The sequence below is a fragment of the Bombina bombina genome, chromosome 3, assembly GCF_027579735.1.
Source record: "Bombina bombina isolate aBomBom1 chromosome 3, aBomBom1.pri, whole genome shotgun sequence".
In the NCBI taxonomy this organism is placed as follows: Eukaryota; Metazoa; Chordata; class Amphibia; order Anura; family Bombinatoridae; genus Bombina; species Bombina bombina.
The window spans coordinates 412,836,607-412,980,785 of NC_069501.1; the positions used below are offsets into that span (position 1 = coordinate 412,836,607).

At 39.8% G+C, this 144,179-nt stretch overlaps 1 protein-coding gene across 2 annotated transcripts; it reads left to right on the forward strand.

Annotated features, from left to right (window-relative positions):
* The first annotated feature begins 14,085 nt into the window (after positions 1-14,085).
* Positions 14,086-84,683, forward strand: SLC41A1 (solute carrier family 41 member 1). Of its 2 annotated transcripts, none has more exons than XM_053706606.1 (11): positions 14,086-14,124; positions 23,081-23,885; positions 48,539-48,646; positions 53,102-53,173; positions 53,413-53,557; positions 56,241-56,387; positions 56,712-56,859; positions 57,058-57,137; positions 59,519-59,648; positions 74,738-74,891; positions 82,868-84,683. In XM_053706606.1, the coding sequence occupies exons 2-11, from the start codon at positions 23,514-23,516 to the stop codon at positions 83,051-83,053; spliced, it is 1,542 nt and encodes a 513-aa protein (XP_053562581.1). In that variant the 5' UTR covers positions 14,086-14,124; positions 23,081-23,513; the 3' UTR covers positions 83,054-84,683. The 2 variants fall into 2 exon arrangements, with proteins under 2 accessions (XP_053562581.1, XP_053562580.1); XM_053706605.1 differs by lacking the exon at positions 14,086-14,124 and adding an exon at positions 14,575-14,668.
* Positions 84,684-144,179: the final 59,496 nt, after the last annotated feature.

A 144,179-nucleotide genomic window follows, 5' to 3' on the forward strand; every position in this document is an offset into this window, starting at 1 on the left:
AACGCTGACAGTGTTCTCGGACAACGAAGCCATGTGTGACGTCACTCCCAGCTGCTACGCTCTCTCAGCTCACACCTCCGTGAACCACAGCCTCGATCTGGATCAATCACACGAGTTAAGCATTACGGAGATCTACCGCTTACTCACCCCAAAGCCTGCTTTACCCTCTGACAACTAGGACGCTATCACCGGATCGGATTCATCATAAACAGTGACCGCATATGCAAGTGAATCACAGCTCTCGGAAGCAAGACAAGATAAGTAACGCAGCATCCTTTCAGTAACTGTTTATACCAATCTGTTGCCTGTTATAATATAATGATTTAATAACTTCATCTTACTTTCGCATATGAGCATTAGAGTCTCAGTTTAAAGGGTGTTTATGTAACTTTGTTCTATCAAAGCTAATATACACTGGTTTGGCAGATAAGATCTAAAGGCTCAAAACATAAAAGACACTGCATACTGAACTGAAGAGATACAATCAGCATTAAGACCTTCCTATGTGTATTCTTAACTATACCTGTCTACATAATTCTATACTTCCAGAGCTCATACACAGAATAACTGATTTGTTACTTTTGTGATCGTCCTTCACAAACAAATTCTGAATTAACTCTGCAATTGTAACTAATCTCTCTCACTTTAAGCTCTAAGTGTAGGGCTGTATACAATTGCATACAAAATCTCTAAAACAAAAGGGTAATTATCCACATCTACTAAAGTGGATCTTTACACAGTACCAGGTCAGAGTTTAAATACACTACAGTAGTCATGGAAACAATCAACACATACAGAGAAATCACAGCATTCTTTGTAACATCATAAAATCCACTAATATTATTTCATAATATGATTTAACATTGCAATTCTCCTCTCATATTTTATGCATCAGATGTACAACATTTCCTGTATCACCGGTATTATTGAAACTTTGTGCCTCATATCTATTTAACCAATGCATGCTAATCTGAATGGTTATAAATGCAATAACAGCAAAGCAGAATGTATAAAATACTACAGGTTTCGTAAAATCGAAATTATATCGAAGTCTCAATAGGAATATTAGGAAAATACTCAGGACAAGTAAACAATGTGAGATGCATATTAAATCATAGTGCATACTCTGCTTACTTATGAATGTCAAACGCATATTGCAGAGTGGTTCCAGTATCAGTGATACTAAAACGTTTGTTGACCCATAAAGACAAAAGCTGAAGCTATAGGATATTTGGATATTAATTATACAGCATGATATTTACAAGATGTCACATAGAACATCAAATATTTTTTTGTGTTAGCTTATTAAAAATCAATATTGCCAAGGATATTTGCGCATTTGAAAGATATATGTCACGCATACAAATTCTAAAAGTATAATATGAAAAATAAAAATAAATATAGATTAAGTATCAAAGATAATGGAGGCGGAGCGCTAGGTAAACGAATATGCAATGTACGGCATATAAACCAACACTATATTCAATAAACAGGGCACTCAAATGAATAAACAGAACATTCTAAAGCTGAAAATTCATGTATCTATTATTATGTAGACACAGTGTCTCACATTACTCTACGTATTAACTCCTTCACTCAAAATTATCTTCTAACATATTCTTTTTGAAACAATCTCTGTTATATAAGGAGCCAATGAAGACATCAAAGGAGAACCATCCAGTAGTCAATGTAATTCTAAATTGCCTCTATACAAACAGAGATATCCACTCCAACCAGAGGAATATCACACCAACCAGATATAAAATAGTGTGGTTATAAAATGTAATCACAAATTGTGCTTTAGAGTTAATGGGCGTAGGAATATATTTCGTAAAATAATGTATCATTCCCAATAATTAATGATGTCACATTAAGAATTAAAGCCCATAGGTACCTGTGTAAGTTTAAAGATCCAATAGACCTCTTGTCTCCTCAGGGTATCAAGTTTATTGCCTCCTCTTGAGGGTTTATTAATCTGCTTAATGGCATTCCATCTAAAGATCTTTAGATTCTGATTATGTTTTTCAATTAAATGTGTTGCTAGAGCTGAGAATGCATTATTGTTTTCTATGTATGACATGTTTTCTCTTATGCGTGTTCTTATGTCTCTCGTTGTCATTCCTATATATTGTCCGCTGTGTTCTGTACACTCTATCAGGTAGATAACAAATTCAGATGAGCAATTGATACATCCTCTCACATTAAATTCCTCATTTGTGGTATGTGACTTAAATGTTTTTGTTACATTAATATTGCCACAGGCCCGGCAGCCTCTACTGCCACACCTATAGGTGCCAAAGGTAGAAAACCAAGCACTCCCTGATTTAGGTTTATTATTTCTTAACATACTTGGGGATAGTGTATTACCTAGTGTTTTCCCTCTCGAGTACACAAATTTACAAACTTTGTCAATGATGTCTTTGAGTACTTTATCTCAATAAACTATAGGGAGGTATTTCTTGATTATTCCACAAATGTCGTGGAACTGATTGGAATAATTTGTCACAAAAATTGGTCTGTTATCACTTTAAATTGTATCTTTTGGTTTTGTCAGTATATACCAGGGTTATAATACAATATATTTAATCATTATTCTTTAAAACAAACCCCCAATAAAATGCATATACTAAACAATTAAAATTAATATAAATTCCTAAATTCTTTATATTAGTTACATTTATAAACACATTGAATTATATTTATAGAAAACCAGATATGAATCAAATGATATACACTTATGTTGTTACAATATTCTTTACAAAGCAAACCAAATGTACCTTTATAATTAACCTTATTCACAATTGAATTGCATTACATCACCACAATGAAATACCAAAGTATGGGCCACTAACTTTAACAGTGCTTAGTTAAACAATAGAACAATATAGAAACATAGATATTGATGGCAGATAAGAGCCATAGGCCCAGCAAGTCTGCCCGATATACCTAACAGTATAAACTTATCTAGTTTGTAGGATAGCCTTATGCTTGTCCCATGCATTTTTAAAGTCCCCCACAGTGTTTGTTGCTACTACCCCTTGTGGAAGTTTATTCCATAAATCAATCACTCTTTCTGTAAAGAAGTGCTTCCTCAAATTACTCCTGAATCTACTACCCTTTAGCTTAAAGGGACACTGAACCCAAATTTTTTCTTTCGTGACTCAGATAGAGCATGCAATTTTAAGCATCTTTCTAATTTACTCCTATTATGAATTTTTCTTCGTTCTCTTGCTATGTGTATTTGAAAAAGAAGGCATCTAAGTTTTTTTTTTGTTCAGAACTGTGGACAGCACTTTTTTATTGGTGGATGAATTTATCCACCAATCAGCAAGAACAACCCAGTTTGTTCACTAAAAATGGGCCGGCATCTAAACTTACATTCATGCATTTCAAATAAAGATACCAAGAGAATGAAGAAAAATTGATAATATAAGCAAATTTGCATCTAAGTTACTTTTTTGGTTCAGCACTTGATTATTGGTCGTTTAAATCAATCCACCAATCAGCAAAAACAACCCAGGTTGTTCACAAAAAATGGGCCGGCATCTAAACTTACATTCTTGCTTTTCAATTAAAGATACCAAGAGAATGAAGAAAATTTGATAATAGTAGTAAATTAGAAAGTTGCTTAAAATTACATGCTCTATCTGAATCACAAAAGAAAAAATTTGGGTACAGTGTCCCTTTAAGATCATGATCCCTTGTTCTTGAATTTTCCATTTTATGTAAAATACCCACAGCCTCAGTTTTACTAAGCCCTTTAACGTACTTGAAAGTTGCTATCATATCACCTCTTTCCCTTCTCTCCTCTAAGCTATACATATTTAGGTCAATGAGACTATCCTGGTAAGTTTTATTTTTTAGGCCATGTACCATTTTGGTAGCCCTCCTTTGCACAGATTCAAGTTTGTTAATATCCTTCTGAAGATATGGCCTCCAGAACTGCACACAATACTCAAGATGAGGCCTAACTAATGATCTATAAAGTGGCATAAGAACCTTACTATTTCTGCTGCAAATACCTCTACCAATACATCCAAGCATTCTGCTAGCTTACTCACTGCATTACTACATTGTTTACTAAATTTTAAATCATCTGAAATAATAATTCCCAAGTCCTGTTCCTCATCTGTAACAGTTTGTAAAGTGTCATTGAGTCTGTAATTAGCATTTGGATTTTTCTTCCCTAAATGCATTATTTTACACTTTGCTGTGTTAAACTTTAGATCCCAGTCGTTTGCCCAATCCTCCAATTGTTGTAAATCACGTCTCATTTTGTCTACCCCCCTGGAACATCCACTCTGTATACTTTAACATCCGATTTCTATGCCAAGTTATCTGAGATGAAATAAATTCTTATTAGCTACAATTAAAGGGACAGTAAACACCAGAATTTTTGTTGTTTAAAATGGTAGATAATCCCTTTATTACCCATTCCCCAATTTTGCATAACCAACGCAGTTATAATTATATACTTTTTACCTCTTTGATTACCTTGTAATTATGCCTCTGCAAACTGCTCCCTTTTTCAGTTCTTTTGACAATCAGTGCTTGCTCTTAGGAGCTTTACGTGCCAGAGCTCAATGTTATCTATATGAAACACATGAACTAACGCCCTCTAGTGGTGAAAAACTGTCAAAATGCTTCCCGATTAGAGGCAGTCTTCAAGGTCTAAGAAATTAGCACATGAACCTCCTATATTTAGCTTTCAACTAAGAATACCAAGAGAACAAAGCAAAATTAGTAATAAAAGTAAATTGGAAAGTTGTTTAGAATTACATGCCCTATTTAAATCATGAAAGATTTTTTGTGACTTTACTGTCCCTTTAAGGCAAGTTCTAAAATATATATAGTTGCCAATAACTTAATGTACACCAGAGAGATTTACTTACAATAATAGGCCTGACTTAGAAATATGCAACACAAAGGGCCTTTACCTAGCAAACAATTAATTACTTAGCATTCAAAAGAAACTGCAATTTAGTTATAGTTACCAAATACCTTTGATTTAAATATTATATTTATGTTTATCAATCGCGTCCACTTTACCAAAAATAACCATATTATTTCAGCTTCCAGAACTTCTTGTTTCACCTCATATGAATAAGGCTATTGCAATATGGACAATAAAAGGAAGCCCAATTTTGCTTATAGTGACTGTGTTCCAAAGGCAGCAGTTTGTCAGTCAAAATTCAGCAGCAGAGTCCCCCGTATCCTCTTGCATTGAGGTTATATCACATGATAACCTCCTACCTTTATTATTCTAATCATCAGTGAAATTAGGATGAAAGGCCCTTTGGAGCTTGTCCCTGGTCCGCCCTTAACGGATTTGAGTATTGATTGGTTATTTGGGAGACGCCTCCCTGATTGACTCATCTGGCTCTGCATGTATTCCAATAGTTAATTTATTTGGCTGTCATACCAGTTTTAATCCCCTAGAGGGCAGCAGACAACCACAAATGCAGATCTCATCATCAATATTGCTAACAATTTAATACATCCTTATAAAGTGATTATTTAACATACCATCGCCTAGATTACGAGTCTTGCGTTAGCCTTAAAAAGCAGCGTTGAGAGGTCCCAACGCTGCTTTTTAACGCCCGCTGGTATTATGAGTCAGGCAGGTACAAGTGTACCGCTCACTTTTCTTCCGCGACTCAAGCTTACTGTAAATTCCCTTACGTCAATTGTGTATCCTATATTTTCTATGGGACTTGCATATTGCCGGTATTACGAGTCTTGGAAGAAGTTAGCAGTACACCCTCTCCTGTCAAGACTCCTACCGCATTTAAAAGTCAGTAGTTAAGAGTTTTATGGGCTAACGCTGTAACATAATACTCTTAACTAAAGTGATAAAGTGATAAGTGATACACTGACACCCATAAACTACCTATTAACCCCTAAACTGAGGCCCCCCCCCCACATCGCAGACACTTAAATTAAAAGTTTAACCCCTAATCTGTCGACCGGACATTGCCGCCACTTTAATAAATATATTAACCCCTAAATCGCCGCACTCCCGCCTCGCAAACACTAGTTACATTTTATTAACCGTTAATCTGCCATCCCTAACATCGCTGACACCTACCTACATTTATTAACCCCTAATCTGCCACCCCCAACGTTGCCGCTACTATATTAAAGGTATTAACCCCTAAACCTAAGTCTAACCCTAACCCTAACACCCCCCTAACTTAAATATAATATAAATAAAATAACTACAATTAACTAAATTATTCCTATTTAAAACAAAATACTTACCTATAAAATAAACCCTAAGATAGCTACAATATAACTAATAGTTACATTGTAGCTAGCTTAGGGTTTATTTTTGTTTTACAGGCAACTTTGTATTTATTTTAACTAGCTACAATAGTTATTAAATAGTTATTACATATTTAATAACTACCTAGCTTAAATAAATACAAAGTTACCTGTAAAATAAATCCTAACCTAAGTTACAATTACACCTAACACTACACTATAATTAAATTACCTAAACTACCTACAATTAATTACAATTAAATTAAATAAACTAAAGTACGAAAAACAACAAACACTAAATTACAGAAAATAAAAAAATGATTACATTTTTCTTAAACTAATTACACCTACTCTAATCCCCCTAATAAAATAAAAATCCCCCCAAAATAATAAAAATCCCTACCCTATACTAAATTACAAATAGCCCTTAAAAGGGCCTTTTGCGGGGCATTGCCCCAAAGTAATCAGCTCTTTTACCTGTAAAAAAAATACAATACCCCCCAACATTAAAACCCACCACCCACACACCCAACCCTACTCTAAAACTCACCCAATCCCCCCTTAATAAAACCTAACACTAACCCCTTGAAGATCACCCTACCTTGAGACGTCTTCACCCAGCCGGGCACAAGTGGACCTCCAGAGGGGCAGAAGTCTTCATCCGATCCGGCCAGAAGAGGACCTCCAGACCGGCAGAAGTCTTCATCCAGACGGCATCTTCTATCTTCATCCATCCGGAGCAGAGCAGGTCCATCTTCAATCCAGCCGACGCGGAGCATCCTCTTTAAACGAAGTCAAAGCGAAGAATGAAGGTTCCTTTAAATGACGTCATCCAAGATGGCGTCCCTTGAATTCCGATTGGCTGATAGGATTCTATCAGCCAATCGGAATTAAGGTAGGGAAAATCTTATTGGCTGATCCAATCAGCCAATAGGATTGAGCTTGCATTCTACTGGCTGTTCCAATCAGCCAATAGAATGCGACCTCAATCCTATTGGCTGATTGCATTGTAGTACAAGGTAGGAGCTGGTATGTGTGTTAAGATCACAGTTTGCAATGACATTTTAGTTCCAAGGATATGTCTAACAAATGCAATGGTAACAATGGTCAAAACATAGTAATAACAGTGTGCTACTGATGAACAGAATCTCATTACCTGACTGTATGGCTACCTTGATAATGCGTGTATGTGATTACTTAATATTTTCTTAGTAAATATAAATGTTATATGCATGCTCATAGGCTATAGCACTTAGCACATCACTAACACTGTTAGAACTAATCACTGGATGAGGTGATATATCTAATTGGGATACAATGTAAATGGTGCCGGTAGAGCTGCCTTAAAGTGATGGTAAATTTGCCTCCATAACTTTACATATTCTGAAAGCTCTTGTCATTACTAGCATATTGATCTGCTTATTTTTTTCAAAACTCAATTAAACTTCTAAAAATCAGCGTTTTTTTCAGGCTCTGTTACCTGATTCAATGCAGCCCCTGTCAGAGATCTTCTGAGTGTAGTATTTGATTGGCATCTCTTTCAGCCAATAGGAGCCTCACCATGCGCCCCATGGATTTTCTCACAGCACGCTCCCATGCTTGTAACTCTGCCTGGAAGTGCAACTGCGCATGCGCAACTCAATACGCTATTTGCGCAACTAAAACAGTGAGGCTGCTAACGGGTACAGGTATTTAGTTGCGCAAATAGCGTATTAAATTGTGCATGCGCAGTTGCACTTCCAGGCAGAGTTACAAGCACGGGAGCGTGCTGTGAGTAAAATCCATGGGGCGCATGGTGAGGCTCCTATTGGCTGAAAGAGATGCCAATCAAATACTACACTCAGGAAATCTCTGACAGGGGCTGCATTGAATCAGGTACCGGAGCCTGAAAAAAACGCTGATTTTTAGAAGTTTAATTGAGTTTTGAAAAAAATAAGCAGATCAATATGCTAGTAATGACAAGAGCTTTCAGAATATGTAAAGTTATGGAGGCAAATTTACAATCACTTTAAGGTAAAAATAAATCAGCAGCCATATTAAACTCTGAAATAACATAGGGTTCTTAGCAGGAGTAGACAGGTCTTATCTGATCCACATAGCTTAGTTCAAGTTAAAGTCCTAGACATTCCTAGGGTCATACGATTAATGCAATACAAGGAATTTTGTTCATCCACACAACACATAAATCAGCGATATAGTATAGCGGGTATTGTACCTGACAGGGCAATCTTCAAAGCCATAAATTGAAATCTGCCATCACTGCGGAGAAGCTGCTCTGCTCTTTACATATTTACAGCCCCAGCGTTTCCAAAATAATGGTATCAGGGGTTAATAGAGAAAAAAATGGGTCTAAGTGTTTAAGAAAGCAGCATACGCGACATGCTGTGATATATCACTTCACACAAAGTAACAGTCAAATTATTGTAAGACAGAGCGTGACACATAGAAGCTACAACATAACTCACCAGTAAACTAGAACTAAAGGTAATCAGGGAATATATAGTGAGACACAAATCGAGTGCATTTAAGAACGTTTTAATGCTAACGTTAACACAGTGCAGCATCCATGCAGGAATGAGTTCTAAACAGTTTCCCTGGTATAGGTCCTTTGTGCGTTAAAGGGGTTTGCATTGAAAGTCCGTTGCTGCAATATTTTCTGATGGAGCTGTTCCAAGAACTTGGTATGCCGTTGTTTCAATATTAATGACTCACATGCGCTCAACATCCAGAGGGATCCTTCAATGAGGCAGCAGTCCAGTAGCAAGAGAGTTTATTCAGACAGTCAGGCAGAGACACTGCAGAGATGCAGCAGCAACAATAATAAAATTGCAAACATACAGCAGTCAGAGGTGTGCATACTGCGGAGAGACCCAGCAACAGTTAATCTGGCCCACAGTGATCTGTCAACCAATGCCAGCTCAAACCAAAAATGAATAAATGTACCGCAGGGATTCCGAGCTTCTCTCATGGGGCCGATAAGCACATGGACGCTGCTCTCCATCCGCATATGCCCCATCAATAGGCCTGTCAGATCCAGATTTGCTGATTGAACGTGCGCACACATTTTCAAGCCCGTATGCGCTGAGATCATGCCGTCATCATGTACAGCAGTGGACACAGGCGGAGCGACAGGAGTTTTAACCTAATTTTTAGCAGGGTAAATCCACAGATGGCGCTATGGCCGAGTTCGACCAAGTTATGTGAGAGGGAGATGCTCCGGTCGCCAAAGTTGTTGCTGCTGCTCCCCTCTGAATGGGAGCTGAGACCAAAAGGCTGATGTCCACCCGTGGGCACAGTGCTGTGCTACCTATCATGCTCTGTAAGGCAGGATCAGAGATAGACCTCATTTGGCGGCTTGGTTGTTCCGTTGCTCTCACTAATTTGCATAGGTTAGAACAGGACAGGAGGAGCCAGTCTAGTTTAGGCAGTAATATAGCCTTTATTTCATCCAAAGCGTTGATGTCAGTATACAGTTCTTTAATGATGAACCTCTCCATTGCGTAGGGTCAGAGTAAAGTTATGTACAGTGTGACAAGAAATAACCCGTCACTACACCAAATGGCTTATTGTTCGTGACTTGCTTCTCGGGGGCCAAGGGATAGTATGCCTCGATCCAGTTGAGTTCTCAGGCACAAATATTGCCAAGAGAAAGAAGGATGGCGATGGTTCTAGCCACTTTTAACCTTAAGCTACTCTGAGCCTCAAGAGTCCGTGGCCATCTTGGAACGCCACCCACCGGAAGTCCACATATATCCATGTTTATGGCTAATATTCATAGGACATCTTGCTGTCTGTAAAATAAAGTAACAAATGTTTTTATTCTGAAATCTTTGGAGCACATATGAAATTTACTGTATAGCTACTATTAAATTCAGCATATATATCCCAATTTGTTCCTTAGATGTCTGGCATTGTATTGTATCTCAATAGGAATGCAGTATATTTCATATTTCTAATAATTTTGAATGCATGAAACACCAGATGCAGGTCTGAAATGAAAGAAATAATGTTGTTAAAAATGTCAAACATTTATACATCTATTTGCAGTTATTCATTTAATTTATTACAAAACTGGATTGCACCTCTCAGATCCATGGAGTTGTACATTTTTATACAGTATTGAAAATTATCCCAGTTGTATTTTAAAATGAATTTAACAGCCACAATGCAATATATGTTTCTGCTTGGCTAAATTTTCATCTAGACGTAACATCTAGAATTCGTGGATTCAACACAACAGGGACAATTTAACACCTAGGTTATATTTAGTCATTTCTTCAGCTAAACTAGTTCTCCCTCTAAAATCTATTTAAGCTTCAAAGGAATCCTCAGACATCATGTCTACTGGCATATGCTTCTCTCAGATCAGAAAGAATTGGTGAGAATCTTCAAGGGGCTTTTGATCATATATTTCACCAAAACACAGACTATTGGCTCCATCAACCCAGGGGTTTGTGCTGGTTAATGAGACAGATGCTCTCTTTTGAACTCGTCTTAGACGCTATGTTAATCAGGAAAAAGTATCTCATGTCTGATCTCAGATTTGGAATACACAAAAAAGTATTCAGTGATAAAATGAGCATGCTCAAACTTACTATTTGAGAGATTTCATACTTATTTTATAATATCATTTTTATATGTATGTATTGTCCACTGACATTTACAGATACCCTGACAGTTTTAGCAGGTCTGCTCTATTAAGTGTGTCTACTTCTGTACTCATATGTTCAATTAATTTGATTGGATCACTTCTGTCAACCATTCTTTTGGTTAGCTCATACTTTGCTTTATAATAATCGGTTGTTTCAGAGCAATTTCGTTTCACCCTCATGAGCTGGCCTTTAATAATGCCCTTAATCACATGTTTGGGGTGATTACTGGACACGTAATAATGCATTCCCTGCAATTGGTTTTCTGTATAAATCAGTGGTAACTGTTTTTTTTAGCATAGTCTCCTCTAAGTTGGATGTCCAATTCAAATAGTTAATATTTTTTTTATCCCATTCATGTGTAAATTTTATTCCGCAGTTGTTCTTATTCAAATATGAAAGGAACATGTCTATAAATCTCTTATAGACAAGTATAGAACCTTTGAAGGGATTACTATTGCCAAATATCAGGGAATCTTCAAGCCAACCCATAAAAAGGCTGACATATGAGGGCGCAAATTTCGCCCCCATAGCTGTTCCCTGTATTTGGAGATAGTAATCACCCCCAAACATAAAACAGTTGTGTTCATGTAAAAACCTTATCACTTTAATGATGAATTTAATAAAGCTGTTATCATACTCTGTCTTTGACTGAAGGTAGTACTCCACTGCTAGAAGTCCCAGTTCGTGGGGAATTGACGAGTATAACGAAACCACGTCTATAGTTAACCAGCTGTAGGTATCTACCCAGTCAAAGTCATCAAATATATTAAGAACATGTGATGTATCCTCCAAATAACTCTGGAGATTCAGGACTAGAGGCTGTATGAGAGAGTATTAAATGTGATTGTGCAACAGTGTGTATATGTTTGAGAGAATATTTAATGTGATTGTGCAATAGTGTGTATGTGCGTGTGAGAGACTTTGTGTGTCAGTGTGTGCGTGACTGTATGAGAGAGTATTAAATGTGATTGTGCAATAGTGTGTATGTGTGTGTGAGATGGTGTGTGTCAGTGTGTGACTGTATGAGAGAGTTTTAAATGTGATTGTGCAATAGTGTGTATGTGTGTGTGAGAGACGTGTGGCAGTGTGTGAGTGTGTGACTTATGAGAGAGTATTAAATGTGATTGTGCAATAGTGTGTATTTGTGTGTGAGAGAGTATTTAATGTGATTGTGCAATAGTGTGTATGTGCGTGTGAGAGACTGTGTGTGTCAGTGTGTGAGAGTATTTAATATGTTTGTGCAATAGTGTGTATGTGCATGTGAGAGACTGTGTGTGTCAGTGTGTGACTGTATGAGAGAGTATTAAATGTAATTGTGCAATAGTGTGTATGAGAGAGTATGTAATGTGATTGTGCAATAGTGTGTATGTGCATGTGAGAGACTGTGTGTGTCAGTGTGTGACTGTATGAGAGAGTATTAAATGTGATTGTGCAATAGTGTGTATGTGTGTGTGAGAGACGTGTGTGAGTGTGTGACTTATGAGAGAGTATTAAATGTGATTGTGCAATAGTGTGTATTTGTGTGTGAGAGAGTATTTAATGTTATTGTGCAATAGTGTGTATGTGCGTGTGAGAGACTGTGTGTGTCAGTGTGTGAGAGTATTTAATATGTTTGTGAAATAGTGTGTATGTGCATGTGAGAGACTGTGTGTGTCAGTGTGTGACTGTATGAGAGAGTATTAAATGTGAATGTGCAATAGAGTGTATGTGTGTGTGAGAGTTTGTGTGTCAGTGTGTGACTGTATGAGAGTATTAAATGTAATTGTGCGATAGTGTGTATGAGAGAGTATTTAATGTGATTGTGCAATAGTGTGTATGTGCGTGTCAGTGTGTAACTGTATGAGAGAGTATTAAATGTGATTGTGCAATAGTGTGTGTGAGAGACTGTGTGTGTGACTGTATGTGAGAGACTGAGTATTAAATGTGATTGTGGAATAGTGCGTATGTTCGTGTGAGAGACGGTGTGTGTCAGTGTGTAACTGTATGAGAGATTATTTAATGTGATTGTGCAATAGTGTGTATGTGTGTGAGAGAGACTGTGTGTGTGACTGTATGAGAGAGTATTTAATGTGATTGTGCAATAGTGTGTATGTGTGTGAAAGAGACTGTGTGTGTGACTGTATGAGAGAGTATTTAGTTGCCAACATTTAAAAAAATATTCCAGGGACACTTTGCAGCAGCAAGCGGGTTACTGGAGTATTGACGACCTACTGTTCAACTGCTCCGTCCACTCAGTTCTGCAATCAAAACACACCCATTTGAAAGTAATAGTATAATTTAGACTTATCCATAGTTTATTATACAGACTACAGCACCAAGCTCTTACACCTACCCAGTCTCTGGAACACATTCTGGGCATATGGTTATTTTTACAACACAGCATCACAATTAGAAACACAAATAATATGTGAACCCATTCAATAATAATAACAATATACCATTAGGAATGAATTATATTTAAATAATAAACTATATCTATTTATCATCTATCTGTTTGTGTGTGTGTGTATATATATGCAAACAACAAATGTTGTGCAAAGGAGATGTTCAGGGACATTTCCAGGGACAAAAAAAAAAAATCCAGGGACATACAACAAAATCCAGGGACTGTCCCTGGAAATTAGGGACTGTTGGCAACTATGTAATGTGATTGTGCAATAGTGTGTATGTGTGTGAGAGAGACTGTGTGTGTGACTGTATGAGAGAGTATTTAATGTGATTGTGCAATAGTGTGTATGTGTGTGAGAGAGACTGTGTGTGTGACTGTATGAGAGAGTATTTAATGTGATTGTGCAATAGTGTGTATGTGTGTGAGAGAGACTGTGTGTGTGACTGTATGAGAGAGTATTTAATGTGATTGTGCAATAGTGTGTATGTGTGTGAGAGAGACTGTGTGTGACTGTATGAGAGAGTATTTAATGTGATTGTGCAATAGTGTGTATGTGTGTGAGAGAGACTGTGTGTGACTGTATGAGAGAGTATTTAATGTGATTGTGCAATAGTGTGTATGTGTGTGAGAGAGACTGTGTGTGACTGTATGAGAGAGTATTTAATGTGATTGTGCAATAGTATGTGTGTGTTTATTCCTAGTAACATACTACATACTAGTAACTAGAAATCTGAGCAGCAGTCAGAGCAGCTCGAATCTAGTTCCTCACACACACTCGTCTGTGATGGATCTCAGCGAGGATATTTAACAGAGCACCGTGTGAGTTTGTAGTAGTGTCTGTAGGGAAAGTGAGCAGTGTTACAGGAACACAGAGGCAAGTAGGGTTCGTGATTTATAGCTTTGGGGTGTGTGTGAGCTAATTTATTACCGTGGTAACCACCGGGGCAGGGTGTAGTGAGTAACATTGCTTTTGCCCAGTGAAAAGTAGAGCTGCGCAATTTTAACCTTCTTAGTTTGTGTCCTGCAAAATGTTTAATGCATGTATAATGTAATTGCACCTACACGTACAGATTTATTATAAAGTACAGTGTCACTTTAACAACTGATTTAGTAATATGTGGGTGTGGCTTCCATGGTCCCTACCCGTCCCTGTTCCATTCATTCCGGTTGGCTATATTATCTGTCAATCTCATGTCACATTCTACACTTACATGCCAGCCAATCTCTTGCAACTTGGTCTGGAGGAGTCTCTCAATCATTGGTCAGGATGGCTGCGGGCTTCTGATGTCACGGGGAAGTTAAAGTGTTGCAGATGGGGAAAAAGTGTTGCAGTGTTTTCAGCTGCTGGCATCGGGGAGAGGTGGTGAGTAGTGCAGTGTTCTTGATGTTGCGGATGTTTCCTTGTATTGTGTCTGTGCTCTCATGTCAGTGATTGAAGAGATGTTATTTGATGTTTGTTTCAGTACAGTGGCTGTTATATGAAGTAACAATCAAATAAACCAATGATCTGTTTGAGAGGTGCAATGTATCCCATAGCAGTACTTGCAAAGGTGTCCTTATAAACCGAGGGTTCAATTCATTTGGCGTTCCAAATTATTTTGCTTAGATTTTACATTTGCACTGTGTTGTTGCGACTTTTTTTTATTATTTTTTTTAAGCATCTGTTCCTTTTTTTATTTAAAAGCAAACATAGTCAGAAGTTGGTGTTCTAGACCTAGAGGTTAGAAGTCCTATTCCATTATGGTATGTTAACATGTATTTTGATACAACTAATTGTGCCAAATAATTGTTTCTCTAGCTGTGAACAGGTATAATTACTCAGGTAAATATATATATATATATATATATATATATATATATATATAGAAAAATTACAATATTGTGCAAAAGTTCATTTATTTCACTAATGCAACTTAAAAGGTGAAACTAATATATGAGACTCATTACATGCAAAGCAAGAAAGTTCAAGCTGTGATTTGTCATAATTATGATTATTATGGTTTACAGCTCATGAAAACCCCAAATCCACAATCTCAGAAAATTAGAATATTGTGAAAAGGTGCAATATTTTAGGCTCAAAGTGTCCCACTCTAATCAGCTAATTAAGCCATAACACCTGCAAAGGGTTCCTGAGCCTTTAAATGGTCTCTCAGTCTGGTTTAGTAGGAATCACAATCATGGGAAAGACTGCTGACCTGACAGTTGTGCAGAAAACCATCATTGACACCCCCCATAAGGAGGGAAAGCCTCAAAAGGTAATTGAAAAAGAAGTTGGATATTCCAAAAGTGCTGTATCAAAGCACATTAATAGAAAGTTATGTGGAAGGGAAAAGTGTAGAAGAAAAAGGTGCATAAGCAGCAGGGATGACCACAGCATGAAGAGGATTGTCAGGAAAAGGCCATTCAAAAGTGTTGGGGACTTTCACACAGACGGATCCGGGACATGGGCTTCAAATGTCGTATTCCTCTTGTCAAGCCACTCCTGAACAACAAACAACGTCAGAAGCGTCTTACCTGGGCTAAAGAAAAACAGATGTGGTCCAAAGTCCTCTTTCTGATGAGGGCAAATTTTGCATCTCATTTGGAAACCAAGGACCCAGAGTTAGGAGGAAGGCACACACTGCAAGATGCTTGACGTCCAGTGTGAAGTTTCCAGTCTCTGTTGATTTGGGGAGCCATGTAATCTGCTGGTGTTGGTACACTGTGCTTCATTAAGTCCAGGGGTCAACGCAGCCATCTACCAGGAGATTTTGGAGCGCTTCATGCTTCCTTCCGCAGATGAGCTCTATGGGGATTCTGACTTCATTTTCCAGCAGAACTTGGCACCTGCCCACACTGCCAAAAGCACCAAAACCTGGTTCAATGACAGTGGGATTATGATTGGCCAGCAAACTCGCCTGACCTGAACCCACTAGAGAATCTATGGGGCATTGATAAGAGACATGAGACTGAACAATGCACAAGAGCTTAAGGCCGTTATTGAAGCATCCTGGTCTTCCATAACACCTCAGCAGTGCCACAGGCTGATAGCTTCCATGCCACGCCGCTTTGAGGCAGTAATTGCTGCAAAAGGGGCCCAAACCAAGTACTGAGTACATACAGTATGCATGCTTATACTTTTCACAGGTCCGATATTGTTCGACAGGTATGTACAATCCTTGTTTTATTGATTGCATGAAATATTTTTATTTTCTGAGATTGTGGATTTGGGGTTTTTATGAGCTGTAAGCCATAATCCTCACAATTATGACAAATCACGGCTTGAACTATCTCTTGCTTTGCATGTAATTAGTTTCACCTTTTAAGTTGCATTAGTGAAATAAGTGAACTTTTGAACAATATTCTAATGTTTCGTGTGTATATGTATGTGTGTGTGTGTATATATATATATATATATATATATATATATTAAACTTTTCAGTTAACATTTATTTTATAGCAAAATTTGGTATGTAGCTACTAACAATACTGCAATAACCCATATATTGGGGTATTAAATCCCCTGTTTTCCCCATAAACTGTTCCCCCAACCAGCACTTACACATGAGCTACATGGATTGTATGATTCCTCAGACTACATATTTGTATATGTCTCAGCAGTATACATGGGTATCTGTATGCTTTATACAGCCCTGCCAGTAGCAACTGTATAGACACAATGCAAAGAAAATGTTTGTATCACCTTAAAGATACAGCTCACTGCAAGCTCAAACATTCTTAAATGTATTGGCTCTCACAACCCACACAGACTTTAAACTCCGACTTAAAGGGCTAGATCACAGTGTGTGTGTGTGCGTGTACACGCACATGCACACACACACAGCCTATAAAGGGTCAAGTGCTCACACACAGCGCACAAACTCATGCCCAGTTTTAAAGGAACAGGCACACATCTTCCACTCAGCCTTTAAAGGGACATTAAACCCAAAATATTTCTTTCGTTATTCAGAGAGAATAACATTTTAAAAAAGTTTCCAATTTACTTCTATTATATTTTTTTTTTGTTGAAGAGATACCTAGGTAGCGTGCACGTGCCGGAAGCACTACAGGAAATAGTGCTGCCATCTAGTGCTCCTGATAATGTATAACATTGTTGCAAAACTGCTGCCCTATAGTTCTGCAGACTTCTGAGATTGCATCCTTTCTTTTCAACAAAGGATAACAAGAAAACTAAAAATATTTGATAACATAAGTAAATAGGAAAGTTGTTTAAAATGGTGTGCTCTATCTGAATCATGAAAGAAGGGAAAAAAATGGTTTTATGTCCCTTTTTTAAATGGACAGATCACAGTATGAAACACAACCTTGCATGTTCTCAGTGTTAAGGAATGTGTGCGCACACAGCCTTTTAAATTGACAACTTACACCACATGCCTGCAATCACACCTCAAGCACAGTCTTAAAGGGACATAGACTTTTCCCCAACCAGCACTTATACAATCCATGTAGCTCATGTGTGATTCCTCAGACTACATATTTGTATATGTCTCAGCAGCAAACATTCTTAAAGGTATTGGCTCTCACAACCCACACAGACTTTAAACTCGGTCTTAAAGGGCTAGATCACAGTATGTGTGTGCATGCACACAGCCTTTAAAGGGACAAGTGCTCACACAACGCACAAACTCACCGCATGCTTGTCCTTAAAGGGACAGGCACACATCCTCCACTCAGCCTTAAAAGGACAGATCACAGTATGACACACAACCTTGCATGTTAAATTGACAACTTGCACCACATGCCTGTAGTCACACCTCAAGCACAGTCTTAAAGGAACAGATCAAAGTCTGCGCGCACACACACAACCTTACACGCTGTTATAAAGGGACAGGCGTGCGCACATACAGCCTTTTTAAAAGTGCAACATACATCACATGCACATAGTCTTATGGTATAGCCGCACAAACACCACTATACTATTTGTCCCTCTAGCTGTAAGGAAGTTGAATCAGTTTTAGATTGAATGTGCTGTAATCAGCGTGGAAACTATTACTACAGTAAATCCCATTTTTGATATTAAACTAAATGCTTTGTAGTAATGCATATTAAAAGCAGTAATTAAACATTAATAAAGTTCTATATCAAAAAAGTTAAATATTTTAGTTTCTAGATTGATTTAAAGGGACAGCACACTGTAAAATTATTTTTCAATTACTTGTTATACCAGCTGCAGAGTATAAAATGTATGGGAAATTGCATTTTCAGGTTTATTTGTGTATATGAATTATATGGTTTTGTGCTTTTAAACCACAGCCTATTACAATGGGTTAGGCTTGCAGGGAATATCAGATATTTATCACTGTGTGTACACACAATTGCTTCCTTATCTTATATTTGTCTGTAAACTTAATACTTAGAGCACAATGGAAAATTAACATTTTATTACTAAACTATCCTGCACCCCACTGGGAATGTAATTTATTCTCCTGGCTGTGCTTACATAGCTTGTCAATAGCCTAGACTCCAGTATAGAAACTTTAAGTATAGGTGGGGATACCACAGGCTAAATCAGCTATTTCAAATGCTGAAATGTGGTTAAGGGAGCTACTTTAAAGGGACAGCCTACAGCAGAATATATTAATTTTTTTTTTAAAGATAACTCCTTTATTACACATTCCCTAGTTTTGCATAACCAACAGTTATATTAATACACTTTTTACCTCTGTGATTATCTAAGCCTCTGCAAACTGCCCCTTATTTCAGTTCTTTTGACAGACTTGCATTTTCGCCAATCAGTTCTGGCTACTAGGAACTCCACATGCACAGGGTAGGTTACATAAGCTTGTCACCCTGGGAGGTTCCCAGTTGGTTTGTTTGAAAGTATGCATTATGTGGGTACTGGTTTAGGGTCCCAGGAAGGGGGAGACCTTGTCGTGGTACTGGGCTTGATCCTTTGGCGCCAAACGTAACTGACTTCCCCCAGTTTTGCTTTTAAACATTGCTGTGAATCTACTGGCGAGTGCCAGGTTTTCTGTGTGTTGTGTTGATAATGTTTGTAATGCTTCCCTGCGAGCCAGTCGCCCAGGCTGCTGGGCCTGGGTTGCTGGGAACTTTGCAGATGTCTGTCAGTGTTCAGGGCTGTGGAGTTTGCAGTGGCTTAGGATGTTTGTCCAGTCAGAGTGTGATATATCTATATTCTCCTGAACGTGCACTTCAATATTACACAGAACAAACCAACAGTGAAATCTCAGGATTTTGCAAAGAAGAAGGAAAAAAAAATAGATTTATTTTTTATTTTTTTTAACACAAATAATTTGCATAATAGAATGTGAGAATTGTCAGCTGTGGCATATGTTTAAGCTTTTTCCTGCTGGTGGGTATAATTGATAATAAAAAGGTTGAAGCCACATTTTTAAGACTTGCAGTTGCTTAATTCTGTCATACCTGCCATACCTGTCTAGCCTACAATGCAGACAAACCTGTACCCAGAATTTCTCGTGATTAATCTTCCATGTATAGTGTTCAGTTAGTGGTGGAACCTGTCATTTCAGTGGAAGGGCAGATAGGTCTGTTTTGCAGTAAACCTCTCCTGTGTTAATTTCATCATACTATGTGGTTTTCCCCACAGGCATTAAAAGAATTAAATTTGCTTTTTAAAACCACGGGAATATAGATATACTTTGGATTGCTTTCAGTCCTCTTCCTGTATATGTTGAAAGCCAGAGTCTTCAATTTCTAAGTGAGTGCCCCTTTTAAGATAGTCACCAGGTTGGAAGTTTGAAACTGATGATGTTACTTTAAATAAGGCCTTTTCATGCCACGTGTCTTTTGGGGCTTTAGGTCTCACCCCCTCCCCTTTTTCAAGTCACCTCTTCATGAAACCGACAAGAGCTGTGCTCTTTAGTCTGAATACAGGAAGCTTTTTAAATAGAACAGTATTTACATCTACCATGAGCACTAATGGGAGGGCACAGAGGGATTTGACAGACCTGTGTAAATCTTATTTAAAGGTTGCTACACAAGAAGGGCAACTTGCTGCATGCTAAGTCACAACTTACAAGAAAGCCTGCAGTGTTAAGGGAAACGCATAATGACTTTCAGGATTTTCAAAGAATGTGCATCCTTAAAAACCTATTACTTGGCTAGATAGACTTTGACTTTAAGTGGCCAAAAAAACATTTTTACACAATTAAGTACATTCACACTCCAATTTTATATTGGATGTGTGTAACAGGGCAACAATTCAGTGTCTTGTACTGAGAGGAAAAATTACCAAAATCCCACATTCACTCAAACATGAGGACATGTTATTAAAAACTTACCAGGACAGAGCTTAGAGCAGAATCATACAAAAACTTTTTTTTTTTTTTTTTTTTTTTTTTTAGCATTATATTTGAATTTAGTTGGCTTTTTTTTTTTTTTTTTTTTTTTTTTTTTTTAGCATTATATTTGAATTTAGTTGCCTTTTTTTTTTTTTTTTATCACACCCCAGAACCCTGGCTTTCTAAAATACATTTGGGGCTTCACATCGCAGATAAACTTAGATAATCAGGCCCTTTGTTACAGAATAGTAAGAGAGAGACTGAGGGCTAGATTTATTAAGCCCCTACGGCAGCAAGTTCTCTCAAGAACTTGCTCGCCGGGATTTTTTCAAGCAGCGGTCACCAGTCCGCTGCTTCCCTAACAGCTACGCCACCTCTATTGTGGCGAAATTCAATCTTGCGCTCGCGTGCAATCCTGCCCGCGCGTGATTGGCTGTGCGCGGGATTGCACGCGAGCGCAAAATTGCGTTTGTGTACAATGTTAATTACCTGCGGGTAATTTCGCCCCGCCACAGGCGAGCTGAGGCGTACAGGGGCGCGTATACGCGCCCCTGTACGCCTCAGCGTTGAGAAATCTAGCCCTATATATCACACACACAAACACTCTCAGTGCAATGCATCTTACTGAAGTGCTTATTGATTAAATGTGGCACTGCTATAGAATGCCACAAAGTTTGACATTTCTGCCCTACTCAGTCTTACTTGGTCAATTATAAGTGTTATTGTGAAGTGGAATCACCTAGAAACAAGGGCCCAGCCAGGAAGTGGTAGACCACGCAAACTCTGAGCTAGATCTGAGTGCTGAAGCATGTAGGGCTTGAAAATAGTGTGTGTAAAATCACTCGCACACACTATAGAGGTGGAACAATATCACTATAGCTTACTAGTCCACTCAGTTTATTTTATTGTACACAAGTCCCATTATAAAAAAATTGACAGCAATTATCTCTGAAAAGTGTTTTTATTTATACTTTGGCATAAGGGGCTTCTGACCCCTCGTTCAACTTTAAATACCATTGATATCAATTTAGTAAGGTGAATAAAGGAACATTAGATTCTTGATTGCCGTATAAATGCCATTTAGCCTTAGTCAGAACTTTCACATTACTCTTATGTGTTTGCGTGATTTCCTTTCTTAGAATCAGCTGACTTGTGTCTCATTGACCAATACACCTGCTACCAGTGCATCTCCCAAATTTGGCTCTCTCCACAGTTAGACTGAGCTGCCTTTTAGCTGTGATAGGAAGAGTAACTGTTAAGCTTCTGCACTGTCTGGAAACTGTTTGTTTTTTATGGTAGAGAATAGGAAATGGGATTACTTGAGATCACTATGTATTTTATAAGGTGCTAGTCCCCTCAGTGTTAAAGGAAAGGCAATTTATCAGCTGCAGTTTCTTGCTGGTGCAGGACTAGTGCAATTTATTTTTCTGGTAAAGGAAACACATGAGGGGAGTGAGATTATCATCGCAAAGAATGCAATAAACGGGTATAATACACAAGCCTTAATTGTGACCATCTGTATCCATTTCCTGTACAGCACACACTCTACATCTGGATTCAGCCACTACTGCAGCTGATACTTTTCAATACTATATTGCTTTACCCACATACTTTGTTATAAATTCTAAAATAAACACACACTCGCACTAGTTTGGTGTCAAAATTAAACTTTCATGATTCTTATAGAGCATGCAGTTTTAAACAACTTTCCAATTTACTGCCATAACAAAATATGCACAGTCTCTTTATATTTACACTTTTTGAGTCACCAACTTTTACTGAGCATGTGCAAGAAGTCACAGAATATACTTAGAGGTGTGTTTGGTGTGTTTTGTTTTTTTCCTCTCCCCTGTATTTAACATTGCGAGGACTAGTAGCCACTGGCTAGCAGACTATAGTGCTAATTGAAATAAATTAGTCCTTGTTCATTGCACTTATTTTATAACGGTGGAAAATTGGCATCTGGGGATGGGAGTTTAGGACAGAGTTGGACAATTTGGTCTGTGGGGTTGTCGGGGCAGAAAAGCAAAAAGTCCAGCACACTGGAAATATTGGGTGCAAGCTATAGCAGGGCACTGCACAACCCTGAATCAATATCCAAAAGTTCAAAGAATAGCACCCAATTAAGACACCAGTCTTAATGTAGCCATCCAATCAGCAAGCGCTACCCAGGCGTTGAACCAAAAATGGGCAGGCTTCTAAGCTTACATTTTTGATTTTTCAAATAGATAGCAAGAAAACAAAGAAATTAATAGGAGTAAATTAGAAAGTTGTTTCAAATTGCATGTTCTATCTGAATCATGAAAGTTTAATTTTGACTAGACTATCTTCCTCCTTTTGATTTAAATTTTTTTTTTTTTTAGTAGTGGACCAGCATACCATGGGATAAGCCTATCTGGAACGGTCAATGGATATTACAGTATTTTAAATGTTTGTATTTATTTTGTTTTCTCTGAATCTTCTTGTGTAACTTTTTTTTTTTTTTTTTTTTTTTTTTCTCTTCTCATTTCTAGTTACAAATGACCCACACCTTTTTTGCAAAAATGTGTTTGTTTTTTGAAGTATGGAAATTCTAAACCATGAAACTCTGAAAATCCTCTTCTGCCTTTTACTTAAGGACACTCAATCTGTGAAGACACACGTAAATGACACAGTACTTGCTTTTCATGTTTAAACCTGACCAGGATTCCTTAAATATCAATATTAATTTTAAATGACAATGGAATTATAATTTCTGGAGATTTGCCATTTACAACTAGCAACAATGCTACAGATCCTGTTTTAGGGTTTTACTTGATACATTCCTTTCATTCTCATTTTGGATGATTAATGGGGAGCGCTCCTGTTTCTTCAGTGCTCACAGCCAGCGAGAGCACAGACTGTTTGAGAGTGCTCTTTCCAGAGAACAAGTGTTTCCATTGGTTGGATTACTCAAAGTATTGAGCAATGCCTCCAGTCAGTGAACTAAAGGATGGGTGTCCACCCAGTGGGTTTGTCCACGCTGTTCCTGAGAGCCCTCAAGAATTGGACGTTGAACATGAACTTCTTATGGAGACCCCAGGATTTGTAGGTCAAGATGTAATGAAGGTGGTTGTTATAGGATCCAGAGCTAACACCAAAGGGGTCCAGGAGGAGGATGCCTTGTTGGAAAATGGGAGCCAGAGCACTGAAAGTGATGACCCTCATGGAGATCCAATTCCTGAAGTGGTGGTGCCTCTTAAAGAGACCTCTTTCTCTATAGGGTTGCAGGTCCTCTTTCCATTTCTTCTGGCTGGCTTTGGCACTGTGGCTGCAGGGATGGTGTTGGATATTGTACAGGTGAGCACTTTTATTCGTATTTCTGCATGCAGAAATGTACTTTTGTCCTTGATGTGTTTTTTTTTTTTTTTTTTTTTGTTTTAAAAATGTTTACCATGGACTTATTAGTAATTGGTCCTTAAAGGGACATTAAACCCAAAAAATATATTTCATTATACAGATAGAGAATAAATTTTTTAAAAAGTTTCCAATTTTCTTCTATTAATTTTTTTTCATTCTCATGTTATTCTTTGTTGAAGAGATACCTAGGTAGGTAGCGTGCACATGCCTGAAGACCTACATGACAGGAAATAGTGCTGCCATCTAGTGCTACTGCTAATGTATAACATTGTTGAAAAACTTATGCTATATAGGGCTGCAGACATGTGCACACTCTTGAGCTTGCATTTCTGCTTTTCAAATAAGGATAACAAGAAAACAAAGAATTTGATAATAGAAGTAAATCAGAAAGTTGTTTAAAATGTTATGTTTTATCTAAATCATGGAAGAAAAAAATTGGGTTTTATGTCCCTTTAACGCATTCATCAGTAATATTTGTAGTTGGCTTACAGAAGCAGGTGTGTGTGGTTTCCCCCCCCCCCCCCCCAATATGGAGGGAACGTGTGTAGCTTCATTAAAGTAAAGGTAAACTTGAACGTACTCGCTCAAGACATAGGATATAATTTAAAAACATTAGTGAGACTTTTAGTAATTAAATCGGTCATTTATCCTGAGCTTCTTAGATTTTTACATTTTAATGCCGGAATGATAAGCGCTGTTCCTCCGCCCGCCATAGCCCTCAGTTGATTGACAGATGACTCATCTGCAATCCACTAATCGATAATCAACTGAGGGCTATGGCGGACGGAGGAACGGAGCTTATCGTTCCGGCATTAAAATGTAAAAATCTAAGAAGATCAGGATAAATTGCCGATTTCATGACTAAAAGTCTCACTAATTTTTTAAATTATATCCTATGACTTGAGCGAGTACGCTCAAGTTTACCTTCACTTTAAGTGTAATTGGTGGTAATTTTTACAATGGCAGAAGAGCAACAGCTCTTGGGATCTATTGCATAGACCCTGATGTTTGGTAAAAAGTACAGTCGCTCTGCTGGTCAGGCAAGCACACTGCTCCAGTTGTATAGGAAGTAGCACAGTGTTCTCAACAGAAAATGTTACCAGCCTTGTGGCATTATGAAGTAACCTGTGTGGGGGCAGTGTAATATACTGTATGTATTACTTAAGCTAGCCAAAGCACAAATTATTTGCATAATTTAACATAAATTGAATTTACTAATTTGTGCAATCATTTTTAAAAATAAAAAGTGAATTTTCTTTAATTGTTACTTTATATTGGGTTACATGTTAATAGGGTGGTAAGCTTAAATAAAGGGGAAATAAACGGCACTAATAAAGCATGAGTGCTGATAGAATTAATTAATTCTAACAGAAAAATGTATTTGTACATGAATCTCAAGTTATAGAAGACCTACATTTGATGTATCGATAATATAAATGAAAAAACACACTAAAACACAGGCCATTGTATTATAAAAATATTAATTACATTTTTTTTTCTCTCTCAAACCATGTTATTTAACAATGTTACATTATAAAGAGTACAAAGTCCATCATACCAATACTATATTACAACACAAGAAATAATCCAAAATTAAAACAAATCAATCAAACTAATCCTATTAACAGAGGTCATGTCTCCTAGGACGTTGCATAGGAAAACACAACTTTGAACTCTAGATACACAAAGGAAATATATATCTATCTTAAATGTTGGGGAAACATTTAGACAATTAATATATAGTTAAATACATTTTGACAACTATGTTCATAACATAAAAAAAACAAACAAAAAAAAAAAAAAACACAATTTCAAATGAATACTATGTAAATTGGTAAAGGTGCTGGTACTGAATATCTAAGGGAAATAGACTACTACTTTGGCATCCATCACAATTATAATTTAAAGGTAAAGGTGTAGTTTAACGTCCCAAATTCAGAAGGTACCACATTCTGCCGTGGGGGGGCGCCATGGATAGGTTCCCAGCCCGGGAACGATATTGGAACTGAGCGTTGCGGCGCATGGGAGCGATATTGGAAAAAGTGATCTGTTCCAATACCTACTCCGGGCGCCGCAACCGCCACTATATCCATGGTCCCCCACCCCCCTCACATTACCGTGGGAATTACTTCAGAAAGGTAACGTGTACGCTTCTGAAGTAATTCACACGGTAAAAATATCACATGTTTAGGTAAATTCTGTTCTAATTATTATCCACGGTTCTCATCTCCAATTTTACCCCTGGCTCCTAACCTTTTGGGTTATGCTCCATATATCTTAATACAAATCTATGTGGCTCCTAAAAATATGCCTGGCTCCTAATATTTTTAAACAGATTTGTCAAGCACTGGTTTAATCCCTTCTTGAATGATCAGTTATATCAATATGCTCATTGTGTTTATTACCATAATGAGCAGGTAATGCACTGCTTATGTACTGAGTCAGCTATGTGCTTTGATTTGAGCTGCAGCTGCTTAAGATTCTGGGCAGCCTAACACTTAAAAGATTAGGCTTAAGAGCTCTACAACAGATCTTTCTGAAAAAAATGCTACATGTTTAAACTGCTTAGTTATTGTCCTGATGCCTTTGCATGAAATAGAAACAGTTTTTTTTTTTTTTTTTTTTTTTTTTTTTCTTCTAACTGGACAATGCAGTATACGCCAACAGTAAAAATAAATTAAAGTGACACTAACCCCCTCCCCCTCTTCATTATTTAGATGGCACATAGACTTTTAAACCACTTTTAGAAACATTGTTGCAAACACTGCTGTCGGATAGCTAAAGACATGCGCACGCTCTTGAGCTCACCTAGGATTACTCTTTAACAAAGGATACCAAGAAAACTAATCAAAATTAATAAAAGTAATTTTGTAGTTGTTTAAATGCCAAGCTCCATCCAGTCAATTTAAAGCGATTGTAAACTTGACTGAATTAAAGTCCAGTATCAAATAATTAATTAAAAGTGCCCCTGTTAAGATTAACGTTTACAAAGATGCATCCTTTTTCTTTAGCAGATCGATGACTAATCAGTCATCCTCCAATTGTGTGCCCCCTTTGGCACCCAGATCGTAGGGCAATGCAACAATTGGAGGAAGCCGGATTTGTCATAGATATGCTAATGAAAGCAGCAGATGCGGGCGGAGGATCGGCGTTATGTTTACCATAACAGAAAGGTAAGCTAAAAAAGCATCTTTTGTAAACTTTAATGAATTAAAGTGCCCGGTTTATAAGATTACTATTTTATACTTTCCAATTCACTTCTATTAAATTTTCTTTCTTTTATATTTTTTTTTTTTTTTTTTTTTTTTTTATTATATTCACTATCTGAATCATGAAAGAGAAATATGTGAGTTCCATGTCCCTTTTAAGCTGCAGTAAAGCAGAAAGTGTGACTGCCTAGGTATAATCATTTGAAAGCTGCATGATGAGTAGGAGATTATCTTGGCACTAGCAGCAAATTAGAACAAACATATTAACTTTATTTAACAAAACCTTTGTGCCGAAATGTACATCACTAACTGCCAGTAGAGATCTTTCTAAGGTATAGTTTGATAAATGCAGATGGCTCTGCAAAATTCCTTAGCGCTACGGTCTATATGGCACATTGGCATTTAGTGCCATGTTACAGAATGGGAATTGTTATCCGGTAGCCTTAACATGACAATACCAAAAGCCTTAGTGTGAATGCTGACTTAAAGGGACAGTAAAAAAATAAACTTAAAGGGACAGTGAACCAAAATCTCTTATTTTGTGATTCAGAGCATGCAATTTTAAGCAACTTTCTAATTTACTCCTATTAATTTTTCTTCATTCTCTTGCTATCTTTATTTGTAAAAGGCATCTAAGCTAAGGAGCCAGCAAATTTTTGATTTAGAACCCTGAACAGCACTTGTTTATTAGTGGGTGAATTTATCCACCAATCGGCAAGAACAACCCAGGTTGTTCACCAAAAATGGGCCGGCATCTAAAATTACATTCTTGCTTTTCAAATTAGATACCAAGAGAATTAAGAAAAAATGATAATAGGAGTAAATTTGAATGTTGCTTAAAATTGCATGCTCTATCTGAATCACAAAAGAAAAAAATTTGGGACATGTCTACTATGGCCTCCATTTGAGAGGTTCTAATCTTGAACCGAAACGTTATGGGTTAAGGCCCTTTGCTGTTCATGTACTTTGTGGAATAAAAGACTTTTTGCATTGCATCCTGTGTTGCCTGTTTTTTTTTTTTTTTTGTTGTTGCAATATTTCGATCCATCCCTGGCCAGGTTTGGTATACTGTGGACTTCTGTATTCACTTTTTATTTAGCAGCGCACCAGGCAGTTGTTCTGGATGGTGAGTGCCACTTCTCCCACACTTATTATTAGTATTATTCCCCAGTCTGTTTTTAAAATGCACATTAATCTGGAAGTAAGAGCTAATAATATTTAATAAATAGTAATAATATTCCAGAAATTTATTAGTGAATGCTGTAGACGGATGTTATATTATGTGAAATGTACTTGTAGGAATAGAACCCTCTTTTTAAACAAAAAAAAAAAAGATTTGCGCTGTATAACTGTTTGCAATTGCCTTGTCATATATCACTGCAATTTGATATATTGTGACTGGTATAAAAAGCATTAGGATTTAAATGTTGTAAATATGCCACAGGGGGTGGAGCATAGAGGAGTTTACTTCGAGCTATTTTGTTTTTAACCAATCATGTAGAACATGTGTATTTAAAAGGGTAGTTAATCACCCATGACTGCAGCTACGATTGTTGCCTTTTGACAGACGAAATGCGTCGGCAGCAGGGGAGTAAGCTTCTCTAATCCACTCACACAGACACTGTGTGGATCCGGTTCTGTTTCGATTTTATCCGGTACTTCAATAAAGGCTACATTTTAACAAGTGACCGTTGTGTGGGAGTGCTCCTCTATCCTTTGTGGAGTTCTGGATTCAAGAACAAGTGAGCACGCCACCTAGGGCACCCCCGGTAACTAACGGCACTATTTCCCACCCACATTAGCATCGTCATCAGACGCATGTGGACCCGTACGGAGTAATGTCACTCGCCGTCAATAAGCAGCGGAAGAGGGGATCTGTGTGAACCCAGGAGCGGAAAGAGGCGAGCCGGAAGGTGAATCTGGCATTTGAGTTGCTTACTCCTTACAAGCAGCAGAAGTTCACCAAGGACCAGTGAGCAGTACAAACACTGATATACTGGGGTATGAAACCGCATGCATAATAACAAGTGAGGTGGAACATACATTACCTTTGGGGGTGGACTTTTCCAGCTTATGGATATAGTGCTATAACGGGGATGCAGGTGCTATTATCCTTATTTGGCTATTAACTTAAGTTTTTCATGATTATCCACGTGATTGATAACTGCACTGCAGTTTCTGTGTTTTTGTTAAGGGGCAAAACTAACCGCCTACAAGTAAGTAAGTATGGATCATGACACCAGTGACTGAAGTTGTCAGGTTTTATTCACTTCAAACGGCTGAACATGTTGGAGATCTATAGTACCTAGAGACTGTTTTCTACTGACAATTCACTTCTATCACTCAGTAAATTGTTTGCTACCATGGAGACATTATTAATCAAGGAAAACGGATTAAAATGGGACATATGGACTCTCCAAAAGTTTATAAAAAGTGGATTAATTCCCAGAGGGTTTAAAATAAACAAATTCCCTACGTTTCAGGTGGAGGATATAGAGATTATAAAAATATGGAACAGCATATTATCAGACTGTTCCTTTAAGCTTATGGTAATGTTGGTAGAGTTCAAGTCCAAGCAGCTGTCCTTGGTATCAAGAGAGAGTGATGTTTTGCAGATAGAGCTAACGTAGCAAAGAGATACAATTTTGTAAGTTTGATAAAATTCTCCAGGGCTCAGTGGCAGATGTTAAGAATTTAATATTGGAGGTAAAACATGATAAATACCTGAGGGATTTATCTGATTATGATGAAAACAATGTATATTTGGAACAGAAAGCAAAGGTCAAGTTATAGAAGGGAGATTGATCAGAAAAAAATCCCAAAGGGAAATAGACCGGGTAGATTCAACAGAGGTGGCTGAGGTAATACTAACAAATCAAGGAAAGTTACCTTCAATGAGAGGGAAGTCGAGACCTTTGAGGAGGATGGTAACTCTGGGGATTGCTCGACATCTGGAGATGAGGCAAGAGCTGAGCCCACTGTTCAAAGATCAGAACTGTCTGTTAGACCAAAGACATTGAGTAATATGGATACAGGATCTAAGTATCAAACTGTACAACCAGTGTCTTTAGGAAATATGTGTGCAGATGTCAATGGTACAGGCCGGTCTGATTTTGCACAGGTTTTTTCCAGACCCCCAAAAGGATTAGAAGGGGGGGGGGAGGAAAAAGAAAAGATCATCCTGAAAGAGGTACCTCTTCCTCCATGGAGAGGGAGGTCCAAAACTAAGTACAATTGAAATCCGTAATTAACCTAACTATCATTTGAGTGACTTGGAAATAAGGGTATTAAACTATGGCTTGAATTTTGTGCCATCTGAAAATTTCAACCTTTTTCCAAACACTCATAGATGTTAAAGGTACACTGAACCCAATTTTTTTTTTTTTTCTTTCATGTTTCAGGGAGAGCATGACATTTTAAGCAACTTTCTAATGTTACTCCTATTTTTTTTCTCTTCATTCTCTTGCTATCTTTATTTTAAAAGCAGGAATGTAACTCTTCGCAGCCAGACAATTTTAGGTTCAGCACCATGGATAGCGCTTGCTTATTGGAGGCATACCTTTACTCACCAATAAGCAAGCATAACCCAGGTTCTCAACCAAAAATGGTCCGGCTCCTATGCATCCTGCTTTTTAAATAAAGATATTAAGAGAAGAAAAATTCATAATAGGAGTTAATTAGAAAGTTGCTTAAAATTGCTATCTGAATCATGAAAGAAAAAATTGGGTTTAGTGTCCCTTTTTTAATAAGAAATCTTAAGTTGAAAAAATACTATAAAGGAGAGAATATGAGTGATATGTCAGATAACATCAGCTTACAAAAGATACACTTTAATATGGGTCTAACATTTCAGGATGTATGTGATGTAGAGACACTAGAGGCACTGTCATTGGAGGGTGCTTCTGGGGTATCAGAAATACTCTCTGAAATTAACAGATCCCCACCCAATATTCGACCCTTAGTACCAATCCTGTTAATAGGTTCAAAGAAGAACTTCATTAATTATGGTAGAGAGGATTTTTGGATGAACAGACCAGTGTATTTTTATACGTTAAAAACCCAGTCACACCTGTCTTTAACTTTCTACCGAAGTCCATAAGTCCCTCACTAATGTCAAAGGTCAACCAATTATAAGTGGTATAGGTTAATTGTTGGAACCTTTCTCCAGTGGCTGGATACTATACTCCAGCCATTAGTAAGAAATCTGGAAAGTTATTTGAGGGATACAAAGCAACTACTGGTGGAACTATAATCCATCCCATGGAGTGAGGACCTAAACTGGTTAACAGTTGATGTGGTTGCTTTGTATTCCTCAATTCCACATGAAAAGGGTCTTGAGGCCCTGGACTTCTTTCTGGTAAGAATGACCAACTATGACCAGAATTTTCGCAGATATATTTTAAGGTTGGCTGAAATGCTGTTGACCCATAATGATATTGTCTTTGAAGGTGTTAACTACCTCCAGAGATGTGGGACAGCTATGGTGGCAAAATTTGCCCCCTCCTATGTCATCCATGTCATGGGTTGGTGGGAGCTGTCCCACATCTATGGGCACCTGAGGGACAAGATAATATATTATAGAAGATTTATATATCTTCTGATTATCTGGAAAGGCAGCGAAGAGGAAGCCAGAAGTTTTGTGAAAAAGCTTAATTGGAATAAAGTTGGCATTCAATTCACGTCGGAATTTGAAGGTAGACAAATTATTTGGATGTTACATTACAAGGAACATCAGACAAGTTAATAACTGAAGTCTACAGGAAGCCCATCTCTAGCAACACTCTCCTCCATGCCTGCAGCAGCCATCCTAAGAGTCTTCAAATCTGTAATTTAAAGGACCGTTTATTTGGCTACGTAGGGATTGCACTCAGGATGAGTAGTTTAACACTCGCTGAGGACCTGGAGGAGAGGTTGTGCAGTAGGGGGTATAGACATAGGGATGTTAAGACATCTAGAAAACAAATAGCAGTTACACAAAGGGAGAGATATCTTGAAACGAAAGAATGCAGGATGGATAAGGTCTGTTTAGGGGGAGTTTTGTTCATTACCCAGTATAGCAACCAGTTCCACCAGGTGTGCTATATAATACGCAAGCACTTTCAGATGCTTAAAGCGGATGATGGACTGGTTGATGTGGTTGCTAATGGATGTAGATTTGCTTTTAAGAAAGACAGATCCATAGGTAATGCAGTGGCTCCAACTCAGTTGAAACAAGCTAAGAGAAAATAATCTTCATGGCTGCAGGTCAACTGCCCTTACAAATGTAGTTACATGCAATGTGTGGCTTGTGATTATCTGCAAGTGGGGGAGCGGTCTAGGAGCTCGGTTACAGGGGAAGCATTTAAACACTTCTGTTTAAACTGTAGGTCCATTTATGTTTATCTCCTGACATGTACCCAATGTGGGAAACTATGTAGGGCTCATGAGTAGAGAGATCAGGTATAGAATACGTGAGCACCTCTCAAGCATAAAACAGGGTAAATTAACCACCCAGCTGGTACAGCATTTTAAAAAAGTACACAACAAAAATGCAAATATGCTACGATGGACCATAATTGAGGTTGTGAGATGCAAAGAGAAGGGAGGCGACGGGGATAAACTCCTGGGGAAAAGGAAGTTGTTGTGGTGTGTGTTTTTTTTTTTTTTTTTCTTCCCCCACTTTTGGATACACTTTGTCAGGATATCTGTGAGTGTTATTAAATATATACGTATGCATATTTTATCTACACATAGATATATGATGAGACCAAGAACTCCTTTTATCTCCTCTTGGTCTGAAACAGACTTGTAGAACAAAAGAAATAGACAGGACTTCTAAAAAAAAAGAACAAACATTGAAATCTCTAAATTGATTTAGCTTTGAAGCTCATCACTCCACATGAGGTCATAACAGGGACGTAATAATCAACCAAGACAGCATACATCGTAGGATTTTTGGAGACGACATTCTGCACATAGTCAGATAAGCAAACAGAAATTCTAGAATATAGTAATTAGCACAGACCTGTTAATTGCCCCTAGACCTCGGATCCACATCTGTGCTGGCTAACAGACGCATGTCTTGCATTGTAACTCTCAAATTCATTTCAAGTAAAATATACCTCAGTATTGTATAAAAATGTATACTTTTCATGGATTCGAGAAATGCATTTCAGATTTGTAATAAATTAAATGAACTACATTTGTGTGTAATAAAAATATATATATATTTTAAGAAATCTATGATAAATAAAATACTGATGTTTCATATTAAAATAATCCGGTGATTGATACTGAAAATTATAGTAAATAAAATAAACATTTTATAGGTTTGATAATTGAACTGCAGCAATATTTGATGGAGACTGCATTTGTGATTGTCTGCTGCCCCCTAGGGGATTAAAAATGGTATGACAGCCAAATGGACTGACTACTAGAACACATGCAAATCCAAATGAACCAATGAGAGGGACAAGCTCCGAGGGCCAATGGAAAGGCAGCTCCGTTAAGGGCCTATCAAATTTATCATCAATGATTAGAATAAAAAGGGGTGGGGTTATATCACGTGATATAACCTCAGGCAAGAGAAAGAGAAAAGGGGCTGAGTTTTTGACTGACAAACTGTTGCCTTGAAATCCAGTCTTTGATGTGCAAATCTGGGCCTAACTTTCATCCATCTTGCAAAAATTTACCTCTTTTAATTTATGAGGTGAAATTGGACTTATCGGCGAAAAATGTAAACATTAATTTGGTTATTTGGGTAAAGTATAAAACTGTTAAGTATATTTAATATTTTAAATCAAATGCTATAGTTAGATTAGTTAGTAATTTTAAAAGGGCACACTTTGTATTTTATGCTTATATCCATAGTCCTGTGTAGTCTTAGCTAGTCACATAAATTGGCTGTTTGCAATAATAATAATAATAATAATAATAATATATACAATTTCTGGTGTTTTTCAATTGAAGTTTATATAGAATCATTCGTGGGCTAAATAACTTAATTATACTTGTCTGAAAGTTATATTAAATCTATTGAAATCCAGTAAGATTTGGGAGAAGTTTTTTAGTATATTTATCTAAACACTGAAGTTTGCGGTCCATATTGTGGTATTTTAATGCAACTGATTTGGTAGATTATTGTGAATAAGGTCATTTTGTAAAGGTATATTTTTATGATCTTTGTATAGAATATTATAACCGCATAAGTGTGGATCATTTGATTTATATCTGGTTTCTATAAATATAATTCAATGTAACATAGTAACATAGTAGATAAGGTTGAAGTCCAATGAGTTCAACCTATACAAATCTAAAATACTTTCAAAAAGCTCCAGTTAAGCTTAAATAACCTCATTAAAATGTGACCCATTTAATACTAGCAATCATATCCATTAATTTTGTTTATATACAGAAATTTATCCAGACTATTTTTAAATGTATCTATGGTATTGGAATTCACTACCTCCTTTGGTAATGAGTTCCACAATTTTATTGCTCTTACAGTGAAAAAAACGTTTCCGTTGCAGGAGATTAAATCTCCTTTCCTCCAACCTTAAATTATGACCTCTTGTCAGAAACAATTTTCTTGGAATAAACAGAGCTTCTGCCATCTCTGTATATGGGCCTTGAATATATTTATATAAAAGTAATCATGTCACCTCTCAAGCGCCTTTTTTTCTAAAGAAAACAGACCCAGTTTGGCTAGCCTCTCCTCATAGGTTAATTTCTCCAATCCCCTTATTAGCTTTGTGGCCCTTCTCTGAACTTTTTCTAGTTCTGCAATATCTTTTTTAGCAATCGGTCCCCAGAACTGCACTCCAAACTCAAGGTGAGGTCTTACCAGGGCTTTATATAATGACAGAATTATGCTTTCCTCCCTTGAATCAATGCCTCTTTTAATACATGCTAGTATCTTATTAGCCTTTTGAAGCCGCTGCCCTGCATTGTGCACCCATCTTTAGCTTGTTATCTATTACTACTCCCAAATACCTTTCCTCCTGTGTTTTGGCTAAGTCTTGTCCCATTTAAAAAATACGTAGCCTGCTTATTTTTACTTCCAAAATGTAGAACCTTGCATTTTTCCGTATTAAATCTCATTTTCCATTCACTTGCCCATAGTTCTAATTTTAGCAAATCCCTTTGTAAAGAGAGTTCGTCCTGCTCTGACCTAATGACCTTACTTAACTTAGTATCATCTGCAAAAATAGAGATGTCGCTATTTAATCCTTGCTCCAAGTCATTTATAAAAATATTAAAAAGAACAGGGCCCAGTACTGATCCCTGGGGGACGCCACTGATTACCTTTGTTCAATCTGAGTATGATCCATTTACTACTACTCGTTGCTCCCTGTTATTTATCCATGAGCTAACATTTTCAGCTATTCCCAGTCCCTTAATTTTGTGCATTAATCTCTCATGTGGCACTGTATCAAATGCCTTTGCAAAATCTAAGTATATCACATCAACTGATTCCCCTTTATCTATATTTTTACTTACTTCCTCATAGAATCTAATTAGATTAGTTTGACATGATCTATTTCTCCTAAAGCCATGCTGATTAGAACTCATAATCTTGTTTACACGAATATGCTCATCAATATAATCCCTTCAAATATCTTCCCCACCATTGATGTCAGACTAACTGGTTTATAGCTTCCTGGATCATCCCTGCTTCCCTTTTTGAAGAGTGGCACCACATCAGCTTTAAGCCAATCCTGGGGTACCATGCCTGAGGATAATGAGTCTTGAAAAATTAAGAGTAAAGGTTTGTCTATAACAGTGCTAAGTTCCCTTAACACCCTTGGGTGTATTCCATCTGGGCCTGGAGTTTTATTTACCTTTAATATTTTCCAGTTTTTTCCTGATATCCTCATAACAAAACCCAGTTAATGGTATGGACTGGCATGTTCTATTCTGTTCCAAAGTATCATTCAATCATTCCTCTCTTGTGTATACTGAAGGAAAAAAACTGATTTAGTACCTCAGCCTTCTCCCTGTCATTATTTATCATGCTACCCTCCACGCATTTTAATGTACCTATATTATCCTTCTTAGATTTTTTGCTATTTATGTACTTAAAGAACCTTTTAGGGTTAGACTTAGAATCGTTGGCAATTAATTTTTCATTTTCAATTTTGGCTAATTTGATTGCTTTTTTGCATGCTTTGTTACATTCCTTATAAATATTGTATGTTGAGTCTACTATTTTCTTTTAATAATTTAAAAGCCCTACATTTTTTCCTAATTTCTCTTAACACATTTTTATTTAGCCATAACGGCTTTGTTTTTGTATTTTTATTTTTATAACCATATGGTATGTGTTGGATAATATTTAAAAATTTGTTAAATAAAATATACATATCATTTATCCTCTGTATTTTTATTAGAAAATACATTGTCCCAATTTATATTATTTAATGATTTCCTCAAATCGTTGAATTTTGCTTTCTTGGAATTAAGTCTTAGTTAAACCTTTAAAACGCTGCATATGAAAAGAGATTTCAAATGTGACCATGTTATGATCACTGTTACCCAAATGTTCTTTAACTTCTATGTTTGATATTAAATCTGTATTGTTTGATAGCACTAAATCCAATATAGCTTTTCTCCTAGTTGGCTCCTCTATTAATTGTGACAAGAAGTTATCCCTGAGAAAATTTAAAAATCTATCCTCCTTAGCTGAATTACTAGTTTCATTGGCCCAGTTTATATCAGGGTTGTTAAAATCTCCCATAATTACAGCACTGTTATTAGCAGCCTTACCTATTTGGATAAGTAATTGAGTTTCCTCCGGGTCACTAATGTTGGGAGGCTTGTAGCATGTTCCTAGTAATAATTTTTTAGGATTTTTCCCCCCACTCTATTTCGACCCACAGGGTCTCTACATTGTCACTTGTATCATAAATATCTTCCCTTATTGTAGGTTTAATGTTAGGTTTAATATACATGCAAATTCCTCCACCCCTTTTATTATTCCTGTCCCTCCTAAATAATGTATACCCCTCTAAGTTAACTGTCCAGTCATGTGAATCATCCCACCAAGTTTCAGTTATACTGATAACATCATAGTCCTCTTCTGCAACTAAGAGTGTCAGCTCCCCCATTTTACCTGTCATGCTTCTTGCATTTGTTGTCATACATTTAATTTTCACGTGCTTTCTGCTGCTACTTGGTGTGCTTTCCTCTATACTTTCTAATGTGACATTTCTTAAGTCATCCCTTCCTTGAGATATTAAGGGAGTGCCATATTCACAGACTGATCTCTCTGTTCTATTTTGTTCTAACAGACCCTTCCCCCCCCCCCCCCCATTTGCCTAGTTTAAACGTGCTACCATCCTTTTCCCCAACACACCTGCACCCATGTCATTCAGGTGCAATCCATCCTAACTGTACAAATTGTACCCTAGTGAAAAATCAGCCCAGTGTTCTAAAAAGTTAAACCCCTAATTTTTACACCATGTTTTTAGCCATGAATTAACAGACCTTAGCTCCTTCTGCCTTACTGAGTTAACCCACGGCACTGGTAATATCTCAGAAAATATTACTTTTGGAGGCCCTTGCTTTAAGCTTGCTACCTAACTCCCTGATATAATTTTTTAGGACTCTCCATCTCCCACCGATTCCTTCATTAGTACCAATATGCACCATGACTGCAGGATCAGACTCACATCCCTCTAACAATCTATCAATACGCTCCACAATATGCCTAACACGAGCCCCTGGAAGACAGCAAACTGTTCTATGTAAAGGGTCTGGATGACAAATTACCCTATTAACCTTCCTAATAATAGTCTCCTACCACCAACATCTGCCTCTGGCCCTGACTTGTATGCCCCTCTTCCATGACTGAAGGACTGCCCACCATAGTATGCTCCTCTTCCATAGCTAAAGGACTGTTCACTATACTAGGCAACACAGCCCTCTCTGACACTGCCACCCCTGAACTGATATCAACATCTTCACTTAATCTGGCAAATCTATTTGGGTGTACCAGCTCAGAACTGGCCTGTCTCTTCCGCTTACCTTTACTTCGCCCTCTAACTGTGTGACCCAGCTACATCCTGGAGTCTCCTCATCTGAATCCTCCCCATTCCCACTGCTGGAACCATTAACAACCAGCTCAGTCCTATCCCTTTCAAGTGTCTGAATTTCATGTAGTGTTGCAATACGTTCCTCCAGATCCCCAATAAGAGTTTCTAAAGAGACAATATGCTCGCACTTGCCACAAACATATAATCCCAGAAGCGGCTGCTCCAGTGATGCAAACATGTGGCAAGCTGTACACTGAATGAGATTCTCACACATTCTTAATAAAAGGTTCAACTTAAAAGTATAAAATAAATATATTTCCCCTTGGTTACCCCAAAACCTTGTTTGCCTAACTACCTTGGTTAGCTAACTATTATACTTAAACAGACAATGTTACTTTAACAGAGAATCAATACGGCAACCCTGAACTTTAATATTAAGAATTTAGGAATACAATATTGATTTTAATTGTTAGTATATGCATTTTATTGGGGGTTTGTTTTAAAGAATAATTAATGAAATTGTATTATAACCCGGCCATATACTGACAAGGCTATGGACCAGGGCCCCTGATGGATTTAATATAGACTGTCATTAAGTTTTGGGAATAGCTGGTCCTGGGCCTGTACACAATGAACCGCTTCTAAAGAGACCATGCGCTATATATAATTCACATTAATCTGGAAGTAAGAGCTAATAATGTTTAATAAATAGTAATAATATTCTAGGAATGTATTGGTGAATGCTGTAGACAGAGATAATATATTATGTGAAATGTACTTGTAAGAATTGAACCCCTTTTTTGTTAAAATAGAGTATTTGCACTTTAACTGTTTGCAGTGATATTACAAGACAATTGAAGTTTGATATATTGTGACTGTGGTATAAAAAGCATTATGATTTAAATGTTGTAAATATGCCACAGCCTAAGGGGGTGGAGCATAGAGGAGTTTACGCCGGGCTATTTTTTGTTTTTAGCCAATCATGTAGAACATGTGTATTTATTTAAAAGGGTAGTTCATCACCCATGACTGCAGCTACGATTACGGCCTTTTGATAGCCAAAACGTGTCGGCAGGGGAGTAAGCTCCTCTAATCCACTCACACAGATACTGTGTAGATCCGGTTCTGTGGATTTTATCCGGTACTTCAATAAAGGCTACATTTTAACAAGTGTCCGTTGTGTGGTAGTGCTCCTCTATCGCTTGCAGATAACACTGCCTCTGTCGGCCCTCTTCCTATAGTGTATCCTGCTGCCATCTCTTCCCCAGGTAAACAACGCACACCCAGCCATCCACATGATTTAAAAGAAACTGTGATTCGTCAGACCAGGCAACCTTCTTCCACTGGTCCAGGTCTGGGGGCAGCCCCAAACGCACCAAACTTGCACTGTGTTCTGACACCTTTCAATCATGGCCAGCATTCCCGTCTTTTTTTATTTTTTTATTTCAGCTACAGTAGCTCTTGTGTGATCGGACCAGACAGGCTTGCCTTCGCTCTCCACGTGCATTTATCAGGCTTGGGCGTCCATGACCCTTATGCCATCACTATTTGGCCCTTGTCAGTCACTCTGATCTTTTCGCTTGCCCATTTTTCCTGCTTCAAAAACTCACTGTTCGCTTGCTGCCTAATCTATCCCACCCTTTGACAGGTGCCATTTTGATAATCTGTAATTCACTTGTCAGTGGTTTTAAATGATCTATCTATGTATGTATGTGTGTATATATATATATATATATATATATATATATATATATATATATATATATATATATATATATATATTTTGTACACGAGGGGAACACATGGCGTTGTGTTCCAACAAATTTGGAAATTGGCACATTAACACACAGGGGTGGGATGCACTTATGATTGTACAGTATAAATAGAGCCTTTGTTGCACATTTTATAACCTTTGGCCACACATAGTATACAACAGCCTTCTTTAATGGCATGCAATTGTATATGTTCTTCTTCCAAATGGATTTCTATATCTCTCACCTGACTATTTTTTTAAAGTGATTGGTTAACTTTTACATGTTTTAAAGTTGGGTCCAGAATCTAAGAAATATTTGACAGGGACTTAAATTGATCACTTTTAATAAAGATGCTTTAACTTTTTAATCTAGGTGTGACATTCTAATAGCCTGTGCTATTGCAGCCCACTTCTAAACTCCTATTCGTGAGCTAATGGTTTGAACTGTTCTCTAATTGGCGCTCTAGCTACAAAAAAATGTGCCGTATGACTAGAGCACAGATTGGAGAACAGTTAAAACGTCACACAATAATGATTTTCGAAATGGGCGACCGAAGCATGTGGTTGTAGTATGGCACGGCTAGATTTTAAAATAAGTTACAGAGCATCTTCATTAGAAGTGACCAATTAAAGTCCATCTAAAATATCTTCACTACGCTTCCGTTCCCGATTTTAAAAATGTATAGTTTACCATTACTTCTAGATCTTCTACAGCTTACTGTGGGTGTGTGTGGGCTTGGCTCTGATTTTTGGCAAAAAGGTACCCTTTTTATAATCTATTTTAGTAAAAGTTTAATTGGCAGATTATATAATTTACTTGCTCATTAGCCTCATCAAGATAACGTTCTACTAGCATTGCTCCCCACAAACAAATGCTGCCAGCCGAGTGGGAGCAGTGTAATAATTTTTTTTAAATGGATATTTTCTCCTATTCGAAGCACAAATTAATTGCATATTTTAACATTTTTTTGTTGCACAAATTAAATTTATTTATTTTAAATATTAGAACAATTTTAGCCATTATTAAGCTAAAATTAGCCATCTATCGAAACATGAGCCTTGCTGCTGCCTTACTTGATAGACAGTTGGCTATGTGACATTTTAGACTGTTGGGAAGTGTACAAGTTGAAAAAATTCTTCACAGTAGTGATTAAAGTAAAATGTTTTGAAAGAATGATTGATGGAGAACTACATTCTTCTCTTTCCAAAATGTATGTTTTTTTTGGTTTTTTTTTATGAAGCTTAACTTGTTTAATTCTTCAACATCTATTTCTGGTTTTAGAATGGAGCGACAAGTAATGGTGTAGCTTAAATTAGTTTTACCCTTTCATTGTAGTTTTCTTTCTCCCCCAGTTAAATTTTATATATATATATATATTCACACACTCCCACAGCTCAATAGGAATAGTCTAATATATCTCTTGCATGGGAACTCATGGGTTGCCTGGTTATGGCATTTACTAGCACGTGTTCAGCTATGATTTGTATCATGTTACTTAAAATCTGCCAGTGGAGTTAGGACTTTATGTTCATACTGTAATCTCAGATGACCCATTCCATGATAGATGTGCCTCTTGTCCAGCTTCTTAGGTATAGCCCCCTAACAAAAAATAACTGTTTGACACTTCACTATTCAAAGGCTGTAAACATTGTGTGATAGTCATTTAATATGTCAAGACCCGTCTAAGTTTAAAGTCTTAATTTCCAAACGCCCTTTAGGCACACTTAAACTGACGCTGTAATACTAAAATATGTTTTAATTGGTTGTAGCTTTTTAGTTTAGCACTTTCTGAAACATGAGTCAGTCAGGAGTGATTTTATCACATTAGTCAATCAATTTAGAAAAAAATGTTGTTTTTTTTTGGGGGGGGGGGGGGGTTTCCCGCTCTGAAATCAATGTTGGATCAAGCTGTTCTAGTACAATCTGCATATGTAAAACATTATTTTTTTTTTTTTTTTTACAAATGCAGCAATACCAAATTCATTTTTTGATATAGAAAAATTATTGCATCCTACCAAAATGGTAGTTTTTCAAGATATTTTATTTAACCAATAATTGATTCTTTTCCAGAATCTTAGACCTATGGGACAGCTCCATGAACAATGTACTTTTGTCTGCTTTCAGAAAAGTGCATCTAGAACAGCCAAACCTTTCAGATTGAATCTGTTTGAACATTTAGACCAGGCGTAATGTATGTACGATAGAGAATTTTAATGAGATTCCTTCCAGGCAATAGATTATAGATGTTTGTTTTTATCCAATGTGAAGCTCTGACAAATTTAGCTCCTTTTCAGTATTGACAAAAAACTCATGCTAAGTTATTTTCTGCACATTAAATTGCCCTTTCCTTTGAATTAACAGCTGAGACCAATATCAGAGAGAATAGATCCCCTTATCAAGTGTATCTCAACCCCAGTTGAATCTGTGGATATCCACCAGCTGATTTAAAAAAAAAAGTGTCTTAATGTTTCAGGGACTCAAGATTTAGCAATATTTTTTGTTTTATTTTTCTCTTTAAATTGTTCTAAAAATGTAAGGCATATTTCTCCCAATCTCGGAAAGTCCTGGAATACAAGCCAAGGGGGAATTCTTGATTCCCCAAAAAATTGCATATGCCACTCCTTCTAGTCATCGTTTAAAGGTATAACCCCTAAATACTTTTTTTTTTTTTTTTTTTTTTTATATAAAGAAATGCAATAAATTTATCCTTCTGGAGTGTCACTCGACTTCCAGTTTCTACATTAAATATATATATTCTTTAGACAATAATTATACGCACAATTAAAATAAACCACCTAATTCAATTAATCAAGGATCCTTGTTAAAAACAGTCACCTCAAATTCAATCTTTCATAATGTTTACAATGTTCAAAAAAAAGTATGTAATTAAAAAATTCTTCAATCAAAACTTCAATTCTCTCAAATTTACAGTGTGTTTGTGAATACTGACACTCTTCCTTAATATATTCGTACCTTGCTGTGAGACACTACTCTCGGCTCTTGGTCTAATCTTGGCTCTTGTCTGTCTGTTCATGCTGCCTAGCTCTACATCCAACTTCGCAGATTCAAAAACCCCGGCCCAAACTTTCAGCAACACATTTTGTCAAATCTACAGCCTTTCTCAAGCCTTACAATATTTGTGCTTCTTCTTTGGCAGTGGCGTCGCTAGGGTTGGTGCCACCCGGTGCGGTAAGTTATGGTGTCACACTGACCCCCCCCCACAGTAATGGTGTGTGTTTTGTTTTTTACATTGCAAGAAGAGGATTTCATAGAAAAGACAAACTTCTCCAATGGACAGAAAGCAGACGCACACATACAAACACTCACACACATAAAGATACTCAGATGCACTCAGAAACACACACACACACAAATATGTGCCTACCGCTTTTTATGGCTAATCACCTCTGCACTTTGCCCGCCCTTAGTGTACCATAACTGTACCGGTCTGGTGGGCATCATACGTGGCTCCTTCACTTTAGAGACAGTGTCAGACAGTCATGTGGTCAGGTGCCAGGCATCCCCCCCTCATGATTTCCCGGTTCCGTTTAGAGAGACAGCACAGCAGTGAGTGACTCCACTGCTCCACACATCAGTGAGCACAGATAGACAGGTAGGTTTAGGCTAGCAGCACAACTTTGCAAGCCCCACGGCACGCCCACAACATTCATAGTGAAATTGGGCAGGGGAGGAGCAAAGTACAAACAAGCAAAAGCAGCCGGAAAAACTATTTGTGGAAATTGCGGCGCAGGCTCAAGGGGCAAAAAAAAATAAATGTCTACAACTTCCCCAGTCCCACTAATGTTCACAACTGCTGGCCCCTCTAATAAAAAAAAATCTATGCATCTCTAAATTGTATTTCTTTGAATTTCAATAAAATTTAAAATAAAATTATTTTTTTGCTGGTAGTGTCACCCAGGTGCGGTCCGCACCCCCCTAGTGAGGCCCCATGACACTCCCAAAGTATTTCTTGCGTTTCAATATCTCCATACCAATTGTCCTTCCTCCCTTTTTCATAGGGGGGGGGGAAAACATTTTTAGCTTACTTTTTGAGTTATCTTAAAAAGGAATTAGAAAATAAATATAATTTTTTACAATTCAAATAAACATACATAGACTAAACATTAAGAGATCAGAACATTATCATAATTGATTAATAAATCAAACTACTATTTATTAAAAAAAGAAAATGTAAACCAACTATAACCTAGCGTCTAATTTCAAATTGATTAAAATCACATTAATCAAGAGGGCTCTTATAATAAAACGGTTTGACTAAACCAAATACAATCGGGAAACGATAACATTGTGTTGCAGCCACCAAGCAGGAGTTTATTCATGTATTTAACGCCTTTGTAGGACACTAGTGCTAAATGTATTATTAATTTCAAATTGTATTTAAATGACCATTTAAAATATACAGTCAAATGCTAAAATGAAATGGTTTATTATACATTTAAAAATTGTGTGGTGTTAAACTTTGCAGTATACGTTCATTATTTATTTTGTTCCCTTTACCTGTAATTTTAACTGTAAAAATTGTTTGGTTTTCTAAATTCCACTGACTTTCTATAAAGTAATATGCGCCCACATTTTTTTAACCCCTTAAAGTACTCTTGCGTCATTGGTCGTTAAGGGCTTTCTTGTAAATTTTTAAAATTCCATGATTCAGAGTAAGTGCTCCCAGTAGTATGTTGCTGCTCCTTCAGCAAAGGATACAAAGAGAATGAAGCTAATTTGAAAGTTGTTTAAACTGTAGGCTGTATCTGAATCATGAAAGGAAAAAAAATTGGGTTTCATGTCCCTTTTTAATTTAAACATGGTGTCCGTTACTTAAAGGGACATGAAACCCAATTTTTTTTTTCTTTCACGATTTAGAAAGATCATGCACTTTTAAACAACTATTTAATTTGCTTCTATTTAATTTGCTTAATTCTTCTGATATCCTTTGCTGAAAAGCATATCTAGATAGGATTAGTAGCTGCCGATTGGTGGCTGTACATAGATATTTTGTGTGATTGGCTCACCCATGTGCATTGCTATTTCTTAAACAAAGAATATCTAAAGAATGAAGCAAATTAGATAATAGAAGTAAATTGGAATGTTTAAAATTGTATTCTCTAGCTGAATCATGAGAAATTTTTTGGGGTTTAATGTCCCTTTTAATATAAACTAAACATTTACATTTTCAATATTTAAACTGATAGGATTGTAAAAAAAACAAAAAACAAATGCATCTATGTATTATTCTAAGGCTAGTCTTTGCTTTTGAATATATCATTTTGTCTATTTTGTATTTGCTGTTGTAACAACCTTTTTAATGACCACTTATATGCCTCAAAAATGTAAACCAATAGTATTGGTGTTTTTTTCTTCTTGTATAATTAGTTTGAGCATGTAATTTTAGCACTAGCGACACTGTACAGCATTCCTGTCTGTAATGGGTTTAATACAGTTAATCTTGTTCAGGAGCTGCAGAACACTGCCAAAACTGTTTTAACCCCTTTTGTGGGATTAAACGCCACATTGCACGGTCACTAGTGCTAAAATGACATACTATATCCTGTTGGAGCATGTGATTTTTACACTCTAATGTTCCTTTACTGGAAAGAGGAGTGTAGTTTGAGACAAATCGCAAAGAAAATGTTTGTGTGGTTTTTGTTTTAAATTGTTCAGTGGATTCTTTATAAAGTCTAGAGTTTAGTTTTTCTTTTGTGATTCAGAGCATGCAATTTTAAGCAACTTTCTAATTTACTCAATTTTTCTTTGTTCTCTTGCTATCTTTATTTGAAAAAGGCATCTAAACCTTTGTTTCAGTACTCTGGACAGCACTTTTTTATTGATGGATGAATTTATCCACCAATCAACAAAAACAACCCAGATTGTTCACCAAAAATGGGCCGGCATCTAAACTTACATTCTTGCATTTCAAATAAAGATACCAAGAGAATGAAGAACATTTGATAATAGGAGTAAATTAGAAAGTTGCTTAAAATTGCATGCTCTATCTGAATCACAAAATAAAAAAATTGGGTTCAGTGTCCCTTTAACTTTAAAGGCTACCAGAAACTTTTAAGAGTAAGATATCCTGTAATATGAACTATATTTGCAGTTTAAATTGGTTCTGTGCAGTTAAAGGGACACTGAACCCAAATTTTTTTTTCTACCATGATTCAGATAGAGCATGCAATTTTAAGCAACTTTATAATTTACTCATTATCAAATTCTTTTCATTCTCTTGGTATCTTCATTTTAAATGCAAGAATGTAAGTTTAGATGCCGGCCCATTTTTGGTGAACACACTGTGTTCTTGCTGATTGGTGGGTAAATTCACATACCAATAAACAAGTGCTTTCCAAGGTTCTGAACCAAAAAAATAGCTTAAATGCGTTTTTTTTTTTTTTTTTTTTTTTTTTTTTTTTTTTTTTTCAAATTGATAGGAGTAAATTAGAAAGTTGTTTAAAATTGCATGCTCTATCTAAATCACACAAGAGAAAATTTGGGTTCAGTGTCCCTTTAAAGAACCCTCTTGGTATTCCAGCATGATGGTTTCAGTAAGATTTTAATTTCATTGTGGTTAAAAATAAATTTCGTCATAAAGCCAAGGAGACCTGTGCTGGGAAATAGATTCACAAACCATATACTTCTTTGCCAATTTTGTGGGACGCTTGTAGTTGCAAAAACACACCCTTAATGTTCTTTAATTTTCCCTCTTCATTTAAATCAGCTGTTGTCTTGCAAAAGATCTGCAGATTATTTTTTTTTAAATGCATTATAATAATTTTTAGTTTTATTTGTGTGAACTTATTATTCTAAATTTTGCCCACTAATCCAGATCACTCAACATTTCCTGGAGTATATCTGGGAGGCTGAGGCTTTGACCCAGGGTTCTAGTCCTGGCAAGCTAAAATTACAGGTTGGGGTGGGCAAAAAGGTGGATTAGTCGCCGTTCAATTGATGTTCAGCACAGGTGTGGCAGTCTATTGCCAACTTGGAACTGATAAGGACCTATAACTGTAATGTTTATCTCCCTTTAATATGTTGCCAATGAGCCATGTTACCTGCTGGAGTGTATTAATTGTTGATAGATAGATCTTTACCTTAATTTTGCCGTTTGTTATTGCTGCTTTTGCTTGTTGAAAATGCCATTTATCCTGAAATTTTCAATACTACCGGACCCCAAGGCAGAACATGCAGTGATCTGAGGTCATCACAGAAAATGCATGATGTCTGCAGAAAGAACAGGAACTTTACAATGCTGCCACACATCTATTTTTTTTTTTTTTTTTTTATTTCTTTTTTTTTAAACAGAGCTTTGCTCTGGCTGCACTGTGTAAGTTTTCCTTATCACAGTGCGTCCACAGCAAAGTGCTGTTTGAAGTGAAAAGTCGCAGCAGTGCATTGATTGTTGACTGGCTCTCAGATTATTTATTATTATCCACCCCCTAGCCTTTCCCAGTCTGCAAAGCAATGCATCCTTTTTTTTTTTTTTTTTTTTTTAATTACTACTTTTCTATGTTAGACCAAGAGAAAAGGAAACAAATTCATTCAAAATACATTTTTCATTTTCTTTTTTTGTCTGCAGCTAATTTCAATCCAATCTTCAACTGCTGCACTATATTATAACACTTTAAAAAATGTTTTACTCTCCAGTTAATCAACACATTGCAACTGAATTGGTGCTTGATTAATTTTTTTTTCCCCCACTAAAAAATTTTCATTGTGGGGAAAAAAAAAAATTCTGCCTCTGGGTTACCGCATTTGCTAAAGAAAAGCTTTTATAAACATGAGTAAGCAGCAGAGACTCTTATCTGCCGCTTGCTTGAGTACATTGTCCCTGCTTAAAGGGACACTGTAACCAAATTTTTTCTTTTGTGATTCAGATAGAGCATGACATTTTATGCAACTGTCTAATTTACTCCTATTATCAAATGTTCTTTATTCTCTTGGTATCTTTATTTGAAATGCAAAAATGTAAGTTTAGATGCCGGCCCATTTTTGGTGAACAACCTAGGTTGTCCTTGCTGATTGGTGGATAAATTCATCCACCAATCAGAAACTGCTGTCCAGAGTTCTGAACCAAGAAAAAAAGCTTAGATGCTTTCTTTTTCATATAAAGATAGCAAGAGAAAGAAGAAACATTGATAATAGGAGTAAATTAGAAAGTTGCTTAAAATTGCATGCTCTATCTGAATCACAAAAGAATTTTTTTGGGTACAGTGTCCCTTTTAAAGGGACATGGAACACACAACTTTTATAGAACATACAATGTTGGACCACTTTCCAACATATTTCTGTTATCAAATTCACTTTGTTCTCTTGGTATCCTTTGTTGAAGGAGCCGCAATGCATTTCTGGTGAGCCAGTGACGAGGCGTATATGTGCAGCTACCAATCAGCAGCCAGCTCCCAGTTGTGCACTGCAGCGCTTAAGTCTACAACAAAGAATACAAAGCAAATTGGAAAGCAACTTTTTCTATATGAATCATGACAGATATGTGGCTTTATTGGTCCTTCTATAAAAGTGCCATGATTGATGAGATGTAGTACTGGCTATCTTGGTTTTCTTTGACCTTTTTTATTCATTATTATTTTTTATTTTTTTTTATTTTTTTCCAGCACTGGGAAGTGTTTAAAGAGGTGACAGAAGTTTTCATCCTTGTTCCAGCTCTGTTAGGACTTAAAGGTAACCTGGAAATGACCCTGGCGTCTCGCCTTTCAACAGCGGTGAGTCCTGATTAGAGAAAGTTAATCAATGTTTGTGAGAAACTGTTTTTTGTAGATTGTCAGTCCTTTTAAAGCAGGGATGGGAAACATTGGCACTTCTGATGTTTCGGATGTTTAGGCATTCTGAAGTCCAATTGAGCATCATGGGAAATGTAGTTCTGAAACATCTGGAGGGCCTAGGTTCCCCCATCACTGCTTTTAAAGGGACCGTAAAGTTAGTGTTTGTTCTTTTTAAAATTTATTTATTAATTTTATTTATTTTTTTATTATTATTAATGGTTTCAAACCTGTCCTCATGCCTCCCCAGCAGGCCAGATTTTGAAGACTAGAACACAGGTTTAATAATCAGCTGATTAGTAAACATGATTATTTTCAACTGCTGTTACCTAAGGTAATCCTGAAAATATGGCCTGTTAGGGAGTCCCGAGGACAGGTTTAGAAATTTTAAGCAACGTTCCAACTTCTATTACCAAATTTACTTTGTTCTAATGATATCCTTTGTTAAAAAGGAAGTAAGGCTCAAAGGGGCTTAGGAGCATGCACGTTTTCTTTATATGTAGCAATCGCTACTAGAGTACTAATGTTACAAAACATTGCTGCCGTAGAGTACTAAAGACACGTGCACTCTCCTGAGCTAAATTTGAGTTACTAACATGCTGTATATGAATCATGAAAGTTTTAACTTTACTGCCCCTTTAAGTTACACATTACACCACTGTATTAAATATAGGAGAAATATTAATTGGTTGGTCTTTAGGGCTGGCTAGTGGAAATTTCCAGCCGTGTGTGAGTAATACACTGATCAAATACAGAATAATACAGCACATAACATGGCCTGACAAATAGCAGCTGCCATGGTGCAGAATAATTTTCTTCTCTGGTTTTACTGATTTAACTTTGCAAAGATTTATTTATGTGAAGATTTATTATCAGCGTTTTTTGTATTGATTGTAACACCTTTTACTCATGTTGCCTCCTCCTTGTGTGTTTTATGTTAGAATGTTTCAGGGGTATTTAAAGGCAACCTCCGCATAGGGGTTAAGCACATTAACGTACCACTCTGGAGCCGCAGAGCACAGTTGGTCCTGAGCAGAAATCTGCAGCGCTAGATGCACAACCCCAAGCAGTAGTTTAATGTATTTACCCTATCTGTGGATGTTAACAAATCGTGTTGAAACGTCACTAGTGATAAAATTACATGCTTTAACAAAGGGGTCAACAAATCTTTTTTAAAAATTAGGAATCCATAATAATATTTAGGAGCCAAACAGTGGTATTTGTATATAGATATATGGAGAATGACCCAAAGATTTTGGGAGAGGGTTAAAATTCTGGGAGCAAGTGGCTCCATGGTTTCTGGGTTTGTCAAGCCCTTAGATCATATCATTTTATCACTGTAATGGTGCTTAAAGGGATACCTGGGTTGTGCCTGCTGATTGGTGGGTACATTTAGCTACCAATCAGCAAGCACTAATCTAGGGTGCTGAACCAAAAATGGGCCGGCTCCTTAGCTTAGATTCCTGCTTTTTCAAATAAGGATAGCAAGAGAGAATAAAAATTGATAATAGGAGTAAATTAGAAAGTTGCATGCTCTATCTGAATCATGAGAGAGAAAAAAAATTGGGTTTAGTATCCCTTTAATGTTGCCCTAGCAAATGCTTAGTAGGGTTTTCCCCTCACCTTATCTCAACAAAGATAACTGCAACTGGTATCCTTGCTCTTGCCTTTTTTTTTTTTTTTTTTATCACTGTCCCCAGGGTGAAGCTCTGTGCATTAAGCTTACCAATGTTGAGCCGTTTCACATCATAATGCTAACATGGTTTTGGCACAAACTGGCCCCTCCTGTTTATGAAAGTGCAATTAATTGTTCACTATAAGTAGTACATTGCTACTCTGTAACTGACTTTAATGTTTAACCTCAACAAAGGCATTAAACACAGTTAAATAGTGCAAAATTAAAATGCTCTAACCAATTATAGTGTTTTTATTTTGTTTGTTTTTAATGTTCCTTTTAAACTAAACCAGATTTAAAAATATTATATACACTGTATGTTACATTTAATTCTGTGAAGCGAACACAAGGCCACAAGCGTAGATTTTATTTAAACAAATTGACTTCACCAAATAGAAGCCTTCTCACAGGATCAAACCACAAACACATGAGGTAAATGGAAAAATAAATGTTTAACAGTTTGCATCATTCAGTGTCTGACGGCTTCCGTGGATAACAAGGCTGTGGCTGTTTTAATGTATAATATATGGAGGGAATATGGAGGATAAAAATTTTGCTCTGAGGGGAGACATACGTAGGCCCGGACATTCCCTTCACTTTGCACTGGTGGCCATGTTTGATCAGACCAGGTGAATGAATTTTAAACCTCATATAATTCTCAATGTAATGGCAAAACACCACAGCTTTTGTTTTATATACACCAATTCCTCTAAAAAATTGGGGATCAGAAAATTGAACAAGACAGATGAGTTTTAATTTTGGCTGTTCTCTGAATATTCTACACGGTTTGGCAGCAGTGCAGAGGTAAACATAAAAAAAATAAAATACTAAAAGGGACATTTCTGCAAAAAGAAAATACTCCTGTATGAGAACATTTTATTATTGCACTATTGCTTACACATTAGCATGCGTTTTTTTTAGAAGTCCTGCAAAATAATTAAGCACATGGTTAGTTTGCTACAGAGCAAAAATGTAGTAGTAGGAGCTAGCTGCACACATCTGGTGAGCCAATAAGAGACAAATGTGTAGCCACCAATCACCAGCTAGCTACCAGTAGTGCATTGCTGCTGCCGAGCATATGTACATATGCTTTCAACAAGATACCTAGAGAGTAATTTTTTTTAAAAATGGAAGTGAACTAAGTCTCTCGGGAGACAGAGCGCACACATACATTTTGAAAGGTGTTTTTTTTTTTTTTTTTTTTGTCTTTCATTGATTTATTCCCTAATAAAATTGTGCTGTTGGACAATAGTACTCCAGAGCTCAACAAATTTGTTCAAACTGAGTAAGTCTAAAAATATTGGGGACCAGCAAGTTTTCAGCTTAATGGTGTGCGTATACGTATACAAAACCCAATGACTCCTTTTGGTTATCAGAAACGAGCGTAAAAAGTGTGCCAGCAACACACCACAAGAATTTTACCCTTAATTACCAAAAACACACCAAAAAAAGTTACAGAAAACCTTTTATGTAAGGCTCCTGAATAGCTCAAGTGTGTCTAACATTCAGCTACAAAAGGCCCAGCTCAAAGCTTAAAGGATAGTCTAGTCAAAATTAAACTTTAGATTCAGAGCATGTTGTTTTAAGCTTAGTATTCGGCCCATTTTTGGTTCAGCACCTGGGTAGTGTTTGCTGATTGGTGTCTAAATGTAGAGAGACTGAATAAAAATGTTAATAGGATTAAATTAGAAAGTTGCTTACAATTGCATGCTCTGAATCATGAGAGTTTAATTTTGACTAGACTATCCCTTTTAATGTCAGATTTGAAAACTGGTAGAACGGAGTATGTTGGCACTGAAGGAGTTTGCAGATCCTGTGTGTAATCCTGGTCCAGTTCATTGTGCCCTGAAACATACGTATGACGAGTACTTAAAATGAGTGACAGTAATGAATAAGCAGATAGGGAAGGCACTTCCAGGACAGAGTGACCACCATAAAATAGCAACAGCCTGTGAGATCACAAACTGCGGCACAACTCTTAATACAAATTCTGTATGTGAGCAGGAAGATGGTTTCGTCTTTACTGTTCTATGCCAGAACGCCTCGGGTCACAATGATGAAAACAAATGCTGTGTTGCAGCAAACTCCTTGATTGTCAAACAGTGTTTAAGAATGCAGAATAACACTTGCGGCAGTGATTTAGCCCCTTAATCTCACTCTTACAGCGGTATAGAGTCTTCACCCTGAATACCTGACTTCCTTTGGCCTGTGTACTGTGTGTTTGGAATTAAATCAGAGTATAGCAATTAGTAGGAGAAGGCTGTGTATGACAGCTGTTGCCTCCCGCTTCTAGCAAAGCCTAACTGCGATTGTTCCAGACCTTACTGACTGCTGCTCCTCTCCCCTGACCTAGCATTTACCAGGCACCATTATGTTAAGCCCTGAAACCGAGTGACACAGGGCATAAAATGTATATCTAAACTAGTGCTTGCCAATTCCAGGTATCCACAGCTCCTAGAATTTTTGGCTCCTAACTTTCTTTAGTATATGTGTGTTTAATTTATCAATCCCTGATCTAATCTCTTGCAAGTTTTGGCCTCAGTTTTATTGATCTAATGAAATTCGTATCTGACCCATAAGTCCCTTATCTATTGTGTTGTGACCTGGGACACCTTGAACTTGGCTAAAGCACTATACATGGAATTTGCGGATAGATGATTTGCCAGGGATGTGACATTGTCTTTTTCTAACTGACTTTTTTTTTTCTTTTTTTTTTCCTGCAGGCCAACATTGGGCAAATGGAAACTGCCCATGAAAAGTGGGTAATGATCACTGGTAACATGGCGCTGATACAGGTAGTTATTGCCCTTCCTTTCAGTACTGATGTATGCGAAACATAAAGGCAAACTAATTTGGTTTATTTGCAGTCCTCTAATGAGTAGTAATGATCTCTTCATACCAAAGTATTTTTGAAGGAATAAAAATGACATGATCGTTTTAATTAATATGATGTTTAAGACTTGCAGCTAAGTCCAGTAAGCATTCGATCCCTGATTTAATATTCAGTAACATACAGATTGTTATTTTTCTGTAGGTACAGGCCACTGTTGTAGGCTTCCTGGCGTCTATAGCAGCAGTGATCTTTGGCTGGATTTTAGATGGTCACTTCCTTTTGGGACATGCTGTTTTGTTGTGCGCAAGCAGCGTCTCTACGGCTTTCATTGCTTCAATGGTGCTAGGTGAGATATATTCTGCTTGATTAGAACTATTGGAGCACTCTCCCTCGTGCTGTAAGGCCTTCCCCTAATCTTCTTTTAAATGCTCCCTGAAGACTTTTTTTTGTTCAGAAAAGTCAACCACCCAACTCAATAATAAATTAATTTCACTTACCTAACATTTGCCTCATCTAACTGTGCATTAACATATTTCTCAATCTTGCAGTCCTCACCTCCTACCCTTCTAGATTGTAAGTTCCCAGGGGAATAGGGCCCTCAATTCCTCCTGTATGTGTTTGTAAAATTTTGTCCTGTCTCTTACAAGTTTTATAATATTGTTTTAGCTAAATGAAATGTACCCATACACAGTGCTGCAGAATATGTTGGCGATTTTATAAATAAAGTATAATAATAATGTATTTATTTGTATTCCCTCTCCCCCCCCCCCCTTGTGTGATGCTGAAGATTTTAAATGCAAGATCTAAGTCTTTACATAAAGTACTAATTCAGTGCTGAACCCTCGCACTTTTTTTGTATGTATGTGTGTCACGAATATCTCGGGATTCAGCTGCTAAGGGGTTAATTCTGTCTAGTTTGTGAACAAAAACAGTTATTTGCTTTTCAAATAAGTGACTGGCACAGGATTGGATAACCTTGGTTCGTCACTGTATGTATTTATGTATTTTCCATTTTGACAACATATGTCCTTCTGTCCAAATTCTATGTAGTAAAATTACTTTTACCAAAGACGGCCAAATATAAAATTGCCCCAAAAATCTTCCTATAGAATTTTGCAAAATAAGTTTTTGTCACCCAGTTCTGCCTTTATTTGGAGACCTGCAAATATTGGTTCAGATAAACCAGTATCAATGGATCCTGATGTAAATACAATAAAATGAGGCTGGCAGTTGCTGCCACATAATCCATATTAGGACATTCACTTAGCAGCTATAAGGACATGCAATGTCGTCTTTAAATAAGAGAGCATCTCCATTTGTAATGATGCATATTACTGCCAGGATCTCTGCTTTTCCCCAGTTATAAAACAAAATGTACAATGACACTTTTGGGCACAATACAAAATGCAAGTTTCTCGGCTCACCCCCCCTTAATCACGCATAAATTATTATAAAACACTTCAATACAGGAAGCAATTGTGGCGTGGCTTGTCTTATCTAGCATTTATTATTAACTCGGTGCCATCTAGTGTGATAATTTTGTATTGCCGTCTTAATAAGTTGCCTTTTTAAATTGACTAAGAACCTTTAAAGTGAAGGTCCATTTGGATGAATTAGTGCCAGGTTTTTAATAAACCTATTAAAAACAAGGGCACTTTATTTCATCAAAATTGACATTTCACTGTTTTCTTCAAAAACTTAACTTTTTAATCCTGGCAGCCGCTCCAGCACTTCCTTAGCAAGCCGTCTTCGTGGGTCCAAAATGACAAATCCGGCTTCCTCCTATCACAGCATTGCATCAGGCCAAGATTCCCCCGGGGGGGAAAGCTGTGATTGGAGGAAGCCTGATTTGTCATTTCTGACGTCTGCAGAGGTTTCCGATGGCCGGGAGAATCGCTGGAGCAGCATTCAGGATTAAAAGGTAAGCTTTTGAAGAAAACGGTGAAATGTCAAATTAGAGTCTTATCATGAAAAAGGCCTTTCAGCAAGAAGGGCTTTTATTCAGACCAGTTAGTGTTGTCTGTGTTGTGGCAGCCGCTACTTTATGGTGCAACAATTTATCTGAACTAATATCGGACTCATTTGAGGAAAATTTTCAACTTTTTTTTTTTTTTTTTTTTTTTTTTTAATTAGGTTTGCTAATGCTTTAATCTGTGACACAATTGTGAATATTTGAATGAATGCAAAAAGTCTCCTAGATGTTTCAACTAAAAGAGCCTTATAGCTGAAATCTTGGTCAGCTGGCCTTGTCTTTTTTGACTCTTCCCTTTTTAAGGGTAAGATATTGTATTGGCCTGGTGTAGATGCTGCTATTTTGACAGTCACTGGAGGTAAAGGAGCCTTTCTTCCCTAGGACAAAAGATCTAAGAGAAAGTGTAAGGCTTCTCATCTTTTTCGTTCTGCAGTCCAGGAACCAAAGATCCTCTTGTGGTGGTTTGTGTGTGTGTTTTCTTTCTTGTGTGTACCCGCTCCAGTTTAAGAGTGCAGTCCAAAGCCTGTGCACCCTTGGGTGGTTTCCAGTTTGTGTAGTTTAGAACTTTGTTTGGTTGTATTAGGGACCCAGGATTGGAGAGACCTTGACATGGTTTCTGGGCTTGACCCATTTGACCGAATGCAGTAACTAAAGCATCCATTTTTGCTTTTAATCTTAGCTGTGTGCTTGCAAGTGAGTGCCAGACTTATATTATGCAGAATTATACAACATTATCTTAGCCAAACTTTATTCAACATAATATTGCCGGTGAAATTTGATTTAAAAAAAAAAGAGGGTTTTTCAGACCGCCGCTCTTGCTCTACTGAGTGGGTGTGGTTTTCCCCCTGACAGCATCTGGGTAGCTGTCTAGTCACAGCCCGGCCTGATCGCACCATTTACACTTAATGCATCTCTCTATCTCTATATCTATATTTTCTGAAAAGGAGAGAAGTTGGCTCTGGTTTTGTTCCGCATTGTAAATCTTCTGTACATTTGTATAATCTTGTTATACTATGAGTTTAAGCTGTGTTATAAACTAATGTTGGTTCCCTTCCAGGTCTGATCATGATCGGGGTTATAATTGGTTCTAAGAAACTGGGCATAAACCCTGATAACGTTGCAACACCTATTGCCGCCAGCCTTGGGGATCTGGTTACGCTTGCATTGCTATCTGCCATCAGCTGGGCCCTTTACAGGGAAATGAGTAAGTGTTGTTTTTTTTTTTTTTTTTGTTTTTTTTGAGAGCTGGGGCTCAAAGTATTCTGTGTCAGAGGAGAGATCAGGAATAGGAAAAAATGAGTTGTATGATAGACAAAATGCAGCACTGTGTATTAATCAAGGGGCTTCCTTTAAATCATTTAATTGTTAAATCTTCTGCTGCCTGCGTCAATGAAAAAAAGAGAGATAAAGATTTATATTTTCTGGGGAGTCCATAAAGAGTTTTTCTCCAGTCATTTGTATATGTTCGGATAACTGTGATATACCATATATATGCATTGAATATCATTTGTTTGTTTTTTTCTCTTAGAACACCATGAATTTGTAAACCCATTGGTATGTGTGCTTTTTATTGCTCTGTTGCCTGTTTGGTTTGTAATTGCGAGAAGGAACCCAGCCACAAGAGAGGTGCTGGCAACCGGCTGGGAGCCTGTTATAATCGCCATGACTATTAGCAGGTGAGTTTATGGCACTAGTGTGGCATTATGTAGTTTGATAAAATATGACTAGCGTATTGTGGTATACAGAACAACAATCATTTGGCAGCATGGTTTAACACATTTACCATATACACAAATGTTTTTTCTTTAATGCAGACAGGATATAATTATATTTTTTTGGATAATTAAGAGAAACTGTCGTTTTTCCCTTTGCAGTGTAGGCGGGCTGATTTTGGATAAAACTATGTCTGACCCAAACTTTGCAGGAATGGCGGTGTTCACACCTGTTATAAATGGTAAGTCTGTGACCAAAATGTGTTTATGTATATCTTGTGCACCTGTTGTTGTATGCAGTTAAAGGGACACTGAACCCAAATTTGTTCTTTCGTGATTCAGATAGAACATGAAATTTTAAGCAACTTTCTAATTTACTACTATCACATTTTCTTCATTCTCTTGGTATCTTTATTTGAAATGCAAGTTAAGATGTCGGCCCATTTTTGGTGAACAACCTGGGTTGTTCTTGCTGATGGCGGATAAATTCATCCACCAATAAAAGTGCTGTCCAGAGTCCTGAATTAAAAAAAAAGCTTAGATGCCTTTTTCAAATAAAGATAGCAAGAGAACGAAGAAAAATTGATAATAGGAGTAAATTAGAAAGTTGTTTAAAATTGCATGCTCTATCTGAACCACAAAAGAAAAAATTTGGGTTCAGTGTCCCTTTAAATCAACACCGTGTAATGTGTGTGTTTTTTTGTTTTTTTTTTGTATTAAAAACTTTATAGAGCTAGGGAGACCTGCCCTTGGAGGCCACACTGAAACTTAACCCTTTTTAAAGAGCTAGTGAATCATTTTTTAGAACGTTAATGGAAACAAAACTGCTTCAATAACCTTCTTCCGTTGTACAATCATTTACTATATACAAAAAGCATTAGCAATGCCATGCAATTTAATGTCTTCATATAATCCTTTGTATTGTATTAATTTAGCACAGGAATAATTCAGTTGCAAGCTCTTCCGACTCAAGCTGTCTGATGCATGAATGCTACTTGGTTGGATGCTTTGTGTGTTGGATAGGAGTAGAGAGATTAGCAGTGTAGGGCCAACCAAATGCTTCTGTGTGTGAAAAACATAGTTTTTATTTAAAGGGACATAATACTCATACTGCATCACTTTTCAAGTGTTTCAACCTTTGGGTATCATGGCCTTTTAACAATTGTCAATGGCATGATGTTCCAGTGAGAACGCTGGTAAATGGTTCCATAGTTAATACTTTAGTATTATAAAAATCGGGATCATTGAGGAATGGGCAATAGCCCTAATACAAAGTACCGGAGGCCTGTGTTGTGTGGTTAAGGGTGCATTGTATCTAAAGCATGAATCTACCATAAAGATAGTATGTGGGGATTAAAGGAAGTTTCTATAATGGGACTGGAAACCTGTTTTCTGTTTAGTTTGCCATTTTAAAAGTCAATGACCTTCAAATACTCTGGTACTTTCTCCTGTTTCTTCTTAAAAAGACAGTGAACACCTTGTAAATACAATATGCAGCCAAACAATAAATACTTTGGTGAGTGAGAAATTTTGCTTTGCATTAACACCTTGTTTGCTGCAGTTTTTTTTTTCAGTAGCCAAATTTCACCTACCACTTGCCTTGATAGACAATCTGGGATTACTTATAGAGAAAACTAGCCAGGATCATTATGTTGGCAGAATATGCTTTTGTTTTTGACTTGTATGTGGCAGGGCTCGGCTTCTGAAGTGAGTTGTTAGAACTGGGGGGAAAAAACTAAATTATCTGGCTAAACAGAGTAAAGTCAGAATTAAACTTTTCTTGTAGTAGACAGAGCATACCATTTAAACAACTTTTCAATTTACTTCTGTTATAAATTTTGCTTTTGGGATCCCTTGTTAAAAAGTCAGCTGCAGAGCAACAATGCGCAATACTAGAAGGTAGCCAAGCACATTAAGTGAGCCAATGACAAGCGGCATATGCGTGTAGCCACCAATCGCCAGCTAGCTCTCTTGCATTGCTACTCCTGAGCCTACCAGGTATGTACTTTAACAAAGGATACCAAGAGAGCAAAGCAAACTCGATAGAGCATGCAATTAACAGCTTTTCAATTTACTTTGATCTGCCCCATGGAAGTTTTGATTTTATTGTCCCCTTAACCCTTTAAGTGAGGTTAACAATAACCGGTCGCCATCCACATCCTAATTTAAGTGCAGATGACAGCTTTGGGTCGTTATTGTGGGGTGCTTTTAGAACTCATTGAGTCCCCACTTCAATCCAGGATGCCAGTGACATCACAGTGCCTGGTGGTGCCAGGCTACTGCTTGGAGCTTAAGGGAGTTTGATTGGGGGTAAGTATTCAGCTCTCAAGTCTTAGAAACCCTCAAGACCCCACTGTTTCAATTTTAGCAGTAAGATTAAAGAGCAGGAAATTTCCTTTTTTAATGTTAGGGCTCCTTTTCAACAATATAAAAAGACCTCCCTGGGTATGTGAGTTCTGTATTGTAATGTTACTACATAATTGTCAATGTGCCTCTGTAAAGTAGAGTTGTGTTTTTTTTTTTTTTTTTTTTTTTTTTTTTTTTATCTGCTCTGGTCATGTGTGCTGGAACCGAATATCATTTATTATTATTATTATTATTTATTTTTTTCTCATAATTTCAGGGGTTGGAGGTAACCTTGTTGCCGTCCAGGCAAGCCGCATTTCCACCTACCTCCACATGTTGGGGTCTCCTGGAGAGCTTGTAGGGATTCCTCATCGTAAATGCCCTAATCCTTGCCGAACCTTTTTCAGCTCAGGTAAGAAATCTGTGAAATTTTAGCAGATGTTGCATTTGTAGCAGATTTTTGACAGTAAATTGAACAATAGACAAGTTGGCTAGTAACATCTAGGTGACTAATCACGGTCTGCCTTGAAACCACAGTGTAGTCCCAGTTTTGCATTAATAGAGTTGCGCACCTGTTCGCCACAACAAACTGCACCAAAAGAAAAACATAATATTGGGTAACTGAAGGATCTCATACGCTTCACTCTAGTATTGAATCAGTTACAAAATAACACACCCAGCAGGTGCTGCTTAGCTATTCAAAGAGAGGAATTGTTGGTGAAGGGGAGCATGTCCTCTTTAAAATGAGGGGTTGCATACCCTTCCCCCCCCCCCCCCCCAGGGATTAATAGAACTGCTTTTCTGTGGGTGGTTTATCGTTTTTGTATTTTCTTCTACAATCTGTGTTGAGGCTATACAAAAAAACTGTACAGGCAAATTGATTCCACAGGTTCAAATATCATTTATAATTACATAGGTGTGTTTGCTTTTTCTCTTGCATGCTATACAGCAGACATCCTCAACCTTGGCCCTCCAGAGGTTTTGGAACTAAATTTCCCATGATGCTCAGCCAGCTGGTATGCTGGCTGAGCATCATGGGAAATGTGGTTCCAAAACCTCTGGAGGGGCCAAGTTTGAGGATGTCTGCTGTGCAGTGCGCTGTTTCTCTTAAGTGTATCCAGTCCACGTATCATCCGTTACTTGTGGGATATTCTCCTTCCCAACAGGAAGTTGCAAGAGGATCACCCACAGCAGAGCTGCTATATAGCTCCTCCCCTCACTGCCATATCCAGTCATTCTCTTGCAACTCTCAACAAAGATGGACGTAGTAAGAGGAGAGTGGTGTGTTATAGTTAGTTTTTTAACTTCAATCAAAAGTTTGTTATTTTTAAATGGTACCGGAGTGTACTGTTTTCTCACAGGCAGCATTAGAAGAAGAATCTGCCTGTGATTTCTATGATCTTAGCAGAAGTAACTAAGATCCATTGCCGTTCTTACATATTCTGAGGAGTGAGGTAACTTCAGAGGGGGAATGGCGTGCAGGTTTTCCTGCAATAAGGTATGTGCAGTTAACATATTTCTAGGGATGGAATTTGCTAGAAAAATGCTGCTGATACCGGATTAATGTAAGTTAAGCCTAAATGCAGTGATTTAATAGCGACTGGTATCAGGCTTATTAACAGAGATACATACTCTTATAAAAGTGTAATATAAAACGTTTGCTGGCATGTTAATCGTGTTTATATATGTTTGGTGACAAGACTTATTGGGGCCTAGTTTTTTCTCCACATGGCTGGCTTGATTTTTGCCTAGAAACAGTTTCCTGAGGCTTTCCACTGTTGTAATATGAGTGGGAGGGGCCTATTTCTCCAACATTGGTGTGTCCGGTCCACGGCGTCATCCATTACTTGTGGGACATATTCTCCCCCACAGGGAAAGGCAAGGAGAGCACACAGCAAGAACTGTCCATATAGCTCCCCCTCTGGCTCCGCCCCCAGTCATTCTCCTTGCCGCTCTGAACAAGTAGCATCTACCACGGGGATGGCGAGGAGTTTGTGGTGTTAGTTGTAGTTTTTTATTCTTCTATCAAGAGTTTGTTATTTTAAAATAGTGCTGGCTTGTACTATTTACTCTATAACAGAAAAGTGATGAAGATTTCTGTTTAAGAGGGCTATGATTTTAGCAGACAGTAACTAAAATCCATTACTGTTATCACGCAGGACTGTTGAAACAAGAGAACTTCAGTTGGGGGTAACAGTTTGCAGACTCATCTGCTTCAGGTATGACTGGTCTCCTAACAACACAGGCTAATGCTAGATGAGTCATATTTCCCCTCAGGGGAAAAGGTAAGCCATTTTTCTTTCACCTCAGCAAAAAAGATAACAGGCTTCCCCTTTTTGTTTTTTATGCTGGTAGACACTGTTAGGGGCAAAATCGATTGGTTTTTATTACAATATACCATTTGAAATATTTTATAAGCTCACATACACTGGGGAACGTTTTTTATTGATCTGGCTTGTTTTAGACACCTAAATCTAGTCAGGAAGGCCCCTTCACTCTAGTGTGCTGAGGGAGGAAGCCTCATTTTGGTGCTTCAGCTGCACAGTTGATTTACAAGGCAGTGCATGCAGATAGGGTCCTGTGGCTCAGAAAGTGACTCCAAAAGGCTTTTTTCTGTGAATGGTGACCCCTAAGGAAGGTAAAAAGCTGCAACAAGGCTGTAGCAGGGATTGTAGTGTATAAAAACGGTTAAATCCAACAATTAGCTCCGGTTTGCTTGTTTTAAGAGCTAGAGTCTCCATATTTGCTGTGCAATACTTTCTAAGCATTAAGACACTGGGGTCCAAATTTCAGAAAAATCGGATATTGCCTTCATAGTTTTTTGAACATTCAGAAATAAATGTGTCATTTTATTATTTAAAGAGACAGTAACGTTTTTGTTTAAAATCGTTTTTATTGCATTGTTTGCCTGCCTAAATCTGTTTAACATGTCTGTGCCATCAGATAACCTATGTTCTGTGTGTATAGAGACAAATGTGGTTCCCCCTTCGAGTGTTTGTGATAATTGCGCCATAGCGTCCAAACAAAATCAGGACAGCTCTGTTATTTTTCATAATGTTGCCCAAGATGATTTATCTAATGAAGGTAGTGGGGATAGCTCTACATCCTCTCCTTCTGTGTCTACACCAGCTTTGCCCGCGCAGGCGACACCTAGCGCGCCAGTGCTTATTTCTATGCAACAATTATCAGTAGTAGTGGATAATTCTATAGCAAATCTTTTATCCAAACTGCCAGCTTTTCAGAGAAAGCGTGATTGTTCAGTTTTAAATACAGATAAAAAGGATGAACAATCACATGCTGACGATGCCTTATCTATTTTACCCTCGCATCAATTGGAATTGGCTGTAAGGGAAGGGCTATCTGAGGGTGAAATTTCAGATTCAGGAAAAATTTCTCAACAGGCAGAACCTGATCTAGTGGCATTTAAGTTTAAACTAGAACATCTCCGCGCTTTGCTTAAGGAGGTATTAGCTACTCTGGATGACTGTGATTCCATGGTAGTACCAGAGAAGTTGTGCAAATTGGACAAATTTTTGAGGTCCCAGTGCACGACGACGCTTTTCCAATACCTAAGAGGGTAGCGAACATAGTGGAAAAGGAGTGGGAGAAGCCAGGTGTACCCTTTGCCCCACCTCCTATATTTAAGAAAATGTTTCCCATAGTAGACCCTAGAAGGGACGCATGGCAAACGGTCCCGAAGGTTGAGGGAGCTGTTTCAACACTAGCGAAGCGCACAACTATTCCTATAGAGGACAGCTGCGCTTTCAAAGATCCTATGGATAAAAAATTGGAAGGATTGCTTAAAAAGATTTTTGTTCAGCAAGGGTTCATCCTTCAACCAGCTACGTGTGTTATTACTGTCACTTCAGCGGCGTCCTTTTGGTTCGAAGAACTAGAAAGGTCGCTCCAGAAAGAGACTTCCTATGAAGAAGTCATGGACAGAATTCACGCATTAAAGTTAGCTAATTCCTTTATATTGGATGCCGCCTTTCAAATAACGAAATTGGCGGCGAAAAACTCAGGTTTTGCTATAGTAGCGCGGAGGGCGCTTTGGCTAAAATCCTGGTCGGCAGATGTGTCGTCCAAGACTAAGTTACTGAATATTCCTTTCAAGGGTAAGACCCTTTTTGGGCCGGAATTGAAGGAAATTATTTCAGACATCACTGGGGGTAAGGGCCATGCCCTCCCACAGGATAGGCCTTTTAAGGCTAAGAACAAGTCTAATTTTCGTTCCTTTCTCAATTTCAGGAACGGACCGGCTAATAACTCCACTGCCGCTAGACAAGAAGGTAACGCGGCCCAGCCCAAACCCGCTTGGAAGCCCATGCAAGGCTGGAACAAGGGTAAACAAACCAAGAAACCTGCTGCTTGCTACCAAGACAGCATGAAGGGGTAGCCCCCGATCCGGGACCGAATCTGGTAGGGGGCAGACTATCTCTCTTCGCTCAGGCTTCGGCAAGAGATGTTCTGGATCCCTGGGCACTAGAGATAGTTTCCAAGGGATACCTGTTAGAATTCAAGGGACTGCCTCCAAAGGGAAGGTTCCACCTGTCTCGCTTATCTTCAGACAAGATAAAGAAACAGGCATTCTTACATTGTGTAAGAGACCTATCAAAGATGGGAGTGATAAACCCAGTCCCCTCCGGGGGAACAAGGTCTAGGTTTTTACTCAAACCTGTTTGTGGTTCCCAAAAAAGAGGGAACTTTCAGGCCATTTCTGGATTTAAAGATATTAAAAAAGTTCCTCAGAGTTCCATCCTTCAAGATGGAAACCATTCGGACAATCTTACCGACAATCCAGCAGGGTCAATTTTTGACTACCGTGGATCTAAAAGATGCGTATCTGCATATCCCAATCCACAAATCTCATCATCAGTTCCTGAGGTTCGCCTTTCTGGACAAACATTACCAGTTTGTGGCTCTTCCATTCGGTTTAGCCACCGCTCCCAGAATTTTCACAAAGGTGCTAGGGTCCCTTCTAGCGGTCCTAAGGCCGAGGGGCATCGCTGTAGCACCTTATCTAGACGACATCCTAATCCAAGCGTCGTCCCTTTCCAAAGCGAGGGCTCATACAGACATTGTGTTGGCCTTTCTCAGATCTCACGGGTGGAAGGTGAACATAGAAAAAAGTTCACTGTCACCATCCACAAGGGTTCCTTTTCTGGGAACAATAATAGATTCTGTGGAAATGAAGATCTTTCTCACAGAAGTCAGAAAGGCAAAGCTTCTAAAAGCTTGTCGAGTTCTTCATTCTATTCCTCAACCCTCCATAGCTCAATGCATGGAAGTAATAGGACTAATGGTCGCAGCAATGGATGTGGTTCCTTTTGCTCGAATTCATCTAAGACCATTACAGCTATGCATGCTCAATCAGTGGAATGGGGACTATACAGACTTGTCTCCCCAAATTCAAGTAGATCAGGTAACCAGGGACTCACTTCTCTGGTGGTTGACCCAGGATCACCTGTCTCAGGGAATGAGTTTCCGCAGACTGGAGTGGGTCATCGTCACGACCGACGCCAGCCTCTTGGGGTGGGGCGCTGTCTGGGACTCCCTGAAAGCTCAGGGCCTATGGTCGCGGGAAGAGTCGCTTCTCCCGATAAACATTTTGGAACTAAGAGCTATATTCAATGCGCTCCTGGCTTGGCCTCAGCTAGCGGAAGCCAGGTTCATAAGATTTCAGTCGGACAACATAACGACTGTTGCGTACATCAATCATCAGGGGGGGAACAAAGAGTTCCCTAGCGATGAAGAAAGTAACCAAGATAATCCAATGGGCAGAGAATCACTCCTGCCATCTATCTGCTATTCACATCCCAGGAGTAGACAACTGGGAGGCGGACTATTTGAGTCGTCAGACTTTCCATCCGGGGGAGTGGGAACTCCATCCGGAGGTCTTTGCTCAGTTAACCCAATTATGGGGCATTCCAGACATGGATCTAATGGCGTCCCGTCAGAACTTCAAGATACCTTGCTACGGGTCCAGATCCAGGGATCCCAAGGCGACTCTAGTGGATGCATTAGTGGCGCCTTGGTCGTTCAACCTAGCATATGTGTTTCCACCGTTTCCTCTCCTTCCCAGGCTCATAGCCAGGATCAAACAGGAGAAGGCCTCTGTGATTCTGATAGCTCCTGCGTGGCCACGCAGGACTTGGTATGCAGACCTGGTGAATATGTCATCGGCTCCACCATGGAAGCTACCTTTGAGACAGGATCTTCTAGTACAAGGTCCATTCGAACATCCAAATCTAGTTTCTCTGCAGCTGACTGCTTGGAAATTTAACGCTTGATTTTATCCAAGCGTGGGTTTTCAAATTCTGTGATAGATACTCTGGTCCAAGCAAGAAAACCTGTGACTAGAAAGATTTACCATAAAATATGGAAAAGATATATCTGTTGGTGTGAATCCAAAGGATTCTCCTGGAGTAAGATTAAAATTCCAAAGATTCTCTCCTTTCTCCAAGAAGGTTTGAATAAAGGGTTGTCAGCTAGTTCTCTAAAAGGACAGATTTCTGCATTATCTGTCTTGTTGCACAAATGACTGGCAGCTTTGCCAGATGTACAAGCTTTTGTTCAGGCTTTGGTTAGAATCAAGCCTGTTTACAGACCCATGACTCCTCCTTGGAGTCTAAATTTAGTTCTTTCAGTTCTTCAAGGGGTTCCGTTTGAACCTTTACATTCCATAGATATTAAATTATTATCTTGGAAAGTTCTGTTTTTGGTTGCTATTTCTTCTGCTAGAAGAGTTTCTGAATTATCTGCTTTGCAGTGTAATCCACCATATCTGGTTTTTCATTCAGATAAGGTTGTTTTGCGTACTAAGCCTGGTTTTCTTCCAAAAGTTGTTTCCAACAAGAACATCAACCAGGAAATAGTTGTTCCTTCTTTGTGTCCGAATCCAGTTTCAAAGAAGGAACGTTTATTACACAATTTAGATGTTGTTCGTGCTTTAAAGTTCTATTTAGAAGCAACAAAAGATTTTAGACAAACCTCATCTTTGTTTTGTCGTTTACTCTGGTAAGAGGAGAGGTCAAAAAGCTACTGCTACCTCTCTCTTTCTGGCTGAAAAGCATTATCCGCTTGGCTTATGAGACTGCCGGACGGCAGCCTCCTGACCGTATCACAGCTCACTCTACTAGGGCTGTGGCTTCCACATGGGCCTACAAGAACGAGGCTTCTGTTGACCAGATATGTAAGGCAGCAACTTGGTCTTCTCTGCACACTTTTGCCAAATTCTACAAATTTGATACTTTTGCTTCTTCGGAGGCTATTTTTGGGAGAAAGGTTTTGCAAGCCGTGGTGCCTTCCGTTTAGGTAACCTGATTTGCTCCCTCCCTTCATCCGTGTCCTAAAGCTTTGGTATTGGTTCCCACAAGTAATGGATGACGCCGTGGACCGGACACACCAATGTTGGAGAAAACAGAATTTATGCTTACCTGATAAATTACTTTCTCCAACGGTGTGTCCGGTCCACGGCCCGCCCTGGTTTTTTAATCAGGTTGAAAATTTTTTCTTTATACACTACAGTCACCACGGCACCCTATAGTTTCTCCTTTTTCTCCTAACCGTCGGTCGAATGACTGGGGGGGCGGAGCCAGAGGGGGAGCTATATGGACAGCTCTTGCTGTGTGCTCTCCTTGCCTTTCCCTGTGGGGGAGAATATTTCCCACAAGTAATGGATGACGCCGTGGACCGGACACACCGTTGGAGAAAGTAATTTATCAGGTAAGCATAAATTCTGTTTTTAGCGCTTTTCTGCGCAGCTAAAATTACAGACAGAGACACTCAGCTTCCTTCTGCATGATACAGGACATCTCTGAAGGGCTCAAAAGGCTTCAAAACTCGTGTTTGAGGAGGGTAACAACCACAGTAGACCTGTGGCAGTTGTTGTGACTGTTTAAAAACGTTTTTGTCATTTATTATTCCGTTTTTGGTATTAAGGGGTTAATCATCCATTTGCAAGTGGGTGCAATGCTCTGCTAACTTGTTACATACACTGTAAAAATTTCGTTAGTGTAACTGCCTTTTTTCACTGTTATTTCAAATTTTGCCAAAATGTGTTTCTCTTAAAGGCACAGTAGTTTTTTATATTGCTTGTTAACTTGGTTTAAAGTGTTTTCCAAGCTTGCTAGTCTCATTGCTAGTCTGTACAAACATGTCTGACACAGAGGAAACTACTTGTTCATTATGTTTAAAAGCCATGGTGGAGCCCCATAGGAGAATGTGTACTAAATGTATTGATTTCACCTTAAACTGTAAAGATCAGTCTTTTTATCTATAAAAGAATTGTCACCAGAGGGGTCTGTCGAGGGGGAAGTTATGCCGACTAACTCTCCCCACGTGTCGGACCCTTCGCCTCCCGCTCGAGGGACACACGCTAATATGGCACCAAGTACATCAGGGATGCCCATAGCGATTACTTTGCAGGACATGGCTGCAATCATGAATAATACCCTGTCACAGGTATTAGCCAGATTGCCTGAATTGAGAGGCAAGCGCGATAGCTCTGGGGTTAGACGAGATACAGAGCGCGTAGATGCTGTAAGAGCCATGTCTGATACTGCGTCACAATATGCAGAATCTGAGGACGGAGAGCTTCAGTCTGTGGGTGACGTCTCTGACTCGGGGAGACCTGATTCAGAGATTTCTAATTTTAAATTTAAGCTTGAGAACCTCCGTGTATTGCTTGGGGAGGTATTGGCTGCTTTGAATGACTGTGACACAATTGCAGTGCCAGAGAAATTGTGTAGGCTGGATAAATACTATGCAGTGCCGGTGAGTACTGATGTTTTTCCAATACCTAAAAGGCTTACAGAAATTATTAGTAAGGAGTGGGATAGACCCGGTGTGCCCTTTTCCCCACCTCCTATATTTAGAAAAATGTTTCCAATAGATGCCACTACACGGGACTTATGGCAGACAGTCCCTAAGGTGGAGGGAGCAGTTTCTACTTTAGCAAAGCCTACCACTATCCCGGTTGAGGACAGTTGTGCTTTTTCAGATCCAATGGATAAAAAAATTAGAGGGTTACCTTAAGAAAATGTTTATTCAACAAGGTTTTATTTTACAGCCCCTTGCATGCATTGCGCCTGTCACTGCTGCGGCGGCGTTCTGGTTTGAGGCCCTGGAAGAGGCCATCCATACAGCTCCATTGACTGAAATTATTGACAAGCTTAGAACACTTAAGCTAGCTAACTCATTTGTTTCTGATGCCATTGTTCATTTGACTAAACTAACGGCTAAGAATTCCGGATTCGCCATCCAGGTGCGCAGGGCGCTACGGCTTAAATCCTGGTCAGCTGACGTGACTTCAAAGTCTAAATTACTCAACATTCCTTTCAAGGGGCAGACCTTATTCGGGCCTGGTTTGAAAGAAATTATTGCTGACATTACTGGAGGTAAGGGTCATACCCTTCCTCAGGACAGGGCCAAATCAAGGGCCAAACAGTCTAATTTTCGTGCCTTTCGAAACTTCAAGGCAGGTGCAGGATCAGCTCCCTCTACTTCAAAACAAGAGGGAACTTTTGCTCAATCTAAGCAGGCCTGGAAACCTACCCAGTCCTGGAACAAGGGCAAGCAGGCCAGAAAGCCTGCTGCTGCCTCCAAGACAGCATGAAGGAGCGGCCCCCTATCCGACAATGGATCTAGTAGGGGGCAGACTCTCTCTCTTCGCCCAGGCGTGGGCAAGAGATGTTCAGGATCCCTGGGCGTTGGAGATCATATCTCAGGGATATCTTCTGGACTTCAAAGCTTCTCCCCCACAAGGGAGATTTCACCTTTCAAGATTATCTGCAAACCAGATAAAGAAAGAGGCATTCCTAAGCTGCGTGCAAGACCTCCTTGTAATGGGAGTGATCCATCCAGTTCCGCGGACGGAACAAGGACAGGGGTTTTATTCAAATCTGTTTGTGGTGCCCAAAAAAGAGGGAACCTTCAGACCAATTTTGGATTTAAAGATCCTAAACAAATTCCTCAGAGTTCCGTCATTCAAGATGGAAACTATTCGAACCATTTTACCCATGATCCAAGAGGGTCAGTACATGACCACAGTGGACTTAAAGGATGCCTACCTTCACATTCCGATTCACAAGAATCATCATCGGTTCCTGAGGTTTGCCTTTCTAGACAGGCATTACCAGTTTGTAGCTCTTCCATTCGGGTTGGCTACAGCCCCAAGAATTTTTACAAAGGTTCTGGGCTCACTTCTGGCGGTTCTAAGACCGCAAGGCATAGCGGTGGCTCCTTACCTAGACGACATCCTGATACAGGCGTCAAGCTTTCAAATTGCCAAATCTCATACAGAGATAGTTCTGGCATTTCTGAGGTCGCATGGGTGGAAGGTGAACGAAGAAAAGAGTTCTATCTCCTCTCACAAGGGTTTCCTTCCTAGGGACTCTGATAGATTCTATAGAAATGAAAATTTACCTGACGGAGTCCAGGTTATCAAAACTTCTAAATGCTTGCCATGTTCTTCACTCCATTCCGCGCCCCACGGTGGCTCAGTGCATGGAAGTAATCGGCTTAATGGTAGCGGCGATGGACATAGTGCCATTTGCGCGCCTGCATCTCAGACCACTGCAATTATGCATGCTCAGTCAGTGGAATGGGGATTACACAGATTTGTCCCCTCTACTAAATCTGGATCAGGAAACCAGAGATTCTCTTCTCTGGTGGTTATCTCGGGTCCATCTGTCCAAAGGTATGACCTTTCGCAGGCCAGATTGGACCATTGTAACAGACGCCAGCCTTCTAGGTTGGGGTGCAGTCTGGAACTCCCTGAAGGCTCAGGGTTCATGGACTCAGGAGGAGAAACTCCTCCCAATAAATATTCTGGAGTTAAGAGCAATATTCAATGCTCTTCTAGCTTGGCCTCAGTTAGCAACACTGAGGTTCATCAGATTTCAGTCGGACAACATCACGACTGTGGCTTACATCAACCATCAAGGGGGGACCAGGAGTTCCCTAACCATGTCAGAAGTCTCCAAGATAATTCGCTGGGCAGAGACTCACTCTTGCCACCTGTCAGCGATCCATATCCCAGGGGTAGAGAACTGGGAGGCGGATTTTCTAAGTCGTCAGACTTTTCATCCGGGAGAGTGGGAACTCCATCCAGAGGTGTTTGCTCAATTGGTTCTCCGTTGGGGCAAACCAGAACTGGATCTCATGGCGTCTCGCCAGAACGCCAAGCTTCCTTGTTACGGATCCGGGTCCAGGGACCCAGGAGCGGCACTGATAGATGCTCTAGCAGCGCCTTGGTTCTTCAACCTGGCTTATGTGTTTCCACCGTTTCCTCTGCTCCCTCGTCTGATTGCCAAAATCAAACAGGAGAGAGCATCGGTGATATTGATAGCGCCTGCGTGGCCACGCAGGACCTGGTATGCAGACCTAGTGGACATGTCATCCTTTCCACCATGGACTCTGCCTCTGAGACAAGACCTTCTAATACAAGGTCCTTTCAATCATCCGAATCTTTCTCTGAGACTGACTGCATGGAGATTGAACGCTTGATTCTATCAAAGCGTGGCTTCTCCGAGTCAGTAATTGATACCTTAATACAGGCACGAAAGCCTGTCACCAGGAAAATTTACCACAAGATATGGCGTAAATATCTTCATTGGTGTGAATCCAAGAATTACTCATGGAGTAGGGTTAGGATTCCTAGAATATTGTCCTTCCTCCAAGAGGGTTTGGACAAAGGATTATCAGCTAGTTCTTTAAAGGGACAGATTTCTACTCTGTCTATTCTTTTACACAAGCGTCTGGCAGAAGTTCCAGACGTTCAGGCTTTAGTTAGAATTAAGCCTGTGTTTAAACCTGTTGCTCCCCCATGGAGCTTAAACTTGTTTCTTAAAGTTCTTCAAGGGGTTCCGTTTGAACCCCTTCATTCTATTGATATCAAACTTCTATCATGGAAAGTTATTTTTCTGATGGCTATTTCCTCGGCTCGAAGAGTCTCGGAGTTATCTGCCTTACATTGTGATTCTCCTTATCTGATCTTTCATTCAGATAAAGTAGTTCTGCGTACAAAACCTGGGTTTTTATCTAAGGTGGTTTCTAACAAGAACATCAATCAAGAGATTGTTGTTCCATCATTATGCCCTAATCCTTCTTCAAAGAAGGAACGTCTTTTGCATAATCTAGACGTAGTCCGTGCATTGAAGTTTTACTTGCAGGCTACTAAAGATTTTCGTCAAACATCTAACCTGTTTGTTGTTTACTCTGGACAGAGGAGAGGTCAAAAGGCCTCGGCAACCTCTCTTTCCTTTTGGCTTCGGAGTATAATCAGTTTAGCTTATGAGACTGCTGGACAGCAGCCCCCTGAAAGAATTACAGCTCATTCTACTAGAGCTGTGGCTTCCACCTGGGCCTTTAAAAATGAGGCCTCTGTTGAACAGATTTGCAAGGCTGCGACTTGGTCTTCGCTTCATACCTTTTCAAAATTTTACAAATTTGATACTTTTGCTTCTTCGGAGGCTGTTTTTGGGAGAAAGGTTCTTCAGGCAGTGGTTCCTGCCTTGTCCCTCCCATCATCCGTGTACTTTAGCTTTGGTATTGGTATCCCACAAGTAATGGATGATCCGTGGACTGGATACACTTAACAAGAGAAACATAATTTATGCTTACCTGATAAATTTATTTCTCTTGTAGTGTATCCAGTCCACGGCCCGCCCTGTCCTTTTTAAGGCAGGTCTAAATTTTAATTAAACTTCAGTCACCACTGCACCCTATGGTTTCTCCTTTCTTGGCTTGTTTCGGTCGAATGACTGGATATGGCAGTGAGGGGAGGAGTTATATAGCAGCTCTGCTGTGGGTGATCCTCTTGCAACTTCCTGTTGGGAAGGAGAATATCCCACAAGTAATGGATGATCTGTGGACTGGATACACTACAAGAGAAATAAATTTATCAGGTAAGCATAAATTATGTTTTTTCTTATTAAACACACTGCTGAAATATGAGCTGTAGAAATCGCTAAAGATATGCCTGCAATTCTAACAATAAGAACAAACCTTTTAATTTTAACAAGGTATTTACCATATCTCCTCTAATGGAATCTGGTGTTATAAGGAAAAGAAAATACATTTCCATAAGAAATAAGCAGTCACTTACAGACCACTCTGCGTATAATCTCAAATAATTATAATCTCAAATAAGATCTCAGAAAAGGCCACTTTGGGTTCATGATAAATGTTTTAGTGAATAACTTAGCCTTTTATATTGGCATTTGAAATAGGTGATTTAGCCTGTTGTATCCCTACCTATACCGAAAGTTTCTATACCTAGGTATAGGCTATTGAGAAGCTATGTAAACACAGCCAGCAGAAGAAATTGCACTCCCAGGGGGAGGTGGAAGAGATAAAGCTCTAAAATGTTCGTTTTCAATTGTTCTTTCTAAGTATTGTACAGAGATGGAGATAAGGGAAACATTTGAGTGACAAGATAACGAGATCTGATCGTACTGCAAGCTTAGCCTATTATGTTGAGCTTTTGTTTCAAAGAGCAAATCCAGTTATTTAATTTGCAAAAAGAAACATATATGAGCAATTTATCATACATTTTTACATGCTGCAGCTGGTATAATAAATCGCTGGGAACACATTTAGGGGAAAACTATTTTACAGTGCTCTGTCCCTTTTAACAATAAAAAGAAAGGGGGGGGGGGGAGTACTATCCTGTGGGTCTAGTGAGTCAAAATAAAAGAAGGGCCCCATTATAAGTGACCTATGGGGAGAACTAAAATTAGGAGATGAGTGTTGCAGACTATTCAGTCCTTCATTAAATCTAAAGTACACAGTCGATATATTCACAACCATAAATGTGCTGAAGGGTATGACAAACTAGCAACTACCTACACAGCAATGATAAATTATGCCTCACAATCCCGACCACTGACAGGAGCCCTAGCAGTCTAGAGGGAGGATTCTACTGGATTATCATTAAGTGGTAAACTGGCTCTAACGCTGCTTGAAAGTGGCAAGTTATGACAACATATTTGTAGTCTCAGAGAGCAAAGAAGTGCTGATAATCTAAATTCACGAACTCCCTAGAAGTCTCATTTATAAACATTACAATGAGAATTCTTTAGATTCTTACAGTACACGGTGATGCACCTCATATGGTTTTCTTTCACAAACACCTAGGAAATCAAAAAGCTAAAGTCTGTCGAAATTATAGGAGTTACATGGCAGAGTGGAAAGAGGATATGCTCAAATTTAGCCTATCCCCAATTATAACTCATTCAAGTAAAGTATACATGTGTTGTACGACTTCTAGTACAAATTCAACAAAATAGACTACACAGTGACCCAAAATGTCCCCAAATTAAGATACAGGAACAGATACGGGTAAGAGGATCGTAGGTATTCCAGCAAGTCGTACCACCTGCAGCCCCTAGTCTCTCCTGCAGCAAGTCCTGTACAAGATTAAGGGAGCCATAATTATCCAAAACAGGATCACTCGTGAAAGTAGTTTGCTTTCTCCTTTCTAGCATCTCTCTCTGTACCTTCCATTAAACTTAAAGAAACTCCACTTTGGGGGTCCTTCCTCTATTAAGAAAGGCGTTCTAACTGGCAGTATTGCCACTACCATGTTTGCCTGTACATCTGAGATGGTTGTCCAGTGGTAAATCATACTCTCAAAGGCACTGTTTAGCCTCAAATTTAGATCCCGAAAATGGCGCTGGATAAATTGTATTATCCCCATGCCCCGTTCAAAGAAGAAAGCTAAATTTTATAGTGTGGCCAATAAAACCAGCAATATTGTGTAGGTAAGTAGAAACAGCAGTCCTACAGCAACTGTACTACCGGGTTACTGCAGGGGGGTGCCAAATTCTCATGGGTAGGCTGCTGCCTAAGGCCTCATCAGCCCAAAAATCCGAAGCACAGCAATCTTGGAATCTATTGAATCTGCAAACTGTAGCAATTATGTTTTTTTCATTCTTGGATGTTGCAAATTTTGAGTGATAATCAGCATATTATCAGGATCCTGCACAGCCACTGCCAAGATACGCCCCCCTCTCAGCTTGTGGAAAGTTGAAAGAAAAAACAAACATTTGCACAATCCCCCGAGCCCTTCTTTCTGAATGACAAAGGCAATTAGACTGTTTTTAAAAGAAAGCTCTAAAAGTTCTCACATACAATTACCAACTAAGTAACTTTCACCCAGCAATGATAAAAATGACTTATAATGCCATATATTATTTTTGGAAATTATTTTGTCTGAAAAATCCACAACGCTCGTGCACAAAAAAGCTGCTTTTGATTTTTATTATTTTTTAAAATATATTTAAAAAAAACGAACTCAATTTTGTTTTGTTTTTAAACTAGAATATCAAATTTTGCATTTTTGCTAATGGTATGTGATTAAATCCTGGGGGGAGGGGGAGTACTTTTTAGTTTTTGGTTGTTGTGTGTTTAAATAAACAAAAAAAAAAACTTTTCACTACTCGTTTTTATTTTATAATATTTACCTGACACATTTGCCCTTTTTGTTTTCTACCTCAGATGTGAACTCTCGGTCAACCCGTGTCCTATTTCTTCTTGTGGTCCCTGGGCACCTTGTTTTTCTGTATACCATTAGCGCTATGCAAGGGGGGCACACTACACTGACAATAATCTTCATCGTTTTCTATATGACTACTGCATTGCTCCAAGTAAGTATAACCCTAAATGACCTCTAATCAGGTGCAACAGAAAAACTCTAAACCCATACACTAAGGTACCATAGGGCCCACACGTCATATACAGACACAGAAACCACACAGTAGCAATAAAGCTAGTGCACAATTCCTAATTTTTAGTGGGTGTCTACAAGGCCCCATTTTACAAAAAACAGTTAAAGGGACATGAAATTAGCACTGCGGAATATCTTGGCTCTCTAAAAATACATGATGATGAAACCCCAAAAAAATATTTCTTAAGATACAGAATACAATTTTTTTTTGTTTGTTTTTTTTTGTTTCCATTTTACTTCTATTATTATAGGGACAGTCTACACCAGCATTTTTATTGTTTTAAAAGATAATTCCTTTATTACATATTCCATGGTTTTTGCATAACCAACAGTTATATTAATACAGTTTTTACCTCTGGTTACCTTGTATCTAAGCCTCTGCAAACTGCCCCCTTATTTAAGTTCTTTTGACAGACTTGCATTTTAGCCAATCATTGCTGACTCCTAGGTAACTCCACGTGCGTGAGCACGTTATCTATACGACACACAGGAACTAAGATCCTCTTGTGGTGAAAAACTGTCAAAATGCATTCAGTTTAGAGGCAGCCTTCAAGGTCTAAGAAATTAGCATCTGAACCTCCTAGGTTTAGCTTTCAACTAAGAATACCAAGAGAACAAAGCAGAATTGGTAATAAAAGTAAATTGGAAAGCAGTTGCCCTATCTGAATCAGTTTACTTTGGACTAGACTGTCCCTTTAAATTTGCTTTGTTCTCTTGTTCTTTATTGAAGAGATACCTAGATAGGTAGCATGCACATACCTGAAGCACTACATGACCAGACTTAATGCTGCCATTTATAAAAAGAGAGAAGTGCTCAACCTGGGAACGAACAATAGCATAATAGCTTGTTCTATGGCTAGTAACCACCCTAGAAGCAGCCTCTTTTTGCTCAATATGTGCCTTTCACAGAGAAGAACTTTCCTGTAGCATATCAGTCTGATCCTGACTTAACAGTACAGTCCAGCCCCAAAATACCAGGCAATCCTTCTCTGAACGAGGGAAACGGCAAAACCCCAGACGTACGTTTCGGCCTATTGTGGGCCTCGTCAGTGAGGTGCAGCCATATCCCTCTAGGCACACTGAGCAACGGGTCCACGTCTGGATTCCCACATCACACTTAGGGAGACTTCCCTCAGGGTCATAATTTGCATAAATAAAAAGAGAAGCGCTCAACCTGGGAACGAACAATAGCATAATAGCTTGTTCTATGGCTAGTTACCACCCTAGAAGCAGCCTCTTTTTGCTCAACATGTGCCTTTCACAGAAAAGAACTTGCCATTTAGTGCTCTTGCTAATATATAGCATTGTTCCAAAATTGCTGCCATATAGTGCTGCAGACATGTGCCCGCTCCTGAACTTACATCCCTGCTGTCCAACAAAGGATAACTAGAAAACAAAGACTTCACTTGGAAAGTTGTTTAAAATTTTATGTTCTATCTGAATCATGAAAAATTTTGGAAAGATTTGTATGAAGTGGGTTAAACACGTGAGGTTTAACTTTCTTATTCATACCATGGCACTTTCAAAATATATTAAGACTTTTGAATGTTGATGGAAATGGAGCAGTTTAGATTTTCAGAAAATCAGGGTTTGTGGCATCTGCTCGTTTTGAGAGAGTGGTTTTAGACTTGCTTTCCATATGGAGGACTTTTTAAGATAATAGCCAAAACTATGGCAATTTATCTTCATGAAATTTCCAGGGAGATGACATTTTTTTAATTGATTTATTAGTTTGCATTATGGTGTAGAAATTGCGCAATATAAATCCTCAAAATTGGATTGTAATGATACATGCACGGCGGAAGCATTTAAAGGGACATAAACCCAAAATCCCACCATAAAATGTTTAATTGTGCAGTGTAAGAAAAACAAAACAAAAATATCTTGCTCCTTTAATTTTACTCCCCAAAAAAATTTACAAAAAAAATTGTATGTGTGTGCAATTTTCAATCACTTATAGGAAAAATAGAGTAACATCCTCAGGCTTGTGATCAATTAAGTAGCTTGTTTATATCTGCAGATGAGAGGCTTTTAAAAGGGGTATGTCCCTGTACTGTAAAATAATTCAAAATCTGCTAACAAAATGGCAGCTTTTAAAACCTTTGTAATTCATAACTTTATGTATTATACAAAAGTGTGTGTATATAATTACATGAAGAAAATATCATTGCTTACCAGTTAGTGTTTTTTAAAAAAAAAAAAAAAAAAATAGAAGCCTAATTTACTAGTCTGCTGAAATGTAATTTTACTATTTATTTCAGGTCAGTACACCTGATACAATAAAGTGATTTCAAAGTATTACTACACATCTGAGTATTGGTGGTTGATATACGTATGCTGTTTTGCCATTTAAAACCCAAATAATGATACAAGAAGTTGGTCATTAAAGGGACACTGAACCCAAATATTTTCTTTCATGATTCAGATAGAGCATGCAAATTTAAGCAACTTACTAATTTACTCCGATTATCAATTTTTCTTTGTTTGAAAAAGGCATCTAAGCTAATGTTTTTTGGTTTAGGACCATGGAAAGCACTTGTTTATTGGTGGGTGAATTTATCCACCAATCGGCAAGAACAACACAGTGTGTTCACCAAAAATGGGCCGGCATCTAAACTTACATTCTTGCATTTCAAATAACGATACCAAGAGAATGAAGAAAATTTGATAATAGGAGTAAATTGGAAAGTTGCTTAAAATTGCATGCTCTATCTGAATCGCGAAAGAAAAAATTTGGGTTCAGTGTCCCTTTAACTTTGGATTTTTGCATAGGAAAAAAAGGCCTGAGCTACTAAGTTAACAAATAGGGCAATGTTAAATTTCGTTTTTGTTTGACCACAGGCGATTTTTGTGCTTTAATTCCGTTTTGAGCTAATACTTCCATAAAGCCATTAAAAAAAAAAAAAAAAAAAAAAAAAAGCATCACTGATGAACAGATTTTTTTTTTTTTTAAGTGTTAAATCAAAATAAAATCACAATGGAGGTATCATACAGTACAGAAAAAAATTATTTAGCTCAAACGTGTAATCTGCAGTTAGGCGTAAAGGGACAGTAAACTCATAATTAGTTAATCATGATTCATTTTTCTTTTCACTGCCAGAGCAGCTTCCCCCACCTAGAGATTCTCTATTCACACGTCAGCAATGACTAATCCTGCTTCCTCCAATCACGGCTTTCCCCCCAGGGTAGTCATTGCCTGAGACCAAGCTGTGATTGGAGGAAGCCGGATTAGTCATTGCTGATGTGTGAATAGAGGATCTCTAGGTGGGGGAAGCTGCTCTGGCTGTGAAAAGAAAAAAGGTCCTCTATCCAGTTATGGAGGATTCTTATGCTGAGACTGTGCTCGTTTCAGATTCAGTTACTGAGGATTCTGATACCGAGACTATTTTGATTTCAGATTCTGTGTCCGGTGACAAACCTGGATTGGCCTCGTTGACACGTCAACCAGTTTTGTTCCGTATGCCATTTCAAGAATTACAGAATTGCGTGCCTTCGCGTATTGCTCAGACATGTTAAGTTATTGAATGATTCTATCGTTACCAGATACAGGGATTTTCAGTCTAATTCGAATGGTGCACCTCATTAGACATGTGGGGATGAAGTTATCTCCTGATTGTCATTTGTTTAAGATCTTTCCCAGTTTTTGAAAGATAGGGCTCCATTTGGCTGGTCCTGCAGGTAGGCCTGTGTCTTTTTAGGGGGTTAACCTCTGGGTTGCCTTTATATTTGATTTATATCCGATGGGATGTCTTTTATTTGTGTTTGTTTCCTTCAGGAACCTTCTGGGATTGATACTCCTTTATTACTTCTTCGGAAGTTGTTTTGGACATGTTAGTCCTATGTTAAAAATGTCCTTTTTTTTTTCCCCCTTTGAGGGAGAATTTATGCAGCTTGCTGGTTAGGACCCTAGTTGCAGGCTGGTCCTGTCGGGTTTGTTCGGTCTTGCAGCTGTTCAGACACGTGTCGCTGTTCTGCTCGGCTGGTTCGGTAGAAGTGCCGAGTGCTCAGGTTATCATTGTTTTTCATGTTCAACTAAGCATTCGAGAGGACCTGTGGGTCCGTGAGGCGGGAAGGATTGTTTCAGTCCTTATAGCCTTCAGTCATAGATGGCCGGGCAGGGGAGTTTTTCACTCTGACATCTGATTTCATCAACAGTTTTCTTCCCCCATGTGTTGGAGGGCTTAACGCCCCTTACCGCAGTTGAGCGGTTTGGCCTTTATTTTTAGGCCTATGGATTTGTCCTTTTGGGCTTGGTCCAACAGCTTGTACAGGATAGCTGTCTAGCATGCGGAAGGTTTGCAGTTTGAAACAAGTTGCAGCTCTTCACACCTTGCAGGTGTAAGCGTTAGCTGTTTGTTTATAGTGTATCTAGATACAGCTCTTACTCTTTTATGTATACTGTCTGTCTGAGTTATGAGACCTTTGGGTCTTCTTCCATTGTCTCCAGGTGAGTTGGATCTCCTTTTAGGGATCTGTGTTTCCGGGTGATGGTTGTTCCCTGCAGGGACTTTGTTTAGCTTGGCTTTTTCCAGAGCTGGGTAGGCTTAGTGCCTTTCTCTTCCTTGTGTCCTCTGCTTGTGAGGTGATAGGGAGACTAGTCCTGCTAGTAGGATTTTTTTTTACCTTGAGGTATCCCTTGGTTGTCCTGAGGCTCTGAGAAGTATCTTCATACGACTTCTAGACTTGCTCCTTGGAGTGTTGGACTTTAGCTAGGGGTGGTTCCTTCCTTTGGTCGGGGCTTTCGAGTTCTTCTCGCTATCCGGATTCTCTGGATATGCATCCATATCCCTTGTGTCTGGCTTTTTGGCCAGCTGGGGTGTTTAGTTCTAGGGTAAGGTTTGCCTGAACTATTAGGTGCCCGGACCTGTTTTTCTTCCTGAGACTTCCAGTTGCTGAAGCTTTGCTTGCCATTTTTTTTCCTGACCCAGTCTTGGGTGGTTTTGGACTCTTGGATCTCAGGGCTGGTCAGGGTGTTCCACAGTAGTGGGAACTTGGGCTATGTCCTTGGTCCATCTACCTAACCTGGTCATGGTTGGCCAGTTTTTCAGAGTATTTTTTACTCTTTGCCACAGAGTAGCCCATGTCATCTGGTGGTTAGCTGTGTGGCTTTTGTGCCTCAAGGGTTGTTGGTTCATACCCAGCTGCTGGCACTGGATGTCCAATTTCTGGTGCGCCTTAGGGTTGCATTCCCCTGGTCAGCTTGCCAGTGTTCCTGTGGATCCCTGCTCTGCAGGCTAATTTGTTGGCTGTACCTCTGCTTGGTAAGCTACTTGTAGGGGGGTCCTTTTCTAGGACATCTGTGTTGGGAATTTCTCTTCCCATTAGCCGGTGATTTCGGCCTTGAGGACAGTTGTTGCCCTTCCGGCATCATCCCTTCCTTGCTTGGGGCTTCTCCTTGATGGGAGGCGGAAAGGTGGGATTGGTTCCCCCCTGGGGTCTTGCTGGTTCAAAGTCAGACTTGTTGGGCCTTTTATTTTGATAGATCCTTAGGTCTATGGCCTTGTCTGTTTTCAGAGTCGTGTTGTAATTGTACTCTGTGGGGATGGCTGTGCTATCCTTACGCTCGTTCCTGTACCTGTTTCAGGATTCTTTTGTTCCCCTGTCTTGGATCCCTGAGGCTGGGTTGGTCCAGCTAGGCGTGGGTCTGCAGGTCAGGATGGCCGAGCGGTCTCAGGCGCTGCGTTCAAGTCGCAGTCTCCTCTGGATGTGTGAGCCTTGTTGAGTCTATCCTGTTAGCTCAGTCTGCTAGAGTATAGATTTTCCTTTCAACTTGCTCCATTGATTTCAGAAGAGGGTTTACTCTTCCTCTGGGTTCTAAGGGTATACTTCCCTTCTCAGGGGGTCTCGATTGAGGTTTTGTGTTCCCCCTATTTAGGGACCTGTGTGTAGGTCTGGCGACTTAGGTTGCCTGGAGCGTGCCCTCTGGCTGGGGGTTGCTTTTGCAGTCTGTTTCTTGCTTGACTGCTTCTTCCTCCTCACAAGTACCCCTTGTGTCGTCCTGTTATGGACTGTGTTCTCAAACTTTGTGTAATACACCCAGGTGAAAAACCCCCTTTCATGGCGAATGCTTTGGTATTCTATGGTCAGACATTGGGAGGACTTTGTCTCTTCAGTTGCATTCCCTGCTTGCAGGATGTTGGAGAGACGTCTCTTCTGTCTCTGTACCTGGTCTTATCCCGGTTTTCGCTTGGTATAGGCGTGGCCTCCTTCCCCTGTTTGAGCCCCTTTGGGTCACTGTGAGCTGGGCTCACTCTTGGATGTGTTCTGTTTTGTATTAGGGGACCTTTCGGTTTCCTTGGTTCTCCTTTGCCTTGTCCCCTTGGGGGTTTCGGCTGGTGTCTCCTTCATTCATGGGGGATGAGCGGTGGGGGACCGTCTGTTGGGCAATGGTGTCTCCTGGAGGACTGTTGGCTCAGTCGAGTCAGTTTGTGGTCTCTAGTTTGGCTTCTGGACTGACTGTGAGTCAGTGTCTTTGGGGCTTTTCCTCTTGGGTAGAGGTTCAGGCCTGGTGCCCTCAGTATGGGCCGCCTATTGTACCCTCCCTTCTTGGCATTCAGTGTCTTATAAAGCTTGGGTATTGTTTTCCCAAAGGTAATGAATGCAGCTGTGGACTCTTTCCATTTAAGAAGAAAAACATAAATTATGCTTACTTGATCATTTCCTTTTCTTCTGATGGATTGAGTCCACAGCTCCCTACCCATAATTTTAGGTGGGGCGTCATTCTTCTGGCACCTTTCACCCTAATTTCTTCTACTGTTCCTTGTTCCTCTGCAGAATGACTGGGGGATGAGGGGAGTGGTAGTAATATTTAAGCCTTTGGCTGGGGTGTCTTTGCTTCCTCCTGGTGGCCAGGTTCTTATTTCCCAAAAGTAATGAATGCAGCTGTGGACTCTTTCTATCAGAAGAAAAGGAAATTATCAGGTAAACATAATTTGTTTTTAAACAACTTTCCAATTTTCTTCTAATGTTTAATTTGCTTCCTTCCCTTTGTTATCCTTTGCTGAATGGTTTATCTAGGAAAGCTCTGAAGCAGCAAAAACCTAGGTTCTAGCTGCTGATTGGTGGATATGGATATCTATCTCGCTTGTCATTGGCTCACCCATGTGTTCAGTTAAAAACCAGTAGTGTATTGCTGCTCCTTCAACAAATACCAAGAGAACAAAGCAAATTTGATAATAGCAGTAAATTGAAAAGTTGTTCACAATTTAGGTAGAACATATTTTAAATAAAAATGTTTGGGTTTCATGTCCCTTTAAGATATCCTGTTAACAGCTATCATCGTATGTCTGTGTATATGTACCTATATCGTGGGCAACTTCCTAACACTTGAGGGCCACAGATCAATATTTTAGAGGCATTAAACATTAAAGGGACAGTAAACCTTAAAAATGTTATATAATTCTGCACATAGTGCAGAATTATATAACATTATATTAGCGCAAACATTGTAAAACCTAATATTCCCTTATAATTTTTAAAAGAAACGGCTGTTTTACACACCTGCTCTCTGTGATCTTCTGAGCGGGTCTGTTTGTTTTACACAGCGCATCGGGCCAGCTGTATAGTCACAGCCCGGCCCGACCGCGCCATTATACTAAGTGCAGCTCGCTCCCGCTGTCAGACAGAGCAGGAGCGAGCTGCACTTAGTATAATGGCGCGGTCGGCCCGGGCTGTGACTATACAGCTGGGAATATTAGGTTTTACAATGTTAGTGCAGAATTATATAACATTATATTAGCACTATGTGCAGAATTATATAACATTATTTTTAAGGTTTACTGACACTTTAAGGGATGCACATAATTTAATGTTAGGTGTGCCAGTTTCCTGAAGTGCCCTTCCTATTTGTGTTTCCCCCTTGCCTCGTACTCTATTTTTTGCTTCTCTGTTCCACAGGTCCTGGTTCTCCTGTACATTGCGGACTGGATGGTTCACTGGATGTGGGGCAGAGGGATGGATCCAGATAACTTCTCGATACCTTATCTAACAGCCTTGGGAGACCTTTTAGGCACTGGGCTGCTGGCACTCAGCTTCTACTTGTTGTGGCTTATTGGGGACCGAGACTCTGATGTTGGGGACTGAGTCTGCCTTTGATATATCTGTATTTGTTTCCGTGTTCTAGGCTCCAGCATTTCTGGTTTCATCTATGCATAGCACCATTCCCCTTGTAGGGAAGAATACTGAGGATTACCAGAAACAAGTGCAATATGGACAGAGCTAAATAGATCTGCGTAACTGCTGCATTTGAATAGACTTCCAACTCTGGATTGAAAAACGAGGATTAGTATTTATGTACTCTGTGCAGCTGGAACTGCTTTAAGAAGAAGATACCATTAAGAACAAAATCTTTAACTTATCTATTTGATTGTCTTAATATAAGGAAGGCCTATGTAATGCAGAAAAGAGGAAAATGCTACTTCAATTCAGTAAAAACAACTCCTCATATTGGTTCATATCGCACGGTTTGGCATTCACCACGCTTGTGCCCCTCTTAATGATTATTTTGATTCCTTTTTTTGTATAGAAATTTCATAAATGTCTACCTAGATCTTCACTCTATCACGTAGATCTGATCACCAAAGCCACATTTAAATGCCTACACTTTCATTTGTTTTTGATATGACAGAAATAGACACCTGTAATTGGTTCATTTTTAATTTCAAAACTTTTTTTTTTTTTTTTTAATTTAGAAAAAGTTGTTGATCTACAAATAGTGTGGTCTAGAACATCTTTAGCTTTTTATACCAAACAGTTTCTTTTTCCCTCAAAAACTTCAATACGTTTTTTCCTTTACTGGCATTTTTCAAATTATTTTTCTATTTTGTCCCAACCTCATACTGTAATAGGCAATGGTAAAAAAAAAACACTTAGTTATTTACTAGTTGTACAGATCCCTTGATATGCTGAGGAGTCTCCACTTTAGAGGGGCATAACGTTCTTACTTTAAACTGCATTTCAAATTCAATTACGACCGCAGTATCGCAAATTTGCTGTTGCAAAAAATTACCTTTTTTAAAAGCTGTTGCTGTTACATGCGCATATTTTGCACTCTTATGTTACGTCGTCCTTGTAAAGTGCAGGCAGTGCATTTTAAATTCAAGCTCTGTGTCCCTTTACCTAACGTTTGAGAAGAGCACAGGAAATTGTTTTCAAGGGTATTAAAGCCATAGTTTGTGTGTTCTACCAAGCTATACAACGGCCTGATTTGGCCCTTTGTTCAGTTTGCAAAAAAAAAAAAATCAGGCTAAAGGTATTTTCAAAGAATAGATTTGTACTTTAATAAATATCAAGGAAAGGTGAAAAAAGCTCTGCAAAGCGTGCTCCTAAAATAACAAAACATTATTCAGATTTCCTTTTTTAAATTGTGTAATTATCCTAAGGTGAATAAAGGTGTTTGGTATCTCCCTTCTGTTACAGTCCATGGAAAAGCCACTTCTGATCTGGTCATTGTATCCACAGTGTTTATTTAACTGATCCTTTAATTCAAATTTGCTTTTTTGTTAAAAACCTGTAACACAAGGGGAGATTTATATATAAGTCACTTTAATCTGTTAAGGGATGTCCTGACTGTAGGGGAACAAATGTTTGAAATGGCCTTTTTTTTTTTTTCTTTTGGGAAACCATATTTTGACGTTGCTGCTGAATAAATGATATAAATTATATTTGTCAAAGAAAAATATTTAATAAAATTCAACTTTATTTAAATCTGCAAGTTGTGGTTTGTGAGTTACTTTCACCAATTCTTCAAAATCTGTGTCTTGTCATGCAACTATAGTTCATAAAAACTCATTTTTTTTTCACCTGACAATGTACACTTTAAAAATGATCATGGGAAGCAAACAGTGTGTAAATATACAGGGGAACAGTGACGGCATATGAGTTTGAGTGAAGCAAACAGTGTTTGTGGCTTTTCACCCTCAGCACTGAACAAAGTGTGGCACCTCAAGTGATCTGTTATCATAATTTTGGCATTTTATGCTATAGTCCAATTTTATATTTTTTTCCCCTCCTTTGGACTAGTTAACCTCTGACATATATTATTCAATGTGTACAAATTGGGGGGGGGGGGGAGAAATATCTTCATCTCCTTGCTAAAGACGCCTATTTAAGAAATACAGTTTAGTGTTTTGATTTATTTATAAATCTTGAGACATTTTCTGTGTATAGTTCACTGCATCTGCTTAAAGGGACACTGAATCATAAAAGAAAAAAATCAGCTAGAACATGACATTTTAAGCAAGTTTCTAATTTACTCCTATTAATTTTTCCTCTTTCTCTTGCTATCTTTATTTTAAAAGCAGGAATGTAAATCTTAGCAGTCAGCCCATTTTAGGTTCAGCACCATGGCTAGCTAGGCTTACATTTACCCACCAATAAGCAAGCATAACCCAGGTTTTCAAACAAAAATGGGCCAGCTCCTATGCATCACATTCCTGCTTTTTAAATAAAGATAGCAAGAGTACAAAGAAAATTTGATAATCGGAGAAGATTAGAAAGTTGCTTAAAATTGCATGCTCTATCTGAATCATGAAAGAAAAAATTTGGGCTTAGTGTTTTTTTTGTTTTGTTTTTTTTTTGTGTTTTTTTTTTAAATGATAGAACATGGACATTTAGAGCAGTTTCCAGTTTACCTCTTATCAAATTTTACTTTGTTTGTCTTGTAAGGTGTATCCAGTCCACGGATTCATCCATTACTTGTGGGATATTCTCCTTCCCAACAGGAAGCTGCAAGAGGATCACCCACAGCAGAGCTGTCTATATAGCTCCTCCCCTAACTGCCACCCCCAGTCATTCTCTTGCAGCTCTCGACAAGGAAAGTAGATAGAGAGATGTGGTGAATTAATGTAGTTTATCTTCAATCAAAAGTTTATTATTTTCAAATGGTACCGGAGTTGTACTATTTTGGCTTCAGGCAGAAAGGTGAAGAAGAGTCTGCCTGAAGTTTTTTCATGATCTTAGCAGCTTGTAACTAAGGTCCACTGCTGTTCTCACACATAACTGAAGAGATGGGTAACTTCAGCTGGGGGAATAGCGTGCAGGGTTTCCTGCTCTGAGGTATGTGCAGTTTTAAATATTTCTAGAGAGATAAGCTAGAAAATGCTGACAGTACCTGATTAATTTAAGGTAAGCCTGATTACAGTGATTTAATAACGACTGGTATCATGCTTGCTGTAAAGGGTAATATTTGTATTTACTCTCATTACTTAATAGATATAACGTTTGCTTGATGTATATAAACGTTTACTACAAATGGTGATAAAACTTTTTTCTGGGGCCCAGTTTTTCCACATGGCTGACTAGATTTTGCCTAGGGATAGTTTAAGGCCCTCTCACTGAGTACAGGTTGGGAGGGGCCTATTTTCGCGCCTTAATTGCGCAGTAGTTTTTGCAGCTTGAGACATCCAGCTTCCCTGAAGGAGTCCCCTGATATATAGGACCCCTCTACAGGGTTTTTGTGCCTTCCAAAGTCGTATGGGCATGTAGGAGCCACAGTAGAGCTGTGGCAGTTGGTTGTGACCGTTTAAAAACGTCTATCGTTTTTTTTTATCCGGTTTTGAAACTAAGGGGTTAATCATCCATTTGCAAGTGGGTGCAATGCTATTTCAGTCTATTATACACACTGTAAAAATTTCGTAGAATTTACTGCTTTTTTCACTGTTTTGCAGTTTATGTGATTGTTTTTTTCTCTTAAAGGCACAGTACCGTTTTTATTGTTTGCTTGTTCAGTTATTAAAGTGTTTTCCAAGCTTGCTGGTCTCATTACTAGTCTGTTTAAACATGTCTGACATAGAGGAAACTTTGTTCATTATGTTTAGAAGCCATTGTGGAACCCCCTCTTAGAATGTGTACCAAATGCACTGATTTTACTATAGATTACAAAGACCATATTCTGGCTCTAAAAAAATTATCACCTGAAGAAACTGACAAGGAGGAAGTTATGCCGTCTAACTCTCCCCACGTGTCAGAACCTATAACTCCCGCTCAGGCGCCAAGTACATCTAGCGCGCCCATTGCATATACCTTACAAGATATGGCGGCAGTTATGAATCATACCCTTACAGAGGTATTATCTAAACTGCCAGGATTGCAAGGAAAGCGAGACAGCTCTGGGACTAGAATAATACAGAGCTCTCTGATGCTTTAGTGGCTATGTCTGATACACCCTCACAATATACTAAAGCTGAAGCAGGGCTGCTTCAATCTGTGGGTGATTTTTCTGATTCAGGGAAGATACTTCAACCGGATTCTGATATGTTTACATTTAAATTTAAGCTTGAACACCTCCGCATATTGCTCAGGGAGGTCTTAGCAACTCTGGACGACTGTGACGCTATTGTAGTCCCAGAGAAATTATGTAGATTGGATAAATACTATGCAGTACCTACTTACACTGATGTTTTTCCAATCCCAAGAGGTTTTCTGAAATTATTACTAAGGAATGGAATAGACCAGGTGTACCGTTCTCTCCCCCTCCTGTTTTTTAAAAAGATGTTTCCTATAGACGCCGCTACACGGCACTTGTGGCAGACGGTCCCTAAGGTGGAGGGAGCAGTTTCTACTCTAGCTAAGCGTACCACTATCCCTGTCGAGGACAGTTGTGCTTTTCTAGATCCAATGGCTAAAAAATTAGAGGGTTACCTTAAGAAAATTTTTATTCAACAAGGTTTTATTCTCCAGCCTCTTGCATGCATTGCCCCAGTCACTGCTGCTGCGGCTTTCTGGTTTGAGTCTCTAGAAGAGGCTCTACAGGTTGAAACCCCGTTGGAAGATATTATTGACAAGCTTAGGGCCCTTAAGCTAGCCAATTCTTTTGTTTCTGATCATTTAACCAAGCTAAAGGCTAAAAATTCAGGTTTTGCTATTCAGGCGCGTAGGGCGCTATGGCTTAAATCCTTGTCAGCTGACGTGACTTCAAAGTCTAAACGTCTCAACATTCCCTTCAAAGGACAGACCCTGGACTGAAGGAGATCATTTCTGACATCACTGGAGGAAAGGGTCACGCCCTTCCTCAAGACAGGTCCAACAAATTAAGGACCAAACAGTCTAGTTTTCGGCCCTTTCAAAACTTCAAGAGTGGCGCAGTTTCAACTTCCTCTAGCACAAAACAAGAGGGAACTTTTGCCCAGTCTAAGCCGGTCTGAAGACCTAACCAGGCTTGGAACAAGGGGAAACAGGCCAAAAAGCCTGCTGCTGCCTCTAAGACAGCATGAAGGAGCAGCCCCTGATCCGGAAACGGATCTAGTAGGGGGCAGACTCTCTCTTCGCCCAGGCTTGGGCAAGAGATGTCCAGGATCCCTGGGCATTGGAAATTGTGTCCAAGGGTTATCTTCTGGAATTCAAAACCTCTCCTCCAAAAGGGAGATTTCATCTCCAACTTTCATCTGCAAACCAGATAAAGAGAGAGGCATTCTTACATTGTGTTCAAGACCTCCTAGTTATGGGAGTGATCCACCCAGTTCCGCAGGAGGAACAGGGGCAGGGCTTCTATTCAAATCTGTTTGTAGTTCCCAAGAAAGCGGGAACATTCACACCAATCTTAGATCTCAAGATCTTAAACAAATTTCTCAGAGTCCCATCCTTCAAGATGGAGACTATTCGAACCATCCTTCCTATGATCCAGGAGGGTCAATATGACTACCGTAGACTTAAAGGATGCTTATCTTCACATCCCGATACACAAAGATCATCGTTTTCTCAGGTTTGCCTTTCTAGACAGGCACTACCAGTATGTGGCTCTTCCCCTCGGGTTGGCCACGGCACCAAGAATCTTTACAAAGGTTCTAGGGTCCCTCCTAGTGGTCCTAAGGCTGCGGGGTATAGCAGTAGCCCCTTACTTAGACGACATTCTGATACAGGCGTCGACTTTTCAAATCGCCAGGTCCCATACGGACATTGTTCTGGCATTTCTGAGGTCCCATGGCTGGAAGGTGAACGAAGAAAAGAGTTCTCTATCACCTCTAACAAAAGTTTCATTCCTAGGGACTCTGATAGATTCGGTAGAAATGAAGATTTACCTAACGAAGGCCAGATTGTCAACTTCTAGACTCTTGCCGTGTTCTTTATTCCACTTCTCGTCCTTCAGTGGCTCAGTGTATGGAAGTAATCGGTTTAATGGTAGCGGCAATGGACATAGTACCGTTTGCCCGCCTACATCTCAGACTGCTGCAACTTTGCATGCTCAGTCAGTGGAATGGGGATTACACAGATTTGTCCCCTCTACTAAATCTGGATCAAGAAACCAGGGATTCTCTTCTCTGGTGGCTATGTCAGGTCCATCTGTCCAAGGGGATGTGCTGCTGCAGGCCAGATTGGACTATAGTAACGACAGATGCCAGCCTTCTGGCCTGGGGTGCAGTCTGGAACTCCCTGAAGGCTCAGGGCTCGTGGACTCAGGAGGAGGCACTCCTTCCGATAAACATTCTGGAACTAAGAGCGATTTTCAATGCTCTTCAGGCTTGGCCTCAGCTAGCTGCGGTCAAGTTCATCAGATTTCAGTCGGACAACATCACGACTGTAGCCTATATCAACCATCGGGGGGAACAAGGAGCCCCCTGGCAATGTTGGAGGTTTCAAAGATAATTCTATGGGCAGAGGTTCACTCTTGCCATCTCTCAGCTATCCATATCCCAGGAGTAGAGAACTGGGAGGCGGATTTTCTAAGTCGGCAGACTTTTCATCCGGGGGAGTGGGAGCTCCATCCCGAGGTATTTGCCCAGCTGATTCAACTATGGGGCAAACCAGAACTGGATCTCATGGTGTCTCGTCAGAACGCCAAACTTCCTTGTTACGGGTCCAGGTCAAGGGATCCCCAGGCAGCGCTGATAGATGCTCTAGCAGCGCCCTGGTCCTTCAGCCTGGCTTGTGTGTTTCCACCATTTCCTCTGCTCCCTCGTCTGATTGCCAAGATCAAGCAGGAGAGAGCTTTGGTGATTTTGATAGCTCCTGCGTGGCCACACAGGACTTGTTATGCAGATCTGGGGGACATGTCATCCTTTCCACCATGGACTCTGCCGCTGAGGCAGGACCTTCTACTTCAAGGTCCCTTCAAACATCCAAATCTAATTTCTCTACGTCTGACTGCTTGGAGATTGAACACTTGATTCTATCAAAGCGTGGTTTTTCAGAGTCAGTCATTGATACCTTAATTCAGGCTCGAAAGCCTGTCACCAGGAAAATCTATCATAAGATATGGTGTAAATATCTTCATTGGTGTGAATCCAAGGGTTACTCATGGAGTAAGGTTAGGATTCCTAGGATATTATCCTTTCTCCAAGAAGGATTGGAGAAGGGATTGTCAGCTAGTTCCTTAAAGGGACAGATTTCTGCTCTGTCTATTCTTTTGCACAAATGTCTGGCTGAGGTTCCAGACGTTCAGGCGTTTTGTCAGGCTTTAGTTTCAAGCCTGTGTTTAAACCTGTCGCACCGCCATGGAGTTTAAATTGAGTTCTTTCAGTTCTTCAAGGGGTTCCGTTTGAACCTTTGCATTACATAGATATTAAACTTTTATCCTGGAAAGTTCTGTTTTTAGTAGCTATCTCCTCAGCTCGAAGAGTTTCGGAGTTATCTGCTTTACAGTGTTATTCCCCTTATCTGATTTTCTATGCAGATAAGGTAGTTTTACGTACCAAACCTGGTTTTCTTCCTAAGGTGGTATCTAATAAGAATATCTATCAGGAGATTGTTGTTCCTTCACTATGTCCTAATCCTTCTTCAAAGAAGGAACGTCTATTACACAGTCTTTATGTGGTTCGTGCTTTAAAGTTTTGTTTACAAGCTACGAAGGATTTTCGTCAAACATCTGCTTTGTTTGTTGTCTACTCTAGACAGAGGAGAGGCCAAAAGGCTTCGGCAACTTCTTTCTTTTTGGCTAAGAAGTATAATTCGCTTGGCTTATGAGACTGCTGGCCAGCAGCCTCCTGAAAGAATTACAGCTCATTCTACTAGAGCAGTAGTTTCCACATGGGCTTTTAAACATGAGGCCTCTGTTGAACAGATTTGTAAGGCGGCAACTTGGTCTTCGCTTCATACCTTTTCTAAATTCTACAAATTCGATACTTTTGCTTCCTCAGAGGCTATTTTTGGGAGAAAGGTCTTACAGGCAGTGGTGCCCTCCGTTTAAGCGCCTGCCTTGTCCCTCCCTTCATCCGTGTCCTATAGCTTTGGTATTGGTATCCCACAAGTAATGGATGAATCCGTGGACTGGATCCACCTTACAAGAGAAAACAAAATTTATGCTTACCTGATAAATTTATTTCTCTTGTGGTGTATCCAGTCCACGGCCCGCCCTGTCATTTTAGGCAGGTGTTATTTATTTTTAAACTACAGTCACCACTGCACCGTATAGTTTCTCCTTTCTCTTGCTTGTCTTTGGTCGAATGACTAGGGGTGGCAGTTAGGGGAGGAGCTATATAGACAGCTCTGCTGTGGGTGATCCTCTTGCAGCTTCCTGTTGGGAAGGAGAATATCCCACAAGTAATGGATGAATCCGTGGACTGGATACACCACAACAGAAATAAATTTTATCAGGTAAGCATAAATTTTGTTTTTTATGGAATTCTTTGTTTAATACAATAACTAGGTAGGTATGTTCTCAGAACTCAGAGTATTTATTTCAACTTCTGATGACCTTTAGTTTCCTTTTTACATGTCTTGGAACATTGCATTTAAATTTTGGCTTATTGAAAGATTTCCTTTGGAATTTTCTAGACAAACACAATAAGCAGTGGTAATCCATCCTGTAATTGTATGCTAAAATAATCTTCACTGTCTCAAGGTCAGTGGTTTTGAACATGTTGTGTAATTTATGCTTTAAATAGAATCCCTAAATACACCTGAAACCCAAAATTTCTCTTACATGATTCTGATACGCCATGCATTTTAAACAACTTTGCAATTTTAGTTTTTATTGTCTAATTTGCTTGGTTCTCTTGATATCCTTTGTTGAAAAGCATACCTAGGTAAACTCAGGAGCTGGGAGCTAGCTGCTGATTGGTAGCTACACATATATGCCTCTTGTCATTGGCTTACCAATGTGTTCAGCTAGCTCCCAGTTGTGCATTGCTGCTCCTTCAACAAAGGATACCAAGAGATTGAAGCAAAATTGATAACTGCAAAATGTATGTGCTATCCAAATCATGAGAACATTTTGGGTTTCATGTCCCTTTAACCCCTTAATGACCACAGCACTTTTCCATTTTCTGTCTGTTTGGGACCAAGGCTATCTTTACATTTTTGCGGTGTTTGTGTTTAACTGTAATTTTCCTCTTGCTCATTTACTGTACCCACACATATTATATACCGTTTTTCTCGCCAAAAGATACCATTATTTTCATCATATCTTATAATTTACTATAAAAAAAATTATAAAATATGAGGAAAAGTGGAAAAAAACACACTTTTTTTAACTTTGACCCCAAAAATCTGTTACATATCTACAACCACCAAAAAACACCCATGCTAAATAGTTTCTAAATTTTGTCCTGAGTTTAGAAATACCCAATGTTTACATCTTCTTTGCTTTTTTTGCAAGTTATAGGGCCATAAATACAAGTAGCACTTTGCTATTTCCAAACCATTTTTTTTTTTCAAAATTAGCGCTAGTTACATTAGAACACTAATATCTTTCAGGTATCGCTGAATATCCCTTGACATGTATATATTTTTTTTTAGTAGACATCCCAAAGTATTGATCTAGACCAATTTTGGTATATTTCATTCCACCATTCCCCCGCCAAATGCGATCAAATACAAAAAATCGTTCACTTTTTCACAAATTTTTTCACAAACTTTCGGTGTCTCACTGAAATTATTTACAAACAGCTTGTGCAATTATGGCATAAATGGTTGTAAATTCTTCTCTGGGATCCCCTTTGTTCAGAAATAGCAGACATATATAGCTTTGGTGTTGCTTTTTGGTAATTAGAAGGCCGCTAAATGCCACTGCGCACCACACGTGTATTATGCCCAGCAGTTAAGGGGTTAATTAGGGAGCTTGTAGGGTTAATTTTAGCTGTAGTGTAGTAGACAACCCCAAGTATTGATCTAGGCCAATTTTGGTATATTTCATGCCACCATTTCACCGCCAAATGCGATCAAATAAAAAAAAACGTTACATTTTTCACAATTTTAGGTTTCTCACTAAAATGATTTACAAACAGCTTGTGCAATTATGGCACAAATGGTTGTAAATGCTTCTCTGGTATCCCCTTTGTTCAGAAATAGCAGCCATATATGGCTTTGGCATTGCTTTTTGGTAATTAGAAGGCCACTAAATGCCGCTGCGCACCACACGTGTATTATGCCCAGCAGTGCAGGGGTTAATTAGGGAGCTTGTAGGGAGCTTGTATGGTTAATTTTAGCTTTAGTATAGTGTAGTAGACAACCCAAAGTATTGATCTAGGCCCATTTTGGTATATTTCATGCCACCATTTTACCGCCAAATGCGATCAAATTAAAAAAAAAAAGTTACATTTTTCACAATTTTAGGTTTCTCACTGAAAACATTTATAAACAGTTTGTGCAATTATGGTACAAATGGTTGTAAATGCTTCTCTGGGATCTCCTTTGTTCAGAAATAGCAGACATATATGACTTTGGCGTTGCTTTCTGGTAATTAGAAGACCGCTAAATGCTGCTGCGCCTCACACGTGTATTATGGCTAGCAGTGAAGGGGTTAATTAGGGAGTTTGTAGGGAGCTTGCAGGGTTAATTTTAGCTTTAGTGTAGAGATCAGCCTCCCACCTGACACATCCCACCCCCTGATCCCTCCCAAACAGCTCCCTTCCCTCCCCCACCCCACAATTGTCCCCGCCATCTTAAGTACTGGCAGAAAGTCTGCCAGTACTAAAATAAAAGTACTAAAATAAATTATTAATTTTTTTTTTAGCATATTTACATATGCTACTGTGTAGGATCCCCCCCTTAGCCCCCAACCTCCCTGATCCCCCCAAAACCGCTCTCTAACCCTCCCCTCTGCCTTATTGGGGGCCATCTTGGGTACTGGCAGCTGTCTGCCAGTACCCAGTTTGCAAAAAAATATGTTTTATTTTATTTTTTACCCGTTTTTTTCTGTAGTGTAGCTTCCCCCTCCCCACAGCCCAACACCCATCACCTAACTGATTTATTTTTTTCGTTTGATTTGTTTATTTTTTTACAAATTTTTTTTATCATTTTCCTACAATTTTTTTCTGTAGTGTAGCGGTTCCCACCCGCTCCCTCCCCGTGCACGCACCCGCCCTCCCGTGCAGGTGCGCACGTCAGTGTGTGCCCCCTGGCCTCCCCGCCCACGATCCCGCCCCCCTCCACATCACGAAGGGCCATCGATGGCCGCCTCCCGGTCCGGCTCCCACCCACCAACGCTATAAGCCACCGATCTCCGGTGCAGAGAGGGCCACAGAGTGGCTCTCTCTGCACCGGATGGCTTAAAACGGTTATTGCAGGATGCCTCCATATCGAGGCATCACTGCAATAACCGGAAAGCAGCTGGAAGTGAGCAGGATCGCTTCCAGCTGCTTTCCACACCGAGGACGTGCAGGGTACGTTCTCAGGCGTTAACTGCCTTTTTTTTTGAGGACGTACCCTGCAGGTCCTCGGTCGTTAAGGGGGTCTTGCTGCTTGTGCGCTGGCCCATCTTATTATTGTGTGTGGGTGAGGCCAAAGGATGGGTGGTTTATTCTCCACCAGTCTTGAAAATTACCACCAGCCTTTGGCTCTCACAAAGATTAATAAAGATTTTCTGCAAGAAAAGTCTGTTTCTGTATCTGATGCTTCTGTGGAAGGTTGTTCTATTTTATAAATAGATTTTTCTGTCCTAAAAATTGGGATTTTTTTTTTATTTGGAGCAGAAATGGCAGAAAATTAAACCAAGCTGGTTTATAAGGTTGTTAAAAAAGAGGTAATCGATGTTAGTGAAATCTTGAATGGGATGTTAAATAACCACTAAATACAGTAGAAATTAATACTTGACAAATACACAATAAAGACAATGCAATAGCACTGAATTTGAAATGAGCATTAGAATATTGTCTGGCAAGTCAAAGTTTAATACAATTTTCCCTCCCCTGTATCATGTGACAGCCATCAGCCAATCACAAAAAGCATATATGTATATAACTGTGCACTTTTGCACATGCTCAGTATTAGCTGTGCATAGAAAAGAGTGCATATTTAAAAGAATATTAGAAATATTTTTTTTAAATTGTATGCTTTATCTGAATTATGAAACTTTAATTTTGACTTTAGTGTCAAGTAAATACATAATGGCATATTAACAGCAAGGTAACCATGAGCAACGTTTTGGGGCACCTGCCCCTTTGTAAAACTAAAGATAGCACTCCAAAAAAGCTGTGATGTCACCAGAGCCACAGGAAGTTAACCCCAGTCCGGAGTGGGTGCAAGAAACAAGGGGGATTACAAATAAAAAGTAATACAACACATAGAAACACCCAGCACTCACCAGCTAAGATAAAATCACAACTGGAAAGGTTAGTCACCGCATCTGGCCAAATGGGAAAGCTCAGGCACCACGTCAAGGTCCTTTCCATTGCCCGAGTCCCTAACACAGCTACACTATCATGCGAGCTCACAAAGCCAAACAAACTGAGAACAAAGAAGGGGTGCACAGGTGGATGTAATCACCCATAGAAAATACAAAACATGGAAGGGAACTGCACTCCAAGACCGGATCAGGTACACATCCTGTGACTCAGCAACATCCAGCCCTGGGTGCTAAATAGCACTCCAAAAAAGCTGTGATGTCACCAGAGCCACAGGCAATTAACCCCAGTCCGGAATGGGTGCAAGAAACAAGGGGGATTACAAATAAAAAGTAATACAACACATAGAAACACCCAGCACTCACCAGCTAGCTTACAGCTAAGATAAAATCACAACTGGAAAGGTTAGTCACTGCATCTGGCCAAATGGGAAAGCTCAGGCACCACGTCAAGGTCCTTGCCATTGCCCGAGTCCCTAACACAGCCACACTATCATGCAAGCTCACAAAGCCAAACAAACTGAGAACAAAGAAGGGGTGCACAGGTGGATGTAATCACCCATAGAAAATGCAAAACATGGAAGGGAACTGCACTCCAAGACCGGATCAGGTATACATCCTGTGACTCAGCAACATCCAGCCCTGGGTGCTAAATAGCACTCCAAAAAAACTATGATGTCACCAGAGCCACAGGCAGTTAACCCCAGTCCGGAATGGGTGCAAGAAACAAGGGGGATTACAAATAAAAAGTAATACAACACATAGAAACACCCAGCACTCACCAGCTAGCTCACAGCTAAGATATTTATATATATATATATATATATATATATATATATATATATATTATGTAAGAAGAGAGCACTATCAAATTAAAAAACCAAAACCTGATATTTAGGAAGATGAGAGATATATATATATATATATATATATATATATATATATATATATATATATATATATATATAGAGAGAGAGAGAGAGATGTGTATAGATATATACATAATCTCACAACCAAATCAAATAACGGGGGCAAGATTAAATTGCCTATTAAGCCCTCTAGGTTACATGGTATCTAATTTTCAAATCCACCTTGCCTCCTTATGTAATAGGTCAAAGTGCACTGGTACTGGCAAATCAACCATTTCAGGGTTTCTAATTGTTGATTTATGTTGGAATATTCTGTCTTTGATTTTTTGAGTGGTCTCCCCAATGTATAAAAGACCACATAGGCATTTAAGGGCATATACCACATAAGTGGAATTACATGTGTAGAACCCTGGAATCTTATGTTTTTTTACCAGTGTATAGGTGGAGAATCTCTCCACCTTTTGATGATGCTGTTGCACTGTGCACAGCCCAAGCACTGAAAAATGCGTGCTTCAGCTGTCCAAAGAACACAGAACCATCTTTCTCCTGTCTGGTATTATCCACCCGTACTAGATGCTTACCATTCGTTTTACCCTTATGGTATGATGCCCTTGGGAGATTAACAAATTCTTTAATGTTGGGTCATGCTTCCCGTAGAATATGCCAATTATTATTTTTAATTATGCCATATATTTGATTACTCTGTATTGTATGTGCTCACAAAAGATAATCTATACACTTCCTTTCTCCTTTTATTTTGTGTTGAGTGTTTCTGTCAGTCGGTTTGACATACAGATCAGTTTTTAACCTGTATGTTAAACCGACTGACAGAAACACTGCTACACAGAGGGAGTTTTCATCCCCCCAGGATCATTAAAAGTATCCCAAAATCTCAATTTATGCGTATAGAGAGAGATTAGTGTCTGATCCACATACAAGGAAATATGCTATGCAACCAGCAACCCAAAACAAAAGGAGAAAGGAAGTGGATAGATTCTCTTTTGTGAGCACATACAATACACATAATAATCAGGTATATGGCATCATTAAAACTAATTGGCATATTCTACAGGAATCATGTGCCAACATTAAAGAATTTGTTTATTTCCCAAGGGCATCATACCATAAGGGTAAAACTAATGGAACGCGTCTGGTACGGGTGGATAATACCAGAGAGGAGAAAGATGGTTCTGGGTTCTTTGGACAGCCGAAGCATGGTAATTTTCCATGCTTGGGCTGTGCACAGTGCAACAGCATCATCAAAGGTAGAGGGATTCTCCACCCATACACAGGTAAAAAAATAACAGAATTTATGCTTACCTGATAAATTTCTTTCTTTTGCGATGTACCGAGTCCACGGATTCATCTTAACTTGTGGGATATTGTCCTTCCTGACAGGAAGTAGCAAAGAGAGCACCACAGCAGAGCTGTCTATATAGCTCCCCCCTTAACTCCACCCCCCAGTCATTCGACCGAAGGCCAAGGAAGAAAAGGAGAAACTATAAGGTGCAGAGGTGACTGAAGTTTACATAAAAAATAGGGATGCAACGAAATTTCGGCCGCAGAAAGTTTCGGCTGAAAATGGCATTTTTGGCTATTTCGTTTTTCGTTTTTTTAGCCTGTTATTTTCGGTAAAATTATTGTGTAGCATGTTTCAAATTTGATGCTAGCCTAGAGCTGCTGTTTAAGTTTATTACTTGACTTACTGTTCTGCATATAATGAGTTTTCTAGGACTATACTTTATTTGGATAATTAGTAAAAAAAAATGTTAAATATGATTCTGTTACATTATTATTATTATTATTCTTTATTTATAAAGCGCCAACAGATTCCGCAGCGCTGCCCATGGTTACAAGGATAACAGTACAGTGGAGATACAATACGATAATACACAAAATTTTACAGACAAATACAGGGGGAATTGAGGGCCCTGTTCCCGTAGGAACTTACAATCTAGATGGGTAGGAGGATTGGAAACAGGAGGTGGGGACTGCAGAAGTGAGAATGATATTAGTGAGGGGATAGAGGGCAACTGTTAGTTAATTGGTTAGTTTGTTAAGTCGGGTGATAAGCTTCCCTGAACAGAAAGGTCTTTAGGGAACGTTTAAAGGAGGAGAGGTTAGGGGCAAGTCTGACATCTCGAGGAAGTGCGTTCCAGAGGGTTGGTGCCGCACGAGAGAAGTCCTGTAGTCTAGAATGAGAGGAGGTGATGGTAGAGGATGCAAGAAGAAGGTCGTTGTTTGATCTTAGGGGACGGGCAGGAGTATATTTGTTGATGAGTGAGGACAGGTAGGGTGGGGCAGCATTGGTGAGGGCTTTGTAGGTCAGGGTGAGAATTTTGAATTTAACTCTGTTGTGAATGGGGAGCCAGTGAAGGGACTCACAGAGAGGCGCAGCAGAAACAGAGCGTCGAGAGAGGTGGATTAGTCTGGCAGATGCATTTAGGACGGATTGGAGGGGAGAGAGGCGGGAGAGAGGGAGGCCAGTTAGTAAGTTGTTACAGTAGTCAAGTCGGGAAATTACCAGGGAGTGGATGAGCTGTTTGGTAGTTTCAGCACTCAGAAACGGGCGAATTTTGGAGATATTGCGTAGGTGGTTGCGGCAGAATGAAGAGAGCAGTTGGATGTGGGGAATGAAGGACAGATTTGAGTCAAGCGTGACTCCGAGGCAGCGGACTTGGGGTGATGGGGAGATAGTGGTGCCGCCAACAGTGATAGAAAAATTAGAGACTGGAGTGGAGCTAGAGGGGGGAATTAGAAGTAGTTCGGTCTTGGACATATTTATTTTTAGGTGGTGAGAGGCCATCCAGGAGGAAATGCCAGATAAGCAGTCGCTGATGTGAGAGTTGACAGAAGGAGAGAGTGCAGGGGTGGAAAGGTAGATCTGGGTATCGTCAGCATAGAGGTGATAGCTGAAGCCATAGCTGTTGACAAGTTTACCCAGTGAAGAAGTGTAAATAGAGAAGAGTAGAGGACCCAGGACAGAGCCTTGAGGTACTCCAACAGACAGGGGCAATAGAGAGGAGGAGTCACCAGCAAAAGAGACTGAGAAGGATCTGTTAGAGAGATAAGCGTGAATCCAGGAGAGGGCAGTGTCACAGAGACCAAAAGAACTGAGAGACTGTAGGAGAAGGGGATGGTCAACAGTGTCAAAGGCAGCAGATAGGTCAAGTAAGATGAGTATAGAGTAGTAGCCTTTGTTTTTAGCAGAAAGGAGATCGTTAGTAACCTTGGTGAGGGCAGTTTCAGTTGAGTGTTTGGGGACGGAAGCCAGATTGCAGGGGGTCGAGCAATGAGTTGGAGGACAGGAAGTGGGTTAGGCGATTGAAAACTAGTTTTTCGAGGAGTTTTTAAGCTAGTGGGAGCAGTGATATGGGGCGGTAGTTTGCAGGGGAGTTAGGGTCGAGGGAGGGTTTTTTGAGGATGGGGGTGACCTTCGCATGTTTGAAGGAGGCGGGGAATGAGCCGGTAGAAAGGGATAGGTTAAATATGTGAGTAAGAGCCGGAGTGAGGGTGGTAGACAGAGGAGGGATTAGATGTGAAGGAATAGGGTCAAGTGGGCAGGTAGTGAGGTGTGAGGAAGACAAAAGGGAAGCCACTTCACTCTCAGTGGTTGGGAGGAGGGTGCAGAGAGTGGCAGAGGGGGTGACTGGGAGCGGAGTTGGGAGATTGCCGTTTTATGTTGGGATGTTTCCTCGGATTGCAAGTGTTTTATTGAGAAAATAGTCAGCGAGGTCTTGAGCACTGAATGCAGATGAGGGGGGTGGTGAAGGTGGGTAGAGGAGAGAGTTGAAAATAGAGAAGAGTCTTTTAGGGTTTGAGGAGTGAGTGGATATAAGAGAGGAGAAGTAGGTTTGCTTAGCTAAGCGAAGGGCAGAGGTGTAAGAGTAGAGAATGAACTTATAGTGTATGAAATCATGTTCAGAGTGGGATTTCCTCCAGGCACGCTCAGCAGTGAGGGAGCATTTTTGTAGGTGACGCGTTTGTTGGGAGTGCCAGGGTTGGAGCTGACGACGTGGGGCTTTGCGAGGTTGGGGTGGAGCGAGAGTGTCAAGTGCAGCAGAGAGAGTATTGTTATAGTGGGTTATAGCAAGGTCAGGGCAGGATATCGTGGAAGTGTGGGGGAGGCGTAGTTGAATGAGATTGGAGAGTTGGGGAGCGTCCACAGTGTGCAGATTTCTGCTGGTGCGGGGGCGAGAAGGGGAAGTAGGTTTAGTGTCTATATTAGGATTAAAGGTGAGCAGATGGTGGTCTGAGATGGGAAATGGGCGACATGCAACATTAGAGAGAGAGCAGAGATAGGAAAATACCAGATCAATTGAGTGTCCATCACGGTGGGTAGGGAATAGGGTGGATTGTGACAGGCCGAAGGAGTTAGTGAGTGAGAGAAGTTTAGAGGCAGCAGGGGCAGATGGGTTGTCAATGGGGATGTTGAAGTCCCCTAGAATTAGAGCAGGTGTATTTGTGGAGAGAAAGTAAGGAAGCCAGGCAGCAAAGTTGTCAAGGAATTGGGAAGTTGGTCCAGGGGGGCGATAGATAACTGCCACTCTGAGAGAGAGAGGGGAGAACAGGCGAATGCAGTGGACTTCAAAGGAAGAAAAGGAGAGAGATGGAAATGTGGATAGGTACTGATAGGAGCAGGAGGGGGAGAGTAAGATGCCAACACCGCCACCGTGTCTCTCACCTGGCCTAGGTGTGTGGCTAAAGTGAAGGCCACCATGTGTGAGAGCAGCAATGGAAGCAGTGTCAGAGGAAGATAGCCAGGTTTCAGTAATAGCTAAGAGGTTGAAAGCGTTGGAAACAAACAGGTCGTGAACAGTTGTAAGCTTGTTACAGACGGAGCGAGCATTCCAGAGGGCACAAGAAAAGGGAGGGGTTAGGCGCTGTGTGTTAATTGAGATGAGATTGTTGGTATTGCGTGACCTAGGATTTTTGCAGTGGGAGATGGAGCGAGAGTGTAAAAGTGTGCCGATTGTTGCAGGGCCAGGGTTAGGAGAGACATCACCAGCAGCAAGCAGTAGTAGCAGTGAGAGAGACAGAAGGTGAGAGTGAGATTTGTAGGAGCGGGAATGATTAGATACAGGAGAGTTAGAGGGGGAAGCGTTTCTAAGGAAACAAAGTAGTTCATGAGAGGACAGCATAGGGGATGAGAGAAGGGAGGGAGAGATATGGATAGTGTGGGGATTGTTGTTATAGGGACATGCAGTGATTTTTAGGAGAAGGGAAGACAGAGAGAGCAGAAAAGGCATAGAAAGCATTATGTATGAAGAATAATACAGTATATTGATATTTATAATTGTTTTAAGTAGGGATGCACCAAAATTTTGGTCGCAGAAACATTTTGGCCGAAAAATGGCATTATTGTTTGCCTGTTTTTTCTTGGTAAAATTATTGTGTAGCATATTATTGTTTTAAGATATTTTTGTCCAATTTTAGTGTGTAACTTTCAATAAAAGTGTGGGATTTTTTTATTGGCTCTAATTATGCAAAAAAAAAACACTAAAAAAATAATTTGAAAAAATAAATTTTCGGTATCCATTTCGGTTTTCGGCCAAGTGCATCCCGGATTTTCAGATTCGGTTTCGGTCCAGAATTTCCATTTCGGTGCATCACTAATAAAAAATACTATCTGTCTTGGACTCGGTACATCGCAAAAGAAAGAAATTTATCAAGTAAGCATAAATTCTGTTTTCTTTTGCAAGATGTACCGAGTCCACGGATTCATCCTAACTTGTGGGATACCAATACCAAAGCTTTAGGACACGGATGAAGGGAGGGACAAGACAGGAACCTAAACGGAAGGCACCACTGCTTGCAAAACCTTTCTCCCAAACATAGCCTCCGAAGAAGCAAAAGTATAAATTTTGGAAAATTTGGAAAAGCTATGAAGCGAAGACCAAGTCGCAGCCTTACAAATCTATTCAACAGAAGCATAATTTTTAAAAGCCCATGTGGCAGCCACCGCTCTAGTGGAGTGAGCTGTAATTCTTTCAGGAGGCTGCTGTCCAGCAGTCTCATAAGCCAAACGGATGATGCTTTTCAGCCAAAAGGAAAGAGAGGTAGGTAGCCGTAGCCTTTTGACCTCTACGCTTTTCAGCATAGACAACAAAGAAGATGATTGGCAAAAATCTTTGGTTGCCTGCAAATAAAACTTCAAGGCACGAACCATGTCCAAGTTGTGCAACAGTCGGTCCTTCTTAGAAGAAGGATTAGGACACACAGAAGGAACAACAATTTCCTGATTGATATTCCTGTTAGAAACAACCTTAGGGAGGAACCCAGGTTTGGTACGCAAAACCACCTTATCAGCATGGAAAACAAGATAAGGCGAGTCACATTGTAATGCAGATAGTTCAGAAACTCTTCGAGCTGAAGAGATAGCAACTAGAAACAGAACTTTCCAAGATAGAAGCTTAATATCTATGGAATGCATGGGTTCAAACGGAACCCCTTGAAAAACTTTAAGAACTAAATTGAGACTCCATGGCGGAGCAACAGGTTAAAACACAGGCATAATTCTAAGTAAAGCCTGACAAAAAGCCCGAATGTCTGGGACATCTGCCAGACGCTTGTGCAACAGAATAGACAAAGCAGATATCTGTCCCTTTAAGGAACTAGCGGACAATCCTTTCTCCAATCCTTCTTGGAGAAAAGACAAAATCCTAGGAATCCTGATCTTACTTCATGAGTAGCCTTTGGATTCACACCAAAAAAGATATTTACGCCATATCTTATGATAGATCTTCCTGGTGACAGGCTTTCGAGCCTGAATCAAGGTATCTATGACCGACTCAGAGAAACCCGCTTTGATAAAATCAAGCGTTCAATCTCCAAGTAGTCAGTTGCAGAGAAATTAGATTTGGATGCTTGAATGGCCTTGAATCAAAAGGTCCTGTCTCAGTTGCAGAGTCCATGGTGGCAGAGATGACATGTCCACCAGGTCTGCATACCAAGTCCTGCGTGGCCACGCAGGCACTATCAAAATCACCAAAGTTCTCTCCTGTTTGATTCTGGCAATCAGACGCGGAAGGAGAGGGAATGGTGGAAACACATAAGCCAGGTTGAACGACCAGGGTACTGCTAGAGCATCTATCAGTACTGCCTGAGGATCCCTTGACCTGGATCTGTAACGAGGAAGTTTGGCGTTCTGACGAGACACCATCAGATCCAATTCTGGTGTGCCCCTTAGCTGAACCAGTTGAGGAAACACCTTCGGATGGAGCTCCCACTCCCCCGGATGAAAAGTATGACGACTTAGAAAATCTGCCTGGCAGTTCTCCACCCCTGGGATATAGATTGCTGATAGAGGGCAAGAGTGAGTCTCTGCCCATCGGATTATCCTGGAAACTTCTATCATCGCCAAGGAACTCCTTGTTCCCCACTAATGATTGATATAAGCTACAGTCGTGATGTTGTCCGACTGAAACCTGATGAATTCGGCCGAAGCCAGTTGAGGCCACGCCTGAAGAGCATTGAATATCGCTCTTAATTCCAGAATATTTATCGGTAGGAGGGCCTCCTCCTGAGTCCACAAACCCTGTGCTTTCAGGGAATTCCAGACTGCACCCCAGCCCAGTAGGCTGGCGTCCGTCGTCACAATAACCCACGCTGGCCTGCGGATACACATTTCCCTGGACAAGTGATCCTGTGACAACCACCAAAGAAAAGAGTCTCTGGTCTCTTGATCCAGATTTATCTGAGGAGATAAATCTGCATAATCCCCATTCCACTGTTTGAGCATGCATAGTTGCAGTGGTCTGAGATGCAAGCGGACAAACGGAACTATGTCCATTGCCGCTACCATAAGTCCGATTACCTCCATACACTGAGCCACTGACGACCGAGGAATGGAATGAAGAGCTCGGCAGGTGGATAAAATCTTTGATTTCCTGAACTCCATCAGAAATATTTTCATATCCACCGAATCTATCAGAGTTCCCAGGAATGGAACTCTTGTGAGATGAATAAGAGAACTCTCTTTCACGTTCACCTTCTACCCATGAGATCTTAGAAAGGCCAACACTAAGTCCGTGTGAGACTTGGCAAGTTGGAAAGTCGACGCTTGAATTAAGATGTCTAGATAAGGCGCCACTGCTATGCCCCTCGGCCTTAGGACTGCCAGAAGGGACCCTAGCACCTTTGTGAAGATTCTTGGCGCCGTGGCCAACCCGAAGGGAAGAACCACAAACTGGTAATGCCTGTCCAGAAAGGCAAACCTGAGGAACTGGTGATGATCTTTGTGGATAGGAATGTGTAGATACGCATCCTTTAGATCCACGGTAGTCATATATTGACCCTCCTCGAACATTGGTAAAATAGTCCGAATGGTCTCCATCTTGAAGGATGGAACTCTTAGGAATTGGTTTAGGATCTAGAATTGGTCTGAAGGTTCCCTCTTTTTTTGGGAACCACAAACAGTTTGGAGTAGAAACCTTGCCCCTGTTCTGTTTTTGGAACTGGGCAGATCACTCCCATGGTAAAAAGGTCTTCTACACAGCGTAAGAACGCCTCTCTTTGTGTCTGGTTTACAGACAATTGAGAAAGATGGAACCTCCCCCTTGGAGGAGAATCTTTGAAATCTAGGAGATATTTCTGGGTTACAATTTCTACGGCCCAGGAGTCCTGAACGTCTCTTGCCCAGGCCTGAGCAAAGAGAGAGTCTGCCCCCTACTAGATCCGGTCCCGGATCAGGGGCTACCCCTTCATGCTGTCTTAGTGGCAGCAGCAGGCTTTTTGGCCTGTTTACCCTTGTTCCAAGCCTGGTTAGGTCTCCAGGTTGGCTTGGATTGAGTAAAGTTCCCCTCTTGCTTTGCAGCAGGGGAAGAGGAAGCGGGACCACCCTTGAAGTTTCGAAAGGAAAGAAAATTATTTTGTTTGGTCCTTGTCTTATTTGACTTATCTTGAGGGAGGGCATGACCCTTCCCTCCAGTGATGTCTGAAATTATCTCTTTCAGTGCAGGCCCGAATAGGCTCTTACCTTTGAAAGGGATGGTTAAAAGCTTATATTTAGATGACACATCAGCTGACCAGGACTTAAGCCATAACGCTCTTCGCGCTAAAATGGCAAAACCTGAATTCTTTGCCGTTAACTTAGCAAGATGAAAAGCGGCTTCTGTAATAAAAGAATTAGCCAACTTAAGGGCCTTAAAGGGACACTGAACCCAATTTTTTTCTTTTGTAATTCAGAAAGAGCATGCAATTTTAAGCAACTTTCTAATTTACTCCTATTATCAATTTTTCTTCGTTCTCTTGCTATCATTATTTGAAAAAGAAGGCATCTAAGCTTTTTTTTGGTTTCAGTACTCTGGACAGCACTTTTTTATTGGATGATGAATTTATCCACCAATCAGCAAGGACAACCCAGGTTGTTCACGAAAAATGGGCCGGCATTTAAAGTTACATTCTTGCATTTCAAATAAAGATACCAAGAGAATGAAGAAAATTTGATAATAGGAGTAAATTAGAAAGTTGCTTAAAATTTCATGCTCAATCTGAATCACAAAAGAAATGTTTTGGGTACAGTGTCCCTTTAATTCTGTCCAAAATATCATCTAGTGGGGTCTCCATCTGAAGAGCCTATTCTAGAGCCTCAAACCAAAAAGCAGCTGCAGTGGTTACCGGAACAATGCACGCTATAGGTTGAAGAAGAAAACCCTGATGAACAAAAAATTTCTTTTGGGGACCCTCTAACTTTTTATCCATAGGATAAATGAAAGTACAACTGTCTTCAATGGGTATAGTTGTACGCTTAGCCAGAGTAGAAATAGCTCCCTCCACCTTAGGGACCGTCTGCCATGAGTCCTTTATGGTGTCAGAAATGGGGAACATTTTCTTAAAAACTGGAGGGGGAGCGAACGGAATACCTGGTCTATCCCACTGCTTAGTAACAATGTCCGAAATCCTCTTAGGGACTGGAAAAACATCAGTGTAAACAGGAACCTCTAAATATTTGTCCATTTTACACAATTTCTCTGGAAAGACAATAGGGTCACAATCATCCAGAGTAGCTAAAACCTCCCTGAGCAATAAACGGAGGTGCTCTAGCTTAAATTTAAATGCCGTCATATCTGAATCTGTCTGAGGGAACATCTTTCCTGAATCAGAAATCTCTCCCTCAGACAGCAAATCCCTCATCCCTACCTCAGAACATTGTGAGGGAATATCGGATACGGCTACTAAAGTGTCAGAAGGCTCAGCATTTGTTCTTAACCCAGAGCTACTGTGCTTCCCTTGCAACCCTGGCAGTTTAGATAAAACCTCTGTGAGGGTAGTATTCATAACTGAAGCCATATCTTGCAAGGTGAAAGAATTAGACGCACTAGAAGTACTTGACGTTGCTTGTGCGGGCGTAACTGGTTTTGACACTTGGGGAGAACTAGTTGGCGAAACCTGATTTCCTTCTGTCTGAGAATCATTTAATGCCAAATTCTTATAAGTCAAAATATGCTGTTTGCAATTTATAGACATATCAGTACAATTGGGACACATTCTTAGAGGGGGTTCCACAATGGCTTCTAAACAAATTGAACAATGAGTTTCCTCAGTGTCAGACATGTTTAACAGACTAGTAATGAAGCAAGCAAGCTTGGAAAACACTTTATTTAATGAAAAAAACACAATTTGCAAAAACGGTACTGTACCTTTAAGAGAAAAAAGGCATACACAAACTGCAAAACAGGTTAAAATTGCTTAAAAAACTCCGAAATTTTAACAGTGTACCCACTAAGCTTTAGAAGGATTGCACCACAAGTAAAAAAGCATTAGACCCCCAAATGAAAAAAAACGGATTTATAATTGGTTAAAACCCCCTAAAGCACCTTGCCACGGCTCTGCTGTGGCCCTACCTGCCCTTAGGAAGCGATAATATGGGGTTTAAAGCTTCAATTAGTCCCTCAGAAGACTCTCAGGACCTCAGAAGAAGTTGCTTGCTGCTTGTAAATGTAGGCCCCGCCCTCCTCACTCAATGTTGCTGGGGCCTACACAAACTAACCTCCCCTGTCTGAAAGCCATGTGGGTTATAAACAACTCCAAAGAACCCTCAAGCAAATGTCCCATAAAACAGAAAACGTTACTCCTAGACACAAAAACGTTTGTCCCAAATTCACATAACAAACTGAGTGCCCACAAAAAATTAACCCTTTATGCAAGCTAGTAAAAACTTCTGATAACACTAGGATTACTGCTTACCCTTCCCCTAATGGGGACACTGTCAGCCTTTCTGAGTTAACACAGTCTCTGCAGAAAATATGACTGAACATACCTCATTGCTGTATAGCAAGAAACCATTCCTCACACTAAAGTTTTCCTGTACTCCTCAGCTTCTGTGGGAACAGCAGTGGACCTTAGTTACAAATGCTAAGATCATCATCCTCCAGGCAGTAATCTTCATCTATGTCCTGCCTGAGAGTAAATAGTACAACACCGGTACCATTTAAAAATAACAAACACTTGATTGAAGACAAAATAAAACTAACAGTTTAACACCTCTTCTCTTTAACCTTCCTGCTTAGAGCCAGCAAAGAGAATGACTAGGGGGTGGAGTTAAGGGGGGAGCTATATAGACAGCTCTGCTGTGGTGCTCTCTTTGCTACTTTCTGTCAGGAAGGACAATATCCCACAAGTTAGGATGAATCAGTGGACTTGATACATCTTGCAAAAGAAAAAAAAACTAAAATTTCAGGGTTCTACACATGTAATTTCACTTATGTGGTATATGCCCTTAAAAGTTCATGAGGGCTTTTTTACATTGGGGAGACGCTCAAAAAATCAGACAGAATATGCCAACATAAATCAACAATTGCAAACCCTGAAATGGTGGATTTGCGATACAATGTACCCTAGAGGGCTTAATAGGGATATTGCCCCTTTATTTGATTTGGTTGATATGTCATCTTCCTAAATATCAGTGTTTTTTTAAAAAGGATATTTGATAATGTTCTTTCTCTCTTCTTCCATAACTTAATGTAGTTATATGTACCCCATGTAATATGACTGCTCTTCTTCACATTGTTTTTAAGTTAATGGTTAATTCTGGAGTGAGGGAGTGTTTTAGTTTGAAATCTATGTATGAATAGCCACACGCACTAGGTCTCATGTGATTGGCCCTTATTTTATGTGGTATGGCGTGCAGGCCTAAATGTTCTCACATATTCACAGCAAGGATTAGCCTTAGAATAATATGTATATTTAATTTTTACAATTATATAAGTTGTTTACATTTTGAAAATGTGTAAAGGCTGTAGAAGATCATTTTTCACACAACCTTGTTAGGACAGTCTTTTCTCTGTTTTATATCTGCCCCTAATTGTCCTTAGCAGGAAGGCTAGAGAAGAGGAAACAGTAAATTCAATATTACATATAAATGAATTGGGTAGAGCATTTGATTTTAAGCAACTTTCCAATTTACTTTTATTTCTAAATTTGCTTAGTTCTTGTGACATCCTTTGTTAAACAGTAACCTTAGGTGAGCTCAGGAGAGCCTGCACATGTTCTTAGCCATCTGGCAGCAGTGTTTGCAACAATGTTTCTCACAATGTAATACATAATTGCAAACACTGCTGCCCTACAATACTTACAGACCTATGGCAGCAGAGTTTGCAACTTTGTTGTATAACATTGCTATAAACTTTGTGCATGCACGCTCCTGAACTCACCTAGGATTACACTTCAGCAAAGGATACCAAGAGAACTAGGCAAAATTGATCATAGAAGTAAACTGGAAAGTTGTTTAAAAATAAATAAATTGCATGCTCTATATGAATCGAGAACATTTAATTTTGTCTTTACTGTCCCTTTAAGTTAAAACATGGTGGTTACCATTAATTCAGACTCAGTGGAATTTAGAAAACCAGCAATTTTAACTACATTTTATTAAACCTTTTTATATTATCTCATAATATTTAATATCCTTTTAAAGTATATTGATAACTAAAGGGGGAGGGTTAGCAGCTTACTTAAAGGAACAGTGTACTGTAAAGTTTGGTTCCCCTTAAAAGTAAATTAAACTTTGTTTGCAATTTACATTAATGAAAAAGTGCTCTGCTTTTTATGAGTTTTAAAACTTAAACTAGCATGAGCTTCATGTTTCATATAAATGTACAGATTCTTATTTGCTAAGGGCAGGTCTCCTTTTTATTCTATATATCTGTCCATTTGTGATTCAGCTGTATTTCGTCTTTCCTTTTGTGTTAACACGGTAAGAGTCCTCTGGATGCCCAATGAAATATCTACAAAATTCCAAAGCAACTTCTGTGCAATGTTATATTAAAGGAACAGTTTACTCCAACCTTTTTATTGTTTAAAAAGAGAGATAATCCCTTTATTACCCATTCTCTAGTTTTGCATAACCAACACGGTTATATTAATATGTGTTTTACCTCTGATTACCTTGTATCTAAGCCTCTGCAGACCGGCTCCTTATCTCAGTGCTATTTACAGACTTGCATATTAGCTAATTAGTGCTGACTCATGGACAACTCCACAGAAGCGAGCACAATGGTATCTGTATGGCACACATGAACTAGCACTGTCTTCCTATGAAAAGCTATAAAAATGCCACAAGATAAGGGTAGACTAGTCTGCAGGGGTTTATAAACAGGCAGACATCTAGAGGTTTAAATGTTATAAAGTATATTAATATAACAATATTGGTTGTGCAAAGCTGGGGAATGGGTAGTAAAGGCATGGTCTATCTTTTTAAACAATAACAAATTTGGAGTAAACTATCCCTTTAATTAAATTGTATAGTTTATAGAAATATGAGGAACACTGAAGATAGAGGTGTAAAAGGGGTCTAAGCTGAAAAAGGATGCTGGAGCTGTGTCTAAAGGTGAGGTGCTTTAGTTTACCACTAAATGCGGTTTGGCAAAGACCAATGGAATCCTTTTTTTACACTTTTTTTTTTTTTAATATCTTTAAGGCTTTATCGAAGATATAAATGAGCATTACAGTAATAATCAAACATATAAGCATTGAAAATATGGCTAGAAAAACAGTAAGTTGGGATAATGCACCCAATGTCTCTAGTCAATAGTCCAAGGGAGCCGTGTTAAGGAAATTGTCCTCAAGTGCCCTTGGATATTAGTGCATATTTCTTTCCATTGATGAACTTTTAAACATAATATTAAACATCTGCAAAATCTCTGTTCTTCTTTACACCTCAAAAGAGAAAGCAAGCTATTGGGGGAAACAAGGTCTTGTGAAGTATAGCTTTGAGGGTCTATGGTTTCAGATGTATCACAAAGCGTAAATTTATCTGAACAATAGTTAATGACTTACAGCATTATTTCTATAAGAGTCATATTAGCTAGATGTGTATATTAATATGAGCAGATATATGTGTTGACAAAAAAAAAAAGAGAGGGGGTAACGTAAGGAGAAAAAGGGGAATAGAAAAGGTAATAAACAGTGCCTACACCTTTAGCCTCTGTTGTTTCATAACTGCAGTATCAGTTTGCATATTTCCATTTTCCTAATTTGTAGTAATGGAACCGTTCCAATTGCAGAGCATTTGTGACCCGGGTCTCCTTTTGTGGGAGGCACAGGTGTTTTCCAGTATTTGGGAACCAGGCTTTTTGCACTGGCCAGCATCAATATCATCAGTGAGGCATTGGCCCCATGTTTAATTTTGGGAAGATTGTGCAGCAGCAGTATAAGAGGGTCATTTGGAACACTGACAACCAGTATACAATCAATTACCCCTAAAACATCAATACAATAACCCTTGATCTTAGTGCACTGCCACCAAATGTGCGGAACCGTTTCCTCACACCTGCAGCCCCAGTCAGCATTTGCTATTGGAGTGGGGATATATGTGTTTGAGTCGAGAGGGAGAACCACGGAAATCTTTCTGGCAGCCTGAAAAAGGTGAACCCACTCCGTGCTGGTCAATTCTAGCATAAATAACATGTTTTCACATACACAACACTGTGTTGATTGGAAACAATATGTGCTTTCAATTTTTCACACCTAAGGAATTGCTATTGCTAAAAAAACGCAAGGATGTGTCATCTTTTCTTTTTTGGTTAAAGGGACATAATACTCATATGCTAAGTCACTTGAAACTGATGCAGTATAACTGTAAAAAGCTGACAGGAAAATATCACCTGAGCATCTCTATGTAAAAAAGGAAGATATTTTACCTCACAATCTCCTCAGCTCAGCAGAGTAAGTGCTGTGTAAAAAGTTATACTCAGCTGCTCCCAGCTGCAGGTAAAAAAATTAAAAAAATGAAGAAATGAACAGCAGCCAATCAGCATCAGCAGTGCTGAGGTCATGAACTCTTACTGTGATCTCATGAGATTTCACTTAACTCTCATGAGATTTCATAGTAAGCTTCCTTTACCTGATTGGTGAAATAATATGAGAGTTCACAATGCTCATCCTTTCAGTTGTCCCGGGACAGACATACTAATATGCTGCTTAGAAATCCTTTACAATGGGAGGTGGCTAATGAGGAACTTTTGAGGTAAAATATCTTTCTTTTTTACATAGAGATGTTCAGGAGATATTTTTTAATCAGCTTTTTACAGCTATGCTGCATCACTTTCAAGTGTTTAAACATTTGGGTATTATGGCCCTTTAACTTGGCTGTATGTAATGGGGCAAACTTAAGCTTTGTTAAGAAGAGAGAAGGCAGCTGTCTGTAGTAGAGTGGATCAATCTTTTCCGTCTCTATTCAGTAGTCGGTCTGTGTCCGATAACCGCCTCTTCAAAATCACAAGAGCAGTGTATCCAGTAGCCAGCTTAGGCTTTGCTGGCGTCTTCTGTTTCTGCATGGCCGGTCACGTGATGCTGTGTCAGCTGTCAGGTAGCGTGTAGCCATATCAGCTGTTTTTACCTGTGTCCGCGCACTCGGTATATTCAGTATTGGTGTGTTGGAAGTTCCTCCTTCCAGGCTTACAGCTGAGGGCAAACTCTTCTTAATGGAAAGTAGCAGCACTCCTCTTTTTAGATAGAAATAGAGGGTGATGTAAATGTCTCAAAGGTGGATGGTAGTAAACAACTTCAACGCGTTTCTCCCCTTCCTGGGGCTTTTTCAAGAAGTGTTCACCTGTCTTCTAAGGCTCCTTAATATACACCTCATAGGTGTTTCATTGGTCAAAAGTCCTGTGGGTGTGTGAATCAATTACCTGGTGAAATTTAAGGTGGTAATTTTTCGTTCTATGCAATAGATTATAGTTCAATTTCTTAGGGATATTTAAGGTGGTATCCTTTGGATCTCAGCAGTAGTGATTTTACAAACATATACTGCATAGGTTATACAACATTCTCCATATATATATAAATTATAGACACTTGGATAATTATAATAGATTATTATTAGTGTAAGAGATATAGTTAGATTCAGTATATTTTACTTGAAAAGATAAAAAATTATTAAAATTAAAAAACAAAGGTTGAAAAGGATAATATTTTTAATATTTTTAATCATACATAAATGGGCTTAGATCCAGTTCTGAGTTTAAACCCAGGGGGTGTAAAGTTTTCATATTGTATATTAGCTCAGCCTCTCTTTTGAGTAGTTTAGTCTCGTAATTTCCCCCTCTCCAGTCACGTTTAACTTTCATTATTCCCCAAAAAGAGAAATCTTTAAGTTTATTGTTGTGGACATTCCTAAAGTGACTATACAGATGTGTGTCCATCTTTCCCTTTTCTATTATGCACGATGCACTGATAAAGGGATCATCTATTTAATACAGTGTAGCTGTAAAAAACAGTACCTAGGTGAGACCTCAAGAACATTAAGGGAAAGAATAAGGGAACACCTGTGCATAATAGAAAAGGGAAAGATGGACACACATCTGTATAGACACTTTAGGAATGTCCACAACAATAAACTTAAAGATTTCTCTTTTTGGGGAATAATGAAAGTTAAACACACCAATTCTGAATATACCGACTTAGCTTTCACTGAAAGCAGAGAGTGCGCGGACACAGGTAAAAACAGCTGATACGGCTACACGCTACCTGACAGCTGACACAGCATCACCTGACCGGCCGTGCAGAAACAGAAGACGCCAGCAAAGCCTAAGCTGGCTACTGGATACACTGCTCTTGTGATTTTGAAGAGGCGGTTATCGGACACAGACCGACTACTGAATAGAGACGGAAAAGATTGATCCACTCTACTACAGACAGCTGCCTTCTCTCTTCTTAACAAAGCTTAAGGTACCACTCTCAAATGTGTTTAAGTTTGATCCAATACTCGATGAGCAAGATCAACTACATCTGAGAGCATAAAGTGAATAGACTAAGCTCCAATAGACTACTGGTGATATACAATACCATTGTTGCTTACTGAGCCTATATATATATTTGCTCTTACGGGACAATTTATTCTGATCATTGTTTATATTTAACCTTTTTAGATTATTTTCTTGTATACGTTTATCCCTATTATTTTAATACTGGACGTCCAGATTCTATATTTGAGTGTTTTATTATTGAGTGTTTTATTATCGAGTGCTATATTTACATTACCGAGGTCATCTCTTATCCACTTGTGTATTTTAGCTTACTATTTAGGAATAGGGAATCGTTCTGCTTGACATTGTACCGCTCTATTGTAATCTGCTTGTTTGAGCTAGTCTTTAGAGTTAGGTTTTACTGCCCTGCATACCCCTTCCCTTTAATTTTATATTGTAATTGTGCTTGATATTTTAGACATTGTTCTTTATCAACTGTATTTATTAATCTACTAATATTAAATATCTTGTTATCCTTTCTAGAGCGTTGTATCATTTAAGCAATCTCTTAGAAGCCCCATAATATATCCTATATTATTTCTTGCTCTTATATATATATATATATATATATATATATATATATATATATATATATATATATATATTTTATATTATTTATTCGTATTTTCATATAAATATAGATCTATCCTAGCTGTAAGTGCCAATACTTCCACTTTTCTGTATCTACAGCCTTTAGGCCTTAAAAGACTACACAGGGTATTGCAGAGACACTTGAATTGCACCCTAAACTCTACTACATTGTTCTTGTGTACAGCTACAATTGTTCAGTGGCTCCTGTACCATTATTGTTATCTTGCCTTTTCAAATAAAGCTTTGCAAAAAATAAAAATAAAATTGCCAATGTTTTAAACACGTTATGTAATATATATGCTCCTAATGTTTTCAACTTATCTTTCTGGGAGACTCTTCAAGCTAGGCTTATGGCTTGTGCAGAAGGTTTTCTAATAATGGGACGTGATTTTAATATGGCCCCACGTTATCCTTTGGATAGACTGAGACAAAACTCTGCTTTCAAGAAGACTAAAAGAGATCCCGATATACGCAATTTTACATGCCTTTCAAAAGCGCATAAGTCACTTTCAAGGATAGACCTATTTCTGCTGGATGATAGACTATGTAAATCGAAAGTCCTAGCTCAAATTCTACCCATTGGTATCTCTGACCATGCCCCTATTTGTCTTGATTTTCAGTCTAACGACTTGATACACTGGAACAATCGGTTTTTTTTTCAAACATTTTTAAGTCTCTGATCTTAAATTTAAAAACTGACTTGAAGCTAAGTTCATGGAGTTTGCTTCATTTAACTATGAATTTATTTCTCGTCCTGCTCTCTTCTGGGAAACTGCAAAAGCGGTCTTAAGGGGGGAAATTTTAGCATATAGTATTATGAGGACTAAGAAATTCAAAAGAAGGGCGAAAGAACTTCTGAGGGCAGTCTCAAATGCTTATAATCATTATTTAATTGAAAAAACACCACAGAACTGGGCCAAGTACACCTCAACATTGGGGGAGAGAGAAGCGTTTTATTACACAAATCAGCACAGAAGGATATTAGATTCTAAGCAAAATTGTACAGATACGGGAATAAGACAGGGAAACTTCTAGCAAAACTTGTTAACTGGGACAAAGGTTCCCAGCTGATAGACTCCCTATATGTTGAAGGTCAAAATCTTAGATCGCCGGAGGAACTTGTGCGAGCTTTCTGTAAGTATTATAGTGACTTATATTCTCCTAGATTCTCAAATATTCAGGCGCGCAAGGACTTCTGGCGCAAAATGTCTTTCCGTTCACTAACATCCGCCTTACTTGAAGATTTGCACTCTCCTATAACTGAGACAGAAGTGGCTAATGTAATTCAAAACTTGCCTCACAACAAAGCACCTGGTCCGGATGCACTTCCTAATGAACTTTATAAACTGCTATCTTCTATTCTGACACCGCATTTAACTTCTTTATATAATTATATATATACAGATGGTAATGAGCCTACAGCTAATTTTGCGGCTTCCTACACTACTTTGATATTAAAACAAGGGAAAGACCCGGGCATGAAGGAGTCCTATAGGCCCATTGCCCTTCTGAACACAGACTATAAAATATTAACCTCTATTTTAGCTCAAAGGCTTCAATCTCTTCTCTCTTCCATCATTCACACAGATCAAGCCATTTTTTTGAAGAATAGAAATTCTGCTGCTAAAATAAGAGAGCTTCTTCTTACTATAGATTATTTCAAAACGGGCAGGGGCTCAGATCAAACGGGGAGGTGGGCCACCTCTGATCTGGCAATCATATCTATAGATAATGAAAAGGCCTTTGATTCGGTTCATTATGATCACCTTCTATTTTCAAGTTTGGCTTGAGAGGAAATTTTACTAAATTTGTTGAAAAATTATATAGAAAAGCCTCTACGAGGATGTTGGTCAATGGGTTCTTATCTCATGACATAACTTTGCAGAGAGGAACCAGACGGGGGTGTCCTCTCTCTTCTTCTTTTTTATATTTATATCGAACCGCTTGCTATATCTAGTTAGGCAGCAACTTGAGGGATTTAAGATAGGTAAGAAGGAGTTAAAGATTGCACTTTATGCAGATGATATACTTATATACATGGCCAACACTTATACAAATATACCTAAGCTTCTCTCAATTATACAACAGTTTGGATCTTTTTCGGGGTACAAGGTCAATACTACAAAATCTGAGCTTCTTTGGATTAGGCAGACTGAAGATTCTTTTATAAATGTGCCCTTCACTGTAGTTCAGGACTCTTTCAGGTATTTGGGTATAATCATTTCTTTTAACCCGGATACCTGGTACTCTCTTATTATCACTCCAACTTTAAATAAGATTAAAGATACTTTTAAAAACTGGCACAATCTACCTTTTTCCTTATCCGGGCGTATAGCAGCATATAAGATGATCCTCCTCCCTAAGTTGCTTTATATGCTTCAGCATATCCCTGTGCTTTTAAAGAGGAAAGATATTACTCTTTTTAATTCATCGCTGAGATCTTTTATATGGCAAAATAGGAGGGCTAGGATTTCACTTTTGAAACTCTCTTTTCCTGTAAGATACGGTGGTCTGGCCCTTCCTGATTTGTGGGTGTATAATCAAGTCTTTTTAGCTTGTATAGTTACTGATTGGTTATTCTCCAGGGATTATGTTACAAATAATGATCTTGAAAAAAATATAATGAACCCTCTCTCTCCATTGGCACTTATCCATTGTGATGCTAGCTTTATCCCAACTGAAATAAAAAAATTGAGATTGATATATAATCCAATCTTAGCGTGGAAAAGGATCTGCAACTTGTTAGAATACCGTGTTTCTAGACATATTCCATTTTTGGGAAATCCTCAGTTTCAAGCAGGATTACACTCAACACTTTTCCTAAAATGGCAATCTGTAGGCTTTTCTAATGTATATCAGATACTAGACTTGGAGAGAAGTTGTGTTAAATCATTTGATTCCCTTAGAATAGAATGTAATCTTCCACACAGAAACTTCTTTGCATACCTGCAGGCGAGACACTATGCATTAAAACTCACAAGGAGTAAGAGCTCCGTGTTCTCAGAGCTGCAATCTCCATCAATTCTGCTGCCTGCCGTATTTCCACGCCTCAGCCTTGTTGGGCATTAGTAAGCCCTTACTGGCATCACTTAGTGAAGGGCCTAAAATCGCCCTTGCCCTCGGAGGGAGCTGCTGCGCAACATCGCACGAAAAAGACACAGCTGATTGGCGCCATATTGGAGCGGGCCTCCGTGACGCAGACCTCACACCTGAGCCTACTAGGGGGTTACTGGTACCCCAGCACAGAGAAACTAAACACCGGATGATGCACAGGAAGCAGGGGGGCAGCTTGCATCAAGGGGAACAGCTGGGAGACAGACACAAGAGCGGTGTCGCACTTAAGCTGCTGGGCGCCATATTGGAGCGGTCCTCCGCCACACAGACCTCCCACCTGAGCCTGCTAAGGGGTCACTAATACCCAGGTACAGAGGAACTCAACACCGGATGGTGCACAGACAGCAGAGGGGCAGCCTGCATCAAAGGGAACAGCTGGGAGGTAGATACAGGAGCGGTGTCGCACTTAAGGTAACAGGGTAAAAGTGAAAGCAAAGGGAGGTCTCAGGCAGCAACACATGAGGGGAAAACAAAAATATAGAACCTGTTTGCCTGCTCTATTCTAATACAGCAAACCAGCACAAACTTGCTGAACTTTTGGTTAATTAACATCTCAGTGCTGGGGCTAACCACAAGTCACAGAGGCTGAAGCACAATATAATCAAGCCTTTTTGCTATTGTGGTTGAATCAGATTCTAAAGGGATGCTGTGTTACATGTATGGACTGAATTAGGAAATTGCAAGATGTTTGGCTAGTTTTATCATAGTCATAGTCATGAAACAAAAATAAAAAGATACCTGCAGTCCTTCTCACAGTCCTTCTCACATATCCCTTCAACTATCCTCCATCTGTAAATCAACAGTGACACCTAGTGGCATAAACACATTAATCTCTATCTTCACCTGAACTTTGTTATTATATTCTCAGCACCTTCTATACCTCACATGAAGGTTGATAAATACTTCAAACCTCTCCCTTACACACTAGAGGGCAAGATGACCTCAAAATCAAGACAAACTGACAGGAGGCAGCAACACGCTACAGAAACACAGATTGAAAACCCCCCATCCCCAAGCTCCTCTCATTTAACGATTAGTGAATCGGCAAACCTCCTGCAAGAATTAAAATCATTTTTCCTGCCTAAGATGGAATCCCTTCAAGCAGGTATAGACACCCTAACTAGTGAGGTGCGCCAACTATCTACAAGGATGAATCAGGCGGAACAGAGGATTTCAGACATGGAAGATCGCCAAAATAATACTTCTACCTCCCTCAGACAACTACTACATCAGAATCAGGCGTTACAGGATAAGGTAGATGACCTCGAGAACCGTAGCAGGCGAAATAACCTCCGCATAATTGGAATCCCAGAGAGCATCAAGAACAAAGATCTACTGGAGTTCACAGCCCTAACATTTCCTAGGCTCTTAGGCATTGATCCGGACCGTCTCCCACTAGATGTGGAAAGAGCCCACCGTATTGGTCCACTTCCACAGCCACCAGGCCTCGTCAGGTCATATTTAAATGCCTAGACTACCAAGAAAAACTCACCTTGCTAAGGGCCTATAGATCACACAACGCAGATGTTCTCTTTGAAGGGACAAAACTCCTGCTGTTTCAGGACTTCTCAGCAGAGGTAATCAAAATGCACAAAGAATTTGCCCCCTATTGCTCTAAATTATACAAGGAAGGCAGACAAGTAGCGCTCCTCTACCCCGCCAAACTCAGATTACAGACCCCCAGGGGTGCCAAGTTCTTCCGCTCCCCTAAAGAACTGAAAGCCTTTCTAGAAGCAGAAAAACAACAAGCTGACCCATAGAATCGGTCATGTTCAACATCACTGTCAGACTTTCTAAGATGATGGGTTTTGGACACACATGTCGCCTGACACAGGAGGCTTTAATAGCCAAAGACCCCTTCATCGCTGATGTGGCTACACCTTGGAAAGCCATTCTTCAGGACACTGAATGGGCGCAGGAGTGGCCCTTGTTGAGAGCTGTCCTTTACACTCCTGAGGCTTCTACCTCACTAGAAATCAAGTTATTCCAGGCTGTTGTTTATTGTACCTCTTTTGTATATTTCTCTACATTTTTTAGTACTTTATACATTGTTTATATGCTCGGCTTAGTTAACATCAAGGCGTGTTCTCTAACCCTCAGTTGTCATGTAATGATCAATCCCGATAATATTTGCACCATCCTATGCGAATTTATTCATGGGATGGTGGGAGCTGTCCCACATCTTTGGAGGTGAGAATGCGAGTAGGGACCACATTGTTTATTATAAACGATATATAGATGATTTGATATTTATATGGAGTGGTAGCCCCAAGGAGGCGGAGGAGTTTGTTGCAAAGCTGAATACGAATGATGTGGGAATAAAATTTACTTGTGAAATGAACAAAAATAGTATAAATTATTTAGATGTCAATCTAAAAGGAGGGGAACAGAGTAAAATTGAGGTAGAGCTGTATAGAAAACCCATATCAGGCAATACCATTTTGCATGCCCGTAGCAATCACCCCCAGAGGGTCTTTAAATCTGTTATAAGGGGTCAATATATAAGGCTCAAAAGAAATTGTACTGATAAAAAAGTGTATCAGATACAAGCAGATGAACTCAATAAAAGATTGAGAGAAAGAGGATACCCACAAAAAGATATTGATCTGGTAAGAAAGGATATAGCCGGTCAGGATAGGTCATTATTCTTGAACTATAGGGAATCGTTAAGGAAGCAACACATAAAAGAAGAGAAAATGGTGACTTTTGTCACCCAATATAGTAACCAATATGAGGAAATTTGCCAAATTATTAAAAAGAATCTATCTATGTTAAAAGCTGATGATGGGTTAGAAGAAATAAATCCAAGAATGTGCAGATTTGCATTTAAAAGAGGATTGTCTATTGGAAACAGGATTGCACCTACACAATTGAAACCTGAGACTCCAAGGAGAAGCTCATGGTTAGAGCATAGAGGAGTTTTTAGGTGTAGCAATTTACATTGCAAGGCCTGTGAAAAATTAGATCCAAGACAGGAGTTCAATAGCTGTGTAACAGGAGAGACCTTTGAATTCAAAGGATGTACTAATTGTAGAGCCACATATTCTATTTATCGCTTAACCTGTACAGAATGTAAGGTACAATACACAGGACTCACTACAAGAGAAGTAAGATACAGGATTAGAGAACATCTATCTAATATTAAATTGGGTAAATTAACTACACCACTGGTGCTCCATTTTAAAAATCATCATAACAAAAGTAGTAAAACTCTAAGATGGACAATAATAGATAATGTACAAATGGGCTCTAGAGGAGGGGATAGGGAGTCAGTTTTAGCCAAGAGGGAAATATTCTGGATACACAGACTAAAGACCAGATTGCCACAAGGATTAAATTCAGAATATGATCTGATAAATTTCTGGCAATAGTCAGTGTATCAAGGAATTAATTAATATGATATAGATTGTCTAATATCAATAAAATTGTAACACAAAATATGTGAATACATGTCTTTAACTTATAGTAACAGTACATAAGCTAGTTTGGTATAATTGGATAGAGGAAGAAATGTGTAAATAATAGAAGCAAACAAGGGGTTAATTGTCATTTGCACTGTGTATTGTCAACATAGATAAGTCATATGGTAACAATAAAACATTGGATGAGGAAGGAATTCATAAATATCCATATGAAATATAAGTCTCAAAATGTAACCATTATTGTTACTATTTACTATTTACTGTTTAAATTGGCAATCATGCTATAGAAATATTGGTTAGATATAAACGAATTATCTGTCTATAGAAAGCATGAGTAGGATAGTATTTCTGCACAAGTATTTTGGGAAGCAATGGGTTAATTCCCAGTTTTTGGTTTTAACCAATAGGCGAAGTCCTATAGATTTAAAAAGAGCCGAAAGAGGCTATCAGACCACACTACGATTACGGCCAGCGAGCCGAAACGCGTCAGTGGGTCACTGGGAATGTCCCATAACTTTCCAACTCAAGTTGAATATGTTAACATCTAAACTGATGTTCAAGAAATAAAGGCAAGCCTTTTTTTAAACCGCATAACTGTGATGGTGCTTCATTTCTGTGGTCAAGGAATGCCCATAATATGACACATCAATACCGCCCCTTGCTTATAAGTCCCAAAATTACTGTATATCTTAACCTCTTTTTTTTCCCTCTATCAGAATACTTAGTGGCTGACTGCAAACAGACATTTAGTCCACTGACGAACATCTTGTACCGACTACCTCTCACCAGTGATGTCTGTAAGTCCTCTCTCCCACTACGCCACACATCATGTTGCATATATAACGCCATTACACTTCCCCACCCCTTCTCTCATGACACCCTGCAAACCCATGTTAAGACCACTATCTTTAGCGCTACTCTTTTCCCTCACCCTCAAACATGTACGCTGCCTTTATTTCCTCACCAACTCCTCATATGGCCATAAATCTTAATGTGGTGTCTTGGAATGTGGGGGGAATAACCTCTCCAGCCAAGAGGAGCAAAATCCTTCAATACCTTAATTCAATACATGCGGACATTGCCTTACTGCAGGAAACACACCTCACTGCAGAGGAGCATGAGAAATTAAAAATAAGGTGGGTAGGGTACATCTTTTATTCTTCCTCGGAAGGAAGGAAGTGTGGGGTGGCAATTTTAGTACGTAAAAACCTGCCAGTGAACTTTTCCAATACATAAATTGATAACAAAGGACGCTACATTTTTACCTCATTCCATATTGACACACATAAATTTCAATTATGTAACGTATACGGCCCCAATCATTCTGACCAGGTGTTCTGGGCATCTTTACAATCACTCATTGCCCAACACTCGGACTCCCCAGTAATAGTAGGGGGGGACTTTAATATGGCGCAAGCTTGCCCATTAGACAGATTCTCCGACCCAGCCTACTCCACTACAATGCAAGGACCACACCCCAAACACATTAAAGAAACACGAATTGTATCTACGTTCAGAGATTGACTGGGACTACATGATCTTTGGAGATCTCAACACCCAGACCACAGGGATTATACTTGCATCTCAAAGACACATAACACTTTCTCACGCATTGAGTACTTCCTTACATCCCCACAACTCGCTCCCAACATACTAGACACCTCTATTCTTCCAATCACAATATCAGATCACGCTCCCATAAAATTAACGCTGCAACCGCTCAAAATACCACCCTCCCAAAAGACTTGGAGGTTCCCCTCATATTTATATACCAATACGGATTTTTGACAGCACCTGAAGGCCTTTTGGCTAGAATATAACTTTGATAATGACCGACATAGAGCCAACCCTGACTTATTCTGGCATGCTTCCAAGGCAGTTATCAGGGGAAAAATCACAGCTTATACAACACACCATTCTAGGTCACAAACAAAAACCACCACACAACTCCTTTCTAACTTGACTAAAGCTTACAATGCCTACTTAACTAGTCCTACGGAACAGAATCGCCAGAAATATTACGATGCTAAGAAAGAAAGGGACACACATTTGCAAATCCTAGACCATAAGTTTAACATACACCGACAGGGTAGGTTTTAACGGCATGGCAACAAGGCTGGTAGACTTTTAGCAAATTTGGTGAGACTTCACACGCCCAAATCTATTATAACTGCAATTAAATCGGGAGCACACCTTAAGACGGACACTAAAGATATAATGAAGGAATTCACAACTTATTACAAATCCCTATACACTAGCCAAAACATAAAGGAAGAAGACAAGCACACATTTTGGAGCAATGTTATAATACCTCAATTGTCTGAAACCCAGAGAGATAGTCTCAACTCCCCCATACATGTGCAGGAAGTGTTAAGAGCCATTGGTAACTCAAAAATAGGAAAAGCCGCAGGTCCAGACTCTCTCCCTATTGAGTACTATAAGATTCTTAGCACTGATATAGCCCCAGTACTAGCCTCCACCTATACTAGCTACCTACTGGGAAAATCTACTCCGGATGCGAGATTTACTGATGCTAACATTTGCATTCTCCCAAAGCCGAATAGAGATCATACATTACCCTCCGATTTCACTGCTTAACAGTGATTACAAGTTATATACCAAAATTCTAGCGGACAGACTGGCGGAAATACTGCTGGTGCACCCCAACCATACTGGCTTCATTAAACACCAAACCTCAGTAATCAACATTAGGAAAACACTTGCTGTCATATCCCATTACTGCAACCCATACTATACAGACCACCAGAAACCCAATGTAGATGCATGCATTCTTGCCATCGACGTCGAAAAGGCGTTCCATAGAATAGAGTGGGACCACCTTTATACCTCTCTAGAAAAGTTTGGCATATCTGGGAACTTCCTTAATGCGCTCCAACAATTATATGTATCACCCTCAGCTTCTATAATTATTAATGATCAGATATCCCCCTCATTCCTCCTGGAAAGAGGAACCAGGCAAGGGTGTCCCCTATCTCCGTTGCTCTTCAATTTGGCAATAGAACCTCTAGCATGCTATATTCGCCAGCACAGTGAGGGCCTAAAAATTCATAGGCAGACTGTATATTCATCTTTGTACGCTTACTACCTCCTCTTATATGTCTCCAACCTACATACTAACATACCCAAACTACTACACATTTTAGACAAATTCAGTGCTGTTTCCGGATACAAAATCAACATAGATAAATCCGAACAAACATGGTTGCATAACACCAAAAAAACCCAACTGCAGGGCACTGACTTGAAAGTGACTACAGGAATCTTCACATATCTAGGGATACACACTGACACAAGCAAATTGTACCACCTAAATATAGGTAAAACTCTAACCCTTATTCAGAATCAGGTGAAAGGCTGGAGAAACTTGCCATTATCTCTCACGGGTAGAATTCAACTCTTGAAAATGATTATTTTACCGAAACTGCTTTATCCCTTCAGATGCTCCCTCTCTTGTTGACCAAGCGAGACCTCAATACCCTGACGGCCCTGTTCGGTAAATTTGTCTGGCAACATAGGAAACTGAGAATTAATAGGCTCCATCTAACAATGCCAGTCAATTCTGGTGGACTCAGTCTTCCCAATCTTAGGTGGTATAACTGGGCATCCTTGACCAAAGTAGTTGTGGGGTGGTTGACCCAATTGGATTATTTCTCCCCCTCAGTGAAGCGGGAACTTTTGGCACCCATACACCCGGCTTTCTTGCCACACACACCATTGGCTACATTCCCTCCACATATAAAACAAAACATACTATTCAGAGATCCGTTGAGAGCCTGGGCCAAGCTTTGCAAAACATGGGGGATGGAGTTTACATTTAGCAAATACCTGCCGCTCCAAGGAAACCCCAATTTTATCCCAGGGTACACTACAGCTGTTTTTAAACATTGGGAACGCCAGGGATTGACCATGGTAGCACAATTGATTAACCCTACGACACAACAGGTGCTCCCCTTCTCTGACATTCAAACACAGTACACCCTCCCTGCCATGCGCAGATTTGCTTATTTCCAAAGTAGGCACTATGTACAAAACCTCCTGACTGAGGGATTAGCTTCACTGGACATAACCAAGATTGTCACTCTTTGTAACCTAGCCTCTCAGGGAAAACACTCCATCTCCCCCATCTATAAGCTAATAGTTACATATCACGAATCACAAACAATGCAGGACATCATTGCTAAATGGCAAGGACAGAGGATCCCTGAGGTCACAAAAGAACACATCATACATAGTATATCAGCAGTCAGAGCAGCCACTCTGTCCGCGGGTCTGCGAGAAACGCAAATAAAAATTTTACACCAAGCACACATAACACCTAGAATCCGATCCAAATGGGTTCAGGACACAGTAAACGAATGCTCTAAGTGCTCGGCCCCTACTCCAGACTTGGTACACCTGGTCTGGGACTGCCCTAAGATGCAGAGATTTTGGGGCAAGGTCAGATTTTGGTTGTCAAAAATACTCACAACTGACATAGCATTAACTGCAGCTAACATACTCTTCTTTCAGGACATCTCCCTACCTCGTAACCACCAAAAGTTCTTTAACATAGTAGTGTTGATGGCTAGGAAACTAATCCTACAATACTGGGCCAAGAATAAGGAACCCCCTTTCAAAAAACTAACTCACGCACTATACCAGCAGTTCCTGGCAGAACATGCAGACACACAAAGTAACCGCAACGCTAGAATTAAGTCATTCATGAACAAGTGGGACCCATACATACTGTACTTGCCAAGGGGCCTAAGGAAAAAATTATTACGTCCCTTTCAACACTCTGTGTTCATGCTAAATGAAAACTTACGTGAACGCTGGTGCATACCGGAGTCTGACTCTGACTTTTAACTGACCATGACTGACTTACTAGAGGGACCATTAACTAAACTAGGAGAACAGTGAATTGAGATCACAGCCATCCGCCAAAGCAGAAGCTTGAACACAATTGCATTTATATAGCAAAGGTACTTATATTGTTTTATGTTAACTGTTGGCACTACTGCATTTAATTATATGATTGACCAAGGTCTCTCTACTTTGCAGACCTATATGGAGGGCCTGAACACGCACAAACACATTTGGCACAAGACGAAACTTACATAAGTGTTAATGAAGAATTCACTACTGTGCGGACAGTGCCCCAGAGCAAATTCCTAATGCACCCTGATTGGTATGACACTACAACGTCCCTAGCCTTATTGATGCTGGTTGCCGTTGCTTATTTGTTGTTCTGTTTTTTGTTGTTTTGCTGTTTTGTTTATTTAAATGTTTTAAGTATATATGGGGCTTGGCCGCTTCACATGGCTTAAGAAAAGACTTTATGAACTCGAAACAGAGTCAACCACGTTGAAAAGACTATACTATACACTGTTATGCCTTTCTTATATAAGAAAAATTTCAAAAATAAAGTTATAAAAACAAAAAACAAAAAAAAAAACCTCACAAATGATTATGGATGGAATTGGGCCTTAGGGATTATCGAGAACTGGCTTGCTTTAGTTAATAATGGGCACATGTCAATCACTCCCTGCTATACTATTTTGGACTCCGATAGGGGTACAGTTAATCTCAATAAGATTTGCAGTAAGAGGGCTACACTGTTAATGCAAGAATTGGATCCTAAACTACCTTACCTTTCAATTCAAGAAACTACTTGAGTAACCATTTCCTCCTCCTGGAGGGAGTCCCATCTGAAACTACTCCATATGTCCTACTTTACACCAGAAAAGGGATTTAAATGTGGAAACATTAGTTTCAGTGTTTGCCCTAAATGCTCTTTCCCTCGGCAAACCTTTTGCACATGATATGGACCTGCCCAAAAATTAGAAATTTCTGTCTCAGATTGCAATTTTGGCTTAATAAAATATTGGATGTCCCACAACTGACTTTGTCACCAACAAATATAGTTTTCCTTTGGTTTGACTTAGGGAATAAGCAAATCAACACTAACATTATTAATATGGCTATACTGGCTGATAGATATTTAATTTTCAAAAAATGGAAACTGCGTACAGTTCCCAGTACATTGGAAATCAAGAATTGCTTAAGGAAGCAATGTATCCTTGAACAGTTTGATACTAACCTAGATAATGATCAGGATAATGATCAGGATATTAGGAGGTTTTTTCTTTAATGGTCCGCGTTCATAAAAGCCCTCCCCTGGTTTTGCTGGGGTTGTGGTAAACTGGGTTTTCTCCCTTTTATTTTTATTTTTTTCCCTTTATTTATTTATTTATTTTTTAAAAATGTTTTTCTTCTCCCCTTATTGTTTTTGCCTTTTTTTTGTTTTTGAGGTAACTTTCTTTTTTTTTTTCTTTCTTCCTTTTGCATTTTTATTTTAATATAAAATATAAAATTCCAACAATGTGTAGTTAAAATGGGAAAGATATATACCTTATCTTGATTGAATATGTATTTGATCTATTTATAATTGTTCTGTATTCCTTTATTTTCCCCTGTGTGGTGCTTAAATTTATTTATTTATTTTTTGTATTCTGTACACATTGTTCATTGTAAATAAAGATATAAAAAAAAAAATAATGTTATCTTCTATCTAAATCATGAAAGAAAAAAAATGGGTTTTATGTCCCTTTAAAACAAAAACGGAAATCTTCTTTAATTTTTATTTTAAAAAGGAATAATGGGCACCTGAGAGAATTTCTTTAGAATACTATCGCTAATTTGGGCACCATCCCTGCCTTATAATGACTATAAAATACATTTACAATCCTTTAAATATGCAATATTGTAAAAGGATATATGCCTGAATAAGCTATGGGCACTAACAGATCATTTAAACAGGTGAATAATGTTGGCTAAATATAAAACGTAGCAATGAATATATCATACCCTGTACTCTATATTACCTTTGCTATATGAAATGGATTATCTTTCCAAATTTTTTTATCAATACCATCTTCTCTTTTACCATTGACAGAATACCTAGGCCATTTTAAAACTCCATAACTGATATAATCAAAATAAAATACATTACTATTATTAATTGAGTTGTTTTAAACAATAGAACACATACAAATATTTATTACAACATGTTTTGCAATATTATTTAACTGGTTTAGACATGCAAAATGAATTTATTATATAAATACACACAAGTATAAAGCTCTGCTGTTTCACTCAATGACCAGATGCCAATAAAGCAAACTCTTTTAATAATGTATAAACTGCTAATGGCACAAGAATCAATTCAACTGACAGGGCTAGATTACAATTAAAGAGCTAAATTATCGCGCTTCCAAAAACGGGCAGATTTGTCAATTTGTGGGAGCAGGATAATAAACCATGGTTAATTTTCTAAAAGTGCCCAAAATGCCTTAAAAATAGAGGGCATTATAGTTTCCTTCTTAAGATATGGTGAGTCCATGGCATCATCAATTACTAGTGGGAATATCACTCCTGACCAGCAGGAGGAGGCAAAGAGCACCACAGCAAAGCTGCTACATGTCACTTCCCTTACCCATAACCCCCAGTCATTCTCTTTGCCTCTGTTGATGGAGGCGGTGAAGTTTTTTTGGTGTCTGAAGAAAATTGATCTTCTATCAAGATTTTATTATTTTGAATGCCAGAGTAGGTTTACTCTGAAATTCTTCTCAAAATTGGGTTTAGCCGTACTCCACGTTAGTCTCTTCAGTAGGGCAGTGGTGGCTTTAAAGAAGTTAGGAAATGGTGAAGTGGGATTCACTAAGTTCTTCTCTAAAAGTTTGCTGCCCAGATATAGAATACCAGAGTAGGTTTTTTCTGTACTTTCTTTTCTCTCTGGTCGCTGTAAGGAGTGGCGTCCTTCCATACCAGGAGGGCTGTCTTTCTTCCGGATAGCTAGAGATGCAGGTAAGTGCCTCACTAAAGGGCCTTAACCTTTATTAAATTTGGTTGCATCTTTGTGGGGACTAGTATCCTGAGTACAGGACCATTTTGGTAGTTGCAGGCACTGTGTTGTGAATGAGACATGGGGAAGGTGTTTCCCCATATTTTGTTTTAACTTTACAGAGAAAGAGGTCTTTATTGTTTTGGCTTGTTTTTATTTTGCGATTGTTATAACTGCTGTGTTTTTTTTTATGAAACAGGAAGAGGCTCCATTTCCCTGTTCTTCTTCCAGTTTGAAGCGCGCGGTAGTATATCAGTCTCAGCTTCACTGACCGATCATGTGACCGCACTGTTCCGGTTCCTGACGGCTGTGTGTTTGTTCTGCGTTGCCTCACAGGATAGAAGAAGGCAGGGAAGTATCCTCCTGATTGTGTATAGCAGGAGGAGGTAGGCACTTCAGTCATATGGCTGAGGTGTAGTTGGTGCCTGTTCTAATTAATTGAAACTTGCTGCTTATTTCCTTAAAGGGACATGAAACCCAAATATTTTCTTTCATGATTCAGATAGAGAATATAATTTTATAATTTACTTCTATTATCTAATTTGTTTAATTATTTTGGTATCATCTGTTGAAGGAGCAGAAATGCACTACTGGTTTCTAACTGAACACATGAGTAAGCCAATCACAATTGTTACATATATGCAGCCACCAATCAGCAGCTAGAACCAAGGTTCTTTGCTGCTCCTGAGCTTACCTAGATAAATATTTCAGCAAAGAATAAGAAGAGAAGGAAGAAAATTAAAAAATGGAAGTAAATTGCAAAGTTGTTTAAAATTGTATTCTCTATCTGAATCATGAAAGAAACACTTTGGGTTTCACGTCCCTTTAAGTCTTTGTCATAATTGTAATTTAAAAAAAGAAAGAAATTTTTTTAAATTTTTGGGACTCAGTTTGTATTCTGTTCTCTTAAAGGGGAAGAATTTAAGTAACATTCTGGTGTTATGAAACAGGAGGCTGTTTCCATGGACATATGTCCTTTGTGTTTGAATAACCATGTTGTTCTGCCTTTGCCATTTTGTTCTGCATGCATAGACAGAACTTTAAAAGATAAAGGTAAGTTCTCTGTAACCGAGCAAACAGTCTCTCAGGATGATGCTGTTCAGACAATGTCACAGTCTTCTTCTCAGACTTCCCAAGCCTCAATGACGTCACATGCAGTGCCCTGTGTTTCCTCTCATTCTTCTGAAGGAGTGTTTTTAAAAGCAGAAATTGCTGCCCAGGTATCCTCGGCAGTATCTGAGGCATAACCTGCCATTCCCATGCTGCAGGGTAAACATAAGAGGAAATATAGAGATTCATATAGAAGGGTTTCTGTTCCGACTTCTGCTACTCTGGTTGCTCTTTCTCATAAGTCTAATGAGGAAGATTCATCAGTAGCTTCTGAGGGTGAGATCTCAGATTCGGACAGTGTATTTCCTTCATCTGATGCTGAGGTTGTATCATTTAGATTTAAACCGGAACACCTCTGTGCACTGTTAAAGGAGGTTTTGGCTACTCTTGATGATTCAGATGCTCATTCTGTTGTTAAACTTAAGAAATCTGACAAGCTTAATAGATACTTTGAGGTGCTATCTCAGTGGAAGTGTTTCCTGTTCCTGACTGTGCCACTGAAATTATAGTTAAGGAATGGGAGAGAACCGAGATTCCATTTTCCCTGTCTCCTCTCTTTAAGAAGATGTTTCCTATTGTGGATTCCATTAAGGAATTGTGGCAAACGGTTCCTAAGGTAGAGGGAGCCATTTCTACTCTGTAACCACAGACGCCAGTTTGCTGGGCTGGGGTGCTCTCTGGGACTCGTTCAAAGCACAGGGTCTCTGACTCGGGAAGTTTCAGCTCTTTCCATAAACATCTTGGAGTTAAGAGTGATTTTCAATGCTCTGATGGCTTGGCCTCACTTAGTTTTAGCCCAGTTTAGTTTTAGCCCAGTTTATCAGGTTCCAGTCAGACAACATAACCTCAGTGGCTTACATAAACCACCAGGGAGAAACTCACAGTTCCTTGGCCATGAAAGAGGTGGTTCAGATTTTTTTTTTTTTATATTTTATTTATAACCAACAATGGGTACACAGAAAAAGGTGCACATGTCATTATGCCACACATGGCAAGAATAGAAAAGTTCTGCAGCAATACAGTGTTACAATGTAGTTTAAGTACATAAAGGTAACATAAAATGTGTGTTCTAATACCAAAGTTCCAGACAATTCAAATAGATGATATACTAGTATACACTCCTATGATAAAGTGTACTCTCGCTGTGCAAGAGTAGATAAGTATTGTGACCTCACTATATTACAATATAGTTTGAGTATATACAGTTAACATAGGATTTGTGTTGTAGTGCCACAATTAGGGATAAGTCAATCAGTTAACACTTCCTCTTACACTTCCTATGTGACCACATCATTGGGATTTTATAATTAAACTAACAAAACAAACAAAACAACAACAAAACAGACAGCCAAACAAACATAACTAAAAACCCTAACAATTATAGCTCTTAGGCCTTTCTTTGGCCACTATGAAATATGAGTCAGGTTAATTCAGCTATATGGTCTCTATTTGTCAGAACCTGCTTTTGAGGCTTTTATGAATGGCCAAAAAAAAAAAATATATAGATTATTATAGATATAATGCTCATATTATAAAACAAGAAAAGTCTACCATTAGAAAGAATATTTGCAGTACCATATAGGGGAAGCTTAATATGATATCTTGAGCAATCTAAACCGAGAAGCAACCCCCTATATTAGACATCAAAGTTCTAGCTGTCCAGATTAAAGCCCAATGCCAAAGTACTTATATGTAAGAGTTATAAACCTAATGTCATAAGATACTGACAGTTAGATCCTTCATTATAAAGTGGTACAGGGCTAATATATAAGGGGAACAATATACAACAGGATATATGAGGTTGGTACGCATATTGTGTGGCGTAATAGATTCGCCCCCAAGCAAGGCTCCGCCAATTATTGAAATTGGGTTATATCAGCCGTATGGAACTAGATTAATATCAATAGACCCCATATGTTGAATTGATATATAGAAACATTAGCGTGATACACAGGGTATTATAAAGTTTTCCTAATTGAAACACAGTAGTTTATCCTTTAACATTTGAATAAGCAATAAAATGCAAGAGACAAGACAAGGTGAAATATTTGACTGGACACTATCTGATAAATGAGAAGTATGAGATCTGAGAGGTACTCTTCTTATTGTGTAACCAGAGTGTATCAGTGTATCAGTCTATCAGGGTTTAAGTATAAACCAGTGATTATAAAATAGGCTTAAGTCATGGATATAGATACTAGTAAGGCAGATAGGTGAACAGTTAATGCCTTAATGTCATCAGAATAAATATTGTTCCCTGCCAAATTGTGCAGAGTCAAGCAGAGTTTCTTTATGAAGTCTAGCACAAGGTAAAACATACAAATATCACACCAGCAGGGCCAAAAATAAAAAGAAATAAAACGACCCAAAACTGTGACAGTATATTGCAATGTGTTTGCAGTCTGGCTACCGACCAATTACTATGCTACCTCACTGGATTTCAGTATGCAGTTCCAGTGGTGGGTATCGTTCACAGTTCAGGTTGCTCTAACTCAAATGCCATAAGAGTCAGCCAGGGCATGATCTAGAGGTGCCACCCCATTCTCTCCGTGGGGAGAGCAGGCAGCCCACGTTATGAGGTTGGCAGCCATATTAGCTGTGATTACTGCAGGGTACGCTCATCTGCTGTATATAGATTAGGAATGAGAGAATAAGTCAGTGCAAAGTGCCTTTTTGGCGGTCAGGTAGTAAAAGTTATAAAAGTCATATCCTGTTCCTCCAGCTATATGGCCTGTCATTCGCAGAGAGCTGGTGAGGTGATAAAAATGATAATAATAATATTATAAGAAAAGAAAAGAAAACGTTCTCTAGACAGAAAAGAGGGAGGAAAAAAGAAAAACAAAATAATACAGGCATTACAACTCTCCTGTTAAACTAAAATACAAGGCTCCTATTTAACTCAACAAATGTCCTTGATATTTATCGTGCAGTGGGCAGACTGAAATCAAAATCTAGCCGACTCCCCTACGGATCATCCGGTAACCACCAAACTCCTCACAAGCCGGGCCCAAAACATAAAAACTCTGTGCCCGTAACAAGTAACAGGGTATTTCTGAACCTCTCAATTGCTGGCCATAATGCTTTTTCCTATAAACGTGCCGTGTGTTGAGCCAGAGCCCCGGCTGTATGAAGAGCGGGAGACTCTGAACAGACATACTCTGTTGCACCGCTATGGTGTATGACTTCAAAGGTTTTAGTTCGTGAGAGGTTCCATCATCTGACATGAGAGATGCAGCAGGGTCGCGAGGTGGTGCAGCTCCACAGCACAAATCAGACTGCACAACATCCAACGGCATGATGTCCCAGGAGAGAACCCTCAGTGGCAACAGTCGATCACTGGAATCAAAGTTAGAGGCAAGCTCCAGCGTCCCAGGAGGTCTCTGGTTGGACCGGAGCACTGCATGCAGAGACAAGCAGGATGTTATAAGGTGATCCAAGCGAGGCATGAACACAGCTTTCAGTTCGTCAATTATTGAGGCCATCCTGTTCCGGCTACAGCCCGGCTTCGTGACAGGTCTCAAAGGTAATGTAGATTGTCTTATTAGCACCGCTTTTTCAATGTTTGTTCTACGGAGTAGAGGTCAGAGGCATTTGTTTTACTACGCCAATATGGCGGTCCACATGGAATCCCAAGTTACGGGTATGACGACCGGGGGCTAGGGCAGATGGAGCGCCCCTCACAATCAAAGAGTCGGCTGGCGATGACCGGAGCAGGGTCCCCCAGCAAGACATAAAATGTGGGTAACTGGATGGTTGCTGTATGGCAAGTAAAAAAGTCACTTTTGAGGCTTGCAGGTGCGGAGCTCCTGCTACTTGCTTCCATTCAGTAGTACCGCCCACCGGAAGTTCGGTGGTTCAGATTTTTAAGTGGGCGGAGGTTCACAATTGTTGTCTGACAAGCTTAATAGATACTTTGATGTGCGTTCTCAGTGGAAGTGTTTCCTGTTCCTGACCATGCCACTGAAATTATAGTTAAGGAATGGGAGAGAACGGGGATTCCATTTTCCCTGTCTCCTGTCTTTAAGAAGATGTTTCCTATTGTGGATTCCATTAAGGAATCATGGAAAATGGTTCCTAAGGTAGAGGGAGCCATTTCAACTCTGACTAAGAGAACTACTATTCCTATTGAGGATAGCTGCTCTTTTAAAGATCCGATGGATAAGAAGCTGGAGGCTTATTTGAAGAAAATGTATGTTCATCAGGGTCTCCAATGGCAACCTGCAGTATGTATTGCCACTGTGATAAGTGCAGCAGCCTATTGGTTTGACACATTGTCTGAGTCTCTTCAGACAGAGACTCCCTTGGAGGAGATTCAAATTAGGATTAAGGCTCTTAAGTTAGCTAATTCTTGTATTACTGATGCTTCTTTGCAGGTAATTAACTTGGGCTCCAAGATTTCTGGTTTTGCGGTTTTAGCACGCAGGGCATTATGGCTGAAATCTTGGTCAACGGATGTCTCTTCGAAATCCAAACTTTTGGCTATTCCTTACAAGGGTAAGACCTTGTTTGGTCCTAGTCTTGCAGAAATGATTTCTGATATCTCAGGTGGTAAAGGGTATTTTCTGCCACAAGATAAGAAGAGTAGACCAAAGGGACATCAGAGTAATTTTTGTTCCTTTCATAAGCTCAGGGGGAACTTCTGCCAAACAGGAACAGTCAAAATCTTCATGGAAACCCAATATGTCTTGGATTAAGGGGAAGCAATCCAAGAAGCCCTCAGCTGATTTCAAATCAGCATGAAGGGTTTGCCCCCAATTCAAGGTTGGATCAAGTGGGGGGCAGATTTTCTCAGTACTCTCAAGCATGGATATAAGATGCTCTAGATTCTTGGGCTGTGGACATCGTATCTCTGGGTTACAAATTGGAGTTCAAAAGTTTTTCTCCAAGAGGCCAGTTTCATCTCTCAAGATTATCTGCAGACCTGATAAGAAGAGAGGCGTTCTTGAAATGTGTTCAGGATCTTTTCGACCTAGGAGTGATTATGTCTGCTCCAGTACAGGAACAGGGTCTGGGGTTTTATTCCAATCTGTTCATGGTTCCCAAGAAAGAAGTAACTTTCTGACCAATTCTAGATCTGAAGTGTCTAAACAAGTTTCTCAGAGTACCATCTTTCAAGATGGAAACTATTCGTTCCATTCTTCCCTTGGTCCAGGAGGGTCAGTTCATGATGACCATAGACCTAAAGAATGTGTACCTTCATGTTCCCATTCACAGGGAGCATCACAAATTCCTAAGGTTTGCTTTTCTGGACAAACACTATCAGTTTGTTGCTCTTCCGTTTGGCCATGCCACAGCTCCCAGAATCTTTTCAAAGGTTCTAGAGGCTCTCTTGGCAGTGATTCGGTCTCAGGGTATTGCTGTGGTGCCCTATCTGGACGATATTCTGGTTCACGCGCCATATTTTCAACAAGCAGGATTTCATACAGAGATCTTGTTGTCTTTTCTACGTTCCCACGGTTGGAAAGTGAATCTGGGAAAGAGTTCCCTTGTTCCTGCTATGAGGGTAGGTTTCCTAGGGACTATTATAGATTCTATATTAATAAAAATATTTCTAATAGAGGTCAGGAAAACCAAGATTCTTTCTTCTTGCCTCTCTCTTCTGTCCACTGTTTGACCATCAGTGGCCCAATGTATGGAGGTAATTGGTCTGATGGTGGCTTCCATAGACATCATTCTATTTGCTCGGTTCCATTTGAAAGCTCTGCAGTTATGCATGCTCAGTCAATGAAATGGGGATTATACGGATCTGTCTCAGAAGATAGTTTTGAATCAGTCAACAAGAGAATCTCTCTTGTGGTGGCTGTCTCAGGAGCATCTCTCTCAGGGAACATGCTTTCAGAGAGCTTTGTGGGTGATTGTAACCACAGATGCCAGTTTGCTGGGCTGGGGTGCTGTCTGGGACTCATTCAAAGCACAGGGTCTCTGGACTTGGGAAGATTCAGCTCTTTCTATAAACATCTTGGAGTTGAGAGCGATTTTCAATGCTCTGATGGCCTCAGTTAGTTTTAGCCCAGTTTATTAGGTTCCAGTTAGGCAACATAACCTCAGTGGCTTACATCAACCACCAGGGAGGAACTCGCAGTTCCTTGGCCATGAAAGAGGTGGTTTGAATTTTTAAGTGGGCGGAGGCTCACAATTGTTGTCTGTCTGTCATTCACATTCCAGGAGTGGACAACTGGGAAGCGGATTTTTTGAGCAGACAGACATTTCATCCCGGGGAGTGGGAGCTCCATCTAAAAGTGTTCTCCAGCTTGTCCCTAAAATGGGGGGTGCCAGAGTACGATCTGATGGCATCTCGGCAGAATGCCAAGCTTCCAAAGTACTGTTCAAGATCAAGGAATCCACAGGCCGCTCTGATAGATGAGTTGGTGGTCCCTTGGAATTGCAGGCTGGCATACCTGTTTCCTCCGTTTGCTCTCCTCCCACGAGTCATTGCTCGTATCAAGCAAGAGAGAGCATTGATGATTCTCATAGCCCCTTCGTGGACTCACAGCATATGGCATGCAGACCTAGTGAAGATGTCATCTCTTCCACCTTGGAGTCTGCCTTTGAGGAAGGACCTTCTACTTCAGGGTCCCTTCCTTCATCCAAATCTCATTTCTCTGAAGCTCACTGCTTGGAGATTGAACGCTTAATTCTGTCTAAGCGTGGTTTTTCTGAGTTGGTCATTGAGACCATGATATAGGCTCGCAATCCTGTTACTAGGAAGATTTACCATAAGATATGGCGTAAATATCTTTATTGGTGTGAATCCAAGGACTACTCTTAGAGTAGGGTCAGGATTCCTGGGATTTTGTCTTTACTCCAGGAAGGTCTGGAGAAGGGTTTGTCAGCGAGTACTTTGAAGGGTCAGATTTCTGCCTTATTGGTTTTCGTTGCATAGGCGTTTAAGCAAATGTGCCTGACGTGCAATCTTTTTGCCAGACTCTGATCAGAATCAAGCCTGTGTTTAAGTCGGTTTCTCCTCCTTGGAGTCTTAACCTTGTTCTTAGAGTTTTGCAGCATGCTCAATTTGAGCCTATGCCTTCTATAGAAATTAAGGTATTATCTTGGAAGGTTTTGTTTCTTGTTGCTATCTCTTCTGTTCGGAGAGTCTCGGAACTCTCGGCTTTGCAGTTTTATTCACCTTATCTTATTTTTCATGCTGATAAGGTTGTCCTTCGTACTAAGTTAGGTTTTCTTCCTAAAATGGTTTCTAATAAAAATATTAATCAGGAAATTGCTGTTCCGTCTCTATGTCCTAATCCTTCTTGTCATAAGGAACATTTGTTACACAACCTAGATGTTGTGCGTGCTCTGAAGTTTTATCTTCAGACGACTAAAGATTTTCGCCAGTCTTCTGCTCTTTTTGTCTGTTTCTCTGGGAAAGTAGAGGTCAGAATGCTACAGCTACTTCTCTTTCTTTTTGGTTGAGAAGTATTATCTGTTTGGCCTATGAGACTGCTGGACAGCAGCCTCCTGAGAGAATTACAGCTCATTCCACTAGGGCTGTTTCTTCTTCTTGGGCTTTCAAGAATGAAGCTTCTGTTGAACAGATTTGCAAGGCGGCAACTTGGGCTTCTTTGCGTACTTTTAAAAATTTTTTTTTACAAATGTTATGCTTTTGCCCCGGCTGAGGCTTCTTTTGGGAGAAAGGTTCTTCAAGCGGTGGTGCCTTCTGTTTAGGTTACCTGTCTTGTCCCTCCCTAATTATCTGTGTCCTCTAGCTTGGGTATTGATTCCCATTATTTTTTTTTATTATTTTTTTTTCCCAAGTAGTTTTTTATTGAGTTTTTATAACAAAAAGGGTAGGACATATAACAATTGTACGAGTCAAGCGTACGTCAAATGCAAATACATCAGAACATAAAGAATACGCAATACATTAATGACGTTATTACCAAATTGAAGGGGGATAACGAAAGTCCACTAGGGCATAAGGTAGTGTCAAAGAGGGGGGGGGGATGGGGAAAGGGAGGGAAGGGGGAGTAAGAGAGAGGGGTGAACTAGGGGCCTCTAAGGGGAGGAAGAGGGTCATGTGAGAAGCTAGTACGGATTTGCAGAAATATGGCTTGGGATGCTGTCAGGAAAATTACGGACGTACTATAGTCTAGGTGTCAAAGCTAGGGAGCCAGAGAGTGTCAAACCTGCCTTTCCAGTCAGACCAAGTCAGTTCGAAAAAGTCAGACCTACCAGAGGCATAATAAATACTTTTTTCCATGGAGTACATGTAGGCCATGGTAGATATGATGTCTGACCAGGCCGGGGGAAGGGATCGTTTCCAAGCTCGCGCTATGTTGAGTTTAACTGCTGACAGGAGATAGACGCTAAGGGAGCCCTGATGTTTGGGGAGTTTACATGTGCCTAGGTGGAAAAGGGCCGTCTCGGGTGTTCTGGGTAGGTTGATACCTAAACTGACTAGAGTAGAAAAGCATTTATGCCATAAGGGCTTGAGTCTGGGGCAACTCCACCAAATGTGGATCATGTCACCTATATGCGAGCAGTCTCTCCAGCAGGTGAGTCGGGCTGGGACATAATACCAATGTGTGAGTACTTTTATGTAGGTTTCTAGGATGGTAATGCAATGAAGGGTTTTCTTTGTCAATAGGAGCGTGCGTTGCCACTCCTCGGGGGGCTTCGTGAAGTCTAACCTCCGATCCCATTTTAAGATATGTTGGGCTTTATCAGCTGGGGCAGCACCCTCCATGAGGGTATAGTGTAAGGATAGTGGTTTGCCCAGTCTGAGCCCCTGTTGCCATCTAGCTTCCCAAATGGTGAGTTGCCTTGACAAAGAGGGTTTAAAACCCCATCTGGACAGGAGGCTAATGAACCTTGAGTGTTCAAACTTCAGATACGGCGGGGTGCACGGGGATACATTAAGTTGGTTAAAGGGAGTGAAGGTTACTTGAGGAGAAGTAGACCAAAGGTCCGACACTCTCGTGATATCCATTCTAGCCCAAGCAATCGGGTGTGAGTCAGGTAGACCTGACAGGAGGCCGGCCATGGAAGAAATTGGAGACGGATGGGGAGCCACCTTAGGTTTATGTCGTAGGTGGTCCCAGGCGAACAGACATTCCCGAATAATCGGGTTTGTGGCGCCTAGGTTCCTTCTACAGTGGGGTGGTGACCATATAAGATCCCTCAGAGCAAGATTGTGTGGTAAGGAGGCTTGTTCAATTGTCCTCCACTTGCAATCTGACTCCTTAACTCCCCATTGGGAGATGTGGGTGAGCATGGCAGCATCTGCATACCTAAAAATGGAGGGGGAAGCAACACCACCGTGCATTCTAGGGTATTGCAGAATGTTATGGGCGACTCTAGGGGTTTTGCCCTACCAGATGTACCTGGTACAGGCGCTCTGGAACTGTATAAGAAGGGTTCTGGGAACCCTAATGGGGAGACAGCGAAGGGCATATGTAAATTTAGGAAGGTAGCTCATCTTTAGAGCCGCTATGCGGCCCAACCAGGGGACACATTTGAAATTCCATCTCGTAGGCAGGGACCGGAGCTCGGCTAGTAGGGGTTTGAAGTTATCATTGATAATTTGGGGGAGAGAGTCAGACAATTTGACTCCGAGGTGGGAGATAAACCTATTGCTAGGGATAAACTTGTATTTTTCGCATTGGCTTCCAGAGACCTCTTCAGGGAATCCAGAGGTAAATAATTCCGATTTTGAGTGATTTAATTTATAGTACGAGATGGTACTAAACGCCTAAAAGGGAAAGGAGTCTCGGAACCTCTCTCAGGGGTCTGGAGAGGAACAGGGTAGAGTCATCGGAAAATAGGGCCACTTTATGGACCGTACCGTGCAGGGTAATTCCCGTTATCTCTTTATCTGCCCTAATTGCCGCAGCCAAGGGTTCCATGGCTAGCGCAAACAGAATCGGAGACAGGGGGCAACCCTGTCGGGTGCCATTGGAGATAGAAAAGGGGGTGGGATCGAATCCCAATCCTCTGACTGAGGCAATTGGGGAGGAGTATAAGGCCTTAACTGCGCGTATGATTTGCTCGGGGAACTGAAAGTTCTCTAAGACCCGCCAGAGGTACTCCCATCTGACGCGGTCAAAGGCCTTCTCAGCATCAAGAGAAAGCACTGCGAGTGGCCTATCCAGTCTCTTGGCTTCTAGGAGGATGTCAAGGAGCCTCCTGGTGTTGTCCGGGCCCTCTCTCCCCAGAATAAAACCAACTTGGTCCGAATCTATAAGTGTCGGGAGCAATTTTGCTAATCGGTTAGCGAGGATTTTGGCATAGATCTTAACATCGGTATTAATGAGCGAAATGGGTCGATAATTAGAGCAAAGGGTTGGGTCTTTGTTGGGTTTAGGGATAGTAATGATAGAGGCCTTGCTGATATGTCTTATAGAAAATAGCCGTAAAGCCGTTAGGCCCAGGGGCTTTAAGGGACTTCAACTTTTTGATGACCATTTTGACCTCCTGGCCAGTGATCGGGGTGTCAATACTCTCTATATGAATTTTATCAAGGGTGGGAAGTTTTAGGGATTGGAGGAATAGGTTTATGTTTCCCGAAGGGGCTTTTCCAAGTGTCGTCTCATCGCCTATATTGTAAAGTTCAGAATAGAACTTATTAAACTGTTGGCCAATTTGGGAGGGGAGTCTAAAAGATTGCGTGCCCTGCTTAATTTCGTGGATGCGAGTGGCACCCGTGCGTTGCCTAATTTTATTGGCAAGTAAAGAATCTGCTTTATTGCCTTTGGAGTATATGAGGTGTTTTAAACGGAGGAGATTAGATTGCATCCTGTGGAATTCTAGCTGGCAGATATGCCTTCTAATATCTTCCACCTCAGATTTGTGTGCTATGGGGTCCGAGACCCGACGTTGGGTCTCAAGAACCCGCAGTTTACAATGTGCTTGGGAGAGGGAGAGGCCAGCCTGCTTCCTAAGGTAAGCCTGTTTGCGGATGAAAAGGCCTCGGAGGGTAGCCTTAAAGGCTCCCCAGATTGAGTTCTCGCTAACATCCGGGGTGTCATTAGTCTGGAGGGTGAAGCGGATCTCCTTCCTGATCTTCTCTCTGAATGGGACATCAGAAAGGAGATGGTGCGGCAGCCTCCAAGGGGCTCTAGCTCTGGTAGTGTGGGCGGAGACTATATCCAAGGTGACAAGGTCATGATCCGACCACGGGCAGGGGTGTATGCTCGTAGAGTGGACCAGATCTAGGTCCAAGGGGTGGCAGAAGAAGTAGTCTAACCTAGAGTATGTAGCGTGTGGATGGGAGAAGTGGGTGAAGTCCCTGTCAAGAGGATGTAAGGACCTCCAAATGTCAAAATAAGTAAACTGGCACATAAGTTCCCTGAATATACGGCTGGTTGGGTCACAGTTGGAGGAAAGTCTTTTATGAGGACTAGTTTTCCTGTCAATCTTCCCATCCCACACCATATTCAGGTCCCCTGCGAGGATTACTCTACCCTGTTTGACTTTGTCAACATGTAAGAGAACTTTCCTGAGGTACCTAGGCTGGAGCGAGTTCGGGAGATAGACTGAAACCAGGGTATATGTGACGTGGTCTAGATTGCAAATAAGAATGAGGTATCTGGCTTGAGGGTCTCTAAATATGAAGAGGGGTTCATAGGCCACTCTTTTGTGTATTAAGATGGCTACTCCTCTGGCTTTTTTGGTGTAGGAGGATGCCTCAAAAACTGGGTATTCTTTAGATGTATGGAGAGGGGGGAGTCCGCTAACAGGTGCGTCTCTTGTAGAAAAGCTATATCTGCTCTGTGATGGCGCAAGGAGCGGGACAGGAGGCATCTCTTGCCAACAGTGTTAAGGCCTCTAACATTGTGGGTGAGAAACCTAAGGGAGGCCATTTGAGAAATCTTTTACGAAGATGAAGAGAAGGATAGGAGTCAGAGATTGGGAGGGGAAGGTGGGGTGTGGGGGGAGCAAGTGGAAGTAGTCCACTTATGTGTGGCCCTGGAATGGGCACCAAAAATTGGGGGGCAAGCTAACCTTGTCTAAGAGGCAGAGGGACTAGTGCTAGTAGCCCCGCTCTTCTGCAAGAAAGAAACAAAACCATTAAGTAAACATATAAATACTCAAGCTCTAACTAGAGCTAGATACAATAACTTTAAACACATATGTTACAAACTGCTATTTGTAACTGGCCCTTTAAATGGAAAATTGCCCTGCTTCCCTGGATTTTGGAGAAGCCTATTTGCCAGCCTCTTTCCTCATGTCTATGGCCCCTGGAAGATTGTGCCCCTGAGAACATATTAACTTTTATTGGGTGTTTATGGCCCTTTAAGAACCGTCTGGGGACATATTGTGACTTTGGTGAACAATGCCCCTTTAAGACTATGTCCCCAGACCTGTAAAATAACTTGTCCCTGGCTTTCTCCCACTTGGTTCAGTAAATAGGGCTTACTGAACCAAGTACCACACAGGCAGAGTGTTCCACAGAAAGAGAGCACTATTACAAAAGCATTAGTTTTCATTGTGTGCCATTAAGAGTTAATTTTGTTCAATTCTAAATACAAGTTTGCTGGGATCAGCTCTAATTAAGTTTAGTGATAAACCTTCCCTTTGTCTAATCAGCCTGCTAGTGATAAGGTGGACTGCATTGTTTTATTGTGTGTAAATTGTTATCTGCTGAAGAAATGTAATTCTACTATGGCCTGTAAAAGGCCTCTCTATCTAAATGTATCAAATGTGTGATTGGGGATTTTATGCCTCCCCCTGAGAGTGTCCTTTTTGCATGTAACCTCAATAAAAGGCAGGCTGTGTGTTCCAGCACATCAGACCTATTCTGACCCTCTAACTTGCAGCTTTGACTCATGTTTGTAGGGGACAGCTATAATCACTACAGGGATTGCTATGCTCTTCATACTCCCTTAGCTACTGAGCTCCTGTAAGAGCTCTTGTTCCTGATCCTGCTTCGCTCTAAAGAAAGAAGAGGTTCACCTACTGGAGCATGGTCGTAGGTCTAGGGCGCAGAGCAGACGGCGAGATACCAGCCCAGCAGCGGTGGTTCGTAGAGGTATTACGTATGGTGGCTACGCAGTAGTTATAGTGTCTACGGTGCTGATGATCCTTTGGGGAGCGCTAGGAGCATCCTTTTCTATGGTCCAACCTCCAGCCAGCCTGGAGGCAACTGTAACATTTGGCGGCAGCGGTGGGATAGCGTCCTAGCGCAAGGAGCAGCACCCCAACAGCACTGGTATCGTAGGAATGTTATTGAGGGCAACGCTAGCCACTGCGCAGCGTCCCTACCTACAGCAGCATGGAGCTGACAAGATACTGGTCAGAACCCTGTGAAGAGCACCTCAACCGGATCCGTCGCTATGAGGGCGTGGATTTCGTTCCAGAGGTAAAGAGGCGGCTAGTCCGATATGGTCCAGACCCTGCGCAGGAGGTAGTCAGTCGTATCATCCGGGAATTGGATACGGAGAACAAAGCGGCACGAGCCTTTGAGCACCAACTGTGGAGTTTGAGGGTATGGACACCTGGTCTCCAGCGAGAAAGTGAGTTACAGGGAGCGGAGAGCAACGACCTCCCTCCTCAGCGGCAGCCGGAGTTACAGGGAGAGGAGAGCAGCGACCTCCCTCCCCAGCGGCAGTATACCGTGCAGAGGGAAGAGACAACCAGTCTCCTTCCCCAACCAGAGATACCAGAGGCAGCAGGCCTCATAGACTGGTCCTGGGAGGACCCCCAGCAGGCAGGTGGAGATGGGACCGCAGTCTCTCTACCGGCCCTACAGGGATGCTGGGCAGGCGGCCCAGATCCCCAGCGACAGACCCAGCTACCGGGAGGGGAGAGCATCGACCCCCCTCCCCAGCTGGAGTGTGCCTTCCAGGGAGAGGAGACAACCGGTCTCTCTCCCCAGCCGCAGCATGTTCCACAGGGAGCGGAGAGCATCGACCTCCCTTCCCAACGGCCGGAGGAGTATCAGGAGGAGGAGGTAAGCCAATCTCCCCCTCCCCAGCTAACTCCTAACTTGGGCCCAGGGTTAACAGTGGAGATGTTGACCCCCACTGACCCCCACGTTCCTTTTGCCACTGGGCAGGACTATGCCCCAGTTCCCCCAGCAGAAGAGCTGGCACCAGGACAGAGCGCTGCTGGCCTCTGTCCTACAGACCCCCTTGTTACAGGACTGGCCTGCAAACCCCTCACCCCAGCAGACGCGCTGGCACCAGGGCAGAGTGCCGCTGGCCTCTGCCCCCCAAGTACCACCAGCTATTTGCCCAGCTGCGCCAGGAAGGCCGAGGATGCTACACTTTCATCCTACAACCTGGAACCTACAGGCCAGTACTACTTATTGTGGGGGGGCTACTTTGCTGCTAATGTTTATTTGTGGGTGGGTTGCGAGACTAACTTAGGCACTGACCGACAGAAGGTCAGGTGCCTGGTTAGTCTCCCTCCAAAAGGGGAGATATGTTACAAACTGCTATTTGTAACTGGCCCTTTAAATGGAAAATTGCCCTGCTTCCCTGGATTTTGGAGAAGCCTATTTGCCAGCCTCCTTCCTC

Coding starts and splice junctions, on each gene's coding strand:
- SLC41A1 (XM_053706606.1), top strand. CDS start 23,514: ATGCCTCCAGTCAGTGAACTAAAGGATGGGTGTCCACCCAGTGGGTTT. Junction 53,174..53,412: donor GTAACATGGCGCTGATACAG/GTAGTTATTGCC, acceptor ATTTTTCTGTAG/GTACAGGCCACTGTTGTAGG. Junction 53,558..56,240: donor CATTGCTTCAATGGTGCTAG/GTGAGATATATT, acceptor GTTCCCTTCCAG/GTCTGATCATGATCGGGGTT.